This window comes from Anolis carolinensis, chromosome 1, assembly GCF_035594765.1.
Source record: "Anolis carolinensis isolate JA03-04 chromosome 1, rAnoCar3.1.pri, whole genome shotgun sequence".
NCBI classification, from domain to species: Eukaryota; Metazoa; Chordata; class Lepidosauria; order Squamata; family Dactyloidae; genus Anolis; species Anolis carolinensis.
This window is the reverse complement of record NC_085841.1, coordinates 144,413,174-144,549,326: the sequence shown is the minus strand read 5'-3', so window position 1 is coordinate 144,549,326 and position 136,153 is coordinate 144,413,174. Positions and strand designations below refer to the sequence as shown.

Genomic DNA, 136,153 nt, shown 5'->3' with positions numbered 1-136,153 from the left:
ATTCATACCAATTACAAGCAGACATGTATGGTGCAAGAGAAAGGTATCTTTATATTGCAATGTCAGCTTCAACCATTTTCCCCGCCAATCTATAATAGCAATTTAGTATTAAACAAGATACTTGAAGCACTTTGATATTCTTATGTGCCTTCAAGTCATCTCAGTTATGGTGACCCTGTCATGGGGTTTTCTTGAAAAGATTTATTCTGAAGAGATTTGCTATTGCCTTCCTCTGAGGCTGAAAGACTGTGCGATGTGCTCAAAGTCATATAGTGGTTTTCAGTGGCAGACAGGAATTCAAACCCTTGTCGCTCAGGGTTTCCTAGTCCAACATTCAAACCACTACACCAAGCTGGGTTTCTTATATGAAATCCAGCTGTTAGCCTTAAGAGAAACTACTCATCTCATTTTTTCTGTATTGCTTTGCAATAAGGTCAATTAGAGAGGAGAGAAATAGAGCCAAACAGCTTATGCAAATATCCACTTTACTAGGAGAGAAATTATAATGCAGCCCTTTAAGAAGTACAAACAGTATTTGCATATACAAACACATATACATGGGTTTCACAATAAATGCTTAACAAAAGAACAGAACAGAACAAGGTTTACTCATATAAAATATTAGGCACAATATTTTACTACACCAAAACAGGTTCCCATAGTCTTACATCAGATAGCTAGTGTTCAGGATTAGAAACCGGGACAGTTTGAAAATGCTCTCAGGTAGACAAGGGAAACATTTTGATTTCAGGCAACTTCAAATGAATGTCAATGAAATGACATCCAGGAAGAGCAGAAGGGGAACAGTGGTTTCAAAGGAATGGCTCTGTTGCAGTTTGGTTTTTTATGCATACTGCATTTTTGCCACTTTGCTTCTCTTCTTTCAAGCTCCAAAACACTGAATGAATATATTATTCATTTCTGGCCAGATAAACATGTTGTTTTGAAAAATGCTCTTTATTCTTTGCTTTTCACCTATTGTTTCAAAGGGATCTTTACTCTATAGTTGGCACTTGCTATGACAGATGATATATGGTAGATCGAAATCATAGACATACATATAGGAGTGCAGTTTCTGTAATATTTGCCTCATGGGTAGGCAACTGCTGGGGACTCATATTGCCAACTCACTGCCATGGGGAAGGTGCACGTTTTCTTCATTAAAACAAGGAGCATGAGGAGCACACCGCTTGTTTGCATGCAGATGAACATCAACTGGCTCCCAAACAAGGGAACATTTTGCGTATTTCAGTTGCACATTGGGGTTTCTGGAAACCTGAAAAGGCAGTCTAGTTGAGGGAATCCATAAGACTCAGGTTCCCGTTTTTGCCCAGCCCAATCTATATTCAAGAAAAATTATAGGTATTCATCAAATGCACCTAAACATCATTCAGGATATCCTGCTTAAAAACCCAATAAACTTCATGGTCCTATCCTCAAATTTTAAAAAGACCTCACATATTCTCAAACAATTCCCATCAACAATATTCAATGTAATCAATGGCGAGATATCATGAGAGCTACATTCCCAATCATTGGCACACAACATGACTGAAGAATCCGCCAGGCATCTTACATCACAAGCCTAGTATTACATTAATCCAAAGGATGCCTGTTTACAATATATAAAGTGTGAATACAGGTCAAGTTGAAAGATTCTCATTTACTCAATGTGATGTTTAATTCTTATTTCAGTGGTAATTGTTGCTATTTGCTTTTCTTTCCAGACAAAGAAATGCTTGTCCATGTTATGGTCAACTTTCATGAGCTATTCTCTTTAAATTTAATACAGTAGTATCAGAGTAAACAGACAGATGTTTAGAGTGAATAGTACAGACTCTTAAATCACATAGAGTTGCCAACCTTTCCCACCCCGCCACAGATCCAGCAGGCACCATGCTAGCAGCAGCCTTTCTGCTGAAGTTCTTCCTAGCATGCTGATGAAGTGATAGGTAAACTTCCCCTCTTCAATTTCTGCAGATCAGATGTTTTTCCAAGAGGCACAAATGCTGCCAGGAAAAACACCAGCAACTCTATATACACTGGAATTGGGTCAGCATTATCCAAGAAACAATACACCAGTACAAAGCTTGGGAATTTTACTTTGCTGGACTATAGCTTCCAGATTCTCCTAGTCATGCTGACGGATTCAGAGAACTGAAGAACAAAGAGGTAACATTTCCAAACTCTGCATGGATGCAAGGTTTTAAAAAAGTAACAACTGAGGGTTTCCAGTTGCAATTCTCAATTCCAAATGTATTTCTGGTAAATTTCTCTCATCAGCAGAATTATTTTCGGAAACACACAAATGACTGTTCTGCAACCTTGGCTTAATAAGAAAGATATCATATTGACGTAACAGCTATGAGAGGTCAATCTGGTTTTAGATCCTGATAAAGTGTCAGCTATTATATACCACACACATATATACCATGCGTTCACATCATTATAAGAAACAATTTCCTCAGTTTGGTTAAATATATGTATGGAAAAGTGTCGCAAACCACCTGAATGGTAGATGAATGGTCTGCCTGTAATTGAGTTCTCTCAGAATACTCTCCAAATAACAAGAAAAAGCAACTCTGAAATTAGCAACTCTTTCAAATTTTACTCATCAATTGTTCCAGGTTGGGATAGGAAGACAACAGTAGCAGCATCGTCCTTTTAATGGAACATTGTGGAACTCTAAAGGGAATTTGAATGAGAAATATCTATTCTGTAACCATTTGTAATTAATCTGTAGCCTCCTACAAATTATAAATTCCTCTCGTTTAAAAAAATGCAAACATTATTAAAACTGGTTTGTACTCGAAGAGTGTTTCCACTAACTAGGCTGTGTTTTTTCAGCTGGATGGATTCCCCCATTCCCTGCCCCTGCCCCACCCTAAACCAGTTCTGGTAGCTGAGAAATACAGGGAGGAGAGGGAGAGAAACTGTATGAGCAGACCACCATTGATTCAATTCGGAGATACAACTGACCCAAAACAGTGAATAAATGCACACTAAACAGCTTGCTTTGGTTTGCTCATCCTGCAAGGAACCTTCAAGTTAGAGATTTGCTAAGAAATTTCCCAAAGTTTGTTTAGTTTGTGGGACACCTGTGGGTCCCCAGGTATTTTGGCCTACAACTCCCAAAAATCCCAGCCACTTTACCAGCTGTTAGGATTTCTGGGAGTTGAAGGCCAAAACATCTGGGGACCCACAGGTTGAGACCACTGGTTTAGATGGTATTAACATGATGACATGAGCAGTGCATTTTCAACTTTGACCTCAAACCTTTTATTTTAGACTAACATAACACGCCAACGTAACTGGGTGTTTCCTTTACGCATCCCTACCCTAACAAATCAAGGATATACTCCAACCCAAGTTAAGTCCCTGTTTTCTAGCCAATGCAAAGCGATAGATCTAAAATTCATGACTCTTCCACTAAAAAGGCACCTTCCACCCTGTGGAGGACATTTCTAAGGTCAACGTATGAAAGGTATTTTTTCATGTCACAATTTATAAACACATGAAGCACTCTCACAGCTGAAGCCATTCTCAGAGTTTGGAAACAAATGATTAAAAATTAATTTGCAGCACCTAAGATGTTTGAGGTTGCACTCAACAACAAGTGTGGGATCTGTTATTTTCATCAGTGAAATGGCATTTGGATCTGAATGGTGACACATTTGGTTTTGAGTAACAATGGTGTTTTGCAGTATAGTTTGGGGAGGAGTTAGCCAATTTTGATAATGGCAAATGTTGCCTCTTAGAAATGATAATAGATGGATTTGTAACCAAGTGTTACGAATCCATAACTGCTCTGTATTCAGTAATATTGCATATTCACTATCATGGCACTATTACCATGATCATAACCTCCTCATCCTGCTGTGCCCCAATTGCCTGCAGAAAACACTTCCATCACTTAGTGTGGTTGCTTGCTGTTAAGATAAGTTTGGGAGGTTGAGCCAGGATGCATCTACATTGTAGAAATAATGCAGTTTGACACCACTTTAACTGCCATAGTTCAATGATGTGGAATCCAGCTTGGTGAGGCACCAGCACTCTTTGGTAAAGAAGTCTGAAGACCTTGTAAAATAACTCACATGATTCCACAGCATTGAACCATGGATCTTAAAGTGGTGTTAAACAGCATTAATTGTATAGTGTAGATGTGCCCTAAATTACACAGTATATGATCTCAGCCAATACTTAGGGTCTGATGTCAACTAAGTTTTGTTTGATGATTTTACAGTAACACATTAGCAACAGCATTTCCAAGTAGTGGGACTCTGTTCTTTTCTTTCATAACAGAAGCAAACATTACCTTAATAGCCAGCTATAGCACCCTTTTTTACCCAGGCCAAGTTGGACTGGCTGCAGCAGGGATGCAGCTAAGTTTTTTTTAACCATTCAAGAGATGGTGGATTCAGTTGCTCAACTCAGTATCAAACCACAATATTATTAAGAGTTTGGGAATGTGACATCTTGGATCACAACTCCCAGGGATTTTCCACACAGCCATATAACCCAGTATATCAAGGCAGAAAATCCCAAAATATCTGCTTTGAACTGGGTTATCTGAGTCCACACTGCCATATATTCCAGTTCAAAGCAAAAAAATGTAGGATTTTCTGCCTTAATATTCTGGTTTATATGGCTGTGTGGAAGGGCACCCAGAGGTCCTGAGGATATGCTGGTTAGAAGAATCTGGGAATTGCAGTCCAAAGAGTGATTCTCCCAAGCTCCGGTAAATGCACTATAAATCACTTTGGATAGTTCTCAACCAAACAGTTTCCAAGGGGCTACTCTGATTTTTGCATACTCTTCCTCTCAAAAGAAAACTGCAAGATCAGCTAAACAAATACAAGACCTGCAGAAAAAATCTTAGTAAAATTTGGAGGGGAAGTAGGCGGTCATGCTGTTTCACTTCCTATCAGTTACTGTTAGTCAAGAGAAGATATGGTTTAAGAAAACAACCCAGTGTCAACACCCAACCTTACTGCCCTGGGATTCCAATATTTGTTTTTTTAAAGTGCTGGTGAATGCCTCAGAGTACTGGGGCAAGGGATCTATGATGGAATAAAACCGAATGGTTAAATAAGGTTTAAAATAAGTGGGAAGTAGGGAGAAAAGGCATAAGACAGAACACTTTTACATGTTTAACCCCACCCCAATATAAAAGCATAACTTGTGGAATTTTTTAAAAAGAAGGGAAAATTAGTCCAAGCTGTATGTCTTTTGGAACCACCCAAATTCTTCTCAAAATGTTTGTTTTCACCGAGAGGCCTTTTAGCCAGAAGAGAGCATAGGTAGGAGCATGCCCAAAGCACTCTCGCTTCTGGGCTTCTCTATTGTGGCAATTCTGTTCAATTTGCCCACTTCAGCCTGCCAGCTGGGCACCTTCTTTGTGGTCATGTGCCGCCGTGCATGCTTTGTCAGGTGATCGCTACGCATGAAACGGCGATCACAGACTGGACACGCAAACTTCTTCTCCCCCGTATGAGTTCGGCGGTGGCGAGAAAGTTCATCAGAGCGAGCAAACTTTTTATCACAGCCTTCCCAGCTGCAGGTGAAAGGCTTTTCTCCTGAAAAGGGGGGAGAGAAGGGAAAAAAAAACAAAGAATGACACAACTGGCTGGAAAATGCTATGGTTGGAAAACTTCTGCTCAGAGATAAGGAGCTGGCTTTGTGAACAAAGAGACACAGCCGTGACATAGGATGGGCCTCTTGCATTCGCAATTTGCCTTGGAAGAAAAGCTTCCAAAAGATTATTCAAAAAACAGGTTTTTTCTAGGGACTATAGACATTAGAAAGCATTAATAGACAGAATTTTTCTGCCATGACAAGAAAAACTCATGTTGCCTATTATAACCTGTCTCCTGAAGTAACTCATCTTGCTACGAATAACTCATGGACATTGCAGTGAATCCTCTTTACTGCATGCACCTACTGCCCTTACTTGAGACTTCAATCTCAGTCTAGATCTGCTCAGACCTTACAACAAAGGATAAATCTGCACAGTAGAATTAATGCAATTTGATGCCACTTTAATTGTCATTGTTCAATGTGATGGCCTTTTTGATAGCTCGTTTTTGCCCCTCTGAGCCCCCAGCAACACAAAGTTTGCACTTCTCCAGAAAAAAAAAAATTAAAAAAAATACTAAACACTGGGTTGCTGTGAGTTTTCCGGGCTGTATGGCCATGTTCCAGAAGAATTCTCTCTTGACGTTTTGCCCACATCATTGCAGGCATCCTCAGAGGCTGTTGAGGTCTGATGGAAACTAGACAAGTGGGGTTTATATATCTGTGGAATGTCCAGGGTGAGAGAAAGAACTCTTGTCTGTTGGAGGCAAGTGTGAATGTTGCAATTAATCACTTCGATTAGCATTGAAAAGCCTTGCAGCTTCAAAGACTGGCTGGTTCCTGCCTGGGGGAATCCTTTGTTGGGAGGTGTTAGCTGGCCCTGGTTGATTCATATATTGGTAGCAAAGGATTCCCCCAGGCAGGAAACAACTAGACTTTGAAGCTGCCAGGCTATTCAATGCTAATCAAGCTGGCCAACAGAAATATTCACACTTGCCTCAGAGAATGCCTGCCATAGATGTGGGTAAAGCGTCAGGAGAGAATGCTTCTGGAACATGGCCATACAGCTTGGAAAATTCACAGCAACCCATTGATTCCAGTCATGAAAGCCTTCGACAACACAATGCAAAACACTTCTATATCACCCAAGCATTTTTCCTAATTTTAGATTTTCTTCATTTAACAAGAAAACAAAGGAGAATTTGACTTGTTTAATAATGATTCTTCTGAGCCTAAAACAGCCCATGGGACCCCTAAATACAGTGGGGGGGGGGGGAGTATTTAGTCAAATACCAAAGATGAGAGAGGCCTGTAATTGACATCATAGGTAGACCTCAACTATGAGAGAAAACATGAGAAAACACATCCAGAAAATCACATTGTCTGATTTTTCACAAATTTATTTGCAAATTATGGTGGAAAATAAGTATTTGGTCACCTACAAACAAGCAAGATTTCTGGGTCTCACAGACCTGTAACTTCTTCTTTAAGAGGTCCCTCTGTCCTCCACTCATTACCTGTAGTAATGGCACCTATTTGAACTTGTTTTCAGTATAAAAGACACCTGTCCACAACCTCAAGCAGTCACACTCCAAACTCCACTATGGTGATGTCAAAGACAGAACGCTCCAAGTAGAATACAACACAGTTTATTGAGGTTACAGAACTAAAGATTGCCCGTAGAAAACAAAGGACTAGGCAAACACTTGTCTTCAGAGTGAAAAGTAACAAAAACAACTTCGTTTGAGTCTAAAAAGTTCAAAAGAATAAACCGGATTAAACAGAAGTTTAATCCGGATCAAAACTAAGGGGCTTACTTCAGCCTGGCAATTAAACAAACAAAAACTGGTTAACAAAAGGTCAAAATGAACACAAAACCCAGCAGCAGATTCCCCTCTGCTACTCAAGAGCTACAGAAGTAACTCAGGCTGTTGCTCCTCCGTGCAACAGACGAAAACCAGGTCCAGGCAATTCAAATCAGGGTAACGACGGTCAGCGGGGTCCCAATCCGGTCCGAGGTCGAGAGCCAAACGCAGACGTCTAAGGTTCCACAAGTTCCACCGATAGCCACAGAAGGGTTAGTCCAGAGTCGTAGTCAGTCAGTCAGTCCAGCGTCAATCCAGAGTTGGCAATAATGTCCGTCAAAAAGACGACGGAGGTCCAAGCTATTAAGATTAAACACAAGTTGCACAGGAAAAGCCCACACAGTTCCTCCCGCCGTCTATGCCCAGTGTCCTTGGTAACTTACGTATCCAGCAACGAATCACACCCGTCTTCAGGAAGTCCCCAACAAGAGCCCAAGCGTTCGTCCAGATTACCTTGCCCAACGCAATTAGCCATTGGTTCTAAACCCCATTTTATGCCAGTTCATAACTCCTCATCGCTGTCAGCTGCTATCCTAATTCCAGGTGCCTCCTCATCATCCTCATCAGAACTAACACACCTTTGACTACGCCCCACAGCATCCCCAGCTGTGGATCCCGTTCCATCCCTCCAGCCCGTCTACGGGTCCGATCCTGCAACCCGCCAGTCGCCTCCCATGCTATCATTACCAGTGGCACCCAAATCCTCCCTCACACGAGTCCATTCCATGTCATCCTCCTCTGAGCTAACCATCTCTTCCTCCATTCCCTCGGTAAAACCCTCAAAGGAGTCTTCGTCAGTTGGTTCTGCAAATAAGTCCCGGAGCCGCTTCCTTTCACGCTCCTCAAAAGAGTCTGACTCTCGAGGAGTCTTACGACCTCGTCTCCTAGTATCGGAGCCGGAAGGCTCAACCATAACAGGTGTAGACCAAAGAGCTGTCAGACACCAGAAACCAAATTGTAGGCCTGCACCAGACTAGGAAGTCTGAATCTGCAATAGGTAAGCAGCTTGGTGTGAAGAAATCAACTGTGGGAGCAATAATTAGAAAACGGAAAAGATACAAAACCACTGAGAATCTTCCTTGATCTGGGGCTCCATGCAAGATCTCACCCCGTGGGGTCAAAATGATCACAAGAAAGGTGAGCAAAAATCCCTGAACCACACGGGGCAGGGGACTTAGTGAATGCCCTGCAGAGAGCTGGGACCAATGTAACAAAGGCTACAGTCAGCAACACACTAAGCCGCCAGGGAATCAGATCCTGCAGTGCCAGACGTGTCCCTCTGCTTAAGCCAGTACATGTCCAGGCCCAACTGAAATTTGCTAGAGAGCATTTGGATGATCCAGAAGAGTATTGGGAGAATGTCATATGGTCAGATGAAACCAAAGTAGAACTGTTTGGCAGTTCAATGTTGTGTTTGGAGGAGAAAGAATACCGAGTTGCATCCAAAGAACACCACACCTACTGTGAAGCATGGGGGCGGCAACATCATGTTTTGGGGCTGTTTCTCTGCAAAGGGACCAGGGCGACTGATCTGTATGCATGAAAGAATGAATGGGGCCATGTATAGTAAGATTTTGAGTGCAAACCTCCTTCCATCAGCAAGGGCACTGAAGATGAAACGCGGCTGGGTCTTTCAGCATGACAATGATCCTAAGCACACCACCAGGGAAACGAAGCATTTCAAGGTCCTGGAGTGGCCTAGCCAGTCTTCAGATCTCAACCCTACTGAAAACCTTTGGATGGAGTTGAAAGTCCTTGTTGCCCAGTGACAGCCCCGAAACATCACTGTTCTTGAGATCTGCATGGAGGAATGGGCCAACATACCAGCAACAGTGTGTGCCAACTTTGTGAGGACTTACAGAAAACGTTTGACTTCTGTCATTGCCAACAAAGGATATATAACGAAGTATTGAGATGAAGTTTTGTTATAGACCAAATACTTATTTTCTACCATAATTTGCAAATAAATTCATGAAAAATCAGACAACGTGATTTTCTGGATGTGTTTTCTCATGTTTTCTCTCATAGTTGAGGTCTACCTATAATGTCAATTACAGGCCTCTCTCATCTTTTTAAGTGGAATAACTTGTACAATTGGTATCTGATTAAATACTTTCCCCCCCACTGTATAATATCAATCAGCTGCAGAATGGTGCTTCGAACATGGAGCGGGGGAGGGGGGGAGTGCTGCAGGAGGGATAGCCCTCCAACTAATATTGGATGTTGCACTTATATTCTAAATTGGAAACATTGTTTTTTTCTTTTGTGCCAGTCACTGCCATTGTTTTACTACTCTCCTGTGTTTCAGTGCAACATTCTGAGAATTTTGTTAAGTGGACAATTTTAAAATTAAAACGTTAAGGCATTTATTTATTTAACTGTACCCAAATACTATCGAAATGACACAAAAGCTGAACTCTTGGAGGATTTGTGTGTTTTGCAAAGATTTCTATTTACTCACTATGCCTGTTTATTTATGCCATCCCTGTGTGCTTAGGCCCCTTTCAGGTCTCCCATTCAATATTTACTTTATACTTATAAAATTGCTTGGATGGTATGGGGGAATGGGGGAAATTAATGTGGTTCCTGCTCTCCTCTCCATGTATTCAGGATACATGTAGCTTAGAAGCCTTAACAGTGTCTCAACTGTGTTTTTTTCATGGACTTGAAAACAGTCTCTCTTTTTCCACCAAGTAATCCATTTCCCCATTTTCTTACCAGTGATTAAGGCCTCAATATTTGGTTTGCTTTAATGCCTGTTCCCATTCTTATGGGGTTATTTTTTATTCATGTGAAATTATGCTGTGTGTAGACATATTTTGAATTTCTCTTAATTGTGAAGATATATTTCCTACCATGCAAGGAGTCTCTTTTTAAAAATTACATTAGGATTTTTGCATATGATATGGAGGGGGGGAAGCAGCTGGTGATACCATTGCTATTATTCAGATTGAAACAGTTTTTCCCAGAATACAGCAAGCAATAATTCTATTTAAGAATAGTTCACACAGATTCTGCTGTGAAAATGTATTGAACTCTAGTGAATGGTAAAATATGTTATGCTTATTTTGCACAAGTTGCCATTTGAATTACCAATGAAATTGAACTCCAGAAACATGTTTCATTATTTCTGAATGTATATTTACTGATTATATATTAGTTTGCTTGTGTCAAATAATTAATAAAATATTTTTAAAGAAATAATGTAACTTCATGGGATACAAAAAAATATTTGGTTATGTCACAAGACAACAATTATAGGGATGCACCACCTTGTTCTTGCCTATACCTTACCGGTATGTGTACGTAGGTGAGCTTTCAGGTGAGAGCTTTTGAAGTATGTTTTCCTGCAGCCTGGAAAATTGCAGACATAATTCCTCCTCCGGGAAAAGTCCATTAAGGGTGCGCTGTTTTGACTGGAGGCGATGAAAACGGGAGCAGGGGCTAGAGGTAATAGCTTCGTATTCCCAACAGACATCACCGCTTGTTGGCAGGATGGTGCCTGGGCAACGGTTGCCTGCGGAAGAACCAACATGACAGTCCCTTGGGGCATGGAAGGCCCCACCAGAACTGGCTGGGGAACTGGGGCCGTGTGGGGCAAGATGGGCTTGACACTGGCTGCAGTTGGAGAAGGCTTCAGGAAGGCAGGGACCATACCTCTCTGCCCTTCCAAGGGGATCATTTGGCAGATCACTGGTGGGCTTGAAATGGGAGTGGGTAAAAGTGGAGGGGATTTTTGCAGCATATCACTGTCGCCATTCTTTAGGAAAGGCACCTGCTCTGGCGACAACCTTTGCAACTCATGACTTTTTTCAGCAGCCCTAGAACAAGCTAGGTTGTACAAGCAGGCCTCATGTACTGGGGAAGAAACACGGGCTAAGCTATCCGCAGTCCGGCAGTCCGGTGAAACACTGGAATGTGGCTCTTCCGGCGTCGCTTCTTCCCGGTGGTGGTCTGTCGAAGTGCTGGGGCCAGATACTGTTTCTGCTTTCACTTGCACAACAGGAATGCGGGAGTAACTAGAACTGTCGCCTGTGTGACGGATCACACTCGTTGCCATGGCTCTACAAAGCGGAGGAACAGGTTGCTCAGCTCTGGCTGCCTTCTGGTTGGGCAGTCTATCTGTATTCGCTGCAGATGACGGGGCCGCAGCAAGAGCACAACCTGGAGGAGTGGCTTGACTAGCAGATACGTTTGCCTTTATTGCCCTAGACTTTGAATAAGTGGCTAGAGATGAAAGCGATGTGGTTGTGGAGGGCTCAACAAAATCTGGACTGTATGGCGGTGTCATACACTACATTTTTACATTAAAAAGGGAAAAAAGAGAGAAGGTATTGATATATAAATGTTCAAACATTTAAGGCAGAGCTTTCCAAACATTTCATGTTGGTAACACATTTTCTAGTCATTTTGCAACACAGTAATTCAGTTTTACTGGCAAACCAGAGGCTACACCATCGCCTTATAAGATACAGACACAGATAAATTGTCATAACAAAATATATGAGGACACAACATATCCCATGATAACCTTTCATTTATATTTTCAAATATATATTATTTCGATGATAATATTTCCAAGATTTTTTGTCATTTTTCACTACATGCTGCATAACGTGCTACAAAACATAGTATGGAAGGCTCCATGTTATGGTATGGTAATGATCTAGTACTGACAATCAGTGCTCTCACATTCAGACCATTAAAACATATACATTACTTACTATATTTCATTTATTTGTTGCTTTTGTATGTTGCCTTTCTCCTATAACAGTGATTCTCAACCTGTGGATCCCCAGATGTTTTGGCCTTCAGGTCCCAGAAATCCTAACAGCTAGTAAACTGGCTGGCATTTCTGGGAGTTGTAGGCCAAAATACCTGGGGACCCACAAGTTGAGAACCACTGTCCTAGAGCCTGACCCAAGATGGCTTCCAAAAAATTACCCCGTAATGCCTCATAATGCTCCTGCATTGACAGTCAATGCTCTCCAATTCAGACCTTTAAAAAGGGATTGGCTACCTCATTTATTTATTTATTTTATTGCTTTTGCCTTTCTCCTAGAGTGTAACCCAAGGTGGCTTCCAAAACTACTCAAAATTCATCACAAAATTCTAAAAACAACTAAAAGCAAATAAAATATATTTCTGAATCAGAAGATTAAGTTTAGACATCCGCAATCTTAGATATCTTCCACAATTTTGTTCAGATGTTTCATCAGTCTATCTGGGATTGCTCCCAATGCATCTATCACCACTGGACCACAGATGTTTTCTTTTCCCAGAAGGGCTGAATCTCCATTTGCAAATGATAGTGATGAAGAAACATGTATCTTGCCTTTCTCCAAAAAACTAGTCCTCAAGACAGCTTACAAATGAAAACTAATGCAATAGAGCTAAAACATGCAAAAGGTTGATATTAGCATATAATTAAACTGTAAATAACATTAAAACAATATAATATATATATTTTTATAATTAAAAAAATTGAAAAACGGGTATCAGCATACCTGAGTGAACAAAGGAAGCTCTTTTTAACAAATCCTTTTAATAAATATCAGAAGATTAAATTAGTACATTTCCCTTACCAGTGTAGATAGGAAGTTGTAATCCTTGGGCAAATCAGACATGGGTTCGGTGTGCATTGCAAAATCACCTGAGTCTGAGACAGGTGTAAGAGGCCGTATCTTTAGCAGATCATTTTTCTGTGACCTTTGACCCCAAGAACTCATGCAAACAAGCGCCTCAACTGCTTCTATGTCATTCTGCTCCAAGGTGCTACAAGTAGACCTTTCACTGTCGTGACGCTGTCGTTCACGTATAGATTCGTAGATGTCCACAATGTCAACCTGGAGATAATGAAAATGCAATTTGTTAGCCAACTAGGAAACAAAGCTAACACACACTTATCTTCTACCTAGAAACTTATCATATATCCAGATATTGGATATACAGTAGAGCAGTAGTTCTCAACCTGGGGTCCCCAGATGTTTATGGCCTTCAACTCCAAGAAATCCTAACAGCTGGTAAACTGGCTGGGATTTCTGGGAGTTGTAGGCCAAAAACATCTGAGGACCCCAGGTTGAGAGCCACTGCAATAGAGGATTTAAATCTCTAATATCTACTCAGGAAATAAGTACAACTGTGATATTTTGCAAACCACAACTAAGTTCTACATGGCACGTAAAATCTAAATGGAGATCAGATCAGCAATTGCTTGTGGAGCAGCTGTGGAACCTCCCCATATGCTACATCTATCAAAATTCTGAGTCAGAGGCAGAGATTAATATTTCACTGTTTCTTCTGGATGGAAGCTGTGAGTAATTCTAGCAATTTTCTTCCCGCTGTAAGAAAACTGAAATTTTCAATGCCTATGTGTAATTCAGGATTATTCTGCATAAAATTCACATGTGGTTGTTTTGCACAAAAACACAGTGTTTCTATGTGCAGGGAACAGCCTTTTCAGCACAGGTCAACTTTCTGCTCTATATATATATATATATATATATATATATATATATATATATATATATATATATCTCCATCCTGTGCAGAAAATGCAGTTTTCCTTACAAATCAACTATATGCAAATTTTGCACAGAATGAGTTCCCAAGCACAACATCTTCTTTAAATTCAATAACTTTTTTGTGCAGTATTTTGGCTATACTCACTTTGAGCAAGAAACAGCAAAGCAACCATATCTCAATTTTGTACAAAATAACTCCTAAACTGGAAAAAAATCACATTAAGATTCTTCTTATCAGGATTTATTGAATTAAAAAACCACCTTTTTGCCATTTTTAAAAGATTTCTGAATATTGTATTGTTGAAGGCTTTCACAGACGGAATCACTGGAGTGTTGTGTGGTTTCCAGGCTGTACGGTTGTACTCTAGCAGCATTTTCTCTTGACATTTCACCTGCATCTGTGAATGGCATCTTCAGATCCTCTGAAGATGCTCCTACACCTCTGGTTCCTGCTCTCAAGTCTACCTCCTTTCCACCCTCCTGGGCTTGGTGAGCTCCCCATGCATTGGTTGTGGGAGAGGAGGATGGGGATTTGTCTCCTCTCTGCCACCCACCACTTTGCACAGTAGCTAGTATTGTCTGCCCCAGCCAAGACCAGGTTGCTGCTAGCTTGATTTCTTGCTTCTCACTCAAGGAAAGAGATAGATGCTCTTTACTCAGCTGAGAGAGGCACTACATGAAACCATGTGCCTCGTTGATATTGGGTGCTACATTTTCAAATGCAAATAGAAAAGGCCAAAAGGCCAGCTGATTGTTCAATCACTGTCCCCAACCAGTTGTCAGACCATCTACCTGACCACTGCTCCCAAAGTGACCAGATAAAAAAGGAGTATTGATTAAGCACTCAGGCAACCTGCCTGCCTGTCTTCCTTTTGTCCTTGCATGTGAGTGCGATGCATGGCACCAAAAGAGGTACACAGGTTCATGAAGCCACTCCTCCACATATTTAAGCTGAAACAGGAATACTGGGATTCATCTTTGGCTGAGAAGGAGGAAATGCTACTGCAAGCTGTCTGCTATGCAAATCAGGTGGTAGTGGAAGCACAGGAGGAAGACCCTCATTCACCTTACCCCACAACCAGTGAGGATAAACTGGGAGAGAGGGAACAATATAAGTAAGGAGTGAGGGAGGGAGGAAAGAAAAGAAGTAAGGAAGGAAGAAGAGAGCCAAGCGGTACTGCATCCATCCATCCTTCACTGACTCACCTAAAGAAAAGGCAAGGAAGAACTGGACGCTGATAGCAGCCATGAGTCATCAGGTAACTGAAACCATTGTGATCATACTCTTACGGGAATGGGATTATATTATTATGGAAATGTCTCACACCAAGACTGCACTTTTCACTAACACATGGATGAAGGATCCAGTACAAGCCCAAACTCTCAAAGCAGCTAATCAGAAAATCGTATTTATAACTAAAATGATATAAACCATTTGGATAGTAAGCTGCACATACACAACTTGCTAAAGGGCTGCTAATCATAGTACTTATAATTTATAAATGTGAATCACAGGCTGGCTCCAAGTAGTTACTTTCTTCTCAACATATATACCCAACCAAAAGTAGCTCTCTGCATGATGAAACCAACATGAAATACATAGCCTAAAGAAGTGTCATCTGACTTCTCAGACTCTTGGAATGAAAAGGAAGATGTTAGAATGAAAAAGGAATAAAACCAGCCATCTTGATATTCAGGTAGTCAACACATCGTTATATTGTTGCCTATTTTTCACTTCATGCAATGCTCAAGAAAACAAATGTGAGTAGGCTAAGCACAGGTAAGCAAGATGTGTCCCTTAAAGCTGTTTTCACGGCCCCATCACTGACCACTCTCTCCCAAACTGTGGTTGTTCTGACAAGAAGTAAATCACCTCTTATATTTTTCTTTTATGCATGCAATTTTAAGCCTCCTATTGACTTATGGCAACCCCAAGAACTTCATTTGGGAGGGGGGGTGAGAAAGGCATACTTCATTTGGGAGGTGGTTTGCAATTGCCTTACTCTGAATATAACCTACAGCACCTGCTATTCCTTGGTGATTCCCCATCCAAGGACTTACCAAGCTTAATACTGCTAATTCACCTTCTAAATAGGTTGCAGTTTTCCTGTGAACTGTTAACAAAAATAAAATCCAAAAGTGGACTTCCAGACATTTCTGGGGGGTGGTCTCTGTTTTTTGGCAATAGGTGGTGGGTTATAGAAGCGGAAGAATGGGCACATAGACTTATAGAGGTTGTCTACTTGTGCATCAGAGTAATTTGGAAGACTCAAGTATAACCAAGGAACAGAAATATTGAAACAGAGGTAGACATCTTCATCTGCTCCCAACTCATCAGCATTACTTTTTAATGGCTCTTTAATCAAAACCCAAAAAGCAACATGGTCAATGGTGCACAGGAATCCTTCATTAAGCAAGTGAAGACCTTTCTATCCTTTCTCTGGCAGGTGAAGACTTTTGTTTCAGCAACTTCTTGAGAGATGCTTATTCCAGGAAAATTGGATTTCAGAATGTTTTGCCCTGCTTATTGTTTTCTATTGAACAGTCAGGTTTTTAATTGCATTCATTTCTGATATTTTGATGATTTATGTCAGTGGTTTCCAACCTGTGATCCGTGAACCACCAGTGGTCCCCAAGAACTAAAATATGGTCCACGGCCTCACCGTTACTACACTGTTGCAATGAGAATGACTGTTCTCGCAAAACCTCTCATAGTGCTGAGGCAACAGGGATGTCGGTAGGGGAGAGACTGACTACCCACGAAAGGTGTGACAACAAGCCTCCTGACTGCTGCTTCTCCTCCTCCCTCCCCCTGAGCAGAACCATTCCATGTGACGCCTGGAAACAGGGGTGCCCTGGTGCTTTTGTTTTTAGGCCTGTTCTTGAGGTTATTTGGGGTGCTGATTCAGAAAATTGTATTGGATAGATTACATCAGCTCTATATTATTAAATATGGTTTTCTGTAGGTGAGCAGATGGCAACTACTGGATGGCATATGTTCTGTATCAGAAACTAGAGCTGATGTGGTTTATCCAATGCAATTTTCTGAATCAGCACCCCAAATAACCAAACCGAATCTAAAGTTGACCAAAACCTGATTCATAACCCTTTTGGTACTAATGTTGGAGAGTTGTCACTGGTCAAAAAAAGGTTGGGAACCACTGATTTATATTATTTATTTAGTTATGTATTTACTACATTTATACTCCGTCCTCTCTCAGCCCGAAGGGGAGTCAGAGCGGCTTACATGTTATATGTACATACAATATATTATGTTATTAGCATAGCACAATATTAGCATTATATAGTACTATATTGTACTATACCAGTATACTGAATTATTATTAGTAATATTATATTTAATATATAATTAATATTATTATATTGTATTATTATTAGAATTATATTGCATTACATTATAATATTATTATCAATATTATATGTATATACAATATATTATATTATTACCATAGCATTATTACTATATGATGCATAATTTTTAACAATATCTATTTTAACCTTTTTTAAGCCAAGGGCAAGGAAAACATGGTAAATATATATTATCATTATCCTCATCATCATCATCCAACAGGTCTTTAGATTGTAACAGCTTTTAACAGTTAACATTTATTGACTGATCTTTATTGACTTTGATGGTTTTGACTTAAAAGGTTTTAATGGATCCCACTGCAGGCTAACAAAATGTGTTTGTATCATTTTACCTATGTCTTTGCATGTCTTTTTATCTATAGGACTGCAATTTTCATAAGCAGCCTTGTTTTGGGTTTTCATCAGTATAATTTATTTATTCTTTGTGTCAGGAGCTACTTGAAAAACTGCAAATCACTTCTGATGTGAGAGAATTGACCGCCTGCAAGGATGTTGCCCAGAGGACACCCGCATGGGAAGCTGGAGCTGACAGATGGGATTTGAACAGATTCAAATTACCAACCTTTCAGTCAGCAGTCCTGCCGGCACAAGGGTTTAACTCACTGTGCTATCGGGGGTTTGGGGCAAGAAAGGTAGACTAGTAAATTATATAATACCTTTAGTTGGAAGATGGCATCATCTATGATATCAAAAATAATAATAGCACAATGAAAAATATAGAGGAGGACGAGACAAAACTGGCAGCTTCTTAATATCTGCAACCCTTGGCTTTGAAAAAAAGCATGAGTAGATGCTAAAATGTGATAAATGCTTATTCAAATATTTTACTGTTGAGGAATATAAATGTTTCAGTTGAACTCTGGATTGGTTCCGAAATTGCATATATTGTGAGATCCACAATAGATGAATAAGCTTTAGGAGAGAGGGAGAGAAATTGAGAGAGACAGAAAGAGAGAGAGCTGCGCAGCTTGACTTCCAGACAGACAGGCAACGGCATAATGTTGCTGGGCAGCCTGTCCTTAAATCACCTCCCTTCGCTCAGACTGCAGAGGCAAGCCGGATGAGCTGGCACACAGGGCTCACGAAGCGGCCGCCGCAAAATCTGCAGCCGCACAAAGGCGACTGGAAATTCCCCGTCAGATTACTGTACTGGACCAACATAGGCATTGCCCAAAGTGGGGGGGAAAGGGGAATGAGGGGTGATTCACTATTCCCATTGCTTCACCGCACTAGAAAAAGAAAAGGGTGTGCGTGAGAGAGAGGAAGAGACGGAGACTGACATGCTGCAAGCATCCAGGCCAAATTACAAACTCCCTGCCAATTGCAAGGAAGAACAGGGTGGGAGGGTTTCTCCTTCCCACCGGATGGGAGCCAGAGCAGCCACCCACTCCAAATATAGCCGGAGTGGGGCGGAGGGAAGGAGTGGGTCGACGTCATGCATCAAAATAGCCCTGTGAGCCAGTGGGTGGTGGTCTCTAGCTGAGCCAATGTTGGGAGGCGTGGTGCTGGGGTCTACAACACTGGCCTGGCTGGAAAGCAAAGAAGTGCGTGAGAGGGCATGCAATCTTTGGACAAGGCTGAACGTTGATAAATTTGGAGTGGGGGAGAAAGAACACACCCAATTTTGAGGTTGCGCACACACGCATAAACCAAGCAGCGAAGCAGACAGCTTCTCCCGCACTCATTACTTTGTGCTAGGATCACCAGGCAACGGTGGACCACGGCACACCGAGATTACTCACCCAAAAGCGCAATATACTGCATGCGTCAGTGGTGACTAGTCATTGGGTGAGGAATGAGGTACCAAGGGAAGGCATAGTCCACCCGCTTCACTTACTGGCAATTCCCACAAACTATAAGAACCACTTCCTTCCAAGGGTGGAGCTATAGAATTAATGCAGTTTCAATTGCTGCAGTTTCATTGCTATGGAATCCCAGGTGTTGTAGTTTTGCAAAGGCTTTAGCCTTCTCTGACAAAAGAGTGCTGGAGCTCACCAAACTACAACTCCCAGGATTCCCTATCATTGAGACATGGCAATTAAACTGGTGTCAAACTGCATTCATTCCACAGGGTAGAGGTACACTGTATGTAGAGATTATTGATATGGATTCATATCTCCAGGCTATGCACCTGTGTGACACTGAATTCAGACCATGATTTTTCTGGATGCACCTCCTGTAGCCACCCAGATTAGCAAGAACGATTTCCACTGGCTTGTTTTAACAATGGTATGTTTAATTCTGTTTCCATATTTGTGTGCTGTAGGTTGTCTAGAAGAATGGGCCACTTTGAGACTTGATCATCAGGGAAAAGCAGGGAAGAAATAAAAATAACAACAGTGGAGGCAACAAGAGCAGCAGAAGAACCGATGTCTCCTCCCACCAGCAGCCCACATACAGCTGACAGTCATCCGTTCAAAGACACTTGCAGTTTCTCAAGTCGCTCCTGACATGAAGAAAAATTCATTCAAAGAAAGGGATTCTGAAATGTTTTTCACACAAACCCTATGTAAGTTAGAAATGAGCCCATTACAGGCCACCTTGAATGCAATGGGCTTTGTCAAAATGGATTACCTGCCTTAAAAGCGCTGGGATGCAGCCCTGGAACCATGCAACACTAAGGCATCACTCAGGCCCACCACTTGGCAAACCCACCCACAAAGTGCAACTTGCAAGCTACATAGGGTCCCACCTCCCTTAAAATCCTTATAGATACACCCTTCATCAGCTAATAACTGCCACGCTGGTTATCAAAAGGCTAAGCAAATTCATTTATTTTATATTCAAGAAGAAATATTATAGTAATATGTTGTTGAAGGATTTCATGGCCGGAATTACTGGGTTGCTGTAAATTTTCCGGGCTGTATGGCTATGTTCCACAAGCATTCTCTCTTGACGTTTCACCCACATCTATGGCAGGCATCCTCACAAGAGTGAGGTCAAAGGTGTGACCTCACACTTTTGAGGATGCCTGCCATAGATGTAGGTGAAATGTCAGGAGAGAATGCTTCTGGAACATGGCCATACAGCCTGGAAAACTCACAGCAACCCATTATAGTAAGCACAGAGTGGCAAAACCTCACTTGAAAGTTTTTCTTCTGATTTCATGGCACATCCCTCTTATTGGATCCTTAATCCTGACACTTCATTGCTATTGGAATCTGCTACTGATGTATACATGGGGTGGGTTCCAAATTAAATAAGGAAATACCAGAATTATAAACTGTTGAGGAGGTATACATTTCTTGAAATTATTTGCAAATAACTTAATAATACAATTTAACTCAAATGATAACACTGGTATGACTGTATGTATTTTTGAGATAAATTACAGGTAATAGTAATAATAATAATTTCAGATGTATATGCTCTTATGGGACTCTAAATTTTTCAAATAAACTGCAAATAAAATAATAATAATAATAATAATGCTAAACTGTTAAAAGAGTTTTTGAGATCTTCATTAATAACAATAATAAAAACAATTACAGAATTTTAAGCTGTTAAAGGTGTGCGCCTTTTTGAAATAACTTTCAAATAAAACAGTAACAACAACAAAAACAACAATAACAACAGTTCCAGCATTATAAGCTATTAAAAGGTGTAGACATTATTGAAATAACTAGCAATAATACTACTAACACTATTATTATCATACATTATGGACTGGAGCAAAATGCAATATATATCTCAATATGATGCCACCTGAATGTAAATGTAGCTGTTTCTTAAATTTACATATTTTATGATGCTTATATTTATTATTGTATATATCGTGATAGTTGTTTATGTGATTTTAATATGTTGGGTCCCTTAAGGGAGAAAAGCAGGATATAAATAAAGATTTATTATTATCATTATCATTAAGGGATGATGAACAGTTATGGGTGTATACTTTTTGAAAATAAATTGCAAATATAACAACAACAACAACAGAAGCAGCAGCAGCATTGTAGGCAGATATAGATCGATATATAAATATAGATGCAGATATAGAACTAACTAGCCAGGACTAGATTTCCTGTTCATGAAATTGCAAGTAAGATATAATAACAATAATAATTTCAGATTAAGCATTTTAAGGATGTTTATATTTTTGGGACACTGTTATGTATGTGTGCATATACATTTATCGAGAGAGAAATATATGTATTATTCATATATGATACAAAACCTAACTAGGCAGGACTTGTCCCTGATGATGGTCACCATCCACCCCACCCACCCCTTGAAGCGGATCTGATCCGAATCGAAGCCGGTACTCACCGCGGGGCTCTCCCCCATCTCCTCGGTGTGCATGGTGAAGGGCTCCTGTAGTGAGCAGCAGCCCCAGCAGCAGCAGCAGATGTGACAAAGCCAGCCGGAGCGCTCTCCCTGCTGCTTCCCCGCCTCTTTCCCTTCCCTCCTCCTTCCCTCCTTCCTTGCAGGGAGGCGCGCCGCCAAAACACAGAAGGAAACCCACCAAAACACTCCATCCAGCACGAGCAGCTGGAAGGGGCGGAGGAGGACAGAGCGAACGGGGGAAGAGTGTGGCGCGTCGCAGCCAATCGCGTCCCGAGCTGCTTTTTAGCCGGCCAATCGGCTCTCACGGGCGGCGTGATGGCCTCGTGCAGCTCGGCTCCGAGCAGGAAAGGCCCCGCGTGGGCACGGCGGCGGCGGCGGCGGCGGCAGAGGAGCCGAGCCACCCCTTTGGAAACTAGGGGAAAGGTCGCTCGAGTGAGGGAAAGGGGGCGGGGCCAAGCTGGAGCGCGAGCAAAGGGAAGGGCGGGGCTGTTCTGTATCAGCAGCCAGGGAATGCCCAAGGAGGGGAGGGAGGGGGGCGTGGCTGGGGGGAAGAGCCAGCGCGAGCGCAGAGGCAGCCGCTGACATCACCGCCCTCGCCCCAGCAACAGCGAGGCAGGCTCTTCCCCGAGGGGCGCGCTGCCCCCTCCGCCCTCCCTCCTTCGCTCTCTCTCAACACAAGCCACTCTGGCTGCTCCATTCTCCTTCATTTGTGTCCCTTTTGGGCCCTCCTAGGCTTCATGTCCTTGGCATGATTTCTCCAGAAGGGGCTGACCTTTGCTTTCCTTTGAGGCTGAGAGAGTGTGACTTCCCCAAGGCCGCCCAGTGGGCTTCCGTGGCCGAGCTGGGCCTCTGGAACCACACTGCAGAATGACTGTAGCTTGTGGGTGGTTGGATCCGTGGATACAGGATCTGTGGGAACTTGGGGCTGACTAATATTTGGAGCCCCCTGTGGCGCAGCAGATTAAACCGCTGATCTGAAGAACCTGCTGACTGAAAGGTCGGCAGTTCAAATCCAGGGAGCGGGGTGAGCTCTCACTGTTAGCCCCAGCTTCTGCCAACCTAAAAGGTAAAGGTTTCCCCTGATGTTAAGACCAGTCGTGACTGACTCTGAGGGTTGGTGCTCATCGCCATTTCTAAGCCGAAGAGCCAGTGTTGTCCGAAGATACCTCCAAGGTCATGTGGCTGGCATGACTGCATGGAGCACCGTTACCTTCCCACCGAAGCGGTACCTAATGATCTACTCACATTGGCATGTTTTCGAACTGCTAGGATGGCAGAAGTTGGAGCTAACAGCGGTCGCTCATGCCGCCCCCGGGGTTTGAACCTGGGACCTTTCGGTCTGCCAACCTAGCAAACATTAAAATGTGAGTAGATCAATAGATACCGCTGTGGCGGGAAGGTAATGGAGCTCCATGCAGTCATGCTGACCACATGACCTTGGACAACGCCGGCTCTTCAGCTTAGAAATGGAGATGAGCACCAACCCCCAGGGTCGGACACGACTAGGCTTAATGTCAGGAGACAACCTTTACCTTACTTTAATATATACAGTTGTCCCTATTATATGTATTATAATGTGTACGTAATATATACACACAAGCAACTGTAGTTGGCCCCATGTGTTGTTTGTGTGTATATACTACACACATACACATCTATCTATATACACATAATAAACGTGAAAATATGTATGTGTGTATGTGGCTGAGATATCCACTTCCACAGGAAGGCTCCCACAAATAGCTAAGACACTGCAGGTCACAGCGAGCGCCATGAACATGTCCAAGAGCCCTGTCAGTGTCCTCCACAGACACCATGCTCCCCACCACCCAAGTGAACGCTTTCATATGGGGATAATTTCATCCTAGATTTTCTGTTTTGCCTCCACCACAGACATCCCAGTGTCCCTTTCTCTTCCATTGCTGTGGAATTTGTTTGATCCTGCCCTTCCGCTCCCTTAACCCTTCCCTAATTTTTTGTATGGCACACAGCAAACAGAGGAATTGATCAGCAGCTGAACATACTAGAGAAGTTTGGGGAGAATTCAGCATGATTTATAGTTGTAGGTAGTGGGATGTATAGTTCACCTGCAATCAGTGAGCACTCTGAACCCCATCAAAGATGGAATTGGACCAAACTTGGCACACAGAGCCCCCAAGACCATAGAATCATAGAATCATAGAATAGTAGAGTTGGAAGAGACCTCATGGGCCATCTAGTCCAACCCCCCGCTAAGAAGCAGGAAATCGCATTCAAAGCACCCCCGACAGATGGCCATCCAGCCTCTGCTTAAAAGCTTCCAAAGAAGGAGCCTCCACTACAGTCCGGGGGAGAGAGTTCCACTGCCGAACAGCCCTCACAGTGAGGAAGTTCTTCCTAATGTTCAGGTGGAATCTCCTTTCCTGTAGTTTGAAGCCATTGTTCCGTGTCCTAGTCTGCAGGGCAGCAGAAAACAAGCTTGCTCCCTCCTCCCTATGACTTCCCCTCACGTATTTGTACATGGCTATCATGTCTCCTCTCAGCCTTCTCTTCTGCAGGCTAAACATGCCCAGCTCTTTAAGCCTCTCCTCATAGGGCTTGTTCTCCAGACCCTTAATCATTTTAGTCGCCCTCCTCTGGACGCTTTCCAGCTTGTCAACATCTCCCTTCAACTGCGGTGCCCAGAATTGGACGCAGTATTCCAGGCGTGGTCTGACCAAGGCAGAATAGAGGGGGAGCATGACTTCCCTGGATCTAGACGCTATTCCCCTATTGATGCAGGCCAAAATCCCATTGGCTTTTTTAGCTGCCGCATCACATTGTAGGCTCATGTTTAACTTGTTGTCCACGAGGACTCCAAGGTCTTTTTCGCACACACTGCTGTCAAGCCAGGCGTCCCCCATTCTGTATCTTTGATTTCCATTTTTTCTGCCGAAGTGAAGTATCTTGCATTTGTCCCTGTTGAACTTCATTTTGTTAGTTTCGGCCCATCTCTCTAGTCTGTCAAGATCGTTTTGAATTCTGCTCCTGTCTTCTGGAGTGTTAGCTATCCCTCCGAGTTTGGTGTCATCTGCAAACTTGATGATCGTGCCTTCTAACCCTTCGTCTAAGTCGTTAATAAAGATGTTGAACAGAACCGGGCCCAGGACGGAGCCCTGCGGCACTCCACTTGTCACTTCTTTCCATGATGAAGACGACGCATTGGTGAGCACCCTTTGGGTTCGTTCGCTTAGCCAATTACAGATCCACCTAACCGTAGTTTTGTCTAGCCCACATTTTACTAGTTTATTTGCCAGAAGGTCGTGGGGGACTTTGTCGAAGGCCTTACTGAAATCCAGGTACGCTACATCCACAGCATTCCCTGTATCGACCCAACTGGAGGGTCTTTGGGGAAAATTCACCTTGATTTGGGGAAGTTGTAGTTCACCTTTATCCAGAGAGCACTGTGAACCCAAACACCAATGGATCTGGACCCAACTTGGCACACATACCTGATATGCTGAAATTTGATTACTGGAAGGGTTGGGGGAACTGACGTCCTTTCTGGGAGTTGTAGTTCACCCACAACCAGAGAAACTCTGACCTCCACCGATGATGGACCTGGACCAAACTTGGCACACAGAACCCCCATGATTAACTCAACCTACTGGAGGAGTTTGAGGGGACTGACTCACCATAGTGGGAGCTCTAGTTTACCCTACAGCCAGAGAGCACACTGAACTCCACCGATGATGCATCTAGAGCAAACTTGCCCAACATAACAAACTTTAAGTACTGATGAAGTTTCTTGAGGTTAACCTGGTTTGATGTCAGTTGTAGTTAATCCACAACCTTATGCATTTTGTACAATTAAAAATTGACTTTTTTTAATCAACATGAGCAACGCTGGTACCCAAGCTATTATATAACATATGTTATAAAACTCCAGTATGCTGGTGATAATGTAGTCTGTGCTCATTCAGAAGAAGACCTTCAAGCCACTCTAAACACCTTTGCAGAAGCATACAAAAAGTTTGGCCTGACCATTTCTGCTACCTTGACAGCCACTTCTCCACAAAAATCAACATCAGTGCTGAACTACAACCCCGCCTAAGTTTTGGACGTGCAGCCTTCTTCTGAATGAAGCAGAGAGTGAGGATCGGGACATATGTAGGGATACCAAGGTGCTTGTCTATAAAGCTATTGTCCTCCCAACCCGGTTATACACCTGCAAAAGGTGGACCGTCTACAGATGTCACACTCAACTCCTGGAACGATTCCATCACCGTTGCCTCTGAAAAATCCTGCAAATCTCTTGGGAAGACAGGTGGACAAACATCAGCGTGCTGGAAGAAACAAAGACCACCAGCATTGACACGACGCTCCTATATCATCAACTCTGCTGGACTGACCACATTGTCCGAATGACTGATCACTATCTCCCAAAAACAGTTGCTATACCCCCCAACTCAAGAATGGGAAATGGAATGTAGTTGGACTGGAAAAGAGATTTAAAGGTGGGTTCAAAGCCAACCTTAAAAACTGTGGCATAGACATTGATAACTGGGAAGCCCTAGGCCTTTAGTGCTTTAACTGGAGGTCAGCTGTGACCAGTAATACTGTGAAATTCAAAGAGGCATGAATGGAGGGTGAAAGGGTGTGCCAAGAGGAAGGTGCGTCAAGCCAACCTTGACCGGGACCGCCTTCCACCTCGAAACTGATGTCCTCACTGTGGAAGAACATGCAGTTCAAGACTAGGTCCCTAAAGTCACTTACAGACCCACCGCCAAGACATAACACTTGGAAGGCCATCATCTTCAGAAAATGAGAGATTGCATAAGTGTGTGTGTGTGTGTGTGTGTGTGTAATTTTTATTTGGTGTGCAGTTTTGGTGAGGCTTGGCCTAGCACTATGGTATAATAAAAGGTTTTATTTCTGTTAAATTACATTCAGAGCAGCGTTGAATTCGGTCATACAAAGACAAAAGGTCTTTGTATGATCTCATAAAGCGTTACTCTGCTTTTTAAGTGCAAAGGGCCCTTCACACCATATAATCTTAGCAGTATGATTTCACTGTAGCTGCCATGGCAACATCATTCTATACTAGGAGCATCCGTGGATTTTGATATCCACAGCCAAACTCCAGCAAATATTTGAGGATCAACTGTGCTTAAAACCTCTTCTCATTTATGCCTAAAATGTGAATTGATAGTTTGACACCACTTGAACTGCCATGGTTCAATACTATGGCATTTGTATTTTTGGTTAGAGACCAGCACTCTTTGGCAGAGAAGGCTAAAGCAGGGATCCCCAAACTAAGGCCCGGGGACCGGATGCAGCCCATCAAAGCCATTTATCCGGCCTCCACAGCACAAGGGCAGAAGGGGGTTGGGCTAAATGACCCAAGGGGTCTCTTCTCTTCCAACCCTTATTATTATTATTATTATTATTATTATTATTATTATTATTATTATTATTAACAACATTGAGGCTGGGTGGCCATCTGTCAGGGGTACTTTGCTTATGCTTTCGGTGCACAAAGGCAGAAGGGGATTGGACTCTGGCCCAAAGGGTCTCTTCCAACACTCTTTTTGTTGTTGTTGTTGTTGTTGTTGTTGTTGTTGTTATTGCTCGGTGGCCAACTATAGTCCGGCCCTCCAATGGTCCAAAGGATCGTGAACTGGCCCCCTGTTTAAAAAGTTTGGGGACCCCTGGGCTAAAGGCTATGAGGAACTGCAGACCCCAGCATTCCATAGCACTGAACCATGGCAGTTAATGTGGTCTCAAACTGCATTAATTCTATAGTGTAAATGCACCCTGAGACACAGGCCTGTAGCGAGGGGGGATTTTTAGGGGTTCAACCTCCCCCCAAAATTTTTCAGGTTGAAAAAAAAACCTGGTTTACTCATGAATTTTAACTGGTTAACCAAATCCCCATGCTAAGTCTATGAGACGCAAAACATTAAGAGTACCTCCAGGCACTATCTCAAGCAGATATTGACAGGCCTGTAGCCGGGGAGGGGGTGCTAGGGGTTCACCCCCCCCCCCCCGAAATTTTCAAAACCCCTCCCGAAATTTTTTTCTGGCTACGGCCCTGCTGAGACACATCCTCTCAGTACTTTCATTCCCTGTACATTACTAAACTGCTTATATTGACTGCCAGCTACAAATGCTAGGCACCACCATCTGTGTTCATCTGGAATAAAAATATCCATTTTCTTTCAATCAGGATGATAAAGCCCCAAGCAGCTCTCCTTTTAGATTCGGGGGGGATGTGGAAAAAAAATACATCAAATAAATAAATAAAAGCATGGAGGTGATTTACATGCCCAAACTGGATCTAACAGGTGAGTTTTTTAAAGCTGCATTTCTCTTCTTGTTTTCTCACTAATAACACTGGGCAAGAAAGGAAGCTGCAAGGTTTCTCTGCTTCCCATTCTCCGCACTTTCATATTCTGTCACAGCTCAGGAGCTTTTTTAAATACCCATTTTGTCTAGAAATCGGAGGTGTTGTTGGACTACCAGATCCTTCCCAGTGATACTATAATACAATTAGGTGAAACTCTTATCTGGTGGCGATGTGGGTTCTGATCTGCTATGATCTACAATGCCTTTGTTGCTGTTACCGCAGCCGTCTTCGTGATGAGAACCACGTATTATATTTTAAGCATCCAGCACGTAGCGCCACTCCTTCTGGCCACATGTTCAGCTTTATTAATAATATCTGGCATGCAGCCTGCTTCCTCTTCTAATGCCTGCCTGCCCTCCATATAGTCACTTCTGTTTTTAATTACCGGTCAGCAACTCAATCAGGTTTTTGTCGTTATCGCACAATGGCTCTCAGTTAGGATTCCCACTGCTTTAACTATCATTTATGGTTTGCTAATGCATGTCATTCATGCAGTGTGGTCTTATAGTTGGACTTTTTAGCATGGTTGTTATCACTGCTTTTAACCAGTGAATTGGGATAGTCTGCCAACAGGATTGTAGCCAAAACACTAAGGCGGAATCTATACTGCATTGTATGGACACTGTAGACCAGAACTTCTCAAACGTTTAACATAGTGACACAACATTGTAGACATAGTAATTCAATTTTACTGCAAATCATAGGTTAAACTAACCCCTTATAAGATATAATGACACATATTTAAATTGGAATAAGAAAATATATGGAGTCACAACATATCTTAAATCCTTTCATGTATACTTTTTAAAATATACTAACTTTGCCCAGCCACGCATTGCTGTGGCTTATGGGAATCATTTGTTGGCCAGGTGGAATAGCAGTGAATAGCCTTGCAGCCTCAAAGCCTGGCTGTTTTCTGGAGTAGCTGGAGTAGCACCCTCAATCAATTCATTGCTCTTTATTTACTGTCCTGGTTTTAGAGATTATATTATTATGTATTATTATACCACAATAATTATTTCATATTATATTTATAATCTTATATTATCTGCTTAGAAGTGGATTATATGAGGCCCCTTCTACACAGCTGTATAAAATCCACACTGAACTGGATTATATGGCAGTGTGGACTCAAGATAGTCCAGTTCAAAGCAGATAATATAAGATTATAAATGGGTAATATAGCTGTGTGGAAGGACCTTGAGTCTACACTGCCATGTAATCCAGTTCAAATCAGATAATCTGTATTTTATAGGCAGTGTGTATCAGCCTAAGTGCACTCTGCCTGTGCCTTGGGTGTTATTTTGGCTGAGGGAGTTGCTAGGATATGAAGGGGGCAGGGCCTAAGGCAGCAGAGCCTACCTTTCTAACTGGCAGTTAGGGGGAGAAAGGCTCTTCCTCATCCTCTGTAATTTGGGCTATTTTTCTAGGTTTTTTTATTGAAAGATATATTTTGGATGACTATGTCTTTTGTGGCCAAATTTGGTGTGATTTGGTTCAGTGGTTCTGTTATTTATTCCATAGTTAAATGAACATTACATTTTATATATATAGATAGATGATATGTAAGACAATAACATGCATTTCCAAGATTTTTGTCATTTTTCATTACAGGGTTGTTGTATGTTTTCCGGGCTGTATGGCCATGTTCTAGAAGTATTCTTTCCTGACGTTTCGCCCACATCTATGGCAGGCATCCTCAGAGGTTGTGAGGTAGGGTGGATGCCTGCCATAGATGTGGGCGAAACGTCAGGAGGGAATATTTCTAGAACATGGCCATACAGCCCCGAAAACATACAACAACCCTGTGGTCCCGGCCATGAAAGCCTTCGACAACACATTGCTTGTGACATTCGCATGACACACCTACACACAGTTTAGAAAGCTTCATTGTAGACTCATATAATGAACTGCATTATATGAGTCTACACTGACCATATAATGTGGTTCCAAACTGCATTACATGACAGTGTAGATGGGGCCTAAGAAACAATATAGGTATTACCAGCTTGCTCTACTAAATCCAAAATGATTATAACAACAAGAACACAGATTAAGTATCCCTTATTCAAAATGCTTGGGACCAGAAATATATTGGATTTTTAAATTACATTTTGGAATACCTGCATTTGCATATATGTACATAATGAGATATTTCAGAGATGGTACCCAAGTCTAAATGTGGAATTCATTTATGTTTTATATAATGTTTATGTTTCATATACATGTAATCTGAAGATAATTTTATACACTATTTTAATAGTTTTGTGAAAAAGTTTGTGTGCATTGAACCATCAGGTAGCAAAAGTGTCACTATCTCAGCTTCCCACGTGGATAATTTTGGATTATTTGAATTTTGGAATTCAGGATAAATGATGTTCAACTGTAATAAGAAGAAGGAAGAGGGAGAGATAGCAGAAGAGGAAGTAAAAGCAGACAAAACAATGCAGTATGGATGCAGTATACTCAGTGACCACAGAATATGGACTGATGGTTGTAGAAGAAAACCAGCTAAATGGGAAAACAGATTGCAGTCACTTGTTGTAGTGTTTACTTGCATTCAGCAATGCAAATTGTAATCCATGTTGTGTATACTGTTTACAAGTAACAATGAAAAGGATAAAGTATAGGTTCTCTGGTGTTAAAGAAATATTGAACAAATGGATGTTGGTGCACGTTGGATGCATCTACATTGTAGAATGAATGCAGTTTTGTACCACTTTAACAACCTTTCTCAATGCTGTGGTCCTGTGCACCTGCGCAGGGGTTCAATCGCTCGTGCGGACAGGTGACGTAAGGCACGTCAGCCACCCGTCCGCACGAGCGATCGAACCCCTGCGCAGGTGCACAGGATCATCCGCCCTAAATGGGAGGTGTTAGCTGTCCCTGATTGTTTACTGTCTGGATTTCTCCTGTTTTCAGAGTGTTGTTCTTTATTTATTGTCCTAATTTTAGAATTTTTAATACTGGGGGCTATCTGGGTTATCTAAGCCCACACTGCCCTATATCCCTGTTCAATGTTTGGTGCTAAATTCGCAAATATAGTAATTCCTACATAATAGTACCATGTATTGAACTGCTTTTTCTATTGATTTGTTGTAAAACATGTTTTGGTGTTTAATTTGTAAAATCTTAATGTAATTTGATGTTTAATAGGCTTTTCCTCAATCCCTCCTTATTATCTGTTCCGGGTACCTACCTCTCCCCTAACTATAGCTCGCATTACTCACACTTTTTGGCCCAGTTCGTTTTAGGAGTCAACCCAGGATTTTATTAATGTATGATTTTTTGTATATGTGATTTTATTTGTTTTTAATCGATTTGTTTTTATATTGTGAATTTTATATTGTCTGTTTTGCCTGGGCGTGGCCCCATGTAAACCCCCCCGAGTCCCTTTGGGGAGATGGGGCGGGGTATAAAAATAAAATTATTATTATAATATTATTATTATCCAACATTTTCGCTTATCCAACGCTTTTATTTTTCAGTGATTGGTTTTGGGGGGGGGGGTGCCAAAAATGCTGTTCGCTTACATTTGAAAAATACCTAGGGCCGGCTCTGGAGAAGGCTAACTATATTTCCCGTAATTCCATATCAGTGAACTGTCACAGTTCTAGTGGGGTCAAACTGCATTCATTCTACAGTGTAGACACACCCATAGTTTGAAAGAACTGGGGTCTATAGGAATTACTGTTCAATATAGTCTTGAATATCCCTTGTGCAGAGGTGGTTAAAAGATGGGCTTTCAGATGTTAAGCTGCAGGTCCCAAAAGCCATAGCTAGTGCTGATGAGCACAAGGATGTTCGAATACAGTTTTTGTGCACCTTTGATTTACATCAAGAAAAGAAAGTCCTTTCTGCAGATGAATAAGCAAGCAGTTTCCTAAAAGGACACACAAAAAGAAAGGTTGTTGCCCGGTGTGTAGTGTAGTGAGAGTGGAAGCTCATTTTGTGGAACTTCATTTTGAGGCTTGACTCTTTTGCAATAACCACAAATCTAACTGAAAGGATACAATTGGGTAAGGGAGTGACTATGGCTGGATCTACACTACCCTAGAATCCAGTTTCAGGATGTGAATTAACTGCATGGAACTGAATTATATCAATCTAAACTGCTTGATAATCCAGATCATTGCAGTTAACCCACATTCTGAAATGGGACGATAGGGCAGTGTAGATCCAGCCTATATAATGGATGAGGGCTATTCCTCTAGTTAGGGCATACTTAAAGATACACGAGAGCTTGTCTACCCTTTGAGTATTGGCAGGAAGAATGATCAAGGATGCATCTATCCTGTTGAATTAAGGCAGATTGATAGCATTTAACTGCCATAGCCCAATACTATGGATTCCTAGGAGTTATAGTATAACTCTCCAGGAGATCAATAGGTTGGGGGAGGTTACCTGGGTGCAATTCCTCAAATGTATTGGTGTTGTTAACTGTCCTCAAGATGACGTCTTCATGTAGTGAGGCTATGAACAAATGACCTCCAGGTCACCCTGTCATCAACAGCCCTGCTCAGGTCTTGCAGACTCAGAGCAGCTATATTTTCCTTGATTGAATTTATCCAGTGAGCTCTTTCTCTTTTCCTACTGTCTTACCAAGCATTCATGCCTTTTCTAGTGATAGTGCAAAGTACAGTATAATAGTCTCTGTGTAATTATCTTAGTTTTTAATGAGATTTCAGTCTTGGTTTGTAGTAGGATGAATTTATTTGGGGTTTTTTTGTTTTTGGGGGGTTTTTTTTAGCAATCTAGAGTTCTTCTGGAGCATCTATTTCAAATGACTTGATTGGCTCCCTATTCTCTTTCTTCCCTATCCAGCTTCACACTCATACATAGAATTAGGGGTTACAGTGGCATGGGCCATCCTAACTTTAGTATATTACCATATACTTTGACAGTTCAGTATCTTGCCTAATTCTTTAACACCTCTCCTTCCACGTCCTAGTTTTCTTCTGCTTTCTTGATTGCAGTCTCCACTCTGGTGTATGATTGAGTCAAGGCATGGAAAATGTAGAACTATTTCAATGCCTAGGCTGTCAGGAAATAGGGTCATATCTTCATATGTGGTGGTCATGTAAAATTATACAAAAATTTTGGGAAATGATATTTAAAGAAATAAGAGCAATAATAAAAATAGAGATAATGAATACACCTAAATCAGCATTATTACTTATGCATGACAATATCCTCTCACAAGAGGAGAAAGAATTGGTTTCTAATTTGATAACTGCAGCAAAATTTCTAATAGCAAAAACTGGAAAGAAAAAAAGGAAATCCAATTAGAAGAATGGTACAGGGAAATTTGGAACATAGCAATTAATGATAAGCTTAAATTAATGATAAGCTAAAATTAAAAAGGGAATATCGAAACAAATAGATTTTTGGAAAATATGGAGAAAATTTATTGAGTATATTTTTAATGAGGGAAAGGGGTATATGCCAGCAACAGAGACAATGAAATATTGGACTTGTGAAACAGTATGAGTTGGTTGGTCCTGGTGAAGGTGGCACAAAATAAGGGGAAGGGAAGAGGGGGGAAAGGTATAACAATAATAATAATAATAATAATAATAATAATAATAATAATAATAATAATAATATGTATAAGTAGATAAAAGTAGTAGTAGTAGAGAGATATGTAGTAAAGTTGTAATGGAAAAGTCTAAAACTGATAAGAAATATGCTTAAAGATGTTTTGATTTTGATTTTTCTTTATTGTTGGATTGTATACAATATGATATGTTTAAGATACTGTAAAATGAGAAAAGAATGTATACTTATACATTTTGAATTATAAATTAATAAAAATAATATTAATATTAAAACATTATAAGTAGATAAAAGGTGTGTAGTAGAGAGATATGTAGTAAAGTTGTAATGGAAAAGTTAAAAAACTGATAAGAAATATGCTTAAAGATGTTCTTGTTTTTTTTTTTTTTTACTGTCGGATTGTATACAACATGATATGTTTAAGATATTGTAAAATGAGGAAAATGTAAACTTATACATTTTGATTGATAAATTAATTTTTTTTAAAAAATGAACATAAAAAAGAACTATTTTAATGCCTTCATTCTCTACTTTAGGAGCCGTGGTGGTGCAATGGGTTAAACCCTTGTGAACTGCTGATCGGAAGGTTGGGTTGCTGATGTAAAGGTTGTCAATTCGAATCTGCGAGATGGGATGAGCTTTGTCTGTCAGCTCTAGCTTGCGTGTACATAGGAGAAGCCTCCTACTAACACCTCTGGGTGTCCCCTGGGCAACGTCTCTGTACACGGCCAATTCTCTCACACCAGGAGTGACTTGCAGTATGTTTTCAAGTCGCTTCTGACATGATAAAAAAAAAAAATCTAAAGTCATTCAAACCATCTGTGGCCATTTTGTTTTGGTTTGTTTTCTAAAAGTGCCACAGTGAGAATTCCTTAAATACACCTTCAAAATACTGAGGAACATAGAGCAAAATGCACATATCTAACACACCTTATTAGGATCACGTTTCTGTTTCCCTGATCCCAATGGTTAGTACCATCCACAGCAAGCCCATTGAATCGCTGGCACTTAAGGAAGTGTTTACTTATGATGTTAGTCCTGGTTCAGTGGGTTATTGTTCTAGTTGAAATTTAACCGTTGCATTTAGGCCATTGTCCTTGCTGCATATTCTGTGTCAATTTTAATCCCTGGTACACACAAAGATGAAATGCACAGACATAGAAAACTCTGACTCAGGTACGGGGGAGGGATTTGCCTGCTGGGAATCTACAGATGGAAAACAAAGTGGGTGCTCTGATTTTTTTCTCTGCTTGTTACTTTATTTGAAATCTTCCAAGCTACGGATTTGCAGTGCATGATGCTCCAGATAAAAGTGCTGGAGGGGCTAGAGGTCATGCACGATGGGTAACACGATGATTTGGTCACGCTGGCATTGCCTACCTACAGTCAAAAACTAGGGGAGAGGTCAACCGAGAAGAGAAAAAAAAGAGGATCAGCAATGCAAGGTCAATTCCACAAGCTTGCATTGCCAGCAGTTTTGAAATAGAAATGAACTTGGGAACAGCGAACGCTGCCCCTTTACAAATGAGAAGTATTTTTGAATGGTTGCTGGCATGCTGTGGGATTGAAGAAGAAACCCCACTAGGCTTGGCATTTTGTGCTGGCGGTTATATGAGCCACGTTCCAAGCAGGGCTGTCCTGAAAAAGGGGGTCAAAGCTATGTCAGCTTGCCTTGTACACTTGCCTTGAGCACTTAATCCAAACGTAACATAGGCAACACATGCATGCAGGCAATGGGTGGGAAATGGCACTGATTTGCTGCCCAGGGAGAAGCGCAACAGAGTTCTTGCGACCCTGGAGAGGAATAGGTGTGGTAGTCTCCAGGACAGACCCCCCGGTCTTAAGGTTCTGCTTTTGAACGCCAGATCCGTCAACGGTAAGACAGCTGTCATTCAGGATTTGATCCTGGATGAGGGGGCGGATCTGGCATGCATCACCGAGACGTGGTTGGACGAGCTGGGTGGAGTGAATCTCACCCAGCTGTGTCCACCGGGTTTCGGGGTGCATCAGCAGGCCAGGGCTGGGGGGCAGGGAGGAGGAGTCGCGGTGATCTTTCGGCAGTCCATCGCCCTGATCAGATGCGCTGTTCCGCAATCTTCGAGGTCCGAGTGTGTCTTCTTGAAGGTGGGAGCCCGAGACAGCTTGGGGATTCTGCTGGTGTACCGTCCACCCCGCGACCCAGCAGTCTCTCTGTCTGAGCTAACAGAAGTGGTCTCCAATTCGGCCCTGGTCTCCCAACAACTCATAGTTTTGGGAGACTTTAACATCCATGCTGAGACCACATTGACAGGTGCAGCTCAGGATTTCATGGTTGCCATGACGACCATGGGGCTGACTCAAGTTATATCTGGGCCCACACATCAGGCAGGACACATGCTGGACCTTGTCTTTATTGTGGACGGTGGGACAGTCAGAGTGGGAGAGCAAAATATCCTTCCATTGTCATGGTCTGACCATCATCTGATCTGTTTAAGTTTCGCCGTGTCTTCTAACCTCCGCAGGGGTGGTGGACCCACTAAGATGGTCCGCCCCAGGAGGCTGATGGATCCGGATGGACTTCTGAGGTCTCTTGGGGATCTTCCTGTTCTGGAGACTGGCGATCCTGTTGATGTCCTGGCTGATCACTATAATAGTGAGCTGGCTAGGGCACTTGACACGATTGCTCCCGAACGTCCCCTCTCGCTTCGTAGAGTCACATCGACTCCTTGGTTCACTGAGGAGCTGGCTGTGATGAAGCGTGCGAGGAGGGGACTAGAGTGCATCTGGAGGAAATCTCAGGATGTGTCCGACCAAGCACGGGCTAAAGCCGCTATTAAGGCTTACTCCGTGGCTCTGCGAGCAGCCAGGAAAGCTTTCACGACTGCCCGCATAGCGTCTGCAGCCAACAGGCCATCGGAGTTGTTCCGAGTTGTTGGGGAGCTCCTGCGGCCTCCCGAGACCCAGGGGCTTCCTGATGACTTGGCAACTCGGTGCAGCGATTTCGCGCACCATTTTGCAGGCAAAGTTGCTCAGATACGCTGTGAGTTGGACTCCAGCTTAACTGTAGTTCCAGCGGAGGTAACCGAGGTACCTGTCTGTCCGCTCTTGTGGGATTCTTTCCGGCTTGTTCTTCCTGATGACGTGGAGGGGATTCTTGGGTCTGTGAGGGCGACCACTTGCGCTCTGGATCCTTGTCCTTCTTGGCTGGTTAAGCTGGCCAAAGATGGGTTGTTGGATTGGTTTGTGGCTATTATAAATGCCTCCTTGGGTTAGGGGTCAGTTCCATCCTGCTTTAAGCAGGCAGTAGTAAAACCATTACTAAAAAAGACCTCTTTAGACCCATCTGTATGTAACAACTACAGACCAATTTCCAACCTCCCATTTTTGGGCAAGGTTCTGGAGCGGGTGGTTGCCATGCAGCTCCAGGAGTTCCTCGATGACACTGATTTTCTGGACCGCTCGCAGTCTGGCTTCAGGCCTGGGCACAGCACTGAGACGGCTTTGGTCGCCTTGGTGGATGACCTCCGCAGGGAACTGGACAGGGGGAGTGTGACCCTGCTGGTTCTCTTGGACATCTCAGCGGCTTTCGATACCATCGACCATGGTATCCTTCTGGGGAGGCTCTCTGGGATGGGGCTCGGTGGCACGGTTCTGCTGTGGCTCCAGTCCTTCCTGGAGGGCCGTTCCCAGATGGTGAAGCTGGGGAACACCTGCTCGGACCCCTGGCCATTGACCTGTGGGGTCTCGCAAGGGTCTATTCTATCCCCCATGCTATTTAACATCTACATGAAACCGCTGGGAGAGGTCATCCGGAGTTTTGGAGGGTGTTGCCATCTCTACGCAGATGACACGCAAATCCACTACTCGTTCCCATCTGACTCCAAGGAAGCCCCTCGGATGATGAACCAGTGCCTGGCCGCTGTGGCGGACTGGATGAGGAGGAACAAGCTGAGGATCAATCCTGACAAGACAGAGGCCCTCCTGGTCAGTCGCGCATCGGATCGGGGTATTGGGTGGCAACCTGTGCTGGACGGGGTCGCACTCCCCCTGAAATCACAGGTCCGCAGTTTGGGGGTCCTCCTGGACTCAGCGCTGACGCTTGAGGCGCAGGTGTCGGCGGTGGCCGGGAGGGCCTTCGCACAACTCAAACTTGTGCGCCAACTGCGACCATACCTCGTGAAGTCTGACTTGACCACGGTGGTGCATGCCTTAGTTACCTCTAGACTGGACTACTGTAATGCGCTCTACGTGGGGCTTCCCTTGAAGACGGCCCGGAAACTACAATTGGTCCAGCGCTCGGCTGCCAGGTTAATTATGGGGGCGAGTTACAGGGAGAGATCTACTCCCCTGTTCAAGGAGCTCCACTGGCTGCCTTTTATTTTCCGGTCCCAATTCAAGGTGTATACCATCACATATAAAGCCCTAAATGGTTTGGGACCCACTTACCTTCGTGACCGTATCTCCTACCACAAGCCTACACGATCCCTTCGCTCATCAGGGGAAGCTCTCCTGTCCCCACTCCCGATATCCCAGACCCGCCTTGTGGGAACAAGGGAGAGGGCCTTTTCTGCTGTGGCCCCCCGATTGTGGAATTCTCTGCCCGCGGAGATTAGGCAAGCCCCCACACTAGCAGCCTTCAAGAAAGACTTGAAAACATGGCTCTTTCGCTGCGCTTTTGGAGAGTAACCATTTTATATTTCTTTGCCATTGCTCCCCCTAATATCTATCCTCCAGAATACCCCACTCCCTTATGACCCTGTTCGCTGTGGTTTTTATTTTTATGTCTTTCTCACCCCGAGTTTTAACTTAATGTTCATGTGGTCTGCCCTTGTCTTTATTGTCTCCTTGTTTTATTTTGTAATGGATATTATTTACTGTATTGTTTATTGTATTGTGTTGTGCTGTTCTTTTATATGCTGTTTACATTGTATTGTTTTGGGCGTGGCCCCATGTAAGCCGCCCCGAGTCCCCATTGGGGAGATAGTGGCGGGGTATAAATAAAGTTTTATTATTATTTATTATTATTTAGCTTGGCATGCCACCGAGAGGGCAGAGTCCTCTTTGAGTTTCCTCCCACACACTTTTAAAACAGAGAGAACAACAATATGCTGTGAGTTTTAACACGATGAGTGCGTTTTTAGCCTTCTCTAAGAGAAACTGAATGCTGTATGTAGTTAAATGTATAGATAGCAAAACATAATACAAAGTGGCAAATATCAAATGGCAAAATTAACATCTATTTTTGGACATCCTTTTGAATTTTTTCAAGCCATGGAAAGGTTCACCCCATGGGTACTGAATCTGTGGATACAGAAGTTCAACTACATACAGCTTAGCTTATCAATTCAGCAGCTACCTCAAGGGCTAGTTTGATGGTTTAGTCCAGGGTTTTGAGAACATGTGCCCCTCTAACTGTTTTCGGACAATGATTTGCACTTTAGTGAGAACCTTTGCCTAGGCTACTTCCATGCAGATGCCCTACTGACATGCTAATGGTGGATCTCACACAACACATAAAAATCTAGCTTGCCATTTGCACCCTTTACACTTGTTTAACAGACAATGGGTCTTTCTTCCCACCCTGGACATTTTACTACCATCAGATCCTCTGAAGATGCCAGCCACAGATGCAGGTAAAACATCAGGAGAAAATGTGCTAGAACACAGCCATATAGTCCGGAAATCACACAACACCTCAACCTTTGCCTTGTGTTACTCATGGGGCTCATCTACACTAAAATCTGGGGACAATCTGGAGAAGTATCCATGTGCATCCTGCAGCGGCACCAGGATGGAGTCCAGACCAATTGGTGCTGAAAATGCGTTGGCCCCTTTGGACTGTCATCTTACCTTTGCCATCCCCTTTGCCACTGCCAGACATCCATAGAGCTCCAGAAGCCATCAACAACATTGCCAGAGCAAGCAGAGAGAAACCCAATCTGATCTCCTTTCCCTGCGTTGCTGTTGTCCATACTCCATAGTGTGGGGCTGCTCTGGAGTTTTGCCACAACTCTGGAGTGTTTCCCTGTTTTGTTTAATGGAAGGTTAAATGCAGTTAGCTAGAAGTCCCTGAAAGCTGTCTGGACATCCAGGAGGAACATCTGGTTCACTTTGGCATATAGAGCTAGTGTTGATAAGCCCCAGCTAACGCCTATTAGGCTGTTGAGAACTAAAGGCAAGGCCTTCCCTTTGACAGCATATGATGAATTCAATACTTTCTCACCTAATGTTTTTTTTAAAAAAAATCTTGATCTTAAAATCTTGGTCTTTCAACTGCTTTTAACTGAACATAATGCTGTTTGTCATGCTGTTTTTATAGCTGTAGCCTTTTAAAGTGTTTTATTTTATGTTGACTGTATTTGTATATTTTATTGTTGTAATTATTTTACTTTATAAACCTTCTTGTGGAGGCTGTGCCTCAGAAGAAGATCTATAAATATTTAAGATATTAAAAAGCCCTAAATTTTGGCTCATGTCAAAATTAAAACATGCCGAGGTCCCTAAATTATGTTTGGTGCGCACACATCATATTATTGCAAAAGGTTTTGTTCAATCGCTTTAGTACTTATAAGCCTTTCACAATCTTACTTAGTTTGTGGATAAACTTGAATTTGTTGGTTATGCTAATTAGGATTTATGGGAAGTGAATACCAATAAACTCTGAAAGAGTATACAATTCCTAACCACACTAAATCACTGTGAGATTTTCATGAACTGAGAAATTAAAGAAGAAGGTGTTGGAGTCACAGGTCTACATTTCTTATCAGATGTTATCTCTGTTGTTCCACTGGTCCTGTGGGGGGGATTGACTCCCAACCCTTTTTTTGACTATGGCCTCATCTAAATTGCCATATAATGGAATTTCAAATTACATTAGCTATGGTCAGTGTAGACTCATATAATGTTGTTAGGAAATGTGGAAGTTGAAGACCAAAACTCCTAGTGGGCCCAAGTTTGCCCAATGCCTCGTCTATACTGACCAGATCATGCAGTTTGAAACTTTATGAAAGGGAAGTTTAGATGGGGCCCATGTGAGAAACAAGACAAAGGACAATAAAATAATCAAACTCAAGTATTAGCAGGAAAGTAACCACTGCTTTAATTACTTTCATTGCCATACAGTTTGAATTTCTGCTTTAGTGATTTCACTGCTACTAATGGAGTTTAATTTTTTCTTTTGTCCTCTTATATGATTTTTTAAAAACGTATTTCGCCTGATAAAGAAGGCAATGGAGCTGTGAAAGCTTGCAGGAAGTCTTTTATGCATTTGTGTTAGCCAATCAAGTTATCATTCTTCTGTGGATTTTCTTTTCTTTTCTTTTGCTGTATGGCCAGCCGCGCTACCCTTTGAATAAATTCCCAAAGTAAGATAATGCTGATAATTGCCAGTAAGGATTACCTGTCCTTTAAGAAGGTCAGTCCCTATGCTTTTGAGTCACTGATCTAGGGAAAGATTTAGCTAAGAAAGGTGACTCATGCAGAAATGAGTAAGTTTTAAAGGACTGGGACTTAAATCTTTTCTGCTTCCAACCATGGTAAAACGCTTTCATTGGACTGCAATTTCCAAGTTTTATCTATTGAGCACCTAAGCGTTTTTCCAGATCTAAGAGTACAGAGACTCCTTGAGAAATTCAATGTTCTCTGCCTAAGAAAGAAGCAGTTAACTTCACACAGGACAGGAATAGCTGGATCTCAAGGGAAGTTATTTTTCTGTTGCTAGCAGAGATGAAATTTTTATTACTTGTCGTTTATTGTTCCTTGTCCCTAGTCCTCACAAGGACAATAAGGGGAATGGCCTCTGCCAGCACTGAAATCTCTTAATACCATCTTAACTGACAACATCTCAGGCAAAATGTGGACTCGTAACAGCGTCATCATTTCCTCTTGTATGACTTTTAACACCTTTGAGGAAAAAGCCAGTGAAGCTTACAGAGCTTGCATACTGTATTTCAAGCCTTGGAGTTGGCCTTATAAAGGTATAGTTGCTTGTGAGTTTTGGATATTGTTATTTTATGCCTGCATGGCTGATACGGCTGCCCTGAATATAACTTTTTAATGCAAGAGGACGTACAGTCTTTTCTACATCTGCACTGTTGAATTAATGCAGTTTGACCACACTTTAACTGCGGTGTCTCATTGCTATGGGATTGCGGAAGTTTGGTAAAGCTCCAGCACACTTTGGCAGAGAAGGTGAAAGACCTTGTAAAATTACAACTCCCAAGATTACATAGTATTGAACCATGGCATTTAAAGTGAGGTCAATCTGCATTAATTCCACTATGTCAAGGCATCCACTATTTATGGAGTCTGTATCCACAGATTCAACTACCCACGCCTTAAAAATATTCAGAAACATCCAAAAAGGATACATTGATTTTGCCGTTTTATATAAGGTATGCCATTTCTCTGTGCCATTGTATATAATGAGACATGAGCATCCAAAAAGTTTGGTATCTACTGGAGGTCCTAGAACTAAAACCAGGCAGGCAACAAGGGCCCACTGTTAGATCTGGTCTGAAAGTTTCAGGATTGTGTTTGTTACTGCACTTAAGAATGTTTTTCAAGTAAGTAAAAATATCTGCCTCATTATAAATAAGAGGGTTTTCCTGGAATATTCTGTTCCAGAAACACCAGGAAATTGGAGCCTAGTTTAAAAAGCAAATCAACAGCAGCAGCATATGAATTGGGCAATATGGGTCTAAAGCAATATTTCTTCTGTTTCTTATTTTGCAGTCTCGCTCTCTTCTAGGAATTATACACGGTGGCAGTACTGAGAAATCTTCAGCAGAGTTTTTTGGAGGCTCTGCTCTAGCTACCAATCCTTGAGGAAAGCTAGGCTGCTGCATTTTTCTGGAGCAGAGATTATTTTTCTATCATTTATGACTAATTCATGAACTGTCTGACACCAAGGCTACTCTGAGTCACCCAACAAGGCAGTTTTCACCATCATGTGAGCCATTTCAGAACTGTTGCCCTATGGGATTGTGAATTGCAGTGGTTATTCCTGGCTTCAGCTTTTATCATTGTATCAATAATATTTGTAAATTTCTTCAAAAAGTGAGGATGCAGTAATATTTGTTGAAAAAGAAGATGGGCAGTTTTACAGTGGTGCTGCACAGTTTGATACTTTTGTATGTTATGATACAGCTATCATTAAGAAAATGATCCTAATGGAGAAACCTGCTCTCAAAGCACTCCTCAGAAATGGACTAAAAATCCATTATAAATTATATAAATATATATAGTGGATGAGATAGCTATTCTCAACAGAGAGGGAACAAAAAAAAATAAAGACTGACCTCTCAGTTCACTAAATTCCAAATGAAACTGCTAAAGCTCCAACCTAACACTGGATTTTGCTAGTGATGCTGAAATTTTGTCATTAGCAGTGTATGCATGAGGACAATCCACCATCCTGTCATGGGATTCTCCGACTTGAAATTCAAAAAAGTAACCTTTCCAAACTGGGTGGAGGAACCTTGTGTTAGTTATGGCAGTATCAATCATGCAGAATACTTTTTGGGGAGCAGATCTCTTTCAACTCTGTGTCTGGTGTAAGATTACATGACTAAATTGCAGCAAGTATGATGAGTCCATTAAAAGGGGGAATGCCTCATCACAGAAGACCAAAAGAGGCATACATTTGGGATATAAATATGATTTGCTGACTTCAATGCAAAGTTGGAGGCACTTTCTAGAACTGAAATAGAAATGCCTCTTATGTCACCATGGCAGGGAAGTCATAGCAGATGACTGCTTGGGCTCTGTTTATTATTGACAGGTAGCTTCCAGGCTTTTCATTCTCCCTGTTTCTCTTGTAGCTTTTGATCTTTAAAGAGGACTTGGGCTGGGCAGCCCTTCAGAGGAGTTTAATATGTAACAAGGACACATGGCTGCTTTAATAGGAAACTCAATGAGTCATTTAAATTTTTCTTTCTGTTCTGTTACAGAGATAGGGACTTACCCCAGTGTCACACTATAAGTGGTAGTGAAATTATTCCACTTTAAATACAATGGCAGGAGCCCCAGGTGGAACAATCGGCTAAACTCTTGTGCTGGCAACACTGCTGACTTGAAGGTTGGGTTGCTGACCTGAAGGCTGCCGGTTTGAATCCAGGGCAAGTGCAGATGAGCTCCCTCTGTCAGCTTCAGCTTCATGCAGGGACATGAGAGAAGCTTCCCAAAAGAGTGGTACAATATCAAATATCTGGGCATCCCCTGGGCAACGTCCTTGCAGAAGGCCAATTCTCCTGAACCAGTGGCAACATCATATGGAATACTGGGATTTGCAACTCAAGAAGCAATAGAGCTGCTAGTAATTGTATAGCATTGCACCTCAGCAGTTAAAAATGGTATTGTGCAGCATTGATTGTGCAGTGCAGCACCAGATTCAGGGCTTATGTGCACTAGCCAATTCATTCAGGGACAATTCAGAGCCCCAGGGGTCACAAAGATGCTTACAAGCTAGGTTGTTGGCCTACAACAGTGGTGGGGTGGAGTCTCACAGTCCTGTTGACCTGAAACCAGTTGAGCCCATCTAGACCATCGATTTCTATCTCACCACTGCTGTACAGCTGCAGAATTCAAGTAGAGTTCATGGGTATCCCATGCTCTATTTTGACATCAGCAAAAAGACCAGGAAATAGGAGGGAAGCAAGGTTAGACTTTCTGTATGCAAGAAAAGGCTTCCCTAATTTGGCAGGCTTTTGAATGTTAATGGACAAAGGAGTCATGGATTGTCTATTTGTTGTTTCCTTTAAATGATTTATAGTTTTGACAGGTTTCGATTTTTTTGGATAATTGTATAACATTTTATCTTAATCTTTGGAGGTTCATATCACTTGATCTTGTGGGTTTGAAAAAAGGTGATGAATAAATTAACTAACCAGGGGGATTTAAATTGGGTTATCTTTGATAGAAATCCTAGAGACAGAAAACCAGTGCGACAATTAGAAGGGTGTATAATGTCTAGATTCTATATCCAGGAAAATACAGTATGTAGCAGACAGAAATATTGTGTTGACACTGGGCCCCAATCTCCGCTCAGTGTTGTAGCCCAGCAGCAATCACAACAGTCAGGGGCTGATGGGTTCACTGATGACAGAATCAGATGGGATTGTGGGCTTTCCTGGGATTCATTCTCCTGCAGAGCCAGAAAGTGAAACTGTTGTAGACTGTGAATGTAATTGCCCCCGAACCTCAAGGCCAAGGCCAATCACGGGAGTTGGATAAGGAGTCTAGCGAAGACCAATTGATGAGAAATTCTCATGGAAACGCACCTGGTGACATTGACCTGAGCCAGGAGGCTTGTCTGCAAATTTGAACCGATAGCCAGCTTTGTAGATCAATACGGCTTCATGGGAATCAAAAATTCTAGGGTAGACATAATGCTTTCATGTCTGTTTATTAGGAGCTAATGGGCACTCTGCTCTTCAGTTCAGGCAACGTGGCTTTCAAGTTACAGCCAGGCCTGGGTTCTCTAGTTCTTGCCTTGGTTTTGGGATTCAAGTATTCTGGGAATTTTTCCATGTTCATGCTGTGTATCCTTGTTCAAGTTTTGCTTATGGATTCAAACTGCTTTTTAATTTTTCTGCTTCTTGCAGTGGGTTGGACTGGATGGCCCGTGAGGTCTCTTCCAACTCTACGATTCTATCATTCTATGGATTTTGGGACGGTTCTTGAACTGTCTTGCTTTTGGATTTACAAGAGACATTTGATTGCTGCCTTTTTGAATCCTACACCTTATTTCCTTATCCCTGCTTTTTACTATATATTGTTTGTGTGTTTTTACAATAAACTGTTTGCCTTTACTCTGGACTCTTATGTGATGCTTTGGTCTAAGTTGGCTTCAGGTCTGGGGCGCGACACTCAGACCCAGAGCTAGATTACATCACATTGCTATTCTAAGCATGTTGTCCTACCAAGTTCAATGCAGCTTAGAAGGAAAAAGAGCACAGGATTGCATCAGATTCCTGTGAGGAATAATGTTGGCAGGTCAAACCCATAGGGGTATGTGAAGTGATGTGAAAATCTCTTCGTCTTGGATTTTAGCGTTTTCTCCAAATTTCGCCTGTATTCTCACCCTGTCCTTGTGAATCAGATTGCTTTGTTTTTTTCCTGTTTACAAGGGATCCCATAATTTGTTTTTGCATTAAAAGTGAACTAATTTTAATGTATGCATTTTGTACACAATTTCCCATGACGTATACAGCCAGCTCTCCACATTTTCAGTTTTAACATTTATGGATACAATTATTTGCAGATCATACTAATGCTATCTCTAAGAATCTCTAGGTCCTCCAGGACAGTGGAAGTTGATCATACTTGACCACATCTATTTTTCTGCCTAAATGTAGGACCTTACATTTATCCCCTTCATAATTTATGTCAATAACTTTGGTCCCTAGTTTCAGGTTTTGAAACCTGCACAGTGTTAGCATGAATTATAAATTACAATATGCTGGTGGTTTTGGTCCCCCCATTTCGTCTTTTACTTCATGCACCAAGAGTTGAAGGATATTTTTGCGCTTTTTGAAAGCAGTTTATGTTTAACAATAAAATGACATGTCATGCTCAGGAAATTTGAGTGTGTTCTATTGAACCATTTCCTGCTTGAAGATAGGCAAAGTCAAATGCTTAATAATAGCAACCAATCTGTTGGGCCAACATAGTAGCAGTTCCATAGAACAAAACATAATTTAATTCCAATAATAACAGACCTTAAGATATCTGGTGGAGGCAGGTCAAATTTATACTGAAAGGAGGAAGATTACATGCTCTTGTTTCTCCTTAAACAATGTTTTCAAAGCCAACATCTGCCGAAAGACCCGTTTCCACATTGTTATAGACACTGACCAGAAGACTTCATGAATTAATTTGTAACCTGACGTAATAATAAATCCCATGGTCACACAACTCAGAAAGTGGTAAGAAGCCAGCACATACACAATGAACCAAACTGACAGAACAAGAATAAAAGCTGTACAAGAACAAAGACATAGTAACTTTTCACAACACAGCTTAATGAATAACTTTAAATAAAGAAAAAAACATTTCAAAGACAACATTGGACGACATTATTAAAAATGAAGATGAATATTACTTAATGTACTTCTATCTCGAGCTGCACCACATAATTAAAAAAGGAGAAAAATCCTGACATAACTCGCAAATAAAGATGTGGACATGACAGTCAGCGAGCAAGAAGAAACAGAAATGCCAATGCAAATTGCAATATAATATTCCCTCTTGCGAAACAAGACTGAATCCCACTTCCTAAGAGAAAAAGTTTCAAAATACCTTTACTAAGGAAACAATTCAAATGAATGTTACATCCTTCTATAAATTGTCAGCTGGCTTTCCTCATAGTAATTATGGAAAACAGTTTCTTATCAAGTTCTGAGAAGAGGTTAATTCAAACAGAGAATATGTCCACAGTACTGATAGGTAGTATGCCAAAATTAGAAATAATATATTTGGGCTCTTCTAATAAGGACATTCTAATTTGGCAAAATCTATGCATTAGGGTTTCACGTGCTATAATACAAATAAAGATATCTGTAGGCAATGTGTTGGTCTCCCCTTCACCACTCTGAACAAATAAACATTGGGGAAGTTAATTAAGTTTGTAAATAAAGTTACAAAGGGACAAGTGCAGTGTCATTGTCACACCATACACTATGGAATTATTGCAGTTGGACACCACTTCATCTGCTTTGGTTCTATGCTATGGAATCACAGGAGTTGGAGTTTGGTGCAGCACCAGCACTCTTTGGCAAAAAAGGCTAAAGACCTTAAAACTGCAACTCCCATGCTCCCATGGTGGGCAATTCATATACAGATATTTAAAATAAATAAAAAATGGAGATCTACTGTCCACTAACCCGAGTGGTTTTTGTAACAGCACATTTCTGATGGCATGCCTCAGAGAAATCAAATCCCGCTGACACGTGGATGTCACTGGAAATGAGGCTGCATGGAGCCTTTTCTGCTCTTCTACTATTGACATTTCTTTAACACATTTATACCCTGTATTTTGGGCCCATAAGAGACCTTCATGATGGCTAACATTATACGTTTTAAAAACAATGTACAATCCAAACTATGTCAAATATAAAGAGAGTAAAATCACAGCTGCAATGCATTGAATAACAAAAAAAGAGGATTAACTGAAACTAACATCATGTAAAGAAGGCAGCCAGTGTGGCACAGTGGTTTGGGTGTTGGACCATGACTCTGGAGATCAGAGTTTGATTCCCTCTTGGCTATGGAAACCCACTGAGTGACCTTGAAGATGTCACTCTCAGTCCCAGAAAACCCTATGATAGGTTCAGAGTTGGAAACAACTTGAACAACAACAAATGAAGGCTACATGTAGACTGAGTTGGCTAAATAACTAGGCTCAGGAGTTAAAATGATCTGCAAACCTGCATTTAAAAATATGGCTGGGAAATCTTTGTTCTGTGACATGTTTTGGAGTGTCACTCCCTCAATCTTCAATACAGGCAGTCCCGAAGTTATGAACAAGACAGGTTCTGTAGACTTGTTCTCAAACTGAATTTGTTTGTAGGTCCGAACAGGTAGTACATTTTTAAATGTAACTCCAGCCAGATAGGCATATTTTTTAGCTTTGGATAATGTAGGGAAGGGTTAACACCTCTGTGGTGTCTGTGCCCCTGTTCAGAAGATTTCACCTCACTTTCTGTCCCTGTGATCATTGAAAATTTTGAAAAATTTGGCTTGTGTGGAAATAAGGATTGGCAAGAAAGCTTCAGTGGAGACACCTTCTCCCCATGATCCCTCTTTCAGGAGTGAATTTCCCTTCCTAGGAGTAGATTTCCCTCCCTTCTTGTTATCTCAGCCCTGTTCTTAACAATGAGTCATTTGTAAGTCGGGTGTTTGCAACTCGGGGACTGCCTGTTCAGGCCATATGCTGGCTTAGGCTTTTAGGGATTGATACCTAAACAACCGAAGAATAAAGAGACTCCCACATTTGTCTTAAAACCTTAGGGACGGCCCACTCTACTTAAAATGTGCACGGTGGGAGGGAAACTCATCTTAACATTTGCTGGGGAACAGATTGATAACACTACTACAACATCATTACTTTACAACTGAGCTAGACCCAACTTAACTCCTATTCTGATAAGAAAGATATATTTGCTCTACAGAAACTAATTTACTTTTGGCTGCTGTTCTTTACAGAAGACTGAACATGTTCAGCATAAATGTAATTTAGACCTGAGCCTGCTTTTTCCAATATTAAATGTATATACATATGACCCTTAAGAGGAGCTTCAATGCATTTATTCATTGCACATTATACACACCCAATATATCTATATATCTTTCACTATATATATATATATTTATATATATTATATAAGCATGACTTATATTTACATATTTACAACCCTTCAAAAGATATTGCATTTATATACAGATAAAGCTCATCAATGAGATTTTAAAAAGTTCTTCATCAAGCAAGAATTCTTAAATCTGTAAGAAGTTTTAGAGCAGTGGTTCTCAACTTGTGTGTCCCCAGGTGATTTGGCCTAAAACTCCCAGAAATCCCAGCCAGTTTACCAGCTGTTAAGATTTCTGAGAGTTGAAGGTCAAAACATCTGGGGCCCCACAGGTTGAGAACCACTGGTTTAGAGGAAGTTTATCACATTGTGCCCTGCTCAGCCGTAAACACAGTCCAGCATTATCCTGGAATTCCTGTTAGCCTCAATGAGAAAAAGCTGTACTCACTGAACTAGAACAAAGCTATAAGTCACTGATGAAGAAATCCCACATGTTTAACAGGAAGAAAAGATACAGATAATGTGGCATTTAAAAAAAACACAAGTTTGTAGTGCTTCAATGGCATGTGCTATTTTGGTTTTCTTTTTCCTCAATGTGTACCTTCAGTTCATTTATTCAAACTGCAATATTGCAGGCAAAGGACAGATGTGTGGATGCATGTCAGTCTTGTTTTTTTTTTTTTTTTTAAAGCAAACACACCGTGGAAAGATATTCTTCTCTGAAAGAATAAATGGCTTCTTCCCTAAAGGGACTTTTTAAACCCTGAGGATAAAAGGTAATGAGAGGCTTGAGTTCACAACCTTCATTTACAACCCCGCTTCCCACCACAAAAGGCCTAACAAAAGTCAGTTTCAGATCTCGGTGAGAGTGAGTTTGTATGTTCCAGCAGCCTCTTCAATCTGTAATTGGAAGGTGTCTTCATTGGAATAGTGTTTCACAATGTTATCATCCATATTCACTAAGATTCTGGGGAAAGAACGGAATGTTAAAGACAGAATGAATAATGGCTGCAAAGAAAGACATCAATGACAACAGCACAGAACAAGTCATACAGGTGGATACCACCATAATTTCCTAAGAAAACTTAGCAGGATCAGTCTCATGGGGAAAATGACATTCATTTCTTTTTGCTCTCTTGCCAACTGAGGGTGCTGGAGATGATGGGAATGAATGCATTACAGTCTTGTAACTGGCTTCTGGTAAGCTGGAGAGCACCTTGAACTAGTCAGAGGCAGTGAGAAGCCCAGCCTGCCAGTCAGAAACTGGGAAACACTAAACGCATTCTGTTAGTTCACTTGTCTGTTAGTTCACTTTAAATCTGAAGGTCATAAAGTGGCTTAATTATCGGAATTCACACAAAGAGATCTAGAAAATAAAGTTTTTGCAAAGGGACAAGTATAAAATGAAGCATTTTCAGTAAGAACCTTCATAAACCAGTGTCTATTTTAGTTATGTTTTCTTCTCTCTCAAAAGCAATGAACTAAAAGAGTTAAACTGTGGGGGAAAATATATAAACCTGGCTCCAGTAAGATACACAGAGCAAGGACATTTTTCATTACTTCAGAGCAACTAGAAATTTCTGGTGTTTAGAGTCACTTTCAGATACTTAACAAAGTTTAGTTGTGTTTTGGCTGTTGTTGTTTGGCTACAACAAGGTATGTATGCACATAGGGAAGACCCCCTTGAGAGATTCTGGAGGCATGATTTTTCCTGTGATTTTATAAAAAAAAATATGGAGGAGGTGGTTGCAAAAACCTCTAGCTCTGGAATCATGTAGGCATGCAGGATACACAATTCCCACATCATTATAGACAGATTTTAAAACAGTTGCACCTGAACATGTCAAACATTTTTTCTGAGTAACAAACATGAGTATTATAACTTCTTTTTTTGTGTCAGGAGCGACTTCAGAAACTGCAAGTCGCTTCTGATGTGAGAGAATTGGCTGTCTACAAGGACGTTGCCCGGGGGATACCCAAATGTTTGATGTTTTACCATCCTTGTGGGAGGCTTCTCTAATGTCCCAGTACGTCACCAGACTCTAAAACAAATGACTGGAATAGTATGACTCTAATCCAAAGCTTTTTTAGGTTTCAATGTTGCCAATTGTGAATATTAAATGAAGCATGTCTCAGACATAGGCAAAATCCATTGGTTATCATCTTACACATCACTAATTACCATCATAACCAGGCTCTGGGGTTTTGGAGACCTTCATGCAACACAAAGTCCAGATCCTGCCTAGACATATCTAAGAGAGAGCACTATCATTTTGTTGAGCAACTATTTTGGGATTTCTTGACAATGCACAACAGTTCAAGGATAGAGGAGGGAAGAGGGTGGACAGCTTCTCCTGCCTACAGGGAATTAAGCAAGGATCCAAGGTACAGAAAAAGATTCCACCTAAACATTAGCAAGAAACATTAGGAAGATGGTAAGAGCTGTTCAACAGTAGAATACACTGCCTTGGAGTGTAATTGAGCCTGGAGGTTTTTAAGTAGAGGCTGGATGGCCATCTGTCAGGCATGTGTTTGATTGTGTATTGACTAAGCTGGACATGACAGCTCTTGTGATAGTTTCCAACTCTATGATTTTTATGACTCTTCTTTGGCAAAACTATGAAACATTAGGCATTGACCTGTTATCCTTTGTTTTCTGAAGTTCGTAGCTAAGGAATCCTATAGGAAGGATCAACTGAATGAGCCTTGTTTTTACAAGTTCATTATTTGAGAAAGGTGTGGCAATAATGCAGTGCATTTATTCAAAATATGGAGAAGGTATATGGAGGAGAAAGCAAAAAAGAGCTTCTAAAATGTCATGTTTTCCTTATCATGCCACAGAAGAGCACAGGTTGAGATATACTCACCCCTTTTTACATTTCTTGAACACTTTTCCAATTTTATCAATAGGGACATCATATTTGTCAGATATCTGTCAACAAAAAATGGAAACAAAGAAGTGCAAAGGCTCTTTTTTAACATTTGTATTCCAACTGCATTTCATACTGACAAATCAGAATTTGAATTTCCACACATAAAACTGAAAAGCCATGACATACACCTACTTTTTCAGCTTCAGTTTTGTTTCCCCTCAGCTTCATTCACTTATGCCTGTCTAGTAAAGTCAAGTCTGGACAAAGAATCATGGCTTGCCAAGTCAGACATCAAGCTATGCCTATGTTACTTTAAAACAAACCTTTTCAACCTGTGACCTTCCAGGCGTTTGGGCCTCCAACTCCCAGAAGCCCTAGTCAGCTTGTCCAATGGTCAGGAGTTCTGGGATCTGAAGCCCAAAACATCTTGAAGGCTGAAGGCGGAAGAGGAATGGTATAAAACATATACGTGAGTAAGGTAAGAAAATCTAGCATGAAGGCAGCCAGCCATAAGCTCAGGGAGACTGTGAGGAAACAGGTTACACCAAAAGGTAGAAGCTTGCTTATATGAGATTTAGGCAAGGTTTGAAGTTGATACAGATAGAGACAGGGATTGGAGCTGAAGTAGAAAAGGATTTGGATTTGAGAAAGAAAGAAAGAAGTACATATAGTTCTGAGGAGTTTAAAAATATTATTAGAAGTTATTATATTTGTATTCTGCATTTAATAAACCATTATTCTTGCTGTTTTAAACCTGTCTCTAGCTCTCTATGAAGCCTGAATTGGAGCCAGGTGACATATAACAAACAAACAAACAAACAAAAAACCCCACACAAGACATGGACTCAAGTCCATATTTAAGGGATCGTCCTGAGGCCCATTATCCCAGGAAGAGAATAATTGGGAGAATAAGGGAAGGGTGAGTGGCAGCATTCCTAGAGGTTGGAGTCTCAGGGCCGGCCTGAGAAAAGGCTCAACTAGTAAACCGTATTTCCCAATTTTGGTTTCCTGATACATTATGCTGTGGCTAAATAAGCTCAACAAAAGTTCAGCTTGGTGTTCGATTCAGACATATGAGTCTGAGTTATTTAGTCAGCTAATGCAGTCACCCAGTTTCATTTTCCAGATGCACATGCTTAGACAGTTCATGAATGCAATACATTTCAAGCTACTAAGGAAGAATCCCAAATCAGGGAATGGCATTTGAATCCCAAGGGCACGGCTAATAAGTTAAGCCATGGGCACAACAAGACTTTTTTTTCGTATATCTTCATAATCTTCCACCTCAATAAGGACTGAGGTAGAGGTAGCAAAGAAGGAAGTCCTAAGGGCCATTCTCCATGGTATGAGACCCTCGTCCCTGACTAATACAGGTACATATGTGGATAGAAGCAATCCACTCTTTTACAGGCAGAAGTATAAGAAGTAGGGTACCTTCCTTTTGGAAGATAGGTATTAAAAGCAAGGTCACATCAGAACTTCAGCTGCAATCCTAAAACACACATGCAAAGCAATAAATCTTACTAAACTTTGTGAGATTCACCTATCACATGTTATCTGCTGGGTGAAAGCAACCAAAATAAGCTTTTATACATTCATTCCACACAAGAATTTTCTTACATCATTTATATTTAAGGCTTGAGTTTTCCAAGGTTAAATGTTGCCTTAAAGTAGAATTTACATATACCTATGAATGTGAAGAAGCATGAGCAAAAAAAAAAATCTTCATCCATTTTGCAGCATAGGAGGGGCAAAGGGGTGAGGGAAAGAGAGAGAAAGAGACAAACTTTATCCTGAAAGGAAGCATTTTTAAACAAATATTTTGGTAATCCCTTTGTAAAACAGGTAACTGAGATGAAACCAACCCTACTGTGGACTGTTGACAGCTGATAATATATTTTGTTTGGCATGCAAAATGTTACATTGGCAGTGTAGAACTACTCCACAAAACAGGGATCATTTTCTATACCAACCAAAAGAGAATGCAAATACAGTAGAGTCTCACTTATCCAACATAAACGGGCCGGCAGAATGTTGGATAAGCGAATATGTTGGATAATAAGGAGGCATTAAGGAAAAGCCTATTAAACATCAAATTAGGCTATGAATTTACAAATGAAGCACCAAAACATCATGTTAGACAACAAATTTGGCAGAAAAAGTAGTTCAATACGCAGTAATGCTATGTAGCAATTACTGTATTTATGAATTTAGCACCAAAATATCACGATATATTGAAAACATTGACTACAAAAATGCGTTGGATAATCCAGAATGTTGGATAAGCGAGTGTTGGATAAGTGAGACTCTACTGTAAACATAACCAAGAAAATGTACGTGCCATGAAGATAATTTGCAGCAGACAGCCAGCATGGCAGACTGGTTAAAGTACTGGGCTGAGACACGGGGGCCCAAATTCAAATCACCACTCAGACCATAAAAGTCAGAAGGTGACCCTGGGCCAGCCCTTGACCCTTTCAGCTTGACCTATCTCCCTGAGTTGTTATGAAGCTAACACAGGGAGAGCCACAGGCACCACTCTCAGTTCAGATAAGGAAAGACAGGAAAATAACCAGACATTGCTCCTGAACAGGTATTGCTCTTCTTCAATCCCACAGCTTTATCCACTTTGCTGTGATTCAGCGCTACTGTTCATGATTGTGCTTTCCAAGACCCAATGTATACTCAATATCCCTTCCTTTTCACAAAGTCTCTGTTGCATCCACAGAAAGAACACCAAAGGAAGTGGGGTTTGTCTGATCATTTCATAAAATGCATCAGCTCAAAATATAAATATTATTCTATTTTTTTTCTCTTTCTTGCAGATTATTTTGGAAGGGAACCTTTTTTAAAAAAAGAAATCTTCTAAAGGTTTAAATTTATGCTTAGGCAGACAAGATCCAAAATGACTGCGACAGTTTGAACATAGCTAAACAACTGGGAACTAGATCCCATCTGATCTCAGAAGCTAAGCAAGGTAAGCCCTGGTTAGTACTTGGATTGAGGGGCTGCCAACATGTAAAACGTGCTGTTGACCATATTTCAGAAGAAGGAAATGGCAAAACCACCTCTGAAGATTCCTTGCCTAAGAAAACCCAATTAAATTGATGGGGGCCACAGCAAGTCAGATGACTAGAAGACACGACTTAAGTTTACAAAGAACAACTCACCAGACATTTACATTGCTAAAAACTTATATATAGAAGTATACATACACACAATTGTGTAACCCTAACGTGCAGAACAGCAAGTTTCCTCATTTCCTAAATTAGATAATAAAGAATTGTGCAACTTACAGCTTCCATTAGTCCTTTCAGAGATGGAATCTTGAGCATAAGTGCATCAAATACTTCTTCCGATTCCTTTCGAACATACAACAACACTGGATCCAGCAAACACATCATAGGAAGAGGGGAAATCAAATTATGAGCAGATATCAGCCAAAACTATAACAGTGATGCAAAATAGTGAAACATTAAATATTTACCAGGCCAGCCTAGGAGGAAACAGCACAAAAAGCAAATCCACTGCTAAATCCAGAGCTTGGAAACATTATGTGAAAGGGGGACCACCTTCCAGAATTGCTACAAGAACACAGCTCTGTCCAATTCACTTAAACATGCTTTAAAATCAGCACCCTTCCAAGCACATGAAAAATGTCACCACATAGAAAACTTATGTTGAGATTCAAGCTCACACAAAACAAGGAAGTTTAGAGTAACACACTGGCTGTCCTGAATTCACCCTTCTGAATAAACTGGTATCTGTTTGCTGCATAAGATAGTATTATCACACCTATGGGTTAGTTTATACTACCATAATGTTGGTTAACAAAGGTGAATTTAGGACACCAGTGCCAGAATGAAAAAAAGATACAAAAGGAAAGCAAAAGCTGAGGTGAGATTCTAAAAGGGCAATGTGCGCATGATCCTTTCCACCCCGTGGAAAATCACAGAGAATTTTTTTTTCTTTGAACATTCTTCTCTGCTTTTATACCTTGGACTTGATCCTCAGTACACAATTTGAAGATAATATTGCTCCTTAAGCATGCCCACATTCTGAGCTTGTTGAGTATATATGAGCAAACGTCAATGCTTTTCCATTTGATTCTCACATCTACTAGGCATTCAAAAGCTCTCTTTTATACACAGAGAGAAGCATGATAAAAAGACACCAAAGATGCCTTTATTGAACATCAGGAGAGAGCAAGTGAGGTAGACTGGGGCCTGATTAGCACACCCACAGAAAACCTCGAAAGACTGTACTCTCCCCTCATTAAGCCCACTCTGACCAAAAGGTCCAAAAATCATTTTTGCTTCCAGAGTAGAGTATCTTAAACTTTTCCACTTGTGACCCCTTCGGGCCCAATACATTTTTACGTGATCCCAGGTATCTATGTACCGGCATTCACAAGATTTGCTAACGAAGCCATTTTTACTTTTTATGAAGGACATATTCTGCAGAGTCCACTGTAAGCAGTGCACAACAAACTAGGTGCCATTCAGAAAACCTTTGCTGTTGCCAATTTTTTGGGGATCCCAACATTGAGCTAAGGGGGTCCCCATTTGGGTTCAGGACCCAAAGTGTTCTAGGGGACTTGGGGGCATTTTCACAATTTGAGGCCCAGTAAATGCCCTTTAACAACAGGAAGCAAGTGGAAATCACTTTTCTGTTTAGTTTCTGTTTCAAAAAAAGCCCATCTTGGGCCTAAACTGGTTCAAGTGATCTCCCCAAACACAGTGAAAATGCCCCACACCATCCAGAGAGCATTTGAGGGCAAAACCTTGTTTTTGTTTATTAACCGCAGTGGACCTAGTGGGCCGAATGAGATCCATAGGCTACACTTTGTTCACCTCTATAATAAAGTGTGCATAAACACACAAAAAACCTTTAAAGGTTAATTGCTTTTCTCCCTAGACAATCTGAATATGTCTCCCCCAACAAACACACTTTGCATATTGGAGGAAGTATGTTTACTCTAATGCCCCTTCTACATTGCAGTTTAAAATCCAGATTATCTGCTTTGAACTAGATTACATGGCTGCATAGACTCCTATAATCCAGCTCAAAGAAGATAATGTGGATTATCTGATTTGATAATCTGGATTATATAGCAGTGTGGAAGGGGCCTGGGCCAACAACTCATTGGGGCTGCCACCATAGCCACGGTTTCACCAGCCAAAGCAGCTTCCTGGCAGAGCCTTGCTGGCTTCAAATGACCTTTTCTTTCTACTAGAGCTAGTTTCATATTGTTTACTCTTCAACAAACTCATCCTTCAGCCACAAATTGTAAATTTTGATTCCTCTGCAAATGAATCATCTCATTGTGGCGTATATAACAAATAACAGCAGAGACATGGCTCATACAATGGACACTAGCTAGTTCACTCTGTCATGCAAGCATGGTTCAAGAAGCCACTGTGAAGTACAATTCAAACAGAACTTTACTTCCAAATGATTTGGACCTTTACCTCTTTTGGGTTCTTCTATTCGTGATAACTTAATTGGGCTAGCAGAAAAATCATCTTCATTTAAGAAAGGCCCCCTCTTCATGCTAGAGCTCCTGGAAAATCAAACAGCCAATTAAGCAATTATTTATATCCAAATACTCTATTTGCACAATTGCAGGTAGCAGAAGTAGGATCTAGTCCTAAGAACAGGGATGGTTTAATGGCCAAGGTTTCAGGCCATCCAATCAATATCAGAAATAAATGAGTGGAGAATACACTGTTTCAAAAACGAGTTGATTTATCAAAGAATGCATCTAAGAAAGAGGGGAATCTGCTTTAACACTCTTACTGACTTGTTAAGAGATTCAGTCCATATCATAACTACTCTGAATCTAGAAAATGAGAAAGTATCACAAGTGTTTTTCTCTGGATATCACAGTTGGCTTTTACTGGACTACCAAGTTGGAAAATCTGCTTGGTTTTCACTGGAAAACACTTTAATCTACTTTCAAATGTTCTTTCTCTTCCTATCCCAGTCTTCCTCAACCTGGTGCCATTATAAGATTTTGGACCACAACTCTCAGGAGTTTTGACCCCAGTCACATAATTATCTTGGGGTCAACAGGTTGAGGGAAAAGCTGTTCTATGGTATCATAGGCAATTCAACTGTTACCTGTACTAGAATTCAGCGAAGAAGATTAGATGAGAGAAAGCAAACTGAACCTGGAATTATCTCATGCAAAGGACATGCTCTTCTATTGAGCTATGGACATTTATTTCTATGTCGCATTAGTCCAGGTACTGAGCCAAGGTGTTTTCATTTATTTCTTCAGCAGTCATCATAGTTCCATGGCAACAAGCGATAGTCTTAGCAGACAGCATCTCCCCATATAAACCTTCCTGTGCTATGAGATATAGGAAAAGTTCATTCTCAGCCCCACCATCTTCACAGTCATGGTTGGTGGGAACAAAAGATAGGACTTTCACAATGGCTGCCTCAAAGGTATGAAATTTCCTTCCTGATGGCCTCATCCTTGCTCTCCTTCCATCAGCAGACAAAGACTGCTTTATTCCAACAAGCTTTTTGAACTGAAGATTATTAAAGGATGGGCTTTAAAGAGAGTACTGTATTGTTTTTGCTGAATTGGTTGTAAACTACTTTTCATTGTTTCTAAGTGTGTTTTTATATTGTTTTAATGCTGTAAATAGTTTAATTAATTTTAATTTTAATGCTGCTTTTTGTATATTGGCCATATTGTATGTGTTTTAAATTGTAAGATACCCTGGGCCCTAATTTGAAGGAATGACAGGGTAGAAATTATCATCACCCTCATCATTAGGATTACTCCAACAAGGGCAAGAATCCAGGGTGACTCAACCATCTTCAGTTGCAGGCTGGACGTGTTCTTAGCTCCCAACTTAAACACCCACTGACCACAATACACTCTTCAGCCATAGTGAGAAAGGAGCAAGGTTGTTTTTTGTTGCTCCAGAGACTAAAACATGGAGCAACGGATTGAAGCTACAAGAAAAGAGATTCCACCTAAATACTAGGAAAATACTGTTCGATAGTGTTCCCTTGGAATGTCTCTGGACATTTAAAAACATTTATTGAGAGTGCTTTCGTCGTCTATTCCTATGTGGACCGGATGGTACAACTGTGATTCTATGTCTTTACAGAAAGGATAAGGAGCAATGTTTGTCTTCTCTGTCATGATCTCATGCAGTCTTCAATCATAGATTGCCTATCCTAGACCACAGTACCACTTAACCAGATCTAAACCAAAAAAGCACCTCATACAAACAACTGGCTCTAAAGTACAAAAGTTAATAACATATTTTACCCTTCTCCCTCCAGTTCATCAGATGCAAGAGGAAACACCTAAAAGAGAAAGCAAAATAAAATAAAGATCAGGATTATTTAGGAAAATTTTGAGAGCATAATTGATAGATCAACAACAGAATAGTGCCACATTCTCTGTCCATATAAGGAGACTAGCAACTGAGAGAAAAGCTTGACTGTGATCAACCTGGAGGTGCTCATGCATGGTATTGTGGTAGAAAATATATCTTAATAAATCAATTGGATTACATTTCTCGGAATGTTTGCTGATATAATTGAAACAGTAACAGAATGTGATGAAATAACACTTTCTGGGAGATAATATATTCTAATTACAAGTGCTCAGGTACTTTCTCACCAATAGCATCATAGTCTTAAGATCCTCTGTAACCTCTCTCGACTCTCAACCATACAAATGCATTTATTATGTCAGAAGCTGAGAATGGGCCAAATTCCCACCTCAGTTACTTTGTGCAATTTGATGAGATGTATCTTTCCACGCCCCCCCCCCAACCTTTTATGTTTGTTTATTCACTGTAACCCCATCCCACCAATACAAAACAAAAGAAACAAACATACATGAGCTCCACGCTGAATATTGGAGTAATGAACATCAGGTATGAAGAGAACTGGCTGGGTATCAAGATCCATAAATGGCTTGAAGATAGTGATGTCTGTACGCTTGTGGGATGGGAGCATGGGCACTTTGACATCAGAAACTGGTGGAAAAAGGGGGAGGATATATAAGGTCAAAGAAAGAAAGTAAAAGTAGAAAGAAAGTAAAAGTAGAACTAACATGTGTGTTTGATATTTCAACCGGTATTGTGATGCAAGCAACACCTAATGATATTCTCTTTTCTGCACAATCTATTAAGGCAGATGAGTCTTTTACTTCATCTGACCTTAGAAGGAATCTCCCTGGTCTATGAAAACATATGGGGGCAGGATCCTAAGATAGGGAGGCTACTGCAAAGTACCTAATTAAGGACTATTCAGGCTTAATGGGCCTAGAATTATGGACAGTGGTGGAAAAACTCACGAAGCTAGGGAAGAACATGGAATTGAGTAGCTAGAAGCATGAACAGATATCATATTCCACAAACTGCAAACATTTTGGAACTCCTGGGGTTTTTTTGAAAGTAATTTTAAGGAACCCTTTGAGGCCATATGCAGGAAAGCAGCATGATGGCAACATTTTGATGCCACAAGGAATGATTGCATATTTTAAACAATCGTCATTCCCAACAGCCCTAACTCCAATGAATTTATTCAGGGTGTATATACAATGCAGTTTGACACCACTTGAACTGCCATGGCTCAATGCTATGGAATCCTTAGAGTTGTAGTTTGGTGAGGCACCAGTTCTGTTGGGCAGAGATTGCTAAATGCCTTGTAAAACTAAAACTGCATGAATTCTATAGTACAGATACACCATTAAATTCCATCACCATCTCTTCTTCCTCTGGAAATCCTCTCAATTACTGTTTGTCAGGTAGCATTCCTGTCCTTGGTGCAATTTAGTTATGTGAATCATCATTAATTTTGTTTTCACATATAAGAATGAAGTTTATCAAACATTTCCACCACTAAGAGGGAAATAAAATGATATTTTTTGGCATTTTTAAATGATTTTTCATATTTCACGACTTTTTGTGAACAAAACATTTCCACAAAATTGAGCTTTGGGGACAGGAAACAATACCTTCAGTGCCAAATACTTTGTTTCTTGTATAAAAATATTTATATACAATACGCTTTTAAAAAGATCTTGTGGCAGTCGACTGTTTTTTCAACAGGGTGTGTCTCAAAAGTGTCAAAACACCCTTTCCCATGAAGGATAGGAAACCTGACTAGTATTTTTTCCATCTCATTTCAATTAAGTGCAAGCTGTTACCTTGCTTAATCAATCTTCTCCCTCCATTCCCTGCACCAAGTTAAATAAATTCATCCTTTAGCAGAGTGCTAGGTAAAATAAAGATAAATTGTACTAACGGCTCTCTTGTGTCAGAGTGTGTAACTTCATTTCCAAAGAAGGATTGTGTTATGGCATTGCCTGTATTTTCAAGGAAGTGTAAGCTGAAATCATCCTCTACAGTAGGTGGCACTTAAGCATATATATTTCTACTTACAGGCATTCAGCTGTGAGCTGGGGTCAGTGCACTTGCCTTTTCTTTTGCTTTGTTTTCGTTCCTCGTCCCTGATCTTCCTTTCTGCTCCCTGTTAGAGAAACAAAGGTGAAAGTGCTTTTGGATGCTTCTTTTTTTCTTTGTCTTTGAAATGATTCTTTGCCTTCTTTCTCTCTGTGTTTTTTTCTCACATCTAGCCCCTTCTGCATCAGATACTGCTGAAATAACTACTACCTCTTCACCAAGTCACCCTGGGAGTACTAAATGTGAAACTTAGCCCCTGCCTGAATATACTATCTGAATGTAAAACAGTAATAAAGATGCTCTCTTTCAGCAGGTCTATCCTCACGAATTTAAATCATGAACCTTCCATTACAAATTTTAAATTGTGTTACTGGTTGTTTTAATATGTATTGATTGCATGTCTTTTTCAATTGATGTTTCAAGCGGTTTACGAGTTATGTGCTTTTAACTGACGGTATATGATGTATAATAACAAAAGCAACAATGATCTCAACAAGAGCAACCTACATAGTTCAAATCAATACATGCCAAACTAAGGAGGTGTGATCCTTTGAACTGGCTGTATGTGAGATATGTTGATAATGACTGCAATGTACCTCCTTATGTCTTTACTTTACAATTCATGACACATGTGTCAAACTCAAGGCCTGAGGGCCAAATCCAGCCCCCCATGTCATTTTACGTGGCCTGTGAGGTCTGGATACATTTCAGAGCTTGGAGCCTTTTGAATGGTTGTGCTTGCAGTTTGTTTTGTTTGTTGTTATTTTCAGAACATGACCAATGGATGAGGATGGTGTGTGATATACTTTCTGGAGTTATTTAACAGTATACTGTATTCACAAATAGTTGCATTCTGTGATGTAATCTGTTATATATTTTTTGTCGGCACTGAACGCTTGCCATATGTGTTGGAAGCCGCCCTGAGTTCCTTCAGGGAGATAGGGCAGCCTACAAATAACATTTTATATTTACACAGTCATACAATTACAAATGACCATTCAAAGGCAACCATAAGACTGATGCGACACTCAGTGAAAATGAATTTGACATCCCTGATCCATAGCAAATGTATTCTTACTCAGAAGCAATATTTTTGAAAAGATACTGAATATGTGTTTTTAAAGAGTGCAGAGATTTTCAATGACCGACAGCTTTTCTGATATTCAAGCCAAATATACTCTCAAGAGGTATTATAGTACAATTCTACAAATGTCCACTCAGAAGTGAGTTTACCCTCTTATATTTAGGATAGACTGCAGTCTTAATGTGAAATCAGCTGGTTCATTGTGTTCAGAAAACTAGAAAGGAATGCATACTGTACAGGTTTAGCAAGGCAAATTGTTTTTTTAAGCTGAGCCAGCCAGGCCCCATACATTTTTCTACTTGAGGTAAAAGAGAGCAATTGTCCTCAAGCAAAGGAGAAAGGCTAGATGACATAGGAGAAGCAACCAAAATCTACCACTACTGTCTTTCTCCTCAGTCACCTCATGGTATCTAATGATCAGGCCAGTCCTGTTTTAAGCACAATTCAGGTATACAAATATGCACAGGAAACCACTTGGCTATAGCTCAGTCCAACACATTTTTGTTGTGATGTATCTTCAAGGCTACTCTTATCAACTCTGGCTTATGGTGACCTAGAACCAAAACTTGGAGACTAGCAGCATTACAAGGCATAGATACTCAGTAAGCTTTGATGCAACATATACAGATGCAAACCATGGAAACCTAAGATTAATTCTTTGTTTTTATGTTGTTGCTATTATGTGCCTTCAATTTGACTGAGACTGTGACCTCCCTAAAGGCACCCAGAGGGTTTTCATAGCTAGGCAGGAATTCAAACCCTTTCTACTTGGCATGGAATACATAAAATATCGGTATAGTATACAGTAATGTTTAAAAAGACCTTTGCTTGGCATTCTTTTTCTAGTGACCTGTTCTTCATCAGATCTGGTAATGCCTTGCATGTGATAAATCATATTACAAAGACCCCAAAAGTAGCAGATAATATCCAGGATACAGAGGGCTGTTGTTATTTTTTCTGCTTGCTTGTAGTATTGACTTGACAGTCTAACCTAAATATCTGACTATATTTATTTATTTATTTATTTTTCAAACTTATATGCCGCCACTCCCCTAGGGCTCGGAGCGGCTTACAAGAAGCGGCTAAAATCAACAATTTAAAAAACATCTTAAAAAACATCTGTATATGAGATTACAGTGTTTCTAAAGCCATTGCTGGATAGATTCCTGTAGTCTTACCTTATCACAAAAGACTTTAATCTGGCAATAAGCTCTGTGGACAGGTTTGTTGCTCCTGTTGTTGTAGCTATAGGTATCAATCTGAAGATTCAAAGGAAGCCCTTTCACACCTTTCTGGGAAGAGAAATCTGTACTGAGGCAGTTTACCGCAATGAAAACCTGCAAGCAAACCAAGAATAACAATTCTTATTAGAACCAGCATCAAAGAACATGTTATTGCTGTTTTTATTATTGTCTGTTACAGATGACAAATACATCATTACTGCATTAATCCACAAACCAGAGGCATTGAAATTATGGATTTAAGGTCCACGAGACTGAATTCTACAGGAGACCTGAACAGTACAATCCTATATTTGATTATGCATTTCCAATTTATGGCAGGATGGTGGTATTGCCAGTTGTGGAGTGTAAGATTTAACCTTATTATCAAAGCATAGCAAAGATGAGATGCCATAAAACCACATTTTTCTGGAAAAGTGAGAATGGGTGTGAGTTATAGGGGATGATAGACAGGGAGATGGGATTGAAGCTTTTATGATAGTTGAGGCATTAAGAAAGGACAGCAAATTGTTATTGCAGTTATTTGATTATTACGATTTATTTCTTTACTCCCAAGGAAAAGTATGTTTAGGATTCTGTCTCTCAGGGGCTAGTATATGAGAGAAATAAAACATTGTCATGAATTTTCACTTGCTATTCCACATCAACCAGTGTAACATCTTGCCTAAAAAGTACTCTTCATATGAATGCCTTCTATGCTAAAGCAGCAATGAGATCTACACATGGAGGGGGCATACATTCAGTTCACACTGTTCACCAAGGATACATTAAAATTGCCAGAATAAGTATTTTGATGGGGATAGGCATAGCTATCACTATCTTGGACCGTTAACTGCTATTTGTGACTCTAGCTGAGTGTTGCTTCTGCATATAAAATGTTCTAATTAATCTTTTGCCCAAAATAAAAATATTTACTTTCTCCTTATTTATTGAATTTATGTTTTGCTTCCAATGAATACAAGGCTCATCCTTCTCCCCCACATTTTATAATCACAACATTTCTATGAAGCAGGTCAGTCTGAGAAAGAGTAAGAGGATCAATCTTTTACATTTTTGAAAGATATATTTAGAACTATTTTTTATTTCTGAGACTGAAAAGCATATTTATACCTCAGTTATTTATAAAGTTTTATTTTTACATCCATGCTTTTTGAGGAGGAAGGCCTACTGGCAAGGGATGGGGTGCATCTCACACAAGTAGGAAAACACCTTTTTGCGCACGGACTAGCAAACTTCATCAGGCGCACTTTAAACTAGGTCAGCCGGGGGAGGGGGACAATAGCCTTGCGAACAGTATTTTACCCACGACCACAGGGAATCGCCATAAGGCTACATGGAGGGTTGCACAAACAAAACAAGGACCAATTACCAAGAACACAATAATCCCAAAGGAACAGCTATGGGGAAGGTCCCAGGGGCTTACATGTTTTTACACTAATGCACAAAGCATGGAGAATAAACAAGACGAACTCCAACTTTTAGCACAACACCACACTTACAATGTCATAGGCATCACTGAAACATGGTGGGATGACACCCATCACTGGAATGTAGCCATTGAAGGTTATAACCTTTTTCACAGAAACAGAACAAAGGGGAGAGGAGGGGGAGTAGCCCTATATGTCAAAAACATTTTCATTGCAGAAGAGATGCAAGATGGCAATCTGGGAAACCAACTTGAAAGCATCTGGATAAGAATCAAGGGAACCGGGACTCAAAATGATCTCGTTGTGGGTGTCTACTACAGACCTCCAAACCAGGAAGAAGAACTTGATGAACCCTTCTGTCAGCAGCTGACCAAACAGGCACAAAGAAGAGATATAGTAGTCATGGGTGATTTCAACTATCCTGATATCTGCTGGAAAACAAAGTCGGCCAAGAGTACAAAGTCCAACAAATTCTTCACTTGCCTTGCAGACAATTTTATGGTCCAGAAGGTAGAAGAGGCAACAAGGGGATCGGCTACTCTTGACCTCATCCTAACAAACGCGGAGGACCTGTTCAATACAGTCAAAGTGGTCGGATCCTTAGGGGCAAATGACCATGTGCTCCTCCAGTTTGCAATACAAAGGAAGACTGAAACAAAAAAAAAAAGTCAAACCCGCATTCTGGACTTTAGGAGAGCTGACTTCCAAAAAATGAAGGAAATACTGAGCAGCATTCCATGGACGCTAATATTAAAAGACAAGGGAGTTAACGGTGGATGGGAGTTTTTTAAAAGTGAAATACTCAAGGCGCAAATGCAAACAGTGCCAACAAAGAAAAAAAATATGACAGATGCGAAGAAGCCAGAATGGATGTCCAAAGATCTTCTAACTGAGCTAAGATTCAAAAGAGACATGCACAAGAAGTGGAAAAGGGGAGAAATCACCAAAGAAGAATTCAAACGTATAGCCAACTCCTGTAGGGAAAAGGTTCGCAAGGCTAAAGCGCAAAATGAGCTCAGGCTTGCCAGGGACATTAAAAACAACAAAAAAGGCTTTTTTGCTTACGTTGGTAGAAAAAGGAAGAAAAAGGAGGCGATAGGGCCTCTGCAAGGAGAAGATGGGGTGATGGGGACAGGGAAAAGGCAGAACTGCTCAATGCCTTCTTTGCCTCGGTCTTCTCACAAAAAGAAAGCCATCTTCAACCTCAGCAACATGAAATGGACGAAGGATTTGGGGAAATCCAACCCCAAATAGGGAAACAAGTTGTCCAGGAACACCTGGCCGCTCTAAACGAATTCAAGTCCCCAGGGCCAGATCAACTACATCCAAGAGTACTGAAGGAACTAGCAGAAGTTATTTCAGAACCACTGGCAATCATATTTGAGAGTTCTTGGAGAACGGGAGAAGTCCCAGAAGATTGGGGGAGGGCAAATGTAGTCCCTATCTTCAAGAAGGGAAAAAAGAACGACCCAAACAATTACCATCCGGTCAGCCTCATATCGATACCAGGCAAAATTCTGGAAAAGATCATTAAGGAAGTGGTCTACAAACACTTAGAAACAGATTCAGTCGTTGCTAATAGTCAACACGGATTTACTAAAAACAAGTCATGCCAGACTAATCTGATCTCTTTTTTTGACAGAGTTACGAGGTCAAATACAGGGAATTGGGTCGATACAGGGAATACCGTGGATGTAGCCTACCTAGATTTCAGTAAGGCCTTTGACAAAGTCCCTCACGACCTTCTGGCAAACAAACTAGTAAAATGTGGGCTAGACAAAACTACAGTTAGGTGGATCTGTAATTGGCTAAGCGAACGAACCCAAAGGGTGCTCACCAATGGAAAGAAGTCACGAGTGGAGTGCCGCAGGGTTCCGTCCTGGGCCTGGTTCTGTTCAACATCTTTATTAATGACTTAGACGAAGGATTAGAAGGCACGATCAAGTTTGCAGACGACACCAAACTGGGATAGCCAACACTCCAGAAGAAAGGAGCAGAATTCAAAACGATCTTGACAGACTAGAGAGATGGGCTGAAACTAACAAAATGAAGTTCAACAGGGACAAATGCAAGATACTCCACTTCGGCAGAAAAAAATGAAATGCAAAGATACAGAATGGGGGACAATGCCTGGTTCGACAGCAGTACGTGTGAAAAAGATCTTGGAGTCCTCGTGGACAACAAGTTAAACATGAGCCTACAATGTGATGCAGCGGCGAAAAAAGCCAATGGGATTCTGGCCTGCATCAATAGGGGTATAGCATCTAGATCCAGTGAAGTCATGATCCCCCTCTATTCTGCCTTGGTCAGGCCACACCTGGAATACTGTGTCCAATTGTGGGCACCACAGTTGAAGGGAGATGTTGACAAGCTGGAAAGCATCCAGAGGAGGGCGACTAAAATGATCAAGGGTCTGGAGAACAAACCCTATGAGGAGCAGCTTAAAGAGCTGGGTATGTTTAGCCTGCAGAAGAGAAGGCTGAGAGAGACATGATAGCCATATACAAATATGTGAGGGGAAGTCATAGGGAGGAGGGAGCAAGCTTGTTTGCTGCTGCCCTGCAGACTAGGACGCAGAACAATGGCTTCAAACTACAGGAAAGGAGATTCCACCTGAACATCAGAAAGAACTTCCTCACTGTGAGGGCTGTTTGGCAGTGGAACTCTCTGCCCCGGAGTGTGGTGGAGGCTCCTTTGGAGGCTTTTAAGCAGAGGCTGGATGGCCATCTGTCAGGGGTGCTTTGAATGAGATTTTCCTGCTTCTTGCAGGGGGTTGGACTGGATGGGTCACTTCCAACTCTATGATTCTATGATTCTATGAGTGTGCCAACTACCGCTAGCTGAGACCTAATGCAGAAACCTATCAAAACTGTCAATTCAATGTAGTCCTAGAGATTCACTTCTCTACTCCTTCTGAATTTACCAATTGAAGATACTTGGACAACTTAAAACACATGCAAAAATGATACTTCCAATAAGAGATATAATTTAGTTTACTGCACATCTCTCACCTAAATGTAGCTTTTCAAAGGAATGAAAATTAACACATCAGTGGTGACTTAGAGACCCTTAGTGGGGAACAATGGGTACTGCAATGATAAACGGTTCTTTATGGAGAATATTTTCAATATCTCAAAAGGTTTTATTTAGTCATACTAACAAAACGTCGCTCCATGCAGTCATGCAAGCCACATGACCTTGGAGGTGTCTACGGACGACGCCGGCTCTTCGGCTTAGAAATGGAGAAGAGCACCAACCCCCAGAGTCGGTCACAACTGGACTTAACGTCAGGGGAAGACCTTTACCTTTACCTTAACAAAAGGGAAAATCAAGTAAATGTTCACAGGTGACAGGCGCACTGGTTCTTGAGCTACATCTCTCAAGAAATAGCGGTTCTTGCAATGAAAGCAAGCTGTAAGGTATTGTAACACAGATATAGTACTTTTCCACGTAAGGATTACTATGAATCTAGATGTAAATTGCACCATCTGACAACTGAAAATGGGAACTTTAAAATATCTTCATGCTCTGGGAAGTGAGAAATACAAATGAGAACTTCCAGCTGTTTGTGCAACAACAGAACAAAACATAGTCCCAATTTATCTGCAATTGTCTTATTTTACCATCTTTGTAAGAGATGCTTATGGTAAATCCAGTTGGAGAAGTACGTTTCCCACTCAGTCCGAAAGGTTATATCATTTTTCCTGCACATAAATAATCAGTTGTGATGAGGTGTCTGCCAAACTGACAATTCGCATCTATCAGGGCCATCACAATCCTATCCTAATGTTTTCCACATCCTGCAATCCGTTCACCAACAGCTCCCAGGATGGATCTAGACTGCAGTTAATTGCATTGAACTGGATTATATGGCAGTGTAGACTCATATAATGCAGTTAAACTGCATTCTGAAACTTGGCAGTGTAGATCTAACCTCACTCCCTTCAGCCAACTTTAGCCTGAGCAACATCCTGGATTGTCAACCTACCAAAACCCATTATTCCATGTTGCTTTTTGTTCTTCAAAATCTTGTCTTACACTGATGAGACCTAAAGCAGTGGCTCTTCCTCTAAACCTCTCCGTCCTGGCTTGGAAAGTCCCTTTCTCCAGAACTCCAGCTAGTCTTTCCTTTTATCAACAAAATAGGCAAGCTACAAATTCTTCTCTTTTTTGAACTTTCTCTAAACACCGTTCTCCACATATCTTGTCAATTATTTGAATGGAGCACCCAGTGGCACAATGGGTTAAAACCTTGTGCCAGCAGGACTGCTGACCTGAAGGTTGGGTTGCTGACCTGAAGGTTGCTGGTTCAAATTCGGGAGAGCAGGTGAGCTCCCTCTGTCAGCTCCAGCTCCCCATGTAGGGACACGAGAGAAGCCTCCCACAAGGATGATAAAACATCAAACATCTGGGCGCCCCAGAGTAGGTGAGAAGGAGAGGTCTATAACAATTTTTTGCAATACAGTGGGGGGAAAAGCAAAGAAAAATAGATATGATTTCCTAGACAGTTTGATGGCTCATCCATCAAACTGTCTGGGAAATTATTGAAATACAGTAGAGTCTCACTTATCCAACACTCGCTTATCCAACATTATGGATTATCCAATGCATTTTTGTAGTCAATGTTTTCAATACATCATGATATTTTGGTGCTAAATTCGTAAATACAGTAATTACTACATAGCATTACTGCCTATTGAACTATTTTTTCTGTCAAATTTGTTGTATAACATGATGTTTTGGTTCTTAATTTGTAAAATCATAACCGAATTTGATGTTTAATAGGCTTTTCCTTAATCCCTCCTTATTATCCAATATATTTGCTTATCCAACGTTCTGCTGGCCCGTTTATGTTGGATATGTGAGACTCTACTGCATTTACAATTTGGCATACAAGGTGTTAAAATAATCATTTGCAGCGTTGCCCAAAGATTATATTTCACTTGGTACTGTAGGTGCATTGTGTTTTGCGTGGCCTCAGAATTACTTTTAAGAGGCATCTTATAGATTTCTGATCAGTTTATTACATTTGAGAGTCTTTACCTATATGCACTAAAGGCACCAGATCCCATCTGATCTTGGAAGCTAAGTCCCCTTCCACACAGCTAAAAAAAAATCCCGCATTATCTGCTTTGAACTGGGATATATGGCAGTGTGGATTCAGATATTCCAGTTCAAAGGAGATATTGTGTGATTTTCTGCATTGATATTTTGGGTTATATGGCTGCGTGGAAGGGCCCTAAGTAGAATTAACCCAGGTTCGTACTTGGATGAGAAACCATCAACGAATACCAGGTTTGGTATGCTATATTTCAGAGGAAGGAATCAGCACAACAACCTGTGAACATTCCTTGGCTAAGAAACATTATGAGATGGGGGGGGTGGGGGGAGGACAGGTTACCTGAAGGCATGTACACATACACACACCTATATGTAAGTTTTATGCTACTACTTAGTAAAGGCTTTACTTCCATATAGGATGGGGTAGGAGACCTATGGCCTGCGAAAGTTATTCAAGTTGCATTGATCCCAATCAGTATGATAAATATTCAGGGATGATGGAAGTTGTAATCCAATATCATTATGGGATCGTATAGTTCCCCACTCATGTACAGACCTGTCAATATTTGCTCGAGATAGTGCTTGCCGTTCTGGAGGGACTCTTAATTTTTTGCGTCTCATAGACTTAGCATGGGGATTTGGTTAACCAGTTAAAATTCATGCGTAAACCAGGTTTTTTTTTTTACCTGAAAAATGGGGGGGGGAGTTGAACCCCTAACACACACACACACACACCGCTACAGGCCTGCAAACTATATAAATGTGAAGCAAATACCTTGCATTACGATGATTCTGCTGAGGCCATTTTATTTGGACATATAATGAAAGATATCCCATGGAAAGGTGATAAGACAGAAGATAGTAGAAAAAGCGGAAGACCACATTACCAATGGGTTGTTTTAATAAAGAAATCCATTGCAATGAGTCTGCAGGCTTGTTGATGACTGAAGCTCATAAAAATTTATCATTCATAAAACAAATTAGACAATGCTTAAACTTATGAATGCTGCTACTTCAAGACTGTGGCTAATTGGAGTCATTTGCTACTTGAAGTGAAGAACAACACAGTGCCATTTAAAGTATGAAAGATGAACAATAGTTAGTGGGACAATATTCTTTATTACATCTGAAAGCATGGAGGAGGACAGCCTGCCTAGCATGTAAGTCCCCCCTCAAGCACCTTGCTGCCACCTCCCAGCATCTGCTGCCTGAGTTGGAAGCCTCACTGTGGCAAATAACAATCTCCCAATTTAGCCATCACCACCAACCCCAGATTTAAACGGGTATTCAGCAAAATCCATAGGGGTTAAGCCTATTAGCAACTAGTAGGCATAGTAATGAAATGTGCTCTATATTTTCAGAGTTTATATACCTCTGAACAACAGATGCCGGGGAGTGGATGCCTTCATGCCCTGCTTGTGGCCTTTCTGGAAGGCATCTGGCTGGCTTCTGCTGGGAACAACCATGTTGGCAACAGAAAGGGTGGAGCTGTTCTCATAACCCCTGTAGTAAGACAGTATCTCTGCATCATAATAAAGCAGCCTGCATCCATAATCTGGAAAAGCGTCATTTTGCTGACAAGGAAGCATTTGTTTTAATTAAAAAGTATTAACCATACTGCTTTTTTGTTTCCTTGTGTGAGAAAAGGGAAAATGCCTTGAGAGAGGTTTCTGTCTGTCTGGATGTGTCTTCTAACATCCCCTGTGAGAAAAGTCACTCAAATTATATTTTGGAGGGGAGTTAATGAAACCCCTAAGGTCATCCCTAAACCCCAAACAATTCTGCTCCCTTCATAGTATTGCCAAGCTTTCAAGGTAACAATAAGGGGCAGTTGAAATACATGATATACACAGCAGACAATCAGGACATAGCTGTTGACAAGGTTCAGTTCTACTTAAATGCCCAATGATGTGCTGATTTCAATTAACGTAGTCATGTGTTTCTCTATAGAGTTAATGTATTGCCTAAATTCATAATAGATTTCTGTCTTTATAAAAGAGCCTACACCACAAACTCAGGGGCTAATTTACATAAAAGGAAAGCTTGAATCTCTGCCACCTAAAGTATGATTTTGCTTAAGTAGAAATACCTTTAACCTGTGTCTAAAGGGGAAGAAAGAGGTAGGTGATTTAGCAAGTGCATCCCCACCCAAGAAATGTCAGAAAAAAGAAGTTAAGTAACCACAAAAGTTGTTGGACATCTTCAGCCTGTAGAGCAAGATTCTTCTTCTGACACTTCTTTCCCTTTTGGAGGTCTCTTCCGCATTCTTGCCTATTATAGTTTGCTTGTTTTTGAGAAGCATTTTTATGTAGCTTTTTCATGTCAGATAAAAGAAATCAGTGCTTACAGATGGACATATACACTATTTAAATCCTGCCCATGAAGCCATACAGTTGGGGAGTAGTAATTGCTGTTAACAACTGACATAATGTACCTTAGCCCCTGTAGTTGTCATTTCCACTATTGCATACTGCCTCTGTGTACAGCCTAATTTCACCAAGAGATATTTATCTGAAAAAGGCTGCCAGAAGCCTTTTCCCCACTCTTTGTAAACTTTTTTCAAATATTCTCTGCCGACATTTTGTTTGCAGCAACTAAAATCCCGCCCCCTCCCCAAAACTGAATGAAAAAATCTACACAAAACAGAAAGTTAGTATAACAACCTACTAAAAACTGTAATTTTAATGGCGATAAATAATGGGAGTGGGGGGTTGTAATGAATTGCACAAGAATTTTTTTAAAGTTACATTCCCAGGTCTGAGTTGTCTACCCCCTGAAGAAATTAAATGAAGCAGTCGCCACCCCCTGAAGAAATTAAATGAAGCAGTCGCCCTTAGACATTTGAAGGATTTCAAGAAGCTATTTCTTCACAACTCCAGATTTATACAGAGGTGTATTCTGCTAGAGGAAACCTTTAGTAATACAAACTGAGGAAAAGTGAACAAATCTCTCGCATGAGTCAAAATAGATATCAATCAGGTAGAGTAATGTATCAGAAACAGGAACTAGAAAGCAAGAATCTCCTGAGAAAGAAGAGTCCTTTAGAAATTGGGTGAGCTGAATAGTTTTCCTGTGCATCAAAGGAGAAGAAGGGCTCATAATGCACAAAGACAAAATGTACTTCTGTTCAGCAGTTCCTAATGCTAAATAAGCATGCCATAAACATGGCTACCTAGAAATGGGTGTGTTCACTTCACAGCATTTTCCCACGCATAAGAATGATGGAGATAATTATTCCAAGGGTTTTAATTAACTCAAATCACATACACACACACACAATCCTATCCACTTGAACAGCAACAGTGCATAACCATACATAAAACGTAGAAATTACAGATTAGTAGAATTCGTGTTCCACAATATCATGTGGCTTCTTTCATAATTCAGCACATGCAAGATCTAATAATAATAGCTGAGGCAATCTAGGCTGTAGCAATAACCAGCAACAAAATGGGAGACAGACTGTTTTTAAGTACGGAGTCAAATTTGCAAAATGTTCATGTTGGAAATGGCAATGCTGGGTAAGGATTTGAGGAATTACAGTTCAAAAGAAGAATTTCCACAGACTTACTGAATGAACTAGGAGCGGAATTGCCTGAAAAGTAAGACACAGATCAGCTCCAGGCAAAATTATTATCTTCCTGTCATCTTGCCACATTCATTAGGTTTTATATGAGGTTTAGGCACTTGTAATGCCCAGAGCAAATGGGGCTTACCAAGGTTAGCAAAACAGATGCCTTAATAATTTCATATATGTTTTAATAAAACATTAAATATTAATACGGTAGTAGGTTTGCTTTCATGCAACACATACCCAAAGTAATGACAAACCTCTATCCAAAAAAAAAAAAAAGGATGACTGGGTTAAGTACTCACATAGGTGGGACATGTAAAACTTTTACTCAGTAGATGTAGAAGTTGAACACCACAGGATTTTCTAAGCAAACATAAGACTGCATCTATGATTCCAGCAGTGGGATTTACTTTGGAATGAAGGCAAATTAATGTAGCAGAAACAGGAAAGGGACAGTAAGAATCCTCTGGGAAATAGAGTCCATTAGAAATAGTTTTCCTGTTCTGGATTTCAAATCCCATTCTTCACCATTGACTGCTAACAGTCACAACTGAACAGTATCAGATGAACTGAAGGATTCTCATCCCTGCTTCGTGATTTGATCAGCAAGTCTGAACTTGCTAGTTTTGCAAGCTGGACCACAGCCAAAATACCACCGTTTCTTCTACTACAGAACTGGAGAACCTAGTGAACTGCAAAGTTCATCATTGCCCTCCATCACTGGCATAGTGAATATAGGTTGACAGTATTCTCACTGATGATGGTTCAGAGTGACAAAAGAAAATGCAGATGAAACACAAGCCCTTGGCTCGAAAAGGCCAGCTCCATTGGCCTCTTTCTTCCTTTAATTGTCTTTTTGCAGCAGCTACCCCAAGAGGGATGTGACAGGCACTGCCATGCTTTCCCCATCCCTTCTATTCATGTCAGGACACTGGGATGGCACACCTCTGTGGGAAGGGAGTATTTCATTTTAATTGATCTTATGTAAGCCTAGCTGGAAGTTCTTTTGACTGAAGAGTTGAATAAAATGTGCTATAAATAAATAGAATAAATAATATGGCGATTATAAAATATAGAATGATGCAAGCTTCTTACAGAACTCCCATAACACTCCATTCTTTAAATAAGGGACAAGGGGAGAAGAATACACCAAGAGGTAGCATTGCCTTTCTTCTTCACGATGAGGCTTGTGAGGAAAAAAACAAGGAGGAACTGTGCTGAGGCTAAAAGCACATTTATTAAGAATGAGCCTGATTCAATGCAAGAGAACGTACCTTGGAGCCAACAAGCTGAGGATTGCAGTGCTAGTATCAACCCTACACTCCCTTTTCTTGCAAATGTGAAGCCTGATTGACTCATTCACATGGCCCTCATTTAGTTTCATCCTAGACCATACTGGTATCTTGCTACAGACAAAAGGAGGTGACAACGCCTTATTGTAATGAGGTGCATGACAGAATGCTTCATTAGGAAGACCGCCTTCTAGCCACTCACAGCCAAAGAAAATTAAAAAGGAATGATTGACTTACTCTCCTATGCATCTAGCAAATAAAGATCATGCTAAGGCCTTGGGGGAATCAAATTATAGGAAGCAGTGCATCTTCTTCAGAGAAAGGCTAAACAAAGACAGCTCCAATTCAAATCAAAGGGAATTTATGTACCTTTTGCTTGGCCTGTTTGCCTGTTTGGCTTGTGTCTTTGAGAAGCTGCATCTGCATCATCATTATCATCATCACCATCATCATCACATTTCTTTGAAGTATATGGACTTTTTCTTCAAGGGCAAACCCAAACTCACGGACAAAAAAGAATAAGTAGTATATAGCACTACAACAGCATTTGAATAGCATTTTCAACGGGGGCAGTACAATACATTACCTTTGCAGTCCTTATCTCATTCCTGTGTAAGGGATTGTTGTATTAATGTGACACAAGACATACGGAGGACCCCAGATAATCATAGACCAGTATTACTCAAAGTGGTGGTCTCTGGAACGGTGTCGGTCTGCAAGCTCTTGACTGTCAAAAAGCGTCCAAGATAAAAAGAGTTGTACCCAAAAGGTATACATGTGATACTACTCCCTGACATATTTGCAGGAAAAATGCTGGTCCTCTACATCAGATAAGCATGTGAAATGCTGTGTTAAAATACAGATTCCATCAGACCTAGACCTAGTCAACATAGACAGTGGTAATGCTTTATGAGAACTGCATCCAATGATATCTAAAAGTCCACACTTTTCTTATCTCAAGAGTACAGGTTTATCTGAAAGTAAATAAATACATTCACAGTCCTGCCAAAGCTGAAACCATGCCACTTCAGTGTTGACAGTTCGTAGTTATCTACTATAAGATGAAAGAAGCAGTCCTACGAAAGCTGTAATCAGTTTCTTCTGTCAAGAGTTTAATGAAAAAGGAATACATGCCAACAATAAATACATCTTACATTGGCACACGTATGTAGAAAGTTCTACAGGTGAAGCCATTTGGCCCACCTGGTCCTTGGCTGTTGGGTTATACTGGCAGCAACTGGGAAGTTGCTCACCACATTATTTTTCCCACTGTGCTCTACAACAGAAACAATAAAAGAACATCAAAATAGCGTGTAACTTCCAAGACCAGAGCAACAAGTGAAAGTCCATAATTTGGTCGGCAACTCACAGAATTTTGTCTCAATCTTTCAAACTGCAATTGTAATCTTGTGACATGGTACATGAGGAGTCTGCCACACAGGTAACAGAGCTCCCACATCTCTTACAATCTATCTGGGCATATTTGTCTTTAGATATGTACTCTATGCGTTCATTCATGCAAGGACAGAGTAATGGAATTGCCTCAGGCGGCAAATGCTAGGGGTAAGCATCAGATGCCTCCTGGTATTTACTGGAGGATTCCATAGTGCTGGTGTGCAGTGTCAAATTTAGGGAGTCAGTTTCTTCTGGATTCTCTAAATTTGCCTGATTTCCTAAATGTTGGCTCTTAAAAGAAATATGACGATTTAACAGAGTCACTGTTCCCTAGCTAGTTGCAGAGCCATATAGGTTCACGTTTGCCTTGGCCTCTCTGGAGGCAAAGCAGCAGGCCCCAACTTCTCCTGCTGGCTTCCTTCCCAAAACTGAAACCATTCCCTCCCATTTCCTTCTCAGGGCCTGCCTCTTGAAAAGATAGTACACAGTGGCAAGCTTGTGCAAACATTCTACAAACCTGACAGAATCCGCAAGAATAAAGGAAAAGCTGGAAGCTTTTATCCCATGCTTCCTCCTTGCCTGGTCTAAAGGTACTACTACTGATAATGGTGAAAGGGGCAGATGAGGATCAATAGTTAGTAGCCAACAGTAGACCTTCCCTTTTCATAAAACCTATCAGTCTGTACTGTTAGTCTTTCTCAGCCATGAGCTCACCAAAGAGAATAGGGAAAGATGCAACAGTGAGAAAAACACCTTTCAACCACACTGGGGGAAGGCAAACATCTCTCATTCAGGTTCCAGCCTTGCTTATATTCATGCCAGGTCTTGCCTTTGTCCTATGTATTAGGATTCTGGCTGTGCTGGAGAAAAGGAAGCATTCTTTTTCCCATGGCCAAGCCTAAATTAAAATCCTGGATTTTGGAAACGCATTCATTTTGATTCCAGATCTGAATACTTCTACTTCCCACCTCATGTGATTATATTGGGGGTTTGATGCACACACACACACTCCCTTCTGTTGGACAGATAACAATACAAACAGTTCAACCAGTGTGACTTAGCGTGGAAGAAATAGCTTCTTGCCCCATTCTTGATCCCACACAAAGCACTTTGCATAATCCATGTGTACTTGTCTTGCCCCTCCTTTTGTTTTCAGGTAAGGCCCCTTCTACTCTGTCATAGAAAATCCGGATTATCTGCTTTGAAGTGGATTATATAGCAGTGTAGACTCATATATATAATCCAGTTCAAAGCAGATAATGTGGATTATCTACTTTGATAATCTGGATTATAGGGCAATGAAGAAGGGACCTTAGAAGATATAAGGAAGAGAGTAAAAGAGAATATCATTCAGGCAACTGGTATTTTGGACCTAACAAAAGTAGAGACTTAAAGGTAAAATATCCCTATTAACATCCTTGCTTTAGTTTTTTGGGGCCTTTTGGGGAAAGTGATGCTAAAAGACAGACCTTATTTAGTGACCCTTCAACTCTGTGTGGGAATAGTCTTAGAGCTGAAAACTTTAATGCTGCTTTCAGTTTCTCAAACAGGTTACAAGATGGTGGCAATATGATTGTTTTGGTATACCCCTTAGAAACATTAGTTCAGGGGTCCCCAAACTAAGGCCCGGGGGCCGGATGCGGCCCTCCAAGGTAATTTACCTGGCCCTCGCTCTCATTTATAATATAATATTTTTATATCCATTTTAATAATATAATATATTGTATATACATATAATATGATAATAATATCATTTTATACAATACAGTACTAACAATAATATCATATAATAATATTAATTATATGTTATATATTACATATAATATTACAGTATAATATTACAGTACAGTATAGTTCAATATAGTATAATGCTAATATTGTGCTATGCTAATAATATAATACATTGTATGTACATACAGCTGCTCTGAGTTCCCTTCGGGGTGAGAAGGGTGGGATATAAATGTAGTAAATGAATAAATAAATAATTTTGGACTTAGGCTCGCCCAAAGTCTGAAATGACTTGAAGACACACAACAAGAACAACAACAATCCTAATTAACCTGACTATCTCATTGGCCAGAAGCAGGCCCACACTTCCTGTTGAAATCCTGATAGGTTTATGTTGGTTAAAATTATTTTCATTTTTAAATATTGTATTGTTCTTTCATTGTTATTGTTGTTGTTTTGCACTACAAATAAGATATGTGCAGTGTGCATAGGAATTTGTTCGGTTTTTTTCCCCAAATGATAATTCGGCCCCTCAACAGTCTGAAGGATTGTGGACCGGCCCTCTGCTTTAAAAGTTTGAGGACCCCTGCATTAGTTATATGATGCTGGGCTACTGCAAAATCCCATGTTATGAGAATGATTGGGAGCAGGTATGAAGGAATAAAACTGCAATCATCCTTGGAAACCCATACATATCTCTTTTTGTAAATACTCTCAGGAGCTTGGAAAAAAGGATTTTTTATTATAGCTGCAAAAATTTCCCATCCAGTATAACCAGTGGATTTATTTATTTATTCACAGTATTTATTTTCCGCCCTTCTCACCCAAAGCAGACTTAGAGCACATCACAGAACACATATACGGCAAACATTCAATGCCGATTAGATGAAGACAGGATAGACAGACAGATAAAGTAAAGGTAAAGGTTTTCCCCTGACATTAAGTCTAGCCGTGTCCAATCTAGGGGGTTGGTGCTCATCTCCATTTCTAAGCCGAAGAGCCAGCATTGTCCGTAGACGTCTCCTAAGTCATGTGGCTGGCATAGCTGCATGGAGCACTGTTACCTTCCCGTAGAAGTGGTACCTATTGATCTACTCACATTTGTATGTTTTCGAACTGCTAAGTTGGCAGAAGCTGGTGCTAACAGCAGGAGCTCACCTCGCTCTCCAGATTCAAACCACCGACCTTTCGGTCAGCAATTTCAGTAGCTCAGCAGTTTAACATGCTACAGCATTGGGAGCTCAGTGCCAGTGCTGGCTGGGGATTATGGAAACTGTAGTCCAAACACAGTGAGATTTCCTACATCCACATATCTTTAAATGATAAACCAACTGTAGTCCCTACAGTTCTAGATAAACCAACTGAAATTTATCCCAGTATACACTGATTATGCATGCCTGTTTATAAAAACATTTAATATGAAAATCAACATCACCATTATAATAATATAAAATTCATGAAGCACTTCATTCTAAGCATGTGATTTTTGTTTTAGCTCTTTTCCCCACCCTGCAATGTACCACATAAGACCTTTGTGAAAAGAAAAGTAAAAAAAAGCAACAGGTCAAATGAACCATGCAATAAAAATTGTTGAAATTGGCTAGGTCTCTTCCTGATAAGATCCGAGCAGTGGGAAAGAATTGATGCTCTGTCTACAAGTAATCTGATTAAGAACCACTATCCAATACATTCACTTAGGAAAGCAAAGAAAGCCAAACAGGCAATTTGGCAATCCAAAACATACAAAGGAAGTCATTTTAAACTTTTTTTTTTTTTTGCATTTCATTTATTTGTAGTTTTTGTTCGATCAAAACAAAGTTGAAGGTTTTTTTGCTTTTGGGAGAGGAGAAGGAAGTATGTTTACCATGCTGGTAAAAGGTTCCCAAATGTTGTTGGGTTGCAATGCTCATCATTCCACCCAGGAAGGCAAATAGTCAGTGTTGAAAATTTATCTCAGCAAGATAGAATTACAAGGCTACAGCTTGGAAAAGTTATTTTTGGACTACAACCGCAGGCTGCAAGTTTGTGGGTATTTTCATCCAAAAAACAACTCTTTCAAGCTTTAATGAAGACCATGCATCACTGCAACATTTGTATTCAATACCTACTTCACAAAAGTAATGGCATTTTAGGCATTATGAACTGACACGCTGCCATTTGGGCTGGAAGGATAAACACATAATGCTTACCTGTTGAGAAGAGAATATTTATTTAGCAATAAAAGTTTGGAACACCTTCCCCCGCCCATCCCTTTATCACCTTCTTCTGTGCCCTCAAATCCTTCTTTGAAGAGCCCACTGCCAAATTAAACCTTCAAAGTCTCCCATTTCCTGCCTTCTGAACAACTTCCCAGATCATCTGTCAAGTACAGCTGGAGAAAGGGCAACTGCCATATATGCGTCATATTTTCTGAATTACAAAGGTTAAAAGCTCAAGATGGTGAACAAAGGATTCATTTGTTATAAATGTATATTATTCATTATAATAAATGTATACAAGAGAGTCTGTTTATCCCTATATGGCTCATCATGTGCGTCTACAAGAGCTGACAATCTTCCATATGCTCTCTGATTCCTTTTGGGAATTATTCTCTTCAACCAATATGAGGCAGTAAGAAAACAGTACTACAATGGGTCAACACTAAATATTGGCTGGAGTCCATAGATGCTTGCAGGAAAGGGTAGAGAAATGATAACAATGACACAATAGAATAATATTATTGATAATAAGAGATGTATAACATATGCATGATGGGATGAAAGTAGATAGGAAAGAGGAAGGGGACTCCTTTTTTAACACTAGATGTTCGGCTCATCCAATAGATGGAACCCCTGGTGGTGCAATGGGTTAAACCTTTGTGCCGGCAGGACTGCTGACCGATAGGTCAGCAGTTTGACTCCAGGGAGAGTGGGTGAGCTCTCTCTGTCAGCTCCAACTCCCCATGCAGGGACATGAGAGAAGCCCCCCACAGGATGGTAAAACATCAAATATCCAGGCATCCCCTGGACAATGTCCTTACAGACGGCCAATTCTCTCACAGCAGAAGCCATTTGCAGTTTCTCAAATCGCTCCTGACACACACACACAAAATCCAATAGATATCAAAAAAAGGGAAAATTGAGGTCTGGCACACAAAGGCCACAGTTGCACTGTAGAATTCACTGACACAAATGAGGTAAAAAGAGATTAATCAACCCCAAAGCTGTTAATGGAGACTAATTAAAATATCTACATGGTACCTTCAGGAATATATACAGTAGAGTCTCACTTATCCAAGCCTCGCTTATCCAAGGCTCTGGATAATCCAAGCCATTTTTGTAGTCAATGTTTTCAATATATCATGATATTTTGGTGCTAAATTCGTAAATACAGTAATTACAACATAACATTATTGCGTATTGAACTACTTTTTCTGTCAAATTTGTTGTATAACATGAAGTTTTGGTGCTTAATTTGTAAAATCATAACCTAATTTGATGTTTAATAGGTTTTTCCTTAATCCCTCCTTATTATCCAAGATATTTGCTTATCCAAGCTTCTGCCGGCCCATTTAGCTTGGATAAGTGAGACTCTACTGTACTCACTATCTCTCTGAACATCAGTTCTATGCTACTCTAACCAGGTCCCAGCTAAAGGGCTTCCCAGAGGCATTCAGTCAGCCAACTGTGGGAACAGAACATTGGACGAGACAGTGATATATTTTGTCTGAAAACATTGTCTCTGTGTGCTGGAAGACAGGGATGGGGAAATTCTGGTCTGTGGTACAGCTTCTTTAAATATTATCTCTGATCACCACAATCAAATATAAGAGTTGATTTAAAAACTAGGACCCGAGTTCTGAAGACATGAAGTCTGGTTTGCAGCTTGTGAAAGGATTGCACTCACCTCTGAGAAAACAGATATAGAATTCAGCATTTCTTTGGTTGGTGGGAAAGTTTGCAAACAGCAAAGAACTACATCAGGCCTGGCTTCTCCCAGACATTCACTCCTGCCTTTAGTCATATCTACTGCTTAAATACATCCTCTTCTGAAAATCCTTCCTCATCTACATCAGAAATAAAACAAAACTGCTAACCTTGATCTAAGAGCTCTACATTTATTACCTCACCACTGTATTCCTTATAAGCAGCTCTGTAAAATAGGATAATATCATATTCATCATTGGTCCCGATTTGTCATGATTTAATCCTTTGTTTGTAAAATGTTCCAGTTTCTCTTTCATCCTCCCACTTTCCTGCTTTCTCCTCAGCTTATTTCAATTGTTGCAAGCTGGGTTCGAAGTGCAAAGTAGTTTGCAGTCAATTAAGCAGGGAGGATGTAATAATAATAAATATAAATAGTAATAAATTATATTTCTGTCCCCCACCATCTCCCTGAAGGGACTTGGGGTGGCTAACAAAATACAGAGAAGTGCCACATATAGACAATACATAAATCTAGGACGATAAAACCAGAAAATTACAATCATGTATATGTAGAGAGTGGTTCTTAGCTTAACTAAAAACAACTAGAGGATTAATGGCTAAGCAGAGATTTCAGTTGAGGCTTTCAAATGAAAGGCAACACATTTAACCATTCTGATCAAGCACTAGACCAACTCACAGAAATTCAGATGTACTATTCTAACCCTTTCTACCAAGTAAATCTACTGCATTCAATGGGACGAAATTTGGAATAAACACGACTATAACTGCACTCTCAAATCATGTACTATTAATAGTCCCAGATACGGGGATTTGATTTTAAACGCCACCAGAGTAACAGAAATAAAGATCCCACTAACCCAGGGGCCCTTTCACACAACGTAATAATAACACTATGCCATGGCAACTTCCTATGTAAACCTGGAATTTCTGGTTTGGTAAGTTGCTAGAGAAGCTCTGTGGCTGACAATTCTTAATGCCCCTCCCTAAATTGGAAATCCCAAAATGTCATGGGAGGTTGTCACAGCAATTAAAATGGTGCCATAGTGCTATAATTGTGTAGTGTGGAAAGTCTACCTATTCTGATAGCAGGACATTCATAAGTCTTGCTAAAGAAAGTACACTGAACACGTAGCCCTCATTATTTCTTGAACAAGCTTATGCAAAGGATCAGAGTTTGTATACCCACAGCAGAGCATGGAAATTGATAGTTGTAAATACAGTAACAAGGTACCTGCAATTAATTCATTAATCATAACAATTAAGGCATAACTACATTACATATCAAAGTAAACTTAATGAGGGACAACATCAGACCAAGCTACAGAAACATTAACCCTTCGAAAAACTGCCCCTTTTCTTAACCAAAACTCAAACTGACATAGTTGTGATAGGACATAAGACATGGCCCAGTCAGACCCTAAATGAGATGGTTGTCGAAAAACTTTGGATGACAACTCTTCTATCCAACTAAAACAGCCAACAAAATAGCTTAGGTTGCCATACATAAAGTCTTCACATAACAATACAACTCGAACTGTCACTTGGACAACTCTGAGATTGGAATTATTAGTTTGGTGGACTATAGATCTCCAAATCTCCCAAACCAGCATAGCCAGTGGAGTCTTGGAATTTTGGTACAAAAGAAAGTAACATTTCTGAACTTCGGTTGAAAATTCTCTAAAATGCTACATTCGTTAGAGACCTATGCACTACAAATGGAGAATTAAGGGGACAGAATTAAGTACGTCTAACACGAAATGTGGAAATGGTGGAGACAGACTGCTTTCAGAGGGCTACAAGTTGTAACTTGCAAACACACCTTTATTTAAACTTAGGTGACTGAAAACTGGGTGTTTGAATAAGTTCAGTGGCGTGAGATCCTGACAAACTTCCAGACAGTCTTTTCAAGTGGAACTGAACTGAAAGGGCTACCCATAGTTTTATCCTTCGTTTCACCATCACACAGTTATGTAAAGCCACATTTGGGCAGAGATTGAAAAGCTGTATTTTTGAGCTAGAACTCATTGGACTCCTCAATTCTGGCTACAGAATTGTGGGAGTTGTAGCCCCCAAAAAGGAACTTTCCCAAACTCTGAAACTGAGATGGAGATGAGGACTCAGAAAAAGGACACCGCTTTTCTTCTCACTTTTCCATATTTCAGATGGACTAAAAGATCCTTCATAGAATCATAGAATCATAGAATAGTAGAGTTGGAAGAGACCACATGGGCCATCCAGTCCAACCCCCTGCTAAAAAGCAGGAAATCGCATTCAAAGCACCCCCGACAGATGGCCATCCAGCCTCTGCTTAAAAGCCTCCAAAGAAGGAGCCTCCACCACGGCCCCGGGGAGAGAGTTCCACTGTCGAACAGCTCTCACAGTGAGGAAGTTCTTCCTGATGTTCAAGTGGAATCTCCTTTCCTGTAGTTTGAAGCCATTGTTCCGTGTCCTAGTCTGCAGGGCAGCAGAAAACAAGTTTGCTCCCTCCTCCCTTTGACTTCCCTTCACGTATTTGTACATGGCTATCATGTCTCCTCTCAGCCTTCTCTTCTGCAGGCTAAACATCAGCAGCTTCCAAACTTTATTTGTATCCAGAAACACTTGAATAATCTTCCTAAAGCTATTTCCTAACTCAAAAATAAAACTAAGCTTAGAATGTGGGAACTGCCACATTAAAAACAAGCTTGTTTATTTTCTTACATACTAAAAGGAAATATAACCTTTGGAACTTACCTTTGCTTCATCATTAATGTCCCAACTAAAGGAAATGGCATTGTAGGCTATCTCTTCAATGTTACTGATGGTGTTGAAGCTTTCCTTATAATCAGCTGTTAATAAAATAAAATGATCACAGGGTGCTAATCTCTCAATCACATATACATGTAAAAATACCAAATTTTGCTATATATCTTTATATTACCTTATAGAAAGTTAAAAGGAAATAAAATGTGCTTACAGGCAACTCTTAGATAAGATTTTTTCCCCCTTTAAAAATGTAAAAACCAGGAGAAGAAAGGAAAAATTCTCAAAAGAAAAGAGAAACATGCAGAAAGACAGGTTGAGATGGTATCTACTCCTTTTGCCTTGCCTTGTGAGTTTATTTGGGAAATGTCACCCATCACAACTTTTTATGGTGACTCTTATGAGTCCTTCATAAAGGCTCCCTCAGTAATAAAGGATGATTTGCAACCTTGTCTACCTCCATGTACCTCTATGTGCCAAGTGATTATTCACAAAAGAAAAGGTCTGGAAGTAAAAACCAGCCTTCCTTGCAAAACAATCTGGAAGCCTGCCAAAACCAGGTTTAGCCACAAGCAAATAGGCATATCTGTAGTCTTTCATTTTTTTTCTGACCCAGCCATATTTGGGGCTTCCCTAACTCCAAAGATTCATTTCAGTATTAGAACTTCTTTTTGCCACACTAGAACTTCCATTCTGATATCTCAAACAATGTGCAACAGCTGTTTGCCTATGCACAGAATATATGTTCTCACTCCAACTAATAAATACATGTTTGTGATTAATGGATATGGGTGGTTCCCATGCACAGGTCATAAACTGTAGGTAAGTTTGGAGCCCAAGCACCTCATGCTTAAGGGAGAGATGTGCTAAAAATTGAGGAACGTAATTAGGCATTTGGTTCGATAATCCCTGGAAGAAATGAGTACAGCTGAAAATGTGACTATTCAAACTTTTACAATCCACACATGATATCCCCCAAAAGGATTTTATCAGCAAAATGGCAGTTCAGACATAAGACTGCAATATTTTTGACTTCTGTTTGATCAATTCCACAATCACTTAAAACAAACCCTACCAGTCAGAGAAATAGTAACTAACCCTCTTGAAGCATTACTATTATTACTCTTCCTATTATTATGATGTTTATTTATACCCCACTTTTTCTCTCCACAAAGAGACTCAAAGCTTCATGCTGGAATCAGTGGAAAATGTGTGGCCCTCTAGCAGTTTGGGTAACATTTCCCATTAGCCATAGTGAGTGATGCTAGGGGATGAACTCCAGCATCAACTGGAGGAAGCACACTTTCCTCATCTTGGCAGTCTTCAAATGTGAGTTTTGATTTACCAATTTGGGTTATCAATGCTCAACACAAAAAGGGTGAGGAAACAGAACACAAGTCATGTGAAGATAGAGCCCTGACTAAGGAGAGTTCTGGGCCTCCAAGTCACCTTCAGTACAAAACAGCAGAGGAGCTGAAACCTGCCAAGCAGAGCTTTGGCACCTGTGGCTGTGGCTTCTTACCTATGTCAATGCACCTTTGTTTGGCTGTGTGCTGCCTGGAGTGCCAGTACTTCCAGTGCCTGAGCTGATCTTCTCTTGTTTTGTCTTCAGCAAATACAACCATGATGACACTCTTCAAAAAGCAGGAAAAAGAAGGAGGTGGGGAAGAGACAGGAGAGCTTAGCTGACAGCAAGGCCAGAGGGTCTTTGGCAAAAACACTCTGTAAGAAGGATGGGTGTGTTTTTTCTTGTGGCTTAACTTCCAGCTCTGCGTTGTCCCAGCCCTATGCTTTTCTTTTTAAAACCTGACATTTGATGACAGTTCCTCACTAGTTAACCAACTAGACAGTCCTAGCAATTTGCATGCAAGTGAGCTTTTCAATCTGTATACAATGGATAGGTTTATTGAAAAGAACCTCCCAAGATGGGAAGGGCATTTTAAATCAAAAGTACCACCTTGGGAGGGTAGGCACAAACCACAATGTGTGGATGCCGTACAACTCCAAATTTCAAAGTGCAGACAGTGGTAAATAAATTTATTACGATAACAAACATAAAAAATATACAATAAGTTGGTTTCAAATCTACCACCTAGACTTTAGACTTGCATATTTTTGATTGGTGTAACAACCAATATAGACTTTGGAATATGTGTATGCACATGCCAGGTATGTACATGCATCTATAAATAACTTGACAAGACTCCCAATAAAAATAGATTCTATGTTAGTCCATAAAAACTGTGCAACCTCCGGCTTGCTCCATATATTGCACCACCCCTTTCACTGGCACCTTCCGGTCTATATAGAAGTCTGGAGAGGTAACTCACTCGAACTTTGCTGATGGGTTGATGGATCCCTTCACCACCACTCATTTCTTTCAGTGTAATGGGATAAAACTGCCCCTTGTTTAGGTAAGTCATGGTATTATCCCCTGGCTTTTGTCGAAGGGATTTAGAAGCTTCCAATGTGTATTCAAAATTGTTCCTGGCAAGTCAGAAGGCAGAGATTAAGAAGGCAACAACTGAAAAGAGTCTACATTTAACATCAAACACACTATAGACAGAATACAGAGAAGAGGGAATGGGGCTGGCCACCACTGTCCATTCGACCCATAAGTAAGGTTTCTCTTATTATGGCAGCATCATAAGATGCATTTATTCTTTCAGTTGGCTCAGCTTGGCATTCTGTTCCTACAGCAGCTAGCCAAATAATTCTGGGAAACAGATCATAATATAATTGCAACCCTTCCACTTCTACTGAGATATACAAGTATAGATACTAAAAGTAATACATGCCCACCATGACTAGTAACCCTAACGGCCTCTAATGCTGTCCACGTGGTCAGTCATGAACATATCTTGTGGTAGTGAATTCTACTGTATGGTTTGTAAAAAAAAAGTAGCTAATAGATTATTATCTTCATACCTTGATCACTGGCTAGGGATCTGAAAGCAGATCTGCCAGGCCTAATTCTACTATTCAGATTTACACATGAATCACAATGAGCAGTCTGATGAGCAGTGTTATGTCTGGGAAAACTACAGTCAAATTTGCAGATTTGACTTTTATGGGATTGGCTTTTGAGATATGATCATTTGTGGATTTGATTTAAATGTTCTCTCTAGGAATCTCTAAGTATTCTGGTGTGACTCTATGGTCAACATCCAGCAGAAGTTGTCCATAGAGTCATGCTGGAGAACCTGGAAATTCCTAAAGAAATGTTCTTGCAAGCTAAAAACAACAGTATTTGTTGTTTTCTCACTGTCGTGGGGGTCCTGTGCCCCTAATCCCAGCAAAGGTGGAAAAGAAAACATTTCTTATGGAGAGGTTACAACAGTGAGATATGTATATTCTTTTCAGGTTTTCCACGTCCTTCAAATGAATGTTCATTCATACAACTATGTAAGGTATATCACCATTATTATCCCCCAAATCGCAGGCAAAAACTAAAGTAGATGGTGCTTTTAAACCACACACTCAATTAAATGACCAAAACAAGATTCAAAACTAGAGCTTAGTGAATTCTCCCTCAGTCTCTTACCCACTACACTGCACAGGTTAGAAAAAGGAGGTCAAATACACTTCCGCTGTCTTGCTTTGCTTGCTACCACAGGTTCACCACACTTGCTTTGGCATCTTTACAGCCACTTTTCAAAGTGGGGGGAAAAAGACCTTATTTTACCAAAGGACTCTCCAGTGTGCCGGATATTCCTATGATGTCAGCAAACTGAGCTTACAGCAAGAGCACATGCCCTGGTTGGCAACTTTATTTTAATAAGGCCACATTTTGAGCTAATCCAAGGATGTCAGCATTGGCACTACCCGATGACGTATACCCTGCAGGGCTGAGGGGGGATCCCACTCACCAGGCTGAGAAATATAAACTATGGAAAAGACTTCCTCTTACCCAGCGATGCTTTCAAACACGTAGTCTTCAGAACCTATGTTCGACATCCGGAGATTCAGCTCAGCAGGGAAAAAAACCTGGAAGTATTAATTGCCATTTCAGGCATGGGTGTCAGTTTCTAAGGATGCTCCAGTCATAAATGTATAATTAATAAACAGCTTGCAGGCTTGTACCGGTTCCCAAACAAGCCAGCAAAAGTGAATAGGAGTGGGCACAGGACAAAAAGAGAGTGTTGCTACTAAAAATAAGAATTCTGCACTGCAATGAAATTTTCCTTAAGTTCTCACATTTTGACCACTGTAGCAATTTAAAACTTCAGTTGAATATTTAGAAATACAGTTTTAGTATGCAAAGAAAAAAGGGCAATAAAAATTAGCAAGAGAATGCAAACACAGCAAAAGTAAAAGTTGCAGGTGTGAACTGTTTTCAATTTCTCACTCTCGCTGCAAATTTGGAGACTAAAGGGAAAAAATCGCTCTAGGTGGCCTGCCTCTTATTCTAGACCTGCCTCTTAGCTGCAACACTCTGAGGGGAAGTAAGCCAAGGCTGGAGATATGGTGATGTTGTATGTGTTGTTTCAACATCTGTTTTCATTTCATATCAGATATATAACACAGAATATGTAATATGATTAGGTGGCTTAATGCCTAGGGCTAATATTAGAGAGCACACTTCTCGCCCAAGCTGTTTGTCTTCATTCCTTTCCCTCTCCAATTTTGTTTTGACAACAAATAAAACTGAATATTCTGGCAAAAAATCTTGATCCAAGACATAAGTAAATGGCAAAACATAATGTAAAGGAAAACATTCATTTACACATGTTATGATTCCTAAACATGAGGTGCATCTAAATTGTACAATTAATGCAGTTTGAAACCATCTTACCTGCCATGACTCAATGCTATGGAATCCTGGGATTTGTAGTTTGCCGAGGCACCAGGACTCTGCCAGAGAAGCTTAAAAACCTTGTCAAACTATAATCACCATGATTAAATACATTGAGACATGGCAGTTCAAGTGGCATCAATAGCATTAATTCTATAGTATAGATCAGGGGTCCTCAAACTTTTTAAGCAGAGGGCCAGTCCACAATCCTTCATGCTGTTGAGGGGCCAAATTATCATTGGGAAAAAAATATGAACAAATTCCTATGCACACTGCACGTCTTATTTGTAGTGCAAAAACAACAACAATGAAAGAACAATACAACATTTAAAACTAAAACCAATTTTAACCAACATAAACCTATCAGGATTTCCATGGGAAGTGTGGGCCTGCTTCTGGTCAATGAGATAGTCAAGTTAATTAGGATTGTTGTTGTTGTGTGCCTTCAAGTCATTTCAGACTTTGGCCGAGCCTAAGTCTAAAACTGAGGGTGGGCGGGGGGCAAATAAATGATCTTGGAGGGCCACATCCGGCCCACAGACCTTAGTTTGGGAACCCCTGATATAGATTTATCGATATCTGGCATTTGGATTCTAAAAGCCATAGCGCAACAGTAGTAGGAAAAAAAATGCTTAGTTTCAGTGCTACTGCTACTACATCTCCAGGATTTGAATAACACACCCAAAATTTTAGAAGTCTTTACATCTCTTTCCAGAGCTTGGAAATGTTTTGTTTTTCCAACTACATTCCACAGATTCTAGGAGCCATAGTCCCCCCCCCCCCAAAATAAATTTTCAAGTACTGCTCTTTTCTCTCGGGAAAAAAAACTTTACCCAACAAGAGTGGTGTCTATATTTCTGCCTTGCAAGTATTATTACGATATAGTCAAGCTTAAAGAACCATGTGCCCTGTAAAATCAGCCACACATTCTTGCTAGTGATTTAAAAAAAACACACTATTGTTCACTATTCCCACATTGTGAGAATATCTTCTATTTCTAATCCACTGGACTGGGATTTCAGGTTTATATAAGAACTAAATAAGAACCTGATATGCATTCACAGATTATGGAGTAGAGGAGCAATTGAGGCAGCTGTTATTTGACCTGTACAAGTTTAATTCATTTTATTTACAAACTTGACATGTGCCATGCTCTCTTGTTCCGCATTTATATACATTTATTACCCAGATTCCAGTATTCTACCTACTTCTGCCAGTTATGAGGTAGGGCACTGAAAATTTATTCCAGTCCTTTTCTTCAGAAATTTGGATTTCTACAATGATTGCAGTTGGTCCTTCACATTTTGAGGCCTGAATTTTATGGATTTGATTATTCACAAATTTGATTAAAATAGGTCTTCCTGTCTGCTTCCTCCTGTCATGCTGGAGGACCTAGAAAGAACACCTCAAAATACTCCAGTATGATTCCATGATCAGCTTTCAGTGGACATCAATCACAGAGGATCATTCTTAGAAAGATGCTCTTTCAGGTTAAAAAATCGATTTCTTTATTGTGTTTTTTCAATTTCTTGAGGTCTGTGCCCCAAAGTACAGAAGATATGAGGGACGACTACAGTTACTTGTAAACACCCTTTGTCCAATAATCTAGGCATGACAAAATAACTGTAACTTGATGGGGCAAAACTTCATCCCTTTTGTGATAGTAATATTTTAGTTACTTTTATAGGAATGTGACTTCACTAAATAGTGAAAGCAGTATATTATTTGGTTCATGCTCTATGCCTCATGTTAATGAAATATATAACAAGATGAATAGAAAGAGAACGTTTTGCATGATAAGGCAGTAATTTGTCACAAAGATGTAATTTAAAAATAACAATTCTAGTAACTTTTGAGCAGGAGTAGGAATTATACAACCTCTCAGGCCAAAAGGTAATGCCAGCATTCCTCATGATTGTTTATGTTAGCTAGGGATGCCAGAAGTTACAGTTTATGAACACCTGAAGGGCTACAAGATTCTGATAGAAGCTGACCATAGATTTGCACAGGAGAACCTAGAGGTTCCTAGAGAGGACATTTTAAAACAAATCCTTGAATAATCAAATCCAGCAATGTCAAAACTGCAAATGTGGAGGGATGACTGTATATGCCTCACATGTGTAGCAGACCACAAGCCCCAATTCTTTCCCTCTCCTCACTATTTTGCACATCTTGTTCTGACGACTAATTCTTGTACTTTAAAAAAGGTAGGTGTTGTCAATCAGCAGAATGCTTCACAGATAACCGCAACCAAAAGAGTCAGGCAGTTTCCACACCTCTTGCACGCCTTCTTTAAAAGACTCTGAGAAGGTAGAATCTGGAGTCCTCCGCTGGGAATTCTGAGTCGGGGTGGTAGAGTTAAACTGATCAGTATTGAGACGCCTGTCTAAAACCACCACTGGATCAGGTGCTTCCGAGTGATAGATGCCCGCAGGAGGGATGCCGACTGAAAAGCTGTGTGACTGAGTTTCTGTCTTGATTGAGTGGGTGGGCATGGAGGCAATGGAGACTGTGACGGTGGTGTCTGGAGGCGTTAGGTGGTTCCGCTTGTCAACACTCATTTGGGAAGTGTGAGGGAGAACAATATTCAAAGGCATGTTTTTCAAGACCTGGACCCGGTTTTCCCCACCAGCAATGAGTGACTGTTCAGTCATGTTTGGTATACTGTTCCTAAAAAAAATATGGATCAGATATAATATTAAGCACTGGGAAAGTATCAATTTCTAACATGACAAAAGCTAGAACTCAAGGCTGCTCTGTCCTGGAAGGATTTTCCAATTACTTCCAGTATGTCAGAAGCTTGTACAGTAGGCACTCAAGTGACCCGAGGGATCTCCTTCGTGTATAGGCTAAGAATCTCTTACCTAGAAATCTGAAAGAGTCCAAAATCCAAAACTGATCATGTGTGGCTGAGACAGTAACACCTTTGCTTTCTGATAGTTCAGTGTCCACAAATTTTGTTTCATGCATGAAATTATTAAAAAATATTGTGCAGAAAATTACCTTCAAGCTATGTGTATAAAGTGTATATGAAGTAAAGGTAAAGGTTTCCTCTGATATTAAGTCTAGTTGTGTCCGACTCTGGAGGTTGGTGCTCATCTCCATTTCTAAGCCAAAGAGCCGGCATTGTCCGAAGATACCTCTCCAAGATCATGTGGCCGGCATGACTGCATGGAGCACCATTACCTTCCTGCCAGAGTGGTACCTATTGAGCTACTCACATTTGCATGTTTTCGAACTGCTAGGTTGGCAGAAGCTGGGGCTAACAGCGGGAGCTCACCCCACTCCCCGGATTTGAACCGCCGACCTTTTGGTCAGCAAGTTCAGCAGTTTAGCGGTTTAATCCACTGTGCCACCATATACATATTTTTATGTATATGTAACATAAAAATATTTCTTGAATCCCTTCTCCAAGATTTCTCATTATGAATATGTAAGTACAAGTACTCCAAAATCTGAAATACAAAACACTTCTGGTCCCAAGCCAATAAGGGATACTTAACCTGTAATATGAGTTTTACATATAATCTGGAACCCTATTTTGATTACCTGGATTGAATGACGACTTGGGTTCCTGCCAAGGCATACCACAGAATCATACAGAAGTGATGTCTAGAGAAGTGTCCTCTCCAGGTCTGCAGTGTGAGTCTATGGTCAATGTCTGGTGGAACTCCACCACAGAACTGCACTGGAGGCTTAGAGAGAACATTTCTTCATCCATCAGTAGGTTCTCCAACACATTTATGAGATTTTCAAAGTTCTTTGTGTGTAACAAATCATGTTCAATGAGCTCACATAATAAGAAGGCCTACTGTATTACTTACACATTGTGGGTGAGGGAAAGACTGCTTACATGCAGGAGACATTTCATAGTTACAGAACTATGATTCCACCTTTAATGCCATGATTCCATCCAATGAAATCCTAGGTTTTGTCTGGTAAGGCATTTGAGTTCTATGGATAAAAACATTACATATTCCTCCCTAAACAGCAGATCCCCAGGGCTCCACTAAATATTGACACGGCATTGAAAGTGGAATCATAGATCTGTAATTGTATAGCGGTAATTGCCAAAAGAGCTCCAGGTCTGTAATGGAATAGCGTTAGAATGTTTAGGACCTGTAATACATTTGTGTCTCAGCCTTCAGCAACTATGCAGAGCTTTTCTATCCACTTCTACTTTGGGTGCTATCCATTGGTAGAAATAGCATATATTTCCTCTTGATGAAACTAGCATTGGCCAAAGCTCAATTTGACAGGTAAAAAAGAATGGTGGTTTTGATTATAGACCCAGACATTTATTTTTAAAGATGAATCACATTTCTGGGAATGCAAGCATCCATTTTTAATGACGGAGGTTAGGGAACTGAAAAAAGGGGTGTGTGCACTTAATCCATGGGAACATGTTGTCTACTTTGCACTATAATATGGAGTAAATCTAGTCTGGATAATGAGCTAGGGAGGTTCTTGGATAGCTTGAATATACAAGCTATCCATGATTGTCCATCAGTGGTTTTATATTTATTTATTTATTTGCTGCATTTTACCCCGCTCTATCTCATTCCTGAAGGGGACTCAGAGCGGCTTCCAAACTGGCAATATTCAATATAGTTATAGCTCCTGGCCTCCATCACAAGCTATCTGAATAAAGGTATGCAGGTGATGTACAGCCATTGTTTTATAGCTTGGGTTGAAGCCATTCCTATCACCAACTGCATTCCATACAAGAGATAGTTGGCAGAGCAACATCGTTTCCATACAAGTTTCCATCACAGAACACAACTTCACTTTCAAAGGCAGCTGTGCAACTTCTCATTCACTACAGCAACTTGAAACAGTACTAGTTACTAGACTGAGTGGGCTAGATGCAAGTATGGGCATTTGCAATACAATGGTCACTAGCTCATATTGTTGTATTTCTAACAATTGGTGTGTGTGTGTATATATATATATATATATATTTTATAACCATGACTAAAAAAAAAAAGATGGTCACCATTCAATGTGTAGGAGGAAAGTAATCCAGACCATCTAAATGGGGGAAAGGAGAAATTTCCTCCACTTCAACTCATAAATAATCATTTTTTGAAAGAGAAGACCATGCTCCCATAAGGGAAACCTCTGACACACATGAAACAACCTCACTTTTCCCATATGAATAACACATAACAAATTGCTAGTAAAGCTAGCTTATCTGCTTTCTGTTCTATCTGTTTTCTATGCATGCTGAAGTAAGGACTGCTGTTAACTTTGCCTGTTGCAGGCATGCACACACTGTTCAGTAATATTGGCCAGAGGAAACGCCTATTCATTTTCAGCTCAAGTTTTTTACCACATTGTTTGATAAAGGTATGGCATTTCATCCAGACACTGAAAGTCTGTATTTCTCTAGCTGTCCTTTACCATCCTTCCAATGGTGATTCTTGCTTAACAAACAAGCAAACAAAAAACCTCTGGCTTCACAAAGAACAAGGGAGGAGGTTGCCTGGGAAGACATAAAGTGTTTGTAAAAGAGAGGTATCCCTGTATTTAAAACCCATTCTCTTCTTCCAGGAGGTGTCAGGAATGAAGTGGGTGTTTTTTAAGGCAAACATAATAACATTGAATACTAAACCTTTTGCCATGGTCTTGGTCAGAATGATCAACATCAGGTTTCACTGCTGATGTTCTCCGGGGAACCTTCAAGTATGAAACACAAAAATAAGTCGCTCACATCTATTCACAGGATATTGCAACAGTAATCTTTATTTGACCGTAAGGTGTCAACAAAACAGAAAATGAGGTAAGACAAATAGACAGTATCTATTACAGATCTTATTAAGGGCACAAGCATTTAGTCCTAAAACTATTTGCGGAAAACAACTTGCCTTGTTATCAGGTTTGTCCTTACTAAAAGGTGAGTTTGGAAAAATTACTTTTATTATACTTCCCAGAAGCCTGGTAGGGATTCTGAAAATTCTAATCTCAAAATGTGATTTTACCCAAACTTATCTAAGACACTGAAAAGCTTCACAGTTAAGTTAGATGATCAAGCCAAAGCCCTTATAAAATCTGCTGTTTAACTCTTTCTTCTACCGTGTAAATATTTTCTACATTCAAATGTAGGTGCAGGACCACTAGATTATAACATTATGCTTTTCAAGTACCATTTGCAATCTCTGGCATGGGTTGTTAAATGCCAGCCAAAAATGCAAATATAACAATTCACTTTTATTTTAAGACAACCCAGTTTAAATAATGATTTAAAAATAAAGAAAAAACAAAAAGCATGTGTGTGACTAGTAGTACTTATAATGCTGCCAAGCTTGAAGGTGGCAATTAGTACTGCAAACATAAAGTTGCACATTGTGTGGAATTAGCCAATTTGCACATCAGGTGAAATTCTCTCAATGTCCTCCAGCACTGAAAGCTGCTATATCAGCAACACCTCTGCACTTAAACACCTTTCCCTAACAAACGCAAGCCATTTAAATGACAGTGGAAACACCCGCTTTAATCAACAGAAATTAGAGGCTGATGACAAGTTTTTAAAAGGAGTAGGAGAGTTGTAATAAATAGCTTCCAGTCCAAATATAAGTGGGGGGGGGGGGGAGAGGAGATTAAATGTTGTACAGAATGAGTAAGAGGGGATTGGTTGTAACAGTACCAAAATTATAAAAAGTGCTTTGTTAGCTTATAAATCAAGAATGAGATATCTGTTTTGAGAACATGTATTTTCACTGCTGATTTGCATACTTGAGAATTTCCAACCCATATTCTACATCTGTTCCACTATCAATCAGGGTGCAAGCAAGACTGTAGCAAGGAATTGTGACAATGGTCCTGTTTCTGATTATAACAGTTTCATTTGCACATGGGAAAAAGGTTGAAACATCCTAATTCCCTCCCCCCATGATCACCAGCACAACAGACCTCCACCTCTCAGTGTGGCTGCTGCCCAGTAAAGTAGATATGGGAGGGCATTCATGATCATAGCAATAGTGCTCCAATGGTAACTAGTACTGGTGAATAGGAAGCAGTTATGGACCCAGGAGTATAGGTTATGAATCTATAACAGCTATACAGAATGTTAACCCCCATCTTTTTTGCCCCAAAACTAAGCTGAACATTCTTAAACATGTTTGGGGTGGAACTATTTTTTAAACAGGGTCCCCTACACATGTTGGGCTTGTAACACCTAATAGGATGGAAGAGATAGAGTAGGAAACATTTACAAGAAGTAAACTAGCAGATGGAGAAAGGGTTGAGCAACATCCACTGACTACCCCACCAGTGTCTCCTGAACTGGAGAAGGAGGTGGATCGTAAACTCTCATCTGTAGTAGTAATGTAATACCTTTTTTTTAAAAAAAAGCACTTACACACCCACACACACACCCACACACACACACAAAGAAGGCCAGTTCAGCAAGTAATAACACACACAAAAATACATTTTAACAAAAAAGAATGACAAACTCGCTTGTTTAAGGGTGAGGTGGTGCTGGTTAAAGACTCCAAGGCCCTCAACTGCCAATCTAAGTTGCTCTTACCCAATCCACCTGTACTTTCACAAGACTGTAAGTGCTTCTTTTTTCCCCTTTCTTACAAGGTTAGAGCTCAACAAGATGACATCACTGGGTCAGTAGCCCCTCAAGCCCTGTAGCAGGTCTGACAAGTTTTAGATACTTAAAATAAGCATATGCTAAAGGTAGCTGTGGTAAGACTCTTCTAGGTTTAAGAACTACCATTTAACATGAGATATGTGGACCTTCATTAGCCATCTTTGAAAGGTGATACACTCTCTCCCATCCTTAATTTAGAACTATGAAACAATCAAATAGTTGGAATGATGATACAGAGATTGGAAATTTATTTTTCTGAACTATAACTCCCAAAAAAAAAAATCTGCAGGCCATTAACAATACTGGCTGGGGGTTATTTTTCTCTAACTGTTAGAACAAGGTGATGTTAGATGGCTCTGAATGCCTTAGAATCAAAGCTTTTCAAGTCAATGGGATGTACTCCCACAAAAGAGCAGAGTAACCTCATATGGCATCTGACTAGTGGCAGGCAACCAGTGTGACTGCTGCGATTTTGTATAATAATAATAATAATAATAATAATAATAATAATAATAATAATAATAATAATAATAATAATAATAATTTTATTTGTATCCCGCCTCCATCTCCCCCGAAGGGGACTCGGGCGGCTTACAGCTGCCAGCAACCTATTGTTGTTGTTGTTGTTGTGTTGGTATGCGCTTTCAATTCAAATTTGACCCATGGCAACTCTATTATAGAATTTTCTTGGCAATCCATTGCTTTCCTCTGAAGTTGAGAGAGCAGGACTTGCCTAAGGAGACCCAGGAAGTTTCCATGTCTGAGCAGGGTTTCAAATCCTAGTCTCCCAGAATCCTAGTTCAACACTGAAATCATTGCTACATGTTAGTTCAGTATTTAGCAGCCAAGACAAAGCCATTTAGAGCTGTTTTCCCCAAAGAGTTGGGGGTCATAACCAACCAAGAGTCATGTGTTATGGAAGTTGAAGTTCAAAATACATTCCGTTGGCTCCTGCTGCACTGACAGGCAGCAAATACTGGCCTATTTATCCATATAACTCATTCAAGTGTGTAAACAGATCATCCACTTAACCCACTTAAGGAAACCCCAGAATGAGGAAAGCTTCCAGAGCACGTCAATACCATCATAAGGAAGTGCTAAGAAAACAAGGGTGTCAGTCCCCAGGAAATGCAGGGTACTTCAGCTGCTGACAAGCTAAAGCACAAAGAGAACCTTGCCAAGGATCCAACCATGTAAGGGCAAGAATCATGAAATCTTCCAAATATTGTTTGGACTTAGGCTCCCAGCACTCAACAGGTTGTTTCCAGCAACACTAAGAAGGCCATATGATTCCTTGATCAATTTCAATGAGACATATCATGGAAGTCCATACGCAAGACAAGAAAGAAAATGCCTTCTCCTCTTGCTTGCCTGCTTCCCCACTCTGCTAGCCAAGATATGAACCAATACCTGTGGGTATGACACCACGTTAGCTGCCATAGCTTGGTACTAGAGAACCACAGGAGCTCTAGTTTAGCAATTCTTTAGCCTTCTCTGACCAAGAGTGCTGATTTCTCACCAAACTACAACTCCCAAGATCCCATGGCATTGAACCATGGCAGCTAAAGTGGTGTCAAACTGCATTAATTCTACAGTGTAGAGCACGTATGGGCAAACTTTGGCCCTCCAGGTGTTTTGGACTTCAACTCCCACAATTCCTAACAGCCTACTAGAGGGCCGAAGTTTGCCCATGCCTGGTGAAGATGCACCTTATGAAATCAAGAGTATGTATATATATCTGCCTAAATAACCTGTGGCTAAGTTGGCCAGAGGATATTGGGAGCCATTTCAACAGTGGCCACCCTCATTCTTAATGACAAACAACTCTGTATGTTACTTATCATGTGTTATAAACAAAAAATAGCAATTGTCCTGAATCTCCTGCCAATTCATTTCATTGCATGAATCCAATTCAGAGTACTATAAGATAATTCAGTTTAATTCAAGCAACGTGGCTACCCGGGTTCATCTAAAATGTTGCCCATGCCCTTTGCAAGCCTGGTATGGCTAGTGATCAGCAATAAGAGCTCATCCAAGTTATCAAATCACAAAATTACAATGAAGGACAGCATAAACCAAGGACTCAGGTCAAATTTCCTTGGTTCCATTGACATCAACAGAATTATTTCCATGGTTACTGAAACAAGTCCTTAGTCTTTTCCTGAGGTTTATAATACAAGTACTGCCCGAGTTACAAATATTTGACAAATGAGTCATAGCTAAGAATGGGGGTAAAAAAGTGAGAGAAATCTACCCTTATAAAGGGAAATTCACTCCTGAAAGAATTGTCATGGGTTAAAGGTATCGCCACTGAAGCTTTATCATTAGTCCTTGTTTCCACAACAAGCCAATTTTTTCAAAATCCAATTATCACAGGGTGTCAACCCTCCGCCCCATCTATATATATATGACTGGAGGTACACTTACAACAAATTCAACTGAAGAACAAACCTACAAATCTTGTTCGTAACTTGGGGACTGCCTGTACTTTAATTCCTATCTCTCTCTCTTACCCATCTATAAATTTCATTTTTAATATTCAAGACAGCACCCAACAACAAAGCACACCAACACTGTGACCTATTAAGGAAACATTTCAAAACAGGTAGCTCTGTCATGGGAGGAGTACTTATCTGACACACAATTGTTGATACAATGAACTATTTTACTAAAAAAAAAAAAACCAGATTATACTATTAGGAGACACTACATAAGCAGCTGTATTCTGTTTGCCTCCAAGTGGTAAATGTTTAATGAAGAATGTGTGTCAGTTCAAGCACACCTTGATCTGCCCATCCAGCATCTCAAATTCTAAGGACGTACCTTATAGTAATCATACAAGAGGCCCAAGGCAGCGGCACTGTCTTCATCCCCATTAATGCTCATCATGGCTTTGGTAGCCGCCGTAAGTGGGTTTTCAAGAAAAGACTTCCAGGCCTCATCCTCATTAGTAAACTGTCGCCTTTGGGAGTATAGAGCATCATTCTGCAGAACCAAGACTGGTCTTTTGCTTTAGAGACAGAGAAAGTAAAGTAAAATTACAAATGAGTTAAAAGCAGCCACTGAATAGTGTTCATAGACAAGCACTTCCACCACATACAAAAATTGAGATACTGTAGTTCCCATTCCCAGCTACAACCCCACACAACTGAATGGCCATGGGATATGTCCTGGAAATCCAGAATGACCAGAATGCACAAAGGCAGCAACAAAAAGGGAGTTTTCAAGGACTCTGATCTACAGACAGAAGGCCACACAGAACTACTACTTACTGTATTTTCAACATGCATCTAATGTTAAAAAGTCTGTTACAATTGCATTTTGCTCTGATGAACATATTAATTGGCATATGAATACTAGATATGATTCCCACTTTGTTCAATTCAGGGGGGAAATCCATCATCTCAAAACAAGAAAAAGGGCACATCATTTTCAGTCCTGCCTAAATAAATACATGCTTTGGCATCTGAGGGTACAAAGACTGTAGAATTAATGCAGCTTGACCCCACTTGAACTGCACTGGCTCAATTCTATGGAATCCTGGCGGTTGTAGTTTTGCAAGGTCTTGAGCTTCTCTGCCAAGGGGCGCTAGTAATTCACCAAACTACAAGTCCCAGGATTCCGCTGCATTGAGGTATGGCAGTGGTGTCGAACTATATTAGTTGTACAGTGCAGATAAGTCGTGTACAACTGTGGCCCTTCAAGTGTCTGGGACTCCAACTGCCAGAAACTCTAGCCAGCTTGTCCAATGGTCAGAAATTCCGGGAATTGAAGTCCAAAAAACCTGGAGGACTATAGATTGTGCAGGCCTGGTGTAGATAAACCCTAAATTTTGCATACCTAAATGAAAAGTTATACTTTTTTGCCCAATCACAAATTATCCTGCCTTAAATACATAATAGAGTGGTACGGCTGGAGACATGTTTTCATTGGTTTACCTTAAGCCATGGGACAGAGAGCACCGGTTTCCAGCAGAACACCTCTCTTTTCCACACACTTGAAAATCAGGAAACAAGCATCGCAAACCCAACCAAAATTGGTGACTTAACTTTTCGTCACCAATTTTGGGGTCTAAAGTTGGATGCGCTCAAAATTATATAGGCTAGAGTTTGGGCACATTGTTTGGGTGGAAGTGGGTTTGGACTGCAACTCCCAGATCAACACCAACACCCTGCTACTTAAATATGTGATTTAAGATTTAAGCCCCTTCTATACAGCAATATAATCCAGATTATCAAAGCAGATAATCCACATTATCTGATTTGGATTATATGAGTCTACATTCAAAGCAGATATACTGGATTGTAAATGGTAGTGTAGGAGGGGCCTTATTTGTTTGGATGTCAAATTCCCTGGCTTCTTTCAAGCCAGATGACCTGACACTGTGACATTTCAGTTAGCTCTCTGGAGTTTAAGAAGGACAAAAGATCTAAGATGGGATTTCATATGTGCAAGACAATGGTTTTACAAATGAGCTGCAAACTCCCAGTTATTTTGCCATGAACCTATGGGCCCTTCCACAAAGCCAAATAACCCAGAATATCAAGGCAAATAATCCACAATATCTGCTTTGAACTGGATTATCTGAGTCCACACTGCCATATAACCCAGTTCAATGAGGATTTTATACAACTGTGTAGAAGGGGCCTATGAAGCACAGTAGGAAAATATCATTAATAACAATATTCATCATCATCATCATCATCTTTATTTTTATCCCTCCCTATCTCTCTGAGGGGACTCAAGGCACTTTATAACAAAAATGGCAAACATTCAATGATGACAAACTTAACAAAACAGATCAAATCATAAACAATAAAATAAACAACATTGAGATGTACTTACAGAACACTAAAAATAACAAAACTGAAATTTAGATATACAAATAAAACATTTGGGACACATTTAACCAATACATCTAATAATAATAAACTGTTAAAACATTAAAAGTATAATGCAATTTGCGGCAAGCCAACAGGGCTGAGGTAGATTTCCATTATCTGAGTCAGCATGTTTAATAAAGTGTTAATCCTCCTCCTCTATGTGTGCTAGAGTACATAGATGAGTTTTAACAGCTTTTTAAAGGAGAGGAGGGAAGGGGCCATTTTAATTCTTTCGGGATGGAGTTCCAGAGGCGGGGAGTGATCACGGAGAAAGCCCCCTCTCTTGTTCCCACCAGCCATGCTTAAGACGGGGGTGGGACCAAGAGAACGGCCTCCTCCGCAGACCGAGGCACCCATGCCAGTTTGTATATGGAGATGTGGTTTTTCAAATAGTCTGACCCTGAACCGTTCGATGTTTATTGTTTGACAACCATTTATTGTTATCGAACACCACTACCCCCAAATAAAAAGTATCTATAGTTTTCTAAGGACATCAAGCTGAAATGGTATAAAAGGATTAAGTCTTGGTTACCCTATGACAGGACTAGCAGCAACATGGACTCCCCTTCCCTCTGGCTATATCTGTACACAACTTATCAGGTTTTTAATATATTTATAGCAGAAATGAACATGTAGCAAATGTACTGGAATCCCAGCTACCAGGGACATTGGTCCCTGCTTGACCAGCCTCAAGCAATGACTCACAAGCAAAGCTTTTTGTCTAGCTCGGGTGAGAGAAGGCATTGACATTTCTATGTAAGCATCTCCAAACAGCCAGGAGCAAAACCAAGAAAACAACTGCTACATATTATTTCTGCATTCTATATGTATATAGACACACACTTATTGCATTTATTTCCGAAATCCAAAATACATAAATTGTTTTAGGGCCCAATGGGTTGGCCAATCCTCACTCATCAAGTAAAGCTTCCTCCTGACCAGGCCTTCCATTGTCCTCAGGGATGTGGATCCCATAGTTCCATCATGCCCTGCTGAGTACATGCCAACCTCTCCTCTGTGGACTCCTCCCCACCCCCCTGAGCCTTGTCTCTACCTGGCTGGGAGATTTCCCACCACATCATTGAAGGCTCAGCCAATTCTTGGCCAGGGAGGGAAGATTCAAATTGTAACAATGAAACGAACTCTATTTAGCACCTTACAGGAGCACATGTTTTGCAGACTTGTCCTTTGGGCCGAGAGCCCACAAGTCTTCATCTCTGATCAGGATGAATAATAAAATGCCTCTGTCCTTGTCTTCAGCTGCTTTGGTGAGTTAATTTTAATCTGGAAACTTTGGCTAATAATTGCTAGCATTCCTTGTCAGGCAAATATCTCAAAAGTTTTGTGGCCTAGATTCCATACCATTATCATTATGCTGTAAGACCTCTAAATTTATGATTCCCATCAGGGGTGGGGGCAAAGGTCCTTGATGTTCAACTCCCAGAAACCCCTGTCATTGGCCATTGCAATCTGGTGTTTCTGACAACTGAAATGCTATATCATCCCCACCCAAAGGCTGTTAAGAACCACTGGTCGAAAACTCCAGTATACAGTTCACTTCGTATACTTCAAAAACAAAATGCAACTTTGACTCTTATTCTTTAAATTATAAATGTTTTCAGAATTCTAAATACTGATAATACAAGAGCTTTATATCACCCTGATTGTCTAAAATGCAACGGCCAAGGCCAACTTCGAATTCTACTAACCTTCCAACAAGCAATCTTAACTGCAGGAAAAAGGGTAAAAAAAATCACTGCTTAAACAACCAGATTATGCTGGCAGTCTACAAACGAACAGACTAGTAGGACAAATACCAGGTTCACCTAAGCTTTTTCTTAAAAGTGACTCATTACTGAACAAACTCATCAGAGGCTTGTGTGATTATTCAGCTCCCTAAATACACTTGAATTGCAATCCTGTACACATAAGCAAGACTATTGTGGTGGGTATGCACTGTTATGATGGCTAAGGACAAACAGACAGAGGTGGGTTGAGTCTCTCAAATTTGAACACTGAATTTATATTGCTGCACATGTACAGAGAGAGAGGCATCTATTTTTTCTTCTTTATCAATTATCATTAGAAAAAAAATCTCATGCTGATTGAGGAATTTTGGAGCCTGTGACCCACTCAAGTAAATTTCCCCTTGATCTGGCTTGCACAGCACTCCTTGGATACCAAGAGTATTCAGATGACCTTTTTGTTCCCCAAGCTAACATGAAGTTCATCTCTGAGCAAATATTATTAGGAAAAGTTAGCATTTAAAACGTGACTTGTAAGAAGTTGCTGAGCACGTTCGTTATTCCTATCAATGGACTGAGCTAGCTTTAAACCATTTAACATGAATATGAATACAACAAAATCCACAATCCACCCAAGACTGACAACTTTATTGGCCAACCAATACACTCATACATCATACAGGCTTTCAAACCTTGGATAACATATATTGTGCATTTTGGTTGGCTGATAAAGGCATTTCAGTCAAAACACTGTTTAATTTGAGCATACACAAAGATTTGTTAGTATTTACGACAGAAAGTGAACACAGCTTAAAATATTGCTGAGAAAATTGGAACTACAAAAACGCAAGCTACCATCAACCCATGAAGGAAAAGAGAAAAGAGGAAGGAGGAGCAACAGAAATCTATGCTGATTGGACATATAAAGATACATACATATACGATATTCTCAGTTCATTGCAGGCATTTGAGAAATACTGCGTATGAAAATTTATGCCACAGCATTCATAGAGAATTACATTTCAGGAAAGCCGCTTACACATAAAAAATACTAAAAACAACTTACAGCAGAGACATATTTACCTACTTGCATGTCCATATGTCTGTTTACAAAAGATGACTGTCATTTAAGCAGGCACACAATACATCTCTCTCTAGTGGAGAAGACTTTGAACAAGTGGCGCTGTGTGCTTGCTGCTCAGCCTGCTATCTACATGTTCTCTATTGATGGACAAGTACAGTAATACACATAACAATGGTAAACAATAATAATGTCAGTAACAAAAATAGATATACAGTAGAGTCTCACGTATCCAAGCTAAACGGGCTGGCAGAAGCTTGGATAAGCGAATATCTTGGATAATAAGGAGGGATTAAGGAAAAGCCTATTAAACATCAAATTAGGTTATGATTTTACAAATTAAGCACCAAAACATGTTTTACAACAAATTTGACAGCAAAAGCAGTTCAATACACAGTAATGTTATATTGTAATTACTGTATTTACAAATTTAGCACCAAAATATCGCGATATATTGAAAACATTGACTACAAAAATGGCTTGGATAATCCAGAAACTTGGATAAGCGAGGTTTAGATAAGTGAGACTCTACTGTACTTAAAAGTATAAAACCCCACTTCATTAAAATGCTCAGTAAAATGCAGCAATAGCTGTGGATAAAATGGTCAATTTTAGTCATGTAAATACCCGGGTCAAACAAAGTGCACGATTCCACAGGAATAAATTAATTTTAACCCTGATTGAAGGACTGCTTGAAAAGCCATGTTTTAAAATATTTATGAATACATTGAAATGTGTGGGTTAGTCTAATTTCTTTGGGAAGGGTGTTCCAAAGTGGAGGTGCCATCGAGAAGGCCCTCTCCCTCGTCCCCACCAACCGCACTTGAGACAGAGGTGGGACCAAGAGTAGGGCCTCCCCCGGCGAATTTTAGAACCTGTACCGGTTCATAGGGGGGAGATGCGGTCACAAAGATAGGAAGGAACTGAACCGTGTAGGGCTTTGAAGATAATGACCTGCACTTTGAATTGGGACCGGAAACTTGTCAGCAGCCAGTGAAGCTGCTTTAATAGGGGCATGGCATGCCCCCTATAGCTGGCCCCAGTTAGTAATCTGGCTGCCAACCTTTGCACTAACTGCAGCTTCTGAGCAGTCTTCAAAGGCAGTCCCACGTAAAGTGAGTTACAGTAATCCATTCTAGATGTAATTAAGGCTACTACTGTGGTCAAGTCAGGCTTTTAAAAGTACTATCGCAGCTGGCGTACAGGTTTTAACTGTGCGAAAGCCCTTCCAGCCACTGCTGACACCTGAGCTTCAGGTGTCAGCGCTGGGTCCAGGAGGACCCCCAGACTGTGGACCTGTATCCTCAAGGGGAGTATAACCCCGTCAAGCACAGGTTGCCACCCTATAGCCCAATTGGCCTCACGACTGACCAGAAGGACCTCTTCCTTGTCTAGATTAAGTCTCCGCTTTTTAGCCCTCATCCAGTCCATCACAGCTGTCAGACACCAGTCCAAGATCTGGGGAGCTTCCTTGAAACAGGGTGGATAAGAGTAGTAGAGTAGTGTGTCATTCGTGTAGAGTGTCACCCAACTCCAAAACTCTGGATGACCTCACCCAGTGGTTTCATGTAGATGTTGAAAAGCATGGAGGAAAGAATGGAACCTTGCAGGACCCCACAGGTCAACAGCCAGGGGTCCGAGCAGGTGTCCCCCAGCATCACCAGAGTACAATCCTCCAGAAAGGGGCAGAACCACTGCAGAGTAGTGCCCCCAAGACCCATCCCGGAGAGTTGACCCAGAAGGATACCATGATTGATGGTATTGAAAGCCGCTGAGAGGTCCAGGAGAACCAGTAGGGACACACTCCCCCTCTAGTTCTTTGCGGAAGTTATCCTCCAAGGCGACCAATGCTGTCTCCATTCCGTGACCAGGTCTAAAACCAGACTGTGAGGGATCGAGATAATTAGTTTCATCCAAGAATCCCTGGAGTTAGAAGCCACCACTCACTCTAAAACCTTGTCCAAAAAAGCAAGATTAGAAATGGGCCAGGGGTTATTTAATTCTGAGGAGTCAGAATTATGCAAAATATCAATAATTTCTGCAGACAATACCATATCACTTGCAGAAAATAGCAAAGACCGGAAACAGCTGCTGTAGAAAGTCAAGCAAGAAAGTGTAAAAGTGTGATGACCTATGGGCCTTGTAGTCCTGCTCATGACATTGTGATGCCTGATGAAGAAGAAAACTTGGGTTTTTTACCTTCCCAGTCAGAACTGGATTCTTCCCAGACAGATTCTTCCCAGCCAGATCTGGGAACCTTGCACCTGCAAGAGGGTTATGTTCCAGAAGTATGTCAAACAAACACTGAGGCTACATCTCCTGTGTTTTCTCGCCATGAGTTTTGTAAACAACAGAGAGGTTTGGAAGCGGCCTCGCGCAGGAGTGCTAGAATAATTGCTAAGAATTTAGCCAATTAAGCCTGCTTTCCATGAGAATCTTTAAGGAGTCAAACATCTGGTCTCAGAGATTAGCTTTCGTTTCTGGTTCCCAGAGAACTGCTCTCGGCGGGAAAGTTAGACTCTATATAGGTGTTTTACCCGCGGAGTAACTTTGCGGAGTCAATTCGTCAGCCTCCGGAGCGAGTTGTGTCTGGACAGCGCGCTCCGCTTCAAGCCTCGTTCCTGCTCAAGCCTTGTCCTTGTTTCCAGCCTTCGCTCCTGTTTCCCAGCCTTTGTTTACCTACGGACCTTGCCTTGTTTCCCAGGACTAAACCTTGCCTTGTTTCACGGATTTTACCAAGTTATTCCACGGACCTTGTTCTTGTTCCTCGTTACCTTGTTCCACGATTCAAGCCTTGTTTCAAGTATCAAGTTATTTCCTAGCCTTGCTCAAGTTCATGGACTAAAGGACCTTGTCATCTCCCCTCACTTTGCCTGGCAAAGTGAGTGTTTCGGTTATTGGATTACAACTTTGGACCTTAATATTTCATATTGGACATTGTTTCTTTGGACTAATTTTGACCTTTCCTGAAAGGTCTGCTTCTGGACTAACTTTTACATTTGCTTTTATTAACTTTATATATTTCCTTAATAAAGATATTAGATAGAATCTGGCCTCTGCGTATGGTTATTGGTGCTCTGTAGCCTGGGTCGTGACAGTTTGACTCCGCCACCCATAAGCACCAATTAACCAAGGCCAGAATGTCTACCGGAACCGTGCCGGGTGGGCAGCCGCTTACCTACACCATCGACAAGGATGAGGTGGACCGAATCCGTGATAAGCTCAATGCACAGGATGGGGAAATAAAGGGTTTGAAGGAACGCGGAATCCGTCTTCCGGCCATGGCGTTGCCAACCAAGTTTACTGGAGAAGCTTCTAAGGTTCATGTTTTCCGTCGCCAATGCCAAGCTTATCTAGAGGCCCGTGATGCCGAGTTTCCCCAGGAAGACATCAAGGTGGCGTGGATTTACAGTCTCCTAGACGGGCCAGCGGCTAACTGGGCGACGGCTCTGTTCGACCAAGCCTCCCCACATCTAAGGTCAGCGCAACATTTCTTGGACCACCTTAAGGCGACCTGGGGAATCGAGGACAATTTGGAGGCAGCCGGGCACAAACTCCGCCGCCTCTTCCAAGGAGACAGACCCATGTCTCAGTACATAGCCGAGTTCCGAGTGCTGGCCCACAACACCGGCTGGAACGATGTTGCCCTCAGAGGACAATTTCGGGAGGGTCTCAACATTGAAATGCTGGAGGAAATCTCCAAGGTGGATCCTCCCCAAACGCTTGAAGCACTCATCGATCAATGTTTACGGGCTGAAGTCATGATTGCCAACAGGAAACAGTGGGTACGAGGCCAGAGCGGTAGAGCTGGGGCAAAACCCCCCGCTCCCGCCAGCGTTCAGCCGCGTCCAGTGTGGAGACCCCCACCACCATCCCCATACCCCAGAGGGAGCGAGGAGGTGCCGATGCAGTTGGGCAATGTGCGTCCCAGATTAGATGCCGCCGAGAAGGCCCGCCGCCAACGCCTAAATCTCTGTTGGTATTGCGGGAATGGGGGCCACTTCGCCAGAGAGTGCCCAGCCAAAGGGAAGCCCGCCGCCCGTCTTGCGGCGGCGTCCTCCACGGAGACGAAGACGTCTGAGGCGGCTGGCACACCGCCGGCGGGGGAAGCCAACGACCGGGCGTAGAGAGGCTCGCCAACCCGGTCAAGAAACCCATTCAAGAGCCGCCAACCGGGGTCCTGTTCCTTCTAGTGGTCACCTTATGGTCAGCAAAAAAGGGACCCGTCATGATCCACGCCATGATAGACTCAGGAGCTACCAACAATTTCATTGATAGAGAGTATGCCGACTCTCTGGGATTACAATATCATGACTTCAAGAATGCCCGTGTGGTGCAAGCCATCGATGGCCGCCCTCTCAAGACGGGCCCCGTAAGCCAGTGGTCGGAACCCACCAGGATGTGGATAAGGGAACATATGGAAGAGATTTCCTTCTTTGTTACTGAGGTTCCCCATTTCCCTGTGATTTTGGGGATTCCATGGCTGACACTTCACGACCCAAGCATCTCCTGGTCCAACAGAGAACTGCAGTTTGCTTCAAAGTACTGCCAAAACCATTGCCTCGTAGCCAAGGTCTGCCATGCCACAGACACCGAGCCCATTATCACCTTGCCAAAGAAGTACTCCGAGTATTGGGATGTATTCAATGAAAAAGAAGCCGAAAAATTACCCCCACATAGGCCTTATGACTGTGCCATTGACTTGGTGGAGGGGGCCCCGATCCCGCGAGGGCATCTCTACTCCCTGACTGAACCAGAGCAAGAGGCTCTCAGGGAATTCATAGAGACAAACCTTCGCAAGGGATTCATCAGACCCTCTCAATCCCCAGCCGCCTCCCCAGTGATGTTTGTGAAGAAGAAGTCAGGGGAATTACGCTTGGTGGTGGACTACAGAGCATTGAACAATATCACTAAGCGGAACAGCTATCCCCTGCCCTTAATCTCGGATCTATTAGACCGACTTCGAGGAGCCAAGGTCTACACCAAGCTGGACCTACGGGGGGCTTATAATCTAGTTCGCATCAGAGAAGGGGACGAGTGGAAGACCGCCTTCCAGACTAAATTCGGATTATTCGAGTCCCGAGTTATGAATTATGGATTATGTGGAGCTCCCGCAACGTTCCAGCATTTTGTCAATGACATTTTTCAGGACTATCTAGATCGGTTCTTGATCATCTACCTGGACGATTTTTTGGTGTTTTCTAGATCACAATCAGAACATGAGAACCACGTTAAAATGGTGTTACAACGATTGCGGGATCATGGACTTTATGCCAAGCTGGAAAAATGCGCTTTTGATCTACAAGAGGTAGATTTCCTGGGGTACCGCATCTCGCCTCTAGGGCTCTCCATGGACCCGGCAAAAGTTTCAGCAGTATTGGAATGGCGGGCGCCAACCAACAAGAAAGAGGTGCAGCGATTCTTGGGGTTCGCGAACTATTACCGCAAGTTCATTCCAGATTTTGCCCGCTGGTCTGACCCAATCACCAGCTGCATCCGTGGGAAACAGCCCTTCCGCTGGACTGATCAAGCAGAGAAAGGGTTCCAGCAACTAAAGAAATTATTCACATCCCAGCCAATCCTTCAGCATCCAGATCCTGAAACCCTTTTTGTGGTGCAAGCGGACGCCTCTGATGTGGCAATTGGGGCTGTGCTCCTACAACCGGTGGGAGATCACCTTCATCCTTGTGCCTATTATTCTCGTCAACTTACCGCACCAGAGAGGAACTATACCATTTGGGAAAAAGAACTATTAGCCATAAAGGCAGCTTTTGAAACTTGGAGACATTGGCTAGAAGGGGCCAAATTTCCCATTGAAGTCCACACTGATCATCGGAATCTAGAACATCTAAGAACTGCCCGCAAGCTAAATCAGAGGCAGCAACGTTGGGCTTTATTCTTTGAACGTTTCAACTTCCAGATTCATTATGTGACCCCAGCCCAAACCAAGCAAGCAGACGCCCTGTCACGTAAACCGGAATACGCTGCAGGACGCAAGGAGACCTTTGAATCCCAACTACTACAACCCGAGAACTTTGCCACGCTCACAGTGGGGAACACCAAATCCACTCCCATTGATTCAACTCCCTCTACTCCAGGACCCATCTGTGCTCAAGAAATCAGGGCTAGTCAGCAAGCAGATGCCTGGGCGCAGGACCAACTTCGTCAAGGTCTGCATTTTCCCTTTTCGCTTAAAGATGGACTGCTTTGCTATAGAAATCATGTTTATATCCCACCCGGACCGGGCAGGGAAAAAGCACTTCGTCTGTGTCATGACTGCAAACCAGCAGGGCATTTCGGACTATTTAAAACCATGCATTTGATCCTAAGAGATTTCTGGTGGCCCAAGATCCGCAAGGATGTGGAAAAATATGTCAACACCTGCCCAGTATGCCAGCGCTCCAAGATAAGAAGGGAGAAGCCCTCAGGGCTTCTACACCCCCTTCCTACCCCATCTCGCCCATGGGAAATAATTTCTGCGGATTTTATCACTGACTTACCACCTTCCTGTGGATTCACCACGATCCTAGTGGTGGTGGACCTTTTCACCAAGTTAGCCCATTTCATTCCCTGTGAAGGCCTTCCCACGGCCCAAGAGACTGCAGATTTATTCCTCCAACATGTTTTCAGACTACATGGATTGCCCAAGAGTTTGGTCACAGACCGTGGATCCCAATTCACCTCTCGTTTTTGGAAGGCACTACAAAAACTATTGGGCATAGACTCTCGTTTATCTTCAGCTCATCATCCCCAAACGGATGGGCAAACGGAGCGCACCAATGCCACTTTGGAACAGTACCTTCGCTGTTATGTAAACTACCAACAGGACAATTGGGCTTCTCTGTTACCACTGTCGGAGTTTGCCTACAACAATGGAGTCCAGGCTTCTACAAAAGAAACGCCGTTCTTTGCAAACTACGGCTTCCATCCACGTTTCTTTCCCCCTGTCATTGAAACTTCAGAAGTTCCCGCAGCAGAAGATTGGCTGCAGGAACTCACAGCGGTGCAACAACTTTTGCTCCAGCAACTGGAACAAGCCAAGGAGGACTATAAACGTCACGCGGACAAACATCGCCAGCCGGGCCCCGAAATCAAGGTAGGAGATCGGGTTTTTCTGTCCACTCGCTTTTTGCCCTCCCATCGCCCTTGCCGGAAGTTAGATGCCCGTTTCATTGGCCCCTATCCAGTGGTGGCGCAATTAAACCCCGTGACTTTCAAACTCCAACTTCCGCGTTCAATGCGCATTCACCCAGTGTTTCACCGCTCCCTGCTCCTTCCGGCGGATGGTGTGCGGCCAGATGTAGACCGGCCGGCCCCCGTCCCTATTTTGGTGGATGGGGAGGACGAGTTCGAGGTTCAGGACATTTTGGATTCTCGCTTTCACCGCCGCCGCCTGCAATATCTCATTGACTGGGTGGGTTTTGGCCCTGAGGAACGCTCTTGGGAAGACGCCTCCACAGTCCATGCTCCTGATCTAACCCGTCGCTTTCATCAGACCTATCCCGCCAAGCCACGACCTCGCGCCTCGGGGAGAGAGTCCCAGTTTGGGAGGGGGCTTGAGGAGGGGGATAGTGTGATGACCTATGGGCCTTGTAGTCCTGCTCATGACATTGTGATGCCTGATGAAGAAGAAAACTTGGGTTTTTTACCTTCCCAGTCAGAACTGGATTCTTCCCAGACAGATTCTTCCCAGCCAGATCTGGGAACCTTGCACCTGCAAGAGGGTTATGTTCCAGAAGTATGTCAAACAAACACTGAGGCTACATCTCCTGTGTTTTCTCGCCATGAGTTTTGTAAACAACAGAGAGGTTTGGAAGCGGCCTCGCGCAGGAGTGCTAGAATAATTGCTAAGAATTTAGCCAATTAAGCCTGCTTTCCATGAGAATCTTTAAGGAGTCAAACATCTGGTCTCAGAGATTAGCTTTCGTTTCTGGTTCCCAGAGAACTGCTCTCGGCGGGAAAGTTAGACTCTATATAGGTGTTTTACCCGCGGAGTAACTTTGCGGAGTCAATTCGTCAGCCTCCGGAGCGAGTTGTGTCTGGACAGCGCGCTCCGCTTCAAGCCTCGTTCCTGCTCAAGCCTTGTCCTTGTTTCCAGCCTTCGCTCCTGTTTCCCAGCCTTTGTTTACCTACGGACCTTGCCTTGTTTCCCAGGACTAAACCTTGCCTTGTTTCACGGATTTTACCAAGTTATTCCACGGACCTTGTTCTTGTTCCTCGTTACCTTGTTCCACGATTCAAGCCTTGTTTCAAGTATCAAGTTATTTCCTAGCCTTGCTCAAGTTCATGGACTAAAGGACCTTGTCATCTCCCCTCACTTTGCCTGGCAAAGTGAGTGTTTCGGTTATTGGATTACAACTTTGGACCTTAATATTTCATATTGGACATTGTTTCTTTGGACTAATTTTGACCTTTCCTGAAAGGTCTGCTTCTGGACTAACTTTTACATTTGCTTTTATTAACTTTATATATTTCCTTAATAAAGATATTAGATAGAATCTGGCCTCTGCGTATGGTTATTGGTGCTCTGTAGCCTGGGTCGTGACAAAAAGTACAGTTACAATTGAAAATTAACCCCCCAAAAAATCATGATCACAAATGATTTACATTCTTTTAAAATGAATTAAGTCTTTATGTATCTGGGCGCCATCATCAATTAAAACAGAGACTATAGTCAAGAAATAAAAAGAAATTAAGACTTGGAAATGTAGATATGAAGGTACCACCCTCAAATGTAATGATATATCACGGAGTACCAAAAGAAAGTTCATGACATTGTATTTCTGATTTCTATGTAGGACAGCGAAAGCAGTACTGTAAAGTAGGCTGACAGAAAGATAATCAACTCATCCAAAATGTAGTGCCACAGGAGAGTTCTATAGATACCACAGATTGCTAAAGACAGATAAATGGGCCCTAAAGCAAATCAAACCTGAACTCTTCTTAGAAGCCAGAATAACCAAACTGAAGCTATTGTGCTATCATGAGATGGCATGGTGTGTATGTGCCTTCCAAGTCAGTTGTCAACTTAGAGCAATCCCATACATTTCATAGGGTTTTCTATGTTAATGTGGGATTTGTGTATTGGTAGTGTTTAAATGAAATTTGTGTCTTGTCTGTATTGCATACTGATTGCATTATCCAGAGTGTGCTATAGTCTGGAAAGAGTTAATTACTGAGAAGCTGTGATGACCTTGATGTGTGGCTGGAACTGGGGAGTGTCCAGACACAAGTGTGTGCATTTGCTGATTGCATCAGTTCAGTTCTATTCTGAGCAGAGATGAGTTCTGTTTGCCTAGAGTGAGAGTCCTGTGTTTGTCTGCAAGTCTGTTTGTCTTGTTTATTACTGCTTACAGTAAAACTTTGTATATAGTTTTACCAACGTCTCTGATGTCTCTTCGTTCTGCGTTCCACTGATTCCATCCAACTGCTGCTGCGCTGTAAATTACTCTGACATTTTAGGCAAAACTGCACTCCTACATAGTCCTGCCAGTTCTTTCAGAAATATAGCATACAGCCCTTGGTATTCGTTGCTAGTCTCCCATCCAAGTACTGCTTAGAATTGACTCTGCTTAGCTTCCACGATAAAAGAGGATCTGGTGTTTTTAGGGTGTTTAGGCTTTGAGATGCCATTACTCATAACAAAAAATGAAAAGAGGTGGATAGAGTCAAGCTGTTGATGAAAAGGTATTTTGGAGGTCTCTTATTCAAACAACCCTTCAACTAAAGGACTGCTCTCTATAAATTGAGACAAATTACAGTAATGCAAGTTACATTAGTAAATAGATGTGCTTCAATGATGGAAGGGACTTTTCTGTTTCATTAAAGGAGGCAATGATTACACCACTACTGTGTAATGTAGTGACAGAGTAATAAATAGGAGGTCAAAGGAATGTACAATTGGATAAATGATGGAAAATTACAGACTCTAAATTACCCATCTGGAAGAAAGTAAAGACTGGTTGCCCAATTTTGAGCATCCCCCAGTGCCATGGGTGATTTTAGATTTACATGGATATTGGATATTCACCTAATGAATTACAGTTCTTTGCATTCCTCCCCCCCCCCCCCCCCCCCACACACACACACACACCCTTACTGGCAATTATCTGGGGCTCAGCAACATCTGGAGGGCCTCAGAATGCTCACCTCTTTTTAAGATTCTTATTAATCAAGTTTTGAGTTTGCTTATAAGGTTGAAACTGCCCTAGTTGACAAAGCTGTATTAGGCAATACAAGGAAGTGCAAACATTATTCTCAGCTAAATGTAATTTAGTCCCAACTAGAGTAGAATTGGTGAAATTTACAAATAAGTGTCAATTTACCAAGCATCCATCAATTATTTAAGTCTATGCTGAGTACATTAAAAACTGGGTTCAGCCCCCTAGATCTCTCTGAGCCTTTTAGTAACATGAACTATGCTTGCTTGTGTGATACGGGGATGGGAGATGATGCAGTGAACCTCTACCCTGGAGGAAGATACCAGATGGAGAAAGAGATGTGCTGCTTATTCCACTAGCAATTTTCTTGGAATTCCACAAATTTTCTCTTGTATACATAATGAAGTTTGAGAGTGCTCAGTACAACTATCCAAGGTTCAGTTACTATGATGTCCATATATGATATGAAATATGATATTTTGCCCTGACATCAAATCTAGATGAAGTAATGCATTTACTGATGCCTCCAGTGAGAGACTGAATGGGGGCAAATGTACTGAAGATCAATCAAGTTGGAGAAGTCATTGATGGGAGACACAACTGTCTCTAGGCAATAGGGCTTTTAACTGTTCCAGGTAGAGTCATGGAGCAGTTATGCAGTTGATGTTGAGCACATCAGCCCCCGCACTCACATTGCTTTGACACCCAGCTGATCACTGCCAGGAGTTCCACAGGCTCATAGAATTTCCACTCCAAACTAGCTCCAGTCACTCAGAAACAGTCCCCTCTTCAAAGCAGGTACAATAGCTGAAAGCCACAGGCAGCTGCTCTCAATTAAGGCTCCATTGTCCTTTGCTACATTTTAAGCAGAGAAATAAATTGTATCTGCTTTCCCCTTTCACTTCTAGCCTGCAAAAGAGCTCCCCTTTGCACTCTTCTTTTACAACCTAAAAAACTGACAATAAACCCCTTTCCAAGCCACAGATCCATGCTGGCTTGACCAAGGCGGCCTTATTATGAACTTGGGAGCAAGGGAATGCGGTTTTGCCAATTGCGAATACGGAAGCCCGCAAAACCTCCATATCTGCGATTCACGGATTTGCTCCGGACCAATTCCATTTCACTCTGAAACACTTTTAAAAACAAACTGCTATCTTGCTTTTTGCCGCAATGGCCCCAGTCTCTCTCTGCCAGGATGAATTGGTTCCCTTTCCATGAATGAATTCCCCTTTATGAATGAGCATGGGCAATGTGATCCAAACTGCCCTTGTTCCTTCTTATGAACCCCCAAGGAATCAAGGACCCCCCCCCCTTTCCCTTTCCTGCATGAACCCCTTGTATCCCTTGTGCCGTCTCCCAGCTCTAGGGGAACGCCAAAGCCTCTCTCTCGCCTGCTGGAAACCTCGGGGACCCCTTGCTTTGTCCCCCATAGGAAACACAGGGGAGATCGAAGCCCCCTGAAAATCTCATGGATGAAACTTGTGTATGTCTCCCAACACAATGGGAATGCTGAATCTCCTTTCTCCCCCATTCTAAGTCCTATATGTGTCTTCTATCCATTTTATTATATGTTTTTTATTATTATTTCTTATAAAATGAAGAAAAGCGACCTCGTTGTGAACTCTGGCCAAGCATTCCTTTGACCTAGGTGCCACTAGCCTCCCCCAAGCCCATATCCTTACTCAATGGACTTATCATGATCATCATCTGAAAATAGCACAATGGACTCTTTCTTAAGCTTCGGAGGACATAGACAGACCACTTAAGAGTTGAGCAACCTTTGGACATTTTAATCAACTTTCATAAATGGCATATCCCCTCTCCGGAGGACAGATGCACTGCAGTTTACCAAGACATGGCCACCTTCCTCTCTCCGGATCCTGAATCACATAATCCCATCGAGATCACTGATACTAGTGACTTTGGGACAACGGAACTGACATCCAGGTGTCAGACCCCTATTCAAGGGACTTGTTATTCAACGTTCTTGTCAATAGGACAAATCCAGCTTGCAGGGCCCGAGGGTTCTCACCAGGCCGCTTGACAATGGACCCAGGATAGGGTCACTCATAATCCTTTCAAAAACATATGTTTGCCTTTGTTTCTCCTGCTGCCGCGCCTCCATCTCCCCCATTGGCTAGCCGGGGAGAGATGTCACAAGAGAAGCTCGCACTCTCATTGGCTGAGGTGCGCGGGCCCCCAGACTGCTCTTCTTGGTCTCTGACATCAGGGATTCCCCTGATCGATCAGAAAAAAAACCGGTCGGGTGGGTGGAAGCGGAAAATTCATACTGTAAAACAGGGGTCCCCAAACTAAGGCCCAGGGGCCAGATGCAGCCCTCCAAGGTCATTTACTTGGCCCCTGCCCTCAGTTTTAGACTTAGGCTTTAGACTTAGAGCGCCGTTCCCTCTCTATAGGGGTTATTTGTTCCAACTGTATTTCTATGGGTTTAGTCTTCACTGGACCAAGACGCACAGCGGCTCCAAACTACAAATCCCAGGATTTCATAACACTGAGCTTTGACAGTTAAAGTGGTGTTAAACAGCATGAATTCTGCAGTGTAGAAACAATTAAACTTTGTCCTTTCATCTAGTTTCTGAGTGCAATAAGAGCCCTTAGCATACTGATATTCTAGACCAGGGGTCCTCAAACTTTTTAAGTGGAGGGCCGGTTCATGGTCCCTCAGATTGTTGAGGCGCCGAATTATCATTTGAAAAAAAATGAACAAATTCCTATGCACACTGCACATGTCTTATTTGCAGTACAAAACCCCGCAACAACAATCATTTATTTATTTATTTATTTGCTAAATTTATACTCCACTCTCTCTCACCCCAAAGGGGATTCAGAGCAGCTTACAAGTTGTATGTACATACAATATATTATATTATTAGCATAGCACAATATTAGCATTATATATTACTATATTGTACTATACCACTGTACCATATTATTATTAGTAATATTACATTTAATATATAATTAATATTATTATATTATACAATATTATTACATTGTATTAATATTATTATTAGCCACCCTGAGTCCCCTACTGGGTGGGAAGGGCGGGGTAGAAATACCATAATAATTAAATATTATATTGTACTACATTATAATATTATTATCAATATTATATGTATACACAATATATTATATTATTACCATAGCACAATATTAGTAAATGAATGAACAATACAATATTTAAAAATAAAAACAATTTTAACCAACATAAACCTATCAGGATTTCAATGGGAAGTGTGGGCCTGCTTCTGCCCAATGAGATAGTCAAGTTAAGTAGGATTGTTGTTGTTGTTGTTGTTGTGTGCCTTCAAGTCATTTCAGACTTTGGGTGAGCCTAAGTCTAAAACTGAGGGCGGGGGCCGGGTAAATGACCTTGGAGGGCCGCATCCGGCCCCCGGGCCTTAGTTTGGGGACCCCTGTTCTAGACCAACGATTCTCAAAGTGTGCTTGGCGGAGCCCTTGGGGCTCCACAAAACATACTGAGGGACTCCACAGTTCCCTCTTCCCCCTTCCAACTTTCTCTCCTCTTTCCTGCTCTTCCTCCTCCCCCTCCTCTCTTGCCCCCAAAAACCTTTTCCCCTCGGCCCTCTCGCCCCTAAAAATCTTTTTCCCCCCTGCCCCTTTGGTCTCAAAAGCCTCTTCTCTCACCTTGCTTGCTTCCAAAACCCTATTTCTCTCGCCTCTTCTACCCCAAAAAGCCTTTTTTCCTTGCCTTCCTCACCTCCAAAGGCCTTTTTTCCTTGCCTTACTTGCTTCCAAAACCCTATTTCCCTCCCACCTCCCAGGTGATGCTTTAATTGTGCTTTTCCTGCATGGAAGAAGGGAGTTGAACAGGATGGCCCCTGGGGTTGCTTCTATTACTATGATGATGATGATGATGATTATTATTATCATTATTATTATTACTATTATTACAAAGGCTGGGTGGCTATCTGTTGGGGGATGCTTTGATTGTGCTTTTCCTGCATGGCAGAAGGGGGCTGAACTTGACGGCCCCTAGGGTTGCTCCTATTCATATTATTACTACTACTACTACTACTACAGTGGCTGGATTGCCATCTGCCAGGGGCGTTTTGTGTTCTTTCTGCATGGCAGGAGGAAGTTTGACCGGATGGCACCTGGGATCTTCCACTGAAATACTGTTAAGCTTATGTTGTTTGAAATTGTTCTTCATTTTAAATATTTTCTTTTCTTTCCCCTGGTTTTTGTGATATAAATGAGATTATGTGTAGTGTGCATAGGATTTTGTTCATGCTTTTTCCCAATTAGTTCACACAAATACTCTCCATCCATCAGGAAGTTTGCCCATGCTTGATATATATACATCATATATAATATAATATATAAACATTTCTTGGAGCTCCACAAGAAACTCTTGCTTCAAAAACGACTCCACAACTGAAAAAGATTGAGAACCCCTGTTCTAGACCAATATGAACATGTCTCACTCTCATTTTTCCAAGTCACACTTCAACACATTAACCACTACACTGGCTCCCATGAATTCCTCAAGACCACATTACTTTTTAAAAAGATGTTACTAAAGTAGGTATCACTTTTAAAAGGAAATTGCTTTGAGCCCCATAATTTTTCCATTTTATGTACTTTATCTAGTTTGGATCACAAACACTGATCAGAAACATGATCTTTGGTAAACTCAAAGTGAAGCAGATACATCTGGACTAATTGGCTTGATAAACCAGAATAAATGCTGTTTCCTTTATACCTGCATTTAAAACAAAACCCATTTTGTGCAAAGTAAACCTAAGATATGTGAAGAAAAGAGAGGTACTGAATGGGAAGGAAAGTCAGGGAAGAGTAGAAAGGAGTTAGCTGTGGGGGGAATGCGAACACAGAGATGTGATCAGCCTAAATTTTAGGGAAAAGAATAATACAAGTACATCCTTATTCAGATCTGAAGTTGAATATCTGGTAATCCAATAAACTGGCAAACAACAACTGTTTTCTCATTGCAACACCACCAAATAAAATCACAAATGCCTGAAAGGCAACCTAACTCAGATTAAAAGAGGGTGTAGAAAGAATTATCTTTACAGCTATCAACAAAGCAGAGCATTGGCAGTAATTCAATTCCTTCACAGAACTGCAGGTTCTTTTAGGGAAAATGAACCCATATTTTCGGCTTTTAAAAAGACAGCAAAATGTGTATATTTCTGACAGCTGTCTTGTGTCTGGTTTTAGAGTCAGAAGAGGCTATTGGCACAGTGAATTGTGAACACAACACTAAATGGCATTTAGCAAGATCTTGAAATAAGTCTTCTATTGTGCATGTAATTACTTCATAACTACTGGTTTGTTTTCTGCTTCAATAAGTTGCCAAAAAGGGCGGAGGGGGTGAGAGAAAAAGAAAACATTACACCAGTCAGTATCCTGCATATCGCAGACATAATGTAATACAGAAGTCTCACAGTGCAAAATCTGTTTGTCTTTTTCCCATGAAATTTTATTCGGTCATTGGGTTTTGTCACTGCTCACCTTGCTAAGCAGGGCTAGTTACTGAGTTACTGGGAAATTTAAAAAATGTTTCATTGATCAGTAATCTGCTTCAGTAAATCTATAATCATCCCTCCTTGAATAAAAGCAGAGTGATTAATACTTTCAATAGGTTCAAGCAAAATGTTCCAATGTGAAAACTTTTATATGGCATTTAAAAAAAATGATGTGAAGTAGTTACACAGCTGAACAACATCTGGAGAGTCAAACCTATCCTCAATCCGGAGCAATCTTGCATACATAAAAAGGAAAGACATTGCTGATGGGTGAAACCCCAAATCCACAATACAGCAACGTTTTTATTGAGACAACAATGGTCCAAGAACCATTGTGATGTGAACAGTCCACATGTTAAACTAGGGATGCACCTAAATTGTAAAATTAATGCAGTTTGACAGCACTTTAATGACCATGGCACACTGTTATTGAAGTTCAATGGTGTCCAACTGCATTATTTTTACAGTGTATGTTTACCCTAGGACTCAGACAACAGAGATTGAACCTACTGGGTGACCTTGGATACATCACATTCTCTCAGGCTGAGAAAGGCAATGGTATACTTCCTACAAATAAATCTTGCCAAGAAAATCCTATGACAGGATTGCCATGTCATAATCAACCTGAATATATACAACACTAAGTCCTATCCGATTTGTAATCAATCCACTCCTTTGGGCTTCATATAAATATACCATTTACTAAAATATATGAACCACCAATGGTTGAGCTATTTCTGGACGAATAGCTCAACCATTGGTTTGTCCCATCAAGTGCGAGGTCTGCCCAAGGGCCACTTGTGGTCTCTTGGTATCCAGTTCGTTATTCAACATGTCAATCGGTTGTCTTTTGTTCGTGCTGTAAAAGTGGTATTAAAATCCTCTTCTTTCTTGCTTTAGAAAATCAGTTTCCTTTTATAATTGTTACAAAATTAAGAATGCAGTAAAGGCGGAGAGCAATTGGAAGATTCAATTCCTCACTTCTCCAAGAACAGACTCAATTGAGTCCCAGAGAAGGTTTCATATCTGAATGGCAAAAGCAATTACTTAGACAGTTTGCAAGAAAGAGTTGAAAGATATAACCCAAACAGAGAGATATTTGTCAAATACTAAGCTGGATGGTCTCATCATACCAGTTTCCCATGAGGTCTCTTCCAACTCTATTATTCTATTACTCTAATTCATGTTACTACTAATGAGAATAAAGAATTTAGCAATTATGCTTATAAATAGCTGTACTAAACATAGACCACATATGTACAGAATCTGGTTTTACATTCTGATCTGGAGAAAAAATAAGCATCAACATCAGGACACAATTCCAAAAGGTTACTTTATGAACTTTGGTGACAATTCAAATTTTTAATCTTATATAACATTGCTCATAATTTAAAAAGACATCTTGGTATGTTGTAATATGAAGGGGGAGATATATTAAAGTTGCAAATCTTCCTGTTGTAAGTATATACTGTGCCCTGAAACAACAATGTATATAACAAGGAAGAACATGGTTAATAGCTAACAGATTTAAGAATATAAAATCATTTTTTTTAAAAAAGAAAAAAAAGAAAAAACTATCCCCATCCCCCACCATTGCAAGCAATGTCAGGACATTTATTTAGACTCATGTCTATAGCTGATCTAATCTTTCCTTAAACTGAGGTGTGAAGAGAATAGGTTTTGAATATTGCTTATCCAGAACATCTCCAACTCTGCCAACCAAATCTATCTACTCTATTTCTCCCAAGGCTAGAGAGATGATGGTTATGAAAGGGACAGCAAAGAGGTGGTGAGATATATGAGATCAGAACCCTATTTCTGTCATCAGCAAAAGATTTCCACTACATCCTATGCTATCCCAGGGACCATGGGATTAGAACCTTAGGTTCCCATATGTTCCACTTCAGAATGTACATCCATAGGATTGCATGTATACTCAGATGCCCAAAGTAATCTCCATATTCTTGGGATCACTGCAATGGAGAATACGTTTTTTTCATGTGAACTTGCAGGATATCTCTCTTCAGTTCTGAAAAGTCAAGATAACTCTTTACTAGGATTAACATCATTATACGTATTAATACTGTCATCCAACACCAATGCACTCTTAAAGAAAAGCTTCGACAATGGCTGGTCCTCGGTTTTCAGGTAGAATACACAGTGAAATACAGAGCATGGTACACCTGAGTGCTGCTGAATGCCTTCTTATGAAAAGACGCTTTTACTTTGTTTGCAAATCACCCTGGCAGTCCCACAAGACTCAGTACTGCCAAGCAGGAAGATTCTCATATGCCAATGGTTGTTCATATACAGGCAGCACTGGGTTGATCAACAATTACTTTCCTCAAGTTCCATGCATAGCATTTTGCTTCTTGAAGCATCAGATTACTTTTAAAGCTTCTAAGACAAAATATACCACTTTTTCTAAATCCAGTATTAGAGATATATATCTCCAAAAAGTACTCTGAAACAAACATTGTAATTATAACCTTAGCCCAGACATTTAATTTATTTCTATACTATTCTAGCTACATTTCTCCAAGTCAACTGCCTTTCTCTGTTTCTCAACTGTCAACAACGTATTTCAACAGATTCCAGAAAATGCCAAAGTTATGCCACAAGGCTGGAAAAAAGGAAAGAACCAACAAAGGAGGTTGCCCACAAGAAGGTGGTATGCAAGTCAATTTACCCTTTATACGAGTATTCTAATGATACTGATGGCCAAGAAACCACTTTTTCAAAATATGAGCATCCTGGCATAAAACACTGCCCCTGAAATCTGGAATAAAGGCACACTATGAGAAACAGAACTGTCATTTGGAAATTAATGTCATTTCCCAAATTTCCCAGTTTTAGGGAGAAAACATTGTTTAAAAGATGCACCAGATTACCTAGACAAATCCACCTTCCCCGGAGGATGAGTTTCATAAAAATCCATCAGTTTTTTCTCCAGTAGGGCATTAAAAGAGGGTCCACAGGACAAATCTACACATCACAGTCTAATTACACATCAGTCTGAAGCACTCAAAGAAAAAACCCTATTAAAAATCAGAGTAGGAGTATTCAAGCCATTAAAAGAGAGACAGAGGCGTGACTCAAGTAATGACACCCCAGTGAAGGCAACTCTTTCATAGCCCAGCCCTTGTCCTCTCCTTCAAAGGAGGTGGAGAAGTACATACAAGCACCTCATTAGGTTCCTTCTTTAGAGGAAGCCAGAGAAAGAAAAGCCCTGGGCAAGGCAAGAGGGTCTGGACTTTGGGGCATTTCTGATACACAGCCCTTTTGAAAGTTGGGGAGGGGACTTAAAGCTCCTCCTGACAAACCAGGAATTCTTTGGCACACTCAGCATTTCAAGAGACAGCAGAGGGAAAGAAGGGGGAGGTGATCCAAACAAGAGGTGCCAAGTTTCAAAGCCAAAGGCTTCTCCCTGGGGTTTCAAGTGGAAACAGAGCAATCCCAACAGAAGTGTGAAACTCTAAGCGTGTGGGGATGAGTATTTCTTTTAGGCATGCCATACTACACAATGTAAATATCAACATGAGAAATAAAAAGGAGGAATGAAGGAGGAGTAAAAGATGAAAAGAAAACAATTTTTAAAAAAATATTTTTGCTTCAACTTTTGTGGATGCAAAGCCATTTGTTCGGATGCAGTGCCTAATGATATGAAGTCCTCAAGTATAAAGCATCAATATGAGTTTGCATAAATTTACATCCTGAAATCAAAGAGCACAGCACTTTCTATGGGTTGCTCCACAAATACCCTGACATTTTGGAAAGTCCACAAACATGCTAGCATTATGGGCACTTCATAAGCACCTTGATATTTGACAAAGGACAGTATTCTACAACTGTGCCTCCTAATCACAAGAAATTTGTATAGGATTGAGCCAAAAGTGAAGCCATTTCAGCTCTCCAGAGCTGAAATGCTGATTTAAATGGGTACACTTAACCATCCCCTCCATTGAAACTAATGCAGATTTTCTCTGCAAGATCATTTCCAAAAGTTATCACCTCAGTACCAATTCCAGTCCTTTTCCTATGTTACTTGAGAATCCTTGTCCTGTGCCTTTAAAGCACTTTTGACATGGTAACCGTTGTGGTATTTTCTTGGCAAGATTTGTTGGGGGAGAGCTGTGCTTCCTGCCCTGAGGCTGAGACAGTGTGACTCAAACAAAGTCCATGCAGTCGATTTTCATGTCCAAGCTGGGATTCGAACCCTGTGGCCTCTAGAGTCCTAGGATGCAGCCACACTGTAGAATGAATGCAACCTGACACTGCTTTACCTGCCATGGCTCAAAGGTATGGAACCCAGGAAGCTGTAGTTTGGTGAGACACAGTACTCTTGGACAAAGGAGGCGAAAGACCATGTCAAACTAAAACTCCCATGATTCCATAGCACTGAGCCATGGCAGGTAAAAAATACTGTCAAAGTGCATTCATTTTACAGTGTGGATATATCTGCTATGATGACTTGGATTTATTTAATCGGGAGTAAGTATCTGCCACGGCCTGTGAGTGTTGAAGCCAACTCATCTCCCTCTCCTACTTGGCATCCAAAGAAAAAAGAGAAATCATGGGGTTTTTTATCGTAAAGCCTCCCACAAATATAATACATTGAGGGGTCTCAGTGGTGCTTCTCTTTAGGGAAGAACACAGAGCTCAAAGAAGCTCCACTGGCTTGACCACCACCACCACCACCACCACCACCACCACCACCACCACCACCACCACCTCCTCCTCCTCCTCCTCCTCCTCCTCCTCCTCCTCCTCCTCCTCCTCCTCCTCCTCCTCCCCAAGTGGCACCTGCTCCCAAGTTTAGAAAGGATGACTCCCAAGGAAGAAAACCACGTCAGGGGCACTACAGAATGGATGCGGTTTGACGCACACTGCCCTATATCCCAGGATCTGAGCCCAGATTATCTGGCAGTGGAGACTCATAGAATCCAGTTCAAAGCAGAGAATCTGGGATCAGATCCTGGGATATAGGGCCGTGTAGGTCCCTCATACTGCTCCCTCACAGAGGTGCTGTAGTTTTATATGCTTTCATGGTTTTAACGTGATTTTTAAAAAAATATTAATGCTGTTTAATACTGTTTTAATATTTGTATTGTAATAGTCTGAATTGTGAGTCGCTTTGAGTCTCTGTCTGGAGAGAGAAGGTAAGACATAAATAATAATAATAATAATAATAATATACATCACACAGTCCTAGACACTTGGGAAGTGTTCGACTTGTGATTTTGTGATACGAAATCCAGCATATCTATCTTGTTTGCTGTGTCATACAATAATAATAATAATAATAATAATAATAATAATAGATACAGCCTTGGACTGCCCTAGCTCGATGTTATGGATGCCTAGGAGTTGTAGTTTGACAAGGTCTTTCGCCTGCTTTGCCTAAGAGGCAAAAAGAGAACACTCCCAGCACGGAGCCGCAGCAGTTCAAGCACTGGGCTGCTGTGAGTTTTCCAGGCTGTATGGCCATGTTCCAGAAGCATTCTCTCCTGATGTTTCACCTGCATCTATGGCAGGCATCCTCAGAGGTTGTGAGGTCTAACTCTAAAATCAGAACAGCAAATAAAGAACAACACTCAGAAAACAGGAGAATGCCAGACAGTAAATAATCAGGGCCAGCTAACACTTCCCAACAAAGGATTCCCCCAGGTAGGAAGCAGCCAGTCCTTTAAGCTGAAAGGCTATTCAACGTTAATCAAGGTGGCCAACTGCAACATTCACACTTGCCTCAAACTGACAAGTTGTTTCTCCCACCCTGGACTTTCCACAGATATATAAACCCCACTTGCCTAGTTTTCAATAGACTTCACAACCTCTGAGGATGCCTGCCATAGATGCGGGCGAAACGTCAGGAGAGAATGCTTCTGGAACATGACCAGACAGCCCGGAAAACTCACAGCAACCCAGTGATTCCGGCCATGAAAGCCTTCGACAACACATTAAAACAAAAACCACCTACAGGAGGGAACCATCCAAGCCCTCCCGAGAGATGGCCATCCAGAGATGGAGAGGAGGCTCCGTGGGGAACTTGACTCAATCAGAAGGCGGTGTGAAGGGGGCCGAGGAGGCACCCTTTCCTCCTGGGAACACGCTGACCCACAGCCCACTCTCCCCTTCCCCCTCCCCTCCCCACTTCCTTCCCTCACGCTCTCACTTACTTGTCGTACTCTTGTGTCATGTCTGGCAGTCAGGGGGTGGCAGAACTGGCCGGGCTGGTTGGGACGGGAACTGAGAAGGACGAGAAGGGTAGACCGGGGAAGCCAGCTAGTTGAGCCGGGGCGCGCTCGCACGCGCACGCGCACACACGCCTCCTCACACCGCACGCGCAACCGCAAAACCAAACGGGTTGGGCAGGCTTTTTCTTTCTCGCCCGCTTCCCTCAAGAGAGAGAGAGAAGGCTCCCGCGGGAGTCGCAGGTGGACCGGGCGGCGGCTTCGCCCATTGGCTGACGGGATTACGGGGTGGGCGGGGAGATCTCGCGAGCGACGCACTGGTGGAGCAACGGATTGGAGGAGCGCGGGGCGGAGGGGCCGCATAGGTTTCAAGCTGAGCGAGAGAGAGAGAAAAAAAAGAAAACGGCCGGCGCTCGCGCTCCTGCCTCCTGAGAGGCAGCCAATGGGGCTGAGCGCGAGAGGCCTGAGGGCCCCGCCCCCTAGAGAAAGGCACATTGCCTCCACAGGACTGCCACAATATACAGTAGAGTCTCACTTATCCAACGTTCTGGATTATCCAACGCATTTTTGTAGTCAATGTTTTCAATGCATTGTGATATTTTGGTGCTCAATTCGTAAATACAGTAATTACTACATAGCATTACTGCGTACTGAACTATTTTTTCTGTCAAATTTGTTGTATAACATGTTTTGGTGCTTAATTTGTAAAATCATAACCAATGTTGATGTTTAATAGGCTTTTTCTTAATCTCTCCTTATTATCCAACATATTCGCTTATCCAACGTTCTGCCGGCCCGTTTATGTTGGATAAGTGAGACTCTACTGTAGACTCCTATACATATAAATATTACATATAATGATGTATACTTGCCTATATATACATACACAGACATTCACATACACATATATACAGTATATGCACACACACCATGAAATATACTGCCATGAAATATGTACCTATATATTGACATATATATATATATACACACACACACCAAGAAATATGCATGGATGCATTCATATACACATACCCCATGAAATACACTGCCATTAAATATATATATATACACATATACATATCTTCTTCTTCCATCTTTTTCTATCTATCTATCTTCTATCTATCTATATATATTCACAACCCTTACGAAATAATATCCCCTGATGGCGTAGTGTGTTAAAGCGCTGAGCTGCTAAACTTCTGGACCGAAAGGTCGCAAGTTTGAACTGGGGGAGCGGACAGAGCCCCCACTATTAGCCTCACCTTCTGCCAACCCTAAAGTTCAAAAACATGCAAATGAGAGTAGATGAATAGGTACTGCTCCAGTGGGAAGGTAACGGCGCTCCATGCAGTCATGCCACATGACTTTGGAGAAGTCTACGGACAACGCCAGCTCTTCGGCTTAGAAATGGAGTTGACCACCAACCCCCACAGTCAGACACGACTGAACTTAATATCAGGGAAAAACCTTTACCCTTTACCTTAACTACCACCAATTCCTCAATACTTTATTTCCCATACCACCATACTTTGCCACAGCAACGCGTGGCCGGGCACAGCTAGTATATGTATATAGTAGGTAAAGGTAAAAGTTTCCCCTGATGTTAAGTCCAGTCACGTCTGACTCTGGGGATTGGTGCTCATCTCCATTTCTAAGCTGAAGAGCCGGCGTTGACCGTAGACACCTCCAAGGTCATGTGGCCGGCATGACTGCATGGAGCGCCATTACCTTCCTGCCGGAGCGGTACCTATTGACCTACTCACATTTGCATGTTTTCGAACTGCTAGGTTGGCAGGAGCTGGGGCTAACAGCCGGTGTCCATTCTGCTTCCAGGATTTGAACCTAGCACCTTTCGGTCCGCAAGTTCAGCAGTTCAGCGCTTTAACACACTGTGCCACAAGGGGCCCCATTTATTAGTTTAAATGGGAGAAAGCTACACCACTAATGTGTGTGGAGGGAGAGAAGGGAAAGGGAGACAATATGAAAGAAGCTCTGAGTCAATGTATGAACCCCTGTGTTCATATTGTGGCTATTATTTAACAGTCTTTCAGGTTCTCAACCAAAAGTTATTGCTGATCATTATTGATAATTTTTTATCCACTTTCCTTTTCCCCACAGCTATCTGCGGCCCTATCTATACTGATCATTTAATGCAGTTTCAAAACGGCATTGAAGAAAGTAGTTTTGCTATGCAGATGATTACATAGGAAATCCTGGAACCAGTTTGACGCCCAGATGGTGATGACACAAAGCATTTATGAACATCAGCATGCTTTCTTTTTTGTGCTTCTGCAGGTTTTTGTTGTCTTTATGAAGCTAGCATCGAATTAAATGGTCAGGGTAGATGGGCCTATGTCCTAAAGGCCAGCTGAATTCAAGTTTCGTTAAATTTGTTCAGATCTTTAAAAGCAATACCTTTGACAACAGTTCAGGAAAATGAAACTTCAGGCCAATTGTCACTGTATACCTGGCTTCAAAAATTTGCTGAGAAATAACCTAAACGCGCTAAGCTGCATCTTATCAGTTTCAACTGATCAGTGTGGTCTGGTCATTGGTCCCCTGAACCGCCATATTTGGTGTGACCTACTGTAACTCTGAAACTCTTGCACAATGCTCTTTCTCAGCACAACATTTAAAAATCCCTAAAATGAAAGGTAAGGAATCTGATCTCCAGATGTCAGTGGGATTCAGGGTCTCATCAGTCCCAGCCAACATAGGTAAAAAAAGGATTTCCCCTGACATTAAGTCTACTCATGTCCGACTCTGGGGGTTGGTGCTCATTTTCATTTCTATGCCATAGAGTTGGCATTGTCCGTAGACGCCTCCAAAGTCATGTGGCCAGCCGTTACCTTCCTGCCAAAGCGGTACTAGTTGATCCACTCACCTTTGCATGTTTTTGAATTGCTAGGTTGGCAGAAGCTGGGGCTAACAACAGGAGCTGACTCTGCTCCCCGGATTTTAACCGGTGACCTTTCGGCCAGCAAGTTCAGCAGCTCAGCCGTTTAACCTGCTGCGCCACCCAGCCAAACACAGTTAACTATTAAAATGACAAGAACTGGAGTTTAAAAGCAGCCATATAAATATTGAAGTCCCACTCCTGGCTTAACTTAACCTGGTCTTGGATCCCATATTGGATGCAAATCTTGTGCATACAATATAATAACAATTGTCCAGACAACATATTATTGGGTAGAGTTTGGAAGTTATTTCTTTGGACTGTAACTTCCAAAATCCCTTAGTGAACTATGGGTATTTCCAAAAAGGGTAATTTTTTTGAGCTTTGCTGCAAGATCATGGTATATTCATGGGGTACATGGCCTTCCAAATATTGTTAAATCTTATCTTCTAGCCACTCTAGTTAGTATAGCCAATGGCAAAGAATGCAAGGATTTACTATTCAATGATACCTGGAGTGCTGCATGATTCCTACCCAGTATGGAAACACTCAATTTTTATAGGAAGCCTCCTTCCTTCCTCAGACCAGTAACCCAGCTTGCCCAGTATGGTCAGTGACTTTCCTACAGCTCTTGGAAATTCCAAGCAGATCCTTTCTCATTGCAGCCCTTTACTATACCACCATCCCACATAGGAACTGTTTTGTAATGTGTGATGGTACACAGACAACCTTCTCTGTAACTACATTTAATAGAACATCAGCATTCCAGCAAGAAAATGGGATATTCTCATTAGCGAAAACACTGAGATTCTTCCTATGAATATGGAGATTTAACCCCACTTTATGCTATGTTCCTTGATGAGGGAAGTATACACGTCAAATAAACAACTTAAAACTGTGCATTTTAGAAGGAAGGAGGATTGTACTAGAAAAGCAACAGGCACAACATGGAAAAGCTTTTTGGCAAGGAGACTAGAATTCCAATTATTTCTCAGTCAACATGAACAACATTGGGTATTTTGAGAATTGTCTTCCAAAAGGTGACTGCCAAGTGCTTCCAATGGGTGTAAACTAAATAATTCCTTTGGTATGCCTAAAGGGAAAAGAGGTCATAAGGAATTAGATTGTAATTCTATATTCACTTCACCAAATGAGTCAAGCATGATGGCACTCATGTCTTCATAAATGTCTTGATAGTGTTGTCGACCGCGTTTCTGGGGGATCGGGCCCCTTAAGGAGAGAGCCGATCCGGTCCTGAGGGAACGGACCTTGGCGAAGCCAAAAGAAGAATATAAGCCGCAATACAACCTGAAGCCTGAAATGAAGAAGGTCCGCCAAGTTGAAGGAAAATCCGCCAAGGAGTTTTTATTGAGCAATTCAGCTGAAAAGGACGCTAATAGCGATCATTCAATCTACTAGCGTAACATATGTTTCAAATAAAGTCATATTTATACAATGTTTCGGTCTGACAGCCCTTTGAATTTCCCGCCCCGCTTCCCCGCCCATCTGATCGCGGATAGGCTGAGAGGTTGAACGAGGCGGGCTTTCGTTTCCCGCCTTGCTCTGCTGGCCCAATGGGGAGCCGTTTTTTGTCCCCCCTCGGGCCAATCAGAGAGGAGGAGGCGGGAGCTATTGAAACAATGAGGTGACCGGACAGGAAATATCAGATTAATTCTGGCCCAGCCGATTTCTAAAGGAATTAATGGCACCCATCAAGGGTGTCCGGGGTCCTGTCACGTTCACAGATTTTAGATATGCCTTGGGGTGTCAGACGGGAAGTGGTGATGGGTGGTGATGAGCCGTCATTGACGGGCCCCACAGGGTGCCTTCCAGCGGCGTCCTGGCCTGGGATATGACAATGTTTGCCTTGGGGGCGAGTCACCTTTTGGAATTTGGTGACTCTAAACCCTATATTGTCCATGCGATCGGAATGAGATTGGATTAAACTGTGGCAGATTATCCTTTTGTTTTTGGGAAGGGAGGTCTGGGTCATGGGGCTAAGGTTCACGTTGGGGTCATAATATTTCCCATTTGATTTCATGATTTGACAATTATATGGGATAAAGTGAAAATTAAAATAAAGTTGGAACATAAACCCAGCTGGGAAAAACACATATTTTCCGGGGATCCCAAAGAGTATAAATACATATAGGCAGATAGGTAGATTTCGAGGAAATAAGGGAGAATCCATAAAGGTGGGTTACATTGCATAAAGGGGAATCATGAATGATATAACCAATTGCTGGGGAACCCAATATGGAGATTCATAAGAGTGGAGTTCTAGCAGCATAATTTCACAATCCATGAAGTTAGCCCAACGATTAGAAATTCATACAGCAGTGAGTCATGAGAGTGTCCAAGTACATAGAATATGAAAATTCACAAATACATGAGGAAAAAGAGTTCATCTGTGATGGGAGGAATTCGTAGAGATGGCATGGGGAAGAGGCACATGTGGGTTGCAGTCTTTGGAAGTATAGGATTTCATAAGTCCAGGGGTAGGTCTGGGGAAGAGTGTTCTTCTCCTTCATAAAATCATGAAAAGTATGAATGAAACGTGGAGGGCACCCGTCCGGGCACCCCCTGGCAGCTGCAGAGGGCGAGGGTCCTTGGAGAACTATGTCTCCCCAGCGAGAGAGCGATCCCCCCCATCCCCAATTCACAGAAAGGGGCTAGGGATCTCTTAAACCCTTTCCGCGGGGAGAGGAAAGTCCGGGATAAGGCAGCAGTTTAGCTTGAAAGGAGCCGTCGGTCCCGTTTGACAGTCAGCTGTTGAGGTGCCGAAAACTGGACCGATTCCGGTTCTGCTGGTTGTCTTCGAGTCAGGAGCCTTAGAAAGGGTTAGGACTAAAAGAGGAGCGTTCTAGGGGTAATTTTGATAGAGATATGAGCCAATTTGTATCGACCACCATATTAATCTATGGCTGAGAAACCTCATCCGGAGTTAAAGGGACGGGAGGGAGAGAGAGAGATTGCATGCAAAGGAAGGAGTCAGAGAAAAGATACAAAATAACCAGATAGAGAGGGTTACTGTTAAAATAAATGCTACTTTTATTGGGGGAATTTGTTACATAGTTCAGGGAAGGGGAAAATGAAGAAAAAAGATCTCTTAATAATAGTCTGCTGCGGTCCCGTTCCGTTCCTTTTGTGAGCGATCTACGGAACTCTCCGCTGCGTTTTTTAAATCAATTAGAAAGCTGGGGTGACGGTCATCATATTCCCCACTCGGTAAGGGCGGGGCGAAGTGGGAGGAGCCCATTTCGCCCCTGCCCTACCGCATAAACATTATAACCTCTTAGCGGCAGCATGGCCATCTGCTGAGAGGGGTTCAAATGGTTCTTTTTGCGACAAATTTGGAACAGAGCGGGCAAATGCGACCAGCAGCAGCTTATTATTAGAAGGAAAAGGATTACAGCTAGAGAAGAGGAGAAATCCTTTGCAAAACCGGGCTAGAATTGACAGGGAGGGTTAGAGAAGAAATGAGGATTAGGGTTAGGGTTAGTACCCTGGACAGCTCCCAAGGAGAAAAATAGAGAGAAAATTAGAACTCACGGCTCCTGATTCAGCATGCTGGACAGCTCCCCAGCGGGGAACCGCGGTATCAGTTCTTCCGAGCGGGGGGGGTTGAAGTGAGGGCCGATTTGACAGCTGTCAAAGTGAGCTGTCAAATGTTTGTAGGTCCAAATGGGGGTGTTCCCGTGGTGCTAGAGGGATGGGATTTGGAGGGGTCCTCGGAGGGGGTCTTGTGCTTCCGTCTCTGGCGTTTGGTCTTTCTCCGGACCTCGGGAGGGTGTGGGTCAGGACAGCTTGCGGGCAGCGGGCCCTGAGGAGGTGTTTTCCGGAACAACACCTTCAGGTCGTCTCCCAGCTCAGCAGTCCACAGGTCTTTGTCTTCCTCGCCGCTGGTGGGGGCTGGTTCTGGTTCAGGGGCACTCTTGATGGATCCTGGCACGGATTCCAGCACCTTGCAAGCGGTGTAGGAGGTCAGGAGGACTTCGAGGAGGTCGGGATGCCATCTTCACCAGGCGCCTCCTAGTGTCCACAGCCAGGTCCAGCACCTCCACCCGGGAGGAGGTCCAAGGGATAGAGAATGCCTCAAGACAGCAAAGAAAAGAGATCACGTGTCCCATCCCCACTCCCCTTCCCCCAAGACCCTAAGTGTGGAGGGTTAGTTTTATAAGGAGGAATAAAAGGAGGAAAGAAAAAATGGAAATAAGTCATTCATACCTTTTGGGACGTTTTCAATACTGAAGGTTCCTCTGGCACCCTTGCAGCCATGTTAGGGCTCCCCACTCGCGCCTGACTCAGCGACCAACAGCGGGGGTCCTGTTTGTGGCTCCATGGGGACGCACCTTCAGCCTCTACCGCCTCTTCTCAGGTGAGGGGGGGTCGCCCTTACCTGCCAGCCTTCTCCTGGTCTCGTGGGGGCGCCCTTTCCTCCCTGCATTAGAAGGGGGATGTTCTTCTGCTCAGGGTCAGCCTTACGACCCCTGCCAGGGGTTGGAGCCAGCTTGTGGGTGGGGGCCTCATCACCGTGATGGCACCCCACTGGTTGCTCTCGCCTTATCTGAGCTGGGTTTCTCAGAGTCCCTTTATAGCCACAGGAGCGGATGATGGTCCTGGTAGTCCAGGTCGGAGTGGAGTGCCTTCCATGTGGGGTGCCAGGATCCCCATTCTACAACTCCCAACGGTCCCTTTTATACTGAGAGAGTGTTAGTAAAATCCCTAACCCATTGTATACACAGTCATTCAAGAGATAGCAAACAAGAGGGAGAGAGAGAAACAGAGAGGATAGCTCAAGGAAGAAAATCATGAGGAAAAGGAACAAAACTTGGTTCCCCACATTTAAAGGACAGACAAAGCTTCAATGTCAAGGCAATCAAACAAAGAATACTACTCAGAGAACAGGGAAGCCCCAGGCAGGACTCAGCCAGTCTCTGAAGATGGAAGGTTTTCCAAAGATACACAATAACCCCCAGAGAGGAGGGGGGCTGAGAGAGAAAGATTCAAAAAGGGGGGTTTTTGCAGGGTTGCCCAAAGGGATTGGGTGAGGAAAAAAGAAAAAAAAGGGAAAGGAGTCTTTGAAGACACAGGATCCTTTTGTTTTAGCAAATTTCAAGGTGTGACCTGACGATTTGGAAAGAATGCCAGATCAGAGGTCCCACTTACAAATTGTAACCAACAAAAATGCAATTTGACAGTCTAAAAATTTATGTTCCTCTGGGATCTTTGGGGAGTTTCTAGAGATTTTGGGTAAAGTTTTGAAAGCAAACAGAAAAGAAGAAGGAAAAAGGGGATTGAACGGTGACTCAAAAATTCAGATTCAGATTGCTTTGAAAAGGAGGGAGAGAGGGGAAAATAATTCTTTGGAGAACTATTGACCCAATATTCAGGAGGCAGATAAAACAGAGGATGGCAATGGATGTCTTATGGTCTCTGAACAGTAAATTCCTCCTTCCCCTGCCTCATCCCCCCCCCAGGGCCCCTCCTTTCCCCCTGTCCCTCTGGCCAAAAAGGACGAGCGAGAGGAAGAGAGGGAGAGATTAAGGGAGGGGGGCTGCAAGGGGGAAGAAGTCTTGGGGTGGAATGGAAAAAAAGGCTTAGAGGGATTCGGTTGGGGGGGGGGGTGGAGAGGGAATAGGAGGTTGGGAAACGGAGGGGAGATGGGGCTGAGAGAAAACAGAGGGCTGGGAAACGGAGGGGGGACGGGGTGAAATGGCAGGGAGTTGGGAGAGTGAGTCTGGGAGAGTGGGATCCCGGGAAGCAGAGGTTCCCTTGAAGGGTCGATTTGGGGGTTCTGGGTCGGTGCAAGACTCCGAACAGGGGGAGAAAGCAGGGGATGAGGTGGGGCAAGGGATGGGGGTCGGGGTTGGTAAGGTGGGGGGGGCAAGCAAATGTGTCCAGAAAATCCTCTGGAGGAGGGGGTAAGGGGAAAAGGGTCTAGGGGGGAATCTTTGGGGGGGTTGTTTTTGGAGCCCAAATCTCTGCATGGGAAGACGTGGACCCCCCTCCCCCCCCCCTCCGATTCTCTCCCTGGCTTAGGGCCATGAACATTGCAGCATAAGCAAGTTGGGACCACTTGCCCTCCCCCTGGCGAGTCACCTTAGGTCAACACTCCGAATTCGGCGACTTGAGCAAGGGGGGGCAAGCTGTTCCCCCTTCAAGGGCCACAAGGGGCCACTTATGTGCTCTGAGTTAGCCCAACCTGGCCTGCACCATGTTTTTCGATGCAAAGCCCACCCCAATTGGCCAGGATCTTTCCCAATGGAGAATCCCTGGGGATGTCTGCTGGGGTGGGACACCCTAGACGCGCTGAACAAACACCCATTCTTGGCTCAACCCCTGCCCAGTACCTGACAGTTAACGGAGTAACGACTCACCCAACCGGCTAGGTGCCGCTCGTCCTACCGAGAGTTCCCTTCACCAAGACTGAATGGCTGGCGTCCGTGGAATCCGCAGGTGCCCCGGGAACACAACCGTTCCCCTACCCCGCGATTCTTGGACCTGTAATCTTACAAGCCAGACTGTTCTCACACGTCCCCCGAGCGCCAGATGTTCCCGCGTTTCACCAGGAATTTGTTACCGAGCCCTGATCCGAAGTGCAATACCTCCAGGGCTCCTCCCACCTGGGTCTCAAC

The 136,153-nt window shown here is 41.6% G+C and overlaps 2 protein-coding genes across 4 annotated transcripts; both read right to left on the bottom strand.

The window, feature by feature from the left end:
* Positions 1 to 468: 468 nt before the first annotated feature.
* klf11 (KLF transcription factor 11) lies at positions 469 to 21,943 on the bottom strand. Its single transcript, XM_003215402.4, has 4 exons — positions 21,620 to 21,943; positions 13,025 to 13,285; positions 10,734 to 11,733; positions 469 to 5,576 (listed from the first exon to the last, which is right to left on the bottom strand). The coding sequence occupies exons 1-4, from the start codon at positions 21,650 to 21,652 to the stop codon at positions 5,281 to 5,283; spliced, it is 1,590 nt and encodes a 529-aa protein (XP_003215450.2). The 5' UTR covers positions 21,653 to 21,943; the 3' UTR covers positions 469 to 5,280.
* A 24,264-nt stretch (positions 21,944 to 46,207) lies between these two features.
* On the bottom strand, positions 46,208 to 126,764 carry grhl1 (grainyhead like transcription factor 1). Of its 3 annotated transcripts, none has more exons than XM_003215382.4 (16): positions 126,605 to 126,764; positions 99,852 to 100,038; positions 95,040 to 95,104; positions 91,702 to 92,095; positions 88,541 to 88,617; positions 86,961 to 87,117; positions 86,153 to 86,264; positions 84,622 to 84,716; positions 63,423 to 63,581; positions 61,140 to 61,227; positions 59,590 to 59,729; positions 59,012 to 59,049; positions 57,189 to 57,280; positions 55,014 to 55,099; positions 51,712 to 51,776; positions 46,208 to 49,811 (listed from the first exon to the last, which is right to left on the bottom strand). In XM_003215382.4, the coding sequence occupies exons 1-16, from the start codon at positions 126,622 to 126,624 to the stop codon at positions 49,697 to 49,699; spliced, it is 1,890 nt and encodes a 629-aa protein (XP_003215430.1). In that variant the 5' UTR covers positions 126,625 to 126,764; the 3' UTR covers positions 46,208 to 49,696. The 3 variants fall into 3 exon arrangements, with proteins under 3 accessions (XP_003215430.1, XP_016852087.1, XP_016852096.1); XM_016996598.2 differs by lacking the exon at positions 126,605 to 126,764 and adding an exon at positions 123,320 to 125,100; XM_016996607.2 differs by lacking the exon at positions 126,605 to 126,764 and adding an exon at positions 123,320 to 124,472 and having other exon boundaries at positions 61,176 to 61,227.
* Positions 126,765 to 136,153: the final 9,389 nt, after the last annotated feature.

Excerpts from the sequence above, each read along its gene's own strand:
- grhl1 (XM_016996598.2), bottom strand. The coding sequence starts at position 123,366 with ATGGATTTTTATGAAACTCATCCTCCGGGGAAGGTGGATTTGTCTAG. Across the intron at positions 95,105-99,851 it reads TCTTGTATGATTACTATAAG|GTTCCCCGGAGAACATCAGC; the intron begins GTACGTCCTTAG and ends TCATACTTGAAG. Across the intron at positions 59,730-61,139 it reads CAGCTCACAGCTGAATGCCT|TTTCTGATGTCAAAGTGCCC; the intron begins GTAAGTAGAAAT and ends TTTTTCCACCAG.
- klf11 (XM_003215402.4), bottom strand. The coding sequence starts at position 21,652 with ATGCACACCGAGGAGATGGGGGAGAGCCCCGCG. Across the intron at positions 13,286-21,619 it reads AGATGGGGGAGAGCCCCGCG|GTTGACATTGTGGACATCTA; the intron begins GTGAGTACCGGC and ends CATTATCTCCAG. Across the intron at positions 5,577-10,733 it reads TCACCTACGTACACATACCG|GAGAAAAGCCTTTCACCTGC; the intron begins GTAAGGTATAGG and ends CCCCCTTTTCAG.